Raw genomic sequence first — 121,896 nt, 5'->3', positions numbered from 1 at the left:
ATAAAAGATTTTTGTTGCTACTAAAAAAAATCAAGGGTATTGTTGATATTATGAAAAGTCCACACCAAAACTCATGTATTCTCTTTATATATAGTTTAAATATAGATAAAAAGAACATATAAATAATTAAATTTGATAAAAAAAAAAATCCGTCTGTAATACAAAACTTAAATAATTATATAAAAAAATTAAATAAAATATTTTGGTTTTCCGCCACAGAATGAAACACATACTTACACACACGACATAAGAAGGAACACGTATCTCAGTGCTTAAATGATTGTCTTGTAACTTTTATAAAGAGAGATGTTCTTAAAATAATTAACAATGATGTTATTTTAACTCATTTTCAAGAAATAGATAGTAGATATTTTTCATTGTAGATGTATTACACTAAACAATATTATTTCTTATTTTCGGGATAATTTAGTTCATAGTATCTTTAATTTTAGCCACACTGATATTTGATGTCTAGATCCGTCCCTGATGGTAATACTACTCGGAATAACATCGAAAGTAGTGCGAGAAGCATGAGAAAGAGCTGCTCGTACGAGAACATGAACTATTCTGTTTGCTTTGACGCGGGGTAAAAGCAATGTTCTACAATAATCATCAATAAAATTATTGTTTTTTATTATATACATCATCAACTAGCATCTTGCAATCCATCTCAAATATCACTTTGTGAAATCCTAGCATTTCCATCCACATTATTGTTCTTCGACCGAAATCATTATAACATACATAACATATTTCTTCAGATTTAAATATAAGAAAAAATATACTTTTTAGATTCGTTGAGAATCTAACGTATTTAGTTTACATTATAGACTAAATACATTAAATTCTCAATTTATCTGAAGAGTAAATTTTCTTTTATATTTAAGATCGGAGAGAGTATGATTTTTAGTAAAAAAAAAACATGAAAATTGTTATCATTCTTTTTCACCAAAAAAACAGAATCTATTGTGTTGCTGAATCGAATTGAATTATCCACAACACAAGAGTCAAATGTTTGTGCTCCCAAAATCACATACTTTAACCAAAATGATGCAAATGTCATGCAAATTTGCTACATCCTTACCCTTCTACAAACCCTTTTCTTCTTCACTCTCACCCTCTCACACTTTTCCCTCCTTTTCTGTTTCAGCCACTGCTGGCACGTGCAAACTCACGTGGGATCATGTTCTACATATTTCTGAATCTAAACATGTCACACAACAACAAGACCCTTCTTCTTATCTTCATGGTTATTTCCAAAAAGTTCAACTTTGTAATCGTGGTTCTGTAAGTTCTTACCTTAATTACCTCATCAAAAGTGTGATTTTTTTTTATCAATTGGTTGAATAATTTGAATCAGAATTGCTTTTGTGTGTAGAGGAGTGCTAGCAACACACTCCAATAACAAACACACTCTAACACACTCTCTTTTATTGGTTAAAATTTATATGGGTCTCATAAAAGTTATATGGGTCCACATTTTTTTATGGGACCCATGTGAATTTCAACCGATAAAAGAGAGTGTGTTGGAGTATGTTTGTTAAAGAGTGTGTTGCTAGCATTATTCTTTGTGTGTATGTATGTGATCAATTTTGAGAATTGATTATTTGTTACCTCAGAAGCTAGAATATTAGGTTTTAGCTAAAAACAATGAATGAAACAAAGCAAAGTTGTTTTCTGTTGACTGAGAATTGTGAATCATGTTCAATTTTAGATACCCAATTGTGCATTTTTTCAATAAAGTTTTAATCTTTACAATTGTTATCATTATATTTGAAATTTGGGTTTAGCTAATTTTGAAGTGAAGGATCCAATATTTTCGTTTTTTTGTTTATTGTATTATGGGCCTGTTTGGATTAGCTTATTTTTGAGCTTATGAAAAATAGTTTATGCAAATAAATAAGTTTTTATATTAATTCATAAGTTCTCACTAGCAAAAATTGTATTTTTATAAGCTATTATTTCATAAAATACCTTAACAAACTTATAATTTCTTTTCATATAGAGATATCTATAGATATGTATCGATATAGATAGAATGTTATCAACATTTTTTCTTTGTTTCATCTAATCTATTATATATTGTTTCTAATCAATCTGAAACAATCAAAAAGCAACTTTTTTTTATTCTTCTGATTTGAATTTTTAGATTTCAGATTCTTTTCAGAATCCCGGTAAATAAGAAAATATATATATATATATATATATATATATATATATAATCTTTTTAGTATTCCAAAAAAAGAATTGATTAAATTGATTAAATAATTGACAGATGATCCGGGGATTCTATGAAAAACTATTTCCTATTTCGAAAAGGTTGGTGGTAACCAGTTCATCGAAATAGAAATCTTAAAAAGAATTAGGTTTGGAATAGTAATCTGTTTTTAATTATTTAAAGAGTATTTTTATTTTTTGTATTATACATAGAATACATTAGACCACTGTAATACAATAGAAGTTCAAAATGCAAATAATACGTAAGAACTTATTTTTTTGTATAAGTTGTTTTGCATAAGCTCAAAAATAAGCTAATCCAAACACGCCTATATATTGTATTGGGGAAGTGATCCAAACAAAATTGAGTTTTGTCAGACTGTGTTATTGAGTTTGGATTTTTAATTGGTTGTATTGTAGGACAAACAATCTGAATTCCTTCCATTTGCCATTGAGGGAAATGTTGTCGGATTCATTCACAATAGGTAAAATTTACTCCATTTCTTCATTGTAAAATGCTTGTGTCATGTCATGCTTTGTTAGTTATGAACTTGTTGGAAAATATTGTTCGCCTACTATACAAAATCACGATTGTCACGAACTACGCAGGTACCATCAATCACGTATGACAAGAAAAGTTGTGAACATCTATAATCACCCGTCACAAACTATGCACCTAATACATAGATCACAAACATTAGAGAATAATCATGAATCATGAATATAGATAAACCTTAGCTTGAGACGTATAAAGGGACATTGTCCTCAACTGACTTTCTTCTGAGCAAGAACTCGGGTAACTTAATTGGTTAACCTTTTTGGGCTGAATGCCTGAATCAATTATTTAGCTTGTTCTGATTTATTGTGAAATGAACTGCTGCATTACACCTAGGCTAAACATAGTGGCTAGTATGTTGGTTAATCTTTGAATTTGTACAGGTTTGTTGAGCATTTGAGAGGCTTTAGTGATGTGTTCATTTTTCCTAAAGACAGTGGTCCCTTTGGTGACTGCGTTTCATTGCATCCATTACTGAAGACAGCTGACGAAAGAACCAGCGCAGTTGGTTATGTAATAGAGCATTTGGGAGAGGAGCATATTCCAGGTATAAGGAATGAGGTATTAGTTATAATAAGTTTAGAATGTGTTAAATTTCACCATTCGGTTCTATTCTACTCTATGTTTTTATGATACCTTACATAGCTTATGTTTTTTGTGTATGTTTTACAAGCTATACCCAGTGAAATCATCATTTGACAAACCTATTTTCTTTTCACTGGAACGCGCTGCTGCTCCTTATTTTGGCATTAAGGTACGTGAGAAAAAAAAATACTTTGGATAGTGTGTACTTAATTACCAAACTGTTTTTCTAAAATTTATTGTATTTACTGTAAAGTTTGTTAAGTTTTTAAATCATATGTTCAACTGTTATACAGTTAACTCTGCAAAAGTGTATTAAGCCACCATTCATTGTTTTGGGAGAAAATTATGTTCCATTTCATGATAACCTATTTCTTTTATGTACGTTAAATTTCACCGTTACAAATTTAAGTAAAATTGTCAAGTATTAATCATCATCTAATTGAAATTCGACTACTGAACCTGCATTACTAATTTGGAGTTGAATTTATCCATTATAGATTATTGTTGCTGAAATTATTTTGAAGATTAATATTGGTCTTAGCGGTATATATCTGTACGCTATTTGTTTTATGATAAACTTTCTTATAGATGTCCACATTGTATCCTAAAGCTCTTGTTTGTTACTACCTTTGTTCTCCATTTCAATAGTTACATTTTCATTTTCCAACTTCATCACTTATTAATACTACTAATTTGTCTTGAGTGGTGGAAAGTCATAGTTTGACACATCTATACACAAAAGGGTATTTAAGTAACATTATACACAAAATGGACACATATGATAATGACTAAAGTTTCTTATAAATAAACCAAGACAATGGGCCCAAGTGGTTAATGAGCTCCCCCTAGAACAAATCGTTCAGGAGAACCCGAGTTCGATTCCTGATGGGAACAATTCTTAGTCCGGCTTTACTTACCATGCAGCCGAACTCTGGATCACCGGTGCCCCTTCCCCTGGGAACCAAAGGGTTAATACAAAAAAAAGAGTTTCTTATAAATAGGGTTAGAGATCTGGACCAAAAATAAAATAAAAAATAGGGTTAGAGATATCGTCTTTAACCTTCTTTCTTATCCTGATTGAAGAATAGGCTTATGGAATCCATATGAGTGGATATGTTGAGCTGGATGGAGAGAAGCACCTATGGATAGCGAAGAGAAGTCACTCGAAATCCACATATCCTGGAATGCTTGATCATCTTGTTGCCGGAGGACTGGTTTGTAATTTCATTTTTATCTCTTTCCAATGTAGGCCAACTAAAAGTTCAAATCTGAGCCTTGACATATTAAACTTTCTTCCTAAGACTTTTTTCTGGAACTGAACAGCGTTGATAATGTGCAACCGCTGAAATGATCAAATTAATATAAGCGGATTGGAACAGTTTACTATTTTTTTTAAGTTAATATTTATTATCATCTCGAGTTTCTGAGTTAATCGCTACTGTCACAGCCACATGGAATTGATTGTCAGGAAAATGTTGTAAAGGAATGTGAAGAGGAAGCTGGAATTCCCAGGTCCATCTCTATTAAGTAAGACCCTGTTTAAATAACTAACTTTAAGCACTTACCATATAAGTGTTTATGTATAAGCTATTTCTATAACCAAAGATAAAATAAAGTCAATTTTTTTTATATAAGCTATAAGTTGTTTCCATAAGCTATCTCGGAGAGTTTGTGAAAAAACTGAACATACCTTATGAACATGTCCTAGGTTGTCAATAATGTGCCTATAGTGTGGCAGCGCAGCCCCCCACTGCCACGCCATAGGCCTGTGAGGCGCCTCTGAGAGTAGTGGTGATAGCGGCCGTGAATAGCGGTCAAGAAGTGGCGCCATAGCGTTTAGCGTTACCGACTATAGCATTTTTAGCTATCTAAGATTAACAACATGAACATGTCATAAGTTGTTTTTATAAGCTCTTCCAAATAATATCACAAGTGCTTATATCAGTAGATAAACTCAAATAAGCTTGATATAAACAAACACAAAGCTTACATCCACCATACCTTCCTCCCTCTCCTCCTTTATAGCACAAATTTTGGTTTTTCTTCTGCGATGATGAGCTAGCTGAACTTCTTTATGTTGCTATGCTCAACAACTTTGTTGGTTATTCAGTTTACCATTATTTTCCAACCAATTGCTAAAATGAGAAATCAAGTTAAATGTCTCTTCACTGTTGTTCTTGCAGAGCTAAACCTGTTGGTGCTGTCTCATATATGGACATCGACGGATATAGATACAAGAGAGATGTTCTATTCTGCTATGATTTGATACTTCCGGAAAGTTTTGTACCAAAAAATGAAGGTCTGTTTTTTAAACTTATTCTCAAATTTTATTCTCCTTTCCAACGGTTCCATGATCACCCTTTGTGATAAACTTGTTAAATCAAATATCAGATGGAGAAGTTGAAAGCTTCAAATTGATCCCTGTTAAGCAAGTTGCAGAAGTTATTCGCACGACACAATTTTTCAAACCAAATTGCGCTATCGTGATCATTGATTTCCTGTTTCGACACGGGTATTTCCTTCTTTGTCCACATCATTTCATACATTTCTCACCTTATTTTGAGAGCTCTATAACATGGCATAATTTGAACAAATCAGTGTTGTTCCGCAATACTCTATTTTTAGTACAAAATGTTGTCAAATAGCGGCTATGGTGGCACTATAACACTGTTGTGTAGAGTTTCTTTCTGCGATCTGTGATTGAGAATATTGGTGCTACTTTGCTTTTTCTGAAACTCATGTTGTATTCTTTTGACATTATTCATAATGGTATTGAAATTTTCAAGGCTTTGTGAATATATATTAGGAAACATATATTGCAATAGTATTTCATACAAAGCAACAAAAGTGAATTTCTTTTCCATTTGTTTTCTTATTGTTGGAGTGCAAAGTGAAACCTTGATAATTATATATTCTGATATTGCAGATACATAAGTCCTGAAAATCATGGATATTTGAATCTCCTGAGAAGCTTAAGAGAAGGAGATTGCTCCTGATACATAAGTTGTTACTTAAGTATATCTTGGTTATTGTTATTCTTTCTTTATATGTATTTATGCATGCAATTTAATTGTATTTATTCTTTGTTTATCTTTAACTATTGGATTGTATTTTTATTCAAAACTTGGCATAAATGATTACCATATTCAATGAAATTAATTGTGGAAGAGAAACATCTTAAGATTTTATAATCATGTGACAAGGAGAATGTTAACGTTTTCTGACCAACGCATGGTTATCAAAAAGTTTAATCTGACGATGAACCTTTTTGGGCTTCATGATATGTCAAAGTATGTTGATTTTTGGTTTAAATTGGCTGCTGAAAGTAGTGTTGAGGTAATAACGCTTTCCGAAAGCTTGTCTATAGTTAAAAACAAATACTATGTCTTGCCAATGGATGTCATTGAAGTAAAATCATTAGCTAGGTTGGTGTTGGTGGGGCGAATCAAGGTTGGTTCTACATTCATGAATCGTTCAATCAAGTTTTTATCATTGAGGGAATTGTCAATGACCGGTGTAATTTTGGGAGATGAACATACAATTGAGCATATCATTTCTTGTTGTCCTTTTGATTGAATATATAACTTTGAAAGAGTGTGTTGTGTTGAGCCCTGGTGGTGACCAAACAGATCTATACTTTCCCTCTTCGGCGAAAAAGTGTTTGAACTTGAATGGTCTACAAAAGCTCAAGGGAGTTGATGTTTCAAGAATTCAAGAGGTTTTTGTTGATTCCCTGAGTCTTGAGAATTTACATTATTTTCCTGACGATTTTGACAGAACATTTAAGATTGACTTTGATAGGTGCATAAATTTATCAATATAAATGTTGTGTGGAGCTTCTAACACACACACACACATATATATATATATATATATATATATATATTAATTGTCTAAAACTACAGTTCTTTTACGAGACCCTAATGAAAAGAAAAGATGATGAAAGTGTTGGTGGCATGACTTGAAGGATGTGAAAGTCACATGCTCTATGAAGATTGATGAAAATGTTGATTTGAAGACCATGTTAGAAGTATTGACAACTTCTACGGAAACATCACAGGTGTTACACTTGTTTTGCTTTAGTTGCTGTCCCTCAGTAAGTAGGCTTAGTTACAGAAGAAATTGTTTTCTTTTGAAGTTTATCATTCAGCTCAAACATAAGCTATTATGTAACAAGCTCTCTCAAACACTTTGACAGTTGTTATCCAAATTAGCTATTCCTAAGCCAATCCAAACAAAATTGTATGAAAGAAGTTCTTAAAGTGCTTATGGAGAATTTAAATGAAAGAAGTTGTCAATAAGTATCACAACAGTAATTAGCATAATTTATGTAAATAATCCATTTCCTATGCTTATTAAAAACAAATGAATATAAAAAATAGACTTTTTCTTATATACAGGACCGGATGGAGTATACATCATTTTTGGGTTGGACTTTTTATAATGTCAAGATTACCTTTCCAATAGTTAAAGATAATGAAAAGAATAAATACAATCCAACTGCATGCATATATACATATAGAGAAAGAATAACAATAACCAAGATACTCAAATGCTTGGTTCAGTGAATAGTTATGGATTCGGATTTGCTGCAGTTTCATTTTCGCGCAGTTTATGTATTAGGAGCAATCTCCTTTTATTAAGCTTCTCAGGAGATCCAAATATCCATGATTTTCAGGACTTATGTATCTGCAATATCAGAATATATAGTAATCAAAGTTTCACTTTGCACCCCAACAATAAGAAAACAAATGCAAAACAAATTCACTTTTCTTACTTTGTATTTAAGTACTATACTGCTGCAATACATTTCCTAATATATATTTACAAAGCCTTGAAATTCCAATTTCATTATAAGCATGAGTTTTCCTAGAAAAGCACAGAAGCACGAATGTTGTCAATAGCGGATCGGGGAAAAACAGTTTGTTCAAATTCCGCCACACAACATTTTATACTAAACAGCGTATTGGGGAATACATGAGTTTCTAGAAAAAGCACAGAAGCACCAATGTTGTCAATAGCAGATCGGAGAAAAACGGTTTGCTCAAATTCTGCTACACAACATTTCATATTAAATAGCGTATCGCACGCAGAGCAACAAATATTTGTTTAAATTCTGCAATGATATGGCCTATTGAGATACAACGCCAGTATTTAATAATTCTGAGTAACACTGCTCAAAAATGTATTTTCACAAGTAGTGAGAGAAATGCATGAAATTGTGTGCACAAAGAAAGAAATACCCGTGTCGAAACAGGAAGTCAATGATCCCGATAGCGCAATTTGGTTTGAAAAATTGTGTCTTGCGTATGACTTCTGCGACTTGCTTGACAGGGATTAACTTGAAGCTATCAACTTCTCCATCTGATATTTTATTTATCAAATTATTACAAAGGGTGATCATGGCACCACTAGAAAGGAGAGTAAAATTCAAGAATGAGTTTAAAAGGCACACCTTCATTTTTTGGTTCAAAACTTTCAGGAAGTATCAAATCATAGCTGAATACAACATATCGCTGGTATCTATATCCGTCGATGTCCATATATGAGATAGCACCAACAGGTTTAGCTCTGCAAGAACAGAAAATAGAAAACATTTAACTTGTAATTAAATTTCAGCAAATGGTTTGAAAAAATATGTTCATTGAATACTCAAACACAATTGTTGATCATAGCAACATAAAGAAGTTCAGCTAGCTCATCATCCAAAAGAAAAGTGTGGTAATTGTAAACTTCAGACCTGTTTGGATCGATTTATTGAGTTTATCTACTAGCATAAGCACTTAAAAGATTGTTTGGGAGAGCTTAAGGAAACAACTTATGTCGTGTCCATAAGCTGTGTTCAACATATAGCATAAGCACTTAAAAGATTGTTTGGGAGAGCTTAAGGAACGTGTCCATAAGCTGTGTTCAACATATTTCCATAAGCTCACCAAGTTTGACTTAAGGGACCAAATTGATACTTTTAAAACGTAAGGAGCAAATTAAAACTTAAAATAAACGTAAATGAACAAATGTATAGTTAAACCTTGTATCATTTATTATAGAAATAACATACACATACACTTATATGATAAGCTATTAAAGTTGTTTATCCAAGCAGAGCCTTACTTAATAGAGATGGACCTGGGAATTCCTGCTTCCTCTTCACATTCCTTTACAACATTTTCCCGACAATCAATTCCATCGGCTGCAATTGCAACAGTAAAAATTAACTCAGAAACTCGAGATAATAATATAATACACATACCAAAAAAATGAGACTACAAACCAGTCCTCCTGCAACTAGATGATCAAGCAATCCAGGATATGTGGATTTCGAGTGACTTCTCTTCGCTATCCATAAGTGCTTCTCCCCATCTAGCTCAACATAGCCGCTCATGTGTATCGCATAAGCCTATTCTTCAAACAGAAGAAAAATGAAGGTTAAAGATGATAAGTTATAACAAATAATAAAGAGCTATAGGATATGTTGAATATTGCCTTGAAATAATGTAAAAATCAGAAAATCATGTTTTGGTAGATTCTGTCTGCTCACGCCCAGGCGTGGGAGCTGGCGCCCAGGCATGAAAAACTGGGATGAACTCTGCCTGCTCACGCCCAGGCGTGGGAGGTTGCGCCCAGGCGTAGTGCCTGCGAGTCTATATATATGTTATGCGTTTTCTGACTTTTTTAAGGGGATTTTAGGGTTTCAAAGGCTAACAAAAAGGCTAGGGTTAAGAGAGATCATCTTGGGAAGACACGATAGCAGGATGGTCACGGATCGCGCCTAAGCAGGCACACACACGATAGGCTCAGAACGCACTTATCAGAACTTGCACAAAAGTTCTTGTGTGGAAGAACAAGAAAATGAAGCTTATGTTTGTTGAGTGAGATTAGAGAGAAAAGAGAGAGTTTATTATTAACACTTGATAAAAGAGTACAATGCATTCTCCTACTTATACTCTATTGCTTCACACACAAGCAAGGTGGTTCAATTGTAACAAACTTACAACTAACTAACTAACTCCCTAAAAACTCTCTAACTAACTCACAAGGAAATTATTCCTTGTTGCACAAGTAATAACAAAGCACGAATTACACAAAATACAACAGTGACGAACCCTCCTTTATTAGGGGCTATCAATTCCTGGTCTTGGAGACATGATTTTACTGAGACCTTTTCGATTAAGTCGGCTTACTTGATGCTTATGGCTGGTGTTGTTCCTAATGTTTTAGATTCTCTCTTAGCTAGGGTGTGGAAATCCTAAGCCCTGTCTAAAGTGATTGTTTTCTCTTGGCAATTACTTCAGTATAGGGTGTCGACCAGGAGTATGTAGTGAGTTTGAATTTACCCGGCTAGCTAAAACGGAGTCAGGCCTGTTGTTTTGTAGTGGGCAGACGTAGCAGGGCCATCTGAAAGAATATAGGAAAAAGAGCCGCTGGATAAAACCAATTACGCCGGGTTCTCAATTCCATGGAGTATATAGTGAGGTTGAATTTACCCGGCTAGCTAAAAGGTTCCTTTCGCTACCTAACGTTCAACCAACCAACCGTTGGTTTGCTTTAACAAGATTTAACTGAAGTGAACCCGACGCGAAGTTGGTGAAACCTGAGTGTGGCTAAAGAAAGAGAATACCTAAAATAAGAACAGAACTGATAGCTGCCGTTTTTCCAGTTTTCAAGTCAAGCGAGAAAGCAAGTGGAATAATAATTTAATTTTTTCGGCCATTTCTCAGGGTTACCTGAATGGAAGCAAGGAGGATAAGAAGAAGAGTGGTCGAAGACTACGAGTCGAAGCTAAGAACAATCTAAATCAATATCCCTCAGCTGGAAACTATCTAGATTATCAATTTAGAAAACAGGTTTGGTAATTAAAAATATACACCATCTGAAGCATTTTCTTTTCACATACCTTAATGCCAAAATAAGGAGCAGCAGCACGTTCCAGTGAAAAGAATGTGGGTTTGTCAAAAGATGATTTCACAGGGTATAGCTGCAAAAAATATACACAAAAAAACATAGGTTGTGTACTTAGGAATTATGAAAACATACAAAATAATAGAATGATATGGAATCTAACATATTCTTTTCTTTTTTTTTTGTCAAGTAGCCTAGTGACTAAACTTATCATAACTAATACCTCATTCCGTATATGTGGAATATACTTCTCTCCCAAATGCTCTATTACATAAGCAACCGCGCTCGTTCTTTCCTCGGCTGTCTTCAGTAATGGATGCAATGAAACACAGTCACCAACGGGACCTCCATCATTTGTAAAAACGAACACATTGTTAAAACGTCTCAAATGTTCAACAAACCTGAACAAATTCAAAGTTTAACCAATGAAACATTCATGAATAAGCAAGCATAAGATCACACAGGCATCAGACATGAAAAAGAAAGAGATGGAGAAAATTTTACCTATTGTGAATGAATCCAACAACGTGACCCTCAATGACAAATGGAAGGAATTCAGATTGTTTGTCCTACAAGAAATTCCAAACTTATAACACATTTTATTCAACTCAATTTCAATCGAAATCAATCTTATAAAATCAATTTTTGTCGCCGTAGAAAGAGATAATTAAGGTAAGTACTCACAGAACCACGGTTACAAAGTTGAACTTTGTGGAAGTAACCTTGAAGATAAGAAGAAGGGTCTTGTTGTGTGACATGTTTAGATTCAGAAATGTGTAAAACATGATCCCACGTGAGTTTGCACGTGCCAGAAGTGGCTGAAACAGAAAAGGAGGGAAAAGTGTGAGAGGGTGAGAGTGAAGAAGAAAATTTGCATGACATTAGCATCATTTTGGTTAAAGTATGTGATTTTGTTGTGAGCACAAACATTTGACTCTTGTGTTGTGGGTAATTCAATTCAATTCAGCAACACAATATTTATAGTTTTCACCAAGAAACATAATTAGTTTTAAACGGTTCTAAGACGCAGATGCTGAGAATTAGGCATATGATATGGCAACACATTGGCTGGTAATGAATTGAACCTACTCGAACAAAGTTCGAAACTTGATTCGATAATTGATTTATTGAATTGAACCAACCGAACTTCAGCTAAATATTAAATTCGTTAATTATATGAACTGAACTTGATTTATACATAGTTCGACTCGTTTGATTCACGGGTTGACTTGATTATATATATAACAATTCAAAATATATTTTTAAATAACACTTCAAAAATAATTTTCAATTTATAAATTTGACAGATATATAATTGATTTTATACATTTAGATAATTGATAATATATATATATATATATTACTTTAAAGAAACTAAGACAAACATTTAACAATAATAGGATAAAAATGAGTAATATTAAAATTGATAGACAACTTCATGTACAATGATGTGTTTTTATGGATTTGAAAAATAAATAGTCTCACATCGGAGTCTATATGAAAAATAGAGAATAACTAGAAAAAAAAATTCATATCGAACTCTCGAGTTGAGTTTCGAGTTGAAAACAAACTGAACCTAACAAACTGAACCGAACTGCTCATGAACTCTAAACAAGCTCGAAAAAAGAGTTCATGTCAAACTCAAGCAAAATTTCGAACTGAACCAATTCTTATGGAGTCAAGATAGATTTAACTCAACTTATTTCCAGCCCACACACTTTTTGCCTTCTCCAAACTCTTCGGATAGTTCCATATCTAGAATGAATTGTCTTATCTAGAATGGATTGTCACAGAAAATGTAGGATATAATCTCAACCCATCAATCCTTTTAGTGACAAAATATTTAATTATATATTTCCTAAAAATTAACTACATTTATAACTGTAGGAATTAGTGCATGCATAGAATTAATTCCCTTTAGATGAGTGACTGTGAGTAGTAGCAAGTTGCAGCTTGTCAAGTGTCAACACCTTACTATCATAGTCATAGCCCATAGGCATGAACAACGTGCTCCCTTTGCTTGCCGGCCAAGTATTTCCTTTCAACGCTTGGGACGGGTAATCCATAAATATTATTGTCTTGTACTGTTTTGGGTACAGTAAGCAGGTCCATTTCTATTATTTTAGTGTCTTACGGACGAATTTATAATTTGGATCTAACTATTAAATAATATAAAATACTTATATTTCATACAAAATACTCCATGCGAATGTTTCATTTTTAAAATAAGACCACACTTATGTACAGTTCCATATACACAATTTTTACTGTGCTAGATACATGGAGGGAAGTTATTTTTATTTAAAAATAATTTTCTTTTTCTTTTTTTAATTAAAAAATATAAATAACTATCTTTTTGTGAGAAGAACATGAAAAATTGTATCTAAGAAAATGCATATAAGTTTTGTCCTTTAAAATATTATCTCAAAATAAATGACTCTTTCATTTTTTAATGCATTATATATTAATTACTTTTTTCTAGCCCACTCTTCTATATATATGGTTATACACGTGACATATTGCATGAAATCCAAGTGAAATGTTAGACACATGAGGTGTTGCATATACATGAAACGCAAACCGACAAAAATGCATGTAAATGACGACATGCAAACGACAAGTGACATGTAATTCAAGTAATACATTGAACACTTGGCGTGGTACATGAAATTCAAGTAAATGATAACATGCAAATGACAATTGGCATGTTGCACAACAATATATATATATATAGCAACAACAACAAACAAAAAGCATACAATTGCACAAGATAACCTTATACTCAAGAGAGAAATGAGTTAGAGAAAAAAAATAGAACCCCATAGTTTTTTTGGTAGAAAAAATTGTATCCATCTAAGGGTGAAATTTTTGTATCCCCATTACTATTATACTGAAAGTTCAGGAGGCATAAAGGTCCCGTGATTCTTTTCTTGCTCACATATTAAAAACATGATAAAATGCCTACATGATCAATTCAGATCTCCCGCCCAAATTTTTTTCGCGTACTTCAGGAGTTTAGATCTTTTTCAATACTGAAGACCTTAGATTTCAGTTTCAAAGAGAAATACATAAAAATTAAATTAATTAAATATTCTAGTACCATGTCTTTCTCTCTTTCAATGAAACGCAGAGGAACTCATGTCCTACCTATACTTTTCAAATATAATATTTATTTAAAGGAAAATGATAAAGGTTTTAAGGGCATTTAAAATTAAACCAAAAACTAAAATATTGTATATGAGAAACATGATAAAGTGAAAAATGTGAGAGAGGATATTTTTAAAAAAATTAATTTAGTTTTTTTTTTTTTCTCTTTTTGTTACAACTTACAAGTTTATTTTGTTATAATTTTTTTTTTTTTGTTAGTTGTGTCTAAGAATGAGATGTTGAATTTGGTGAAAATTTTGACCAAATAATGTAGTCAAAATTTTGTGACAAAAAAGTATGGTCAAAATTAGACCACAAAATGTTACTTACTAACGAAGAAAAGTGAATATTAGGAATAAATGTCTTTTACACAATTAGGAAAAATTATTTTACTCAATTATGAAAAACTTTTTTTTACTCAATTAGAAAAAACTTTATACTAAATTAGGCTTAAATTCTTACTATATAGCATGGTGTTAACACTTTTCAAGTAAAAAAAAGTTAAATTATATTTTGACTATTTTTTTCATCATGTATTTGTGTTTTATTTTTTACTTTTCATTTTAAGTTAAGAGTTTAAAGGACACGCATCATCGATGTAAATTAATTTTATACTAACGACCAATAAGAATAGTTAAATATTTTCCATGTCATATGAAGAATTACGTGAATTTAAATGGATTGACGTGACGGAAAACATTGTTGTGATTGGTTAAGAATGTAAAATTATTTTACATTGTCAATGTATATTCATTTTTCTCTTAAGTTAATTGTGTCTAAGGATTAGGTGTTGAACTTGGTCAAAATTGTGACCAAAATAATGTAGTAAAAAATAATCGTGACAATATGTTCAAATTTAGACCACAAAATGTTACTTACATATTAGTTATAAATAGTTTTTACACAATTAGGAAACAATTTTTTTACTCAATTATGAAAAACTTTTTTTTACTCAATTAGAAAAAACTTTTTTTAACTAAATTAAGAATAAATTCTTACTATATATAGCATGGTGTTAACACTTTTCAAGTCAAAAAAAGTTAAATTATAGTTTGACTATTTTTTCATCATGTATTTATTTTTTTTTACTTTACATTTTAAGTTAATTGTGGATTATGAGAATAAAAAAATTCCTTCTTATTATTAGTAAAATTACTTTAACGTGAATGTAAATTTTCATTTTGTCGTAGAAAAAATATATTAGGAATAAACTTTTTGGTGACATCTACATTACCCCTCCATAATTTTAAGGTATTTGTTAAGGGTCTCACATCGGTTGAGAGATGGTCTAACTAAGTGTTTATATACTAGAGGCAATCCTCACCTTACAAGCCAATTTTGTAAGGATGAGTTAGGCCAATACTCATTTCTAAGATGGTATCAGAGCTTCTCCACGATCCGTTGGGTCACATGTTATCAGGTTCCCGCTATCGGGCCACCTACCGTTTATATCCACGCACCAAGCCCAATAGTACTGGGCGTGAAGCGGTGTGTTAAGAGTCTCACATCGGTTGAGAGATGGTCTGACTAAGTGTTTATATACTAGAGGCAATCATCACCTTACAAGCCGGTTTTGTATGGATGAGTTCGACCCAATACTCATTTCTAAGAGTATTTATCCAACAACTAATGAGAAGAAGCCACATAAGCAGATTTACATATTTATTTTTTTGTTTACAATGGAGGCAATGAGGATCAAACTTATGACGTCATGCTACTCAAATTTATCGCTACTAGACCAAACCTAATGACTTTCATATTTACATATGATACTCACAATAAAAATTTTAACCAACTTTTATTTTTATTTCACATATATATATATATATATATATATATATATATATATATATATATATATATATATATATATATATATATATATATATATATATATATAACTTAGTTTTATTGATCGTTAAGTAAATACTCTCATATTATCAAAAGGGTGATGTAGCAAAAAAAACCAAATTTTTAATCGTGTTAAAGGTTCCAAACACAAATCCACCCGAGGCACCCAAATCAGGCATAGGTCCCAGATACTACTTTTGTGATACTTGTTAAACTTACCAAAAAAGAAAATGAAAGATAAAATTAATTTTTTTTTTCGATTCGTAAAACAAGATAAAATTAATGTTAATAAGATAACATTTTACACTTATTAAATATACAAATTTCAAGACAGAATTTTCTTCTTTAGATAATTAACTAGTGTCCCTGAGTCACTCTTTAGCATTTTCCTATTTTAATACATAGTAAGAACTGCAAAAATTAAGTTTCACTAATGTCAGCTTTTGATTTTGACAAAATTCAAGTATTTGGATTAGTAATAAACATTATTTTAAATGGTCATTTTATAAATGTTTTGATTTTGTATACCTATAAACAGTACATGGGAGACCAACTGCTTCATTCTCTCATAAACCACAATCAACTAGATGATTAAGCAGAAAAACAACAACCCTCTTTGGTTTCATATACAATTGTGCATTACATCACTGCAAGACTTTGTCACTGATAATGAAGTGTATTCGAGGTAATTTCAGTTTAAGGATTTCTATTTCTTAACATTTTACAATAACCACGACTATCGTAACAAACAAGATAGGCACAACACAAGTGTACAAGTGTTTACGTACCATCTCTAAAACACTGATGCCAACTCAAAATGAATAATCCTTCAAATCAGATTTTGATTCAAACAGATCCATATCTGCCGTGCACTCTTCTTCCGTGAGTGGAGGGAGTTGCCTCGTTTTACGCTTCATATTGTGCTTGTGCCACTCACTCTTGTGGTGTTCCCTGTACAGCTTAGCATCTTCGAAGAAAACATCACAGGTGTTGCACTTGTTTTGCTTTGCTTGTTGTCCCTCAGCAGGCTTAGTTACAGACGAAATTGTTTGCTTTTGAAGTTTATCATTCAACTCAAGCACAGATTCAGGAGTTTTTTGGGGCAATGGTGCAGGCATGTCCTCGTGATCATTGTAATCCACATGAGTATCCCCATCCACATAAAGAGAGTGAGCAAGAACTTCAAATCTTCCATGCATCTTATTCATAACAAAGTCATGACAATCCTTATACAGACCAGGTTCCAATTCAAAAACCTGCAACCCAATTAAAAATAATATTAATTCTCCTCAACATGTTTGCAGAACCAAGATTAATCATATAGATATATAAATATATGCAAACATACCAGACACAACTTAAGTTGAGGAAAGGATTATATTTTAAACTTTTCGACTGTAAAAAGGTAATAACAGTAATAACAGTCATGGTTATTTTGTTGAGATGAGGGCTGGAAGCAGAAAGTTTAAAATATATCTGAATTCTACACACGTTAGTTTGTAGTACTTTTTGTTTTTAGGCAGACTGAACATGACCACCACTTACAAAAAACTGTATACGGGTTGGTTAATAATAACAGACATGATATGCTATCAGCAGTAAATAAATATATGGTCATGTTATTTCTAGTTATAGTTTTGCCAATGAGCATTTTCTCAAACTTGTATGTAATAACCACATAAAATGCAGTAAAACAAAGTTGCCCTTTTTCGTGTTAGATAAAATGTGGCAAAAGGAAGTTACTTGACTATCAACATATTCCTGGAATTACCACAAATGCTCGAAAGATGAAAATGTTTTGTGTTGGATAAAAGAGATAACAATAACCCTTTAAATCATCAACCATAACATTTTTTCTAGAACAGAAACCCAGGGTTGCTAAGCCAAAAATGAAATGGAACCATGAAGTAAAGTTGTTTACAACTAACTGAGAAACACAGAGAACTTACAACAGATAACTGAGCAGCAGTCCCTTCTTGAGAAATAACAGTTGCCTTCCACTCGCTCAGCTTTTCTAAAAGGACGGGTACTTGCTCCTCAGGGGCAGCAGCTCGTACCCTCAATGGACATCGTTTTATAGGGTAGTGCTTCTGAAGCTCCTGAATCAACTCAAGAGCCTGTAATACAATTTTCATTACTTGAATTATCATCAAATCAAATTATCATAACAGTTATATGAGACAATCATAATCATAATATAGAATTATTTAGAATGACTGGACAAGAGACCTGTTTCTTGGAGGTGCTGTTTGGATCAACAGCGAAATGGATATCCCTCATGAGGCGTTCAATCATGCTGATAGTGTAAGGGCGTTTAGTCTCGGGATTAAAAGTCTTGTGCATTACAATGGTGGCAATGTCCCTGAACTGACTAGACAGCATTGACTCCCTCTCTTTGCCAGCAACCTGAAGTTCCCCTTTCTTTAAAATCTGCAACAGCAAACGATTTAATAACATTCACACTCATGTCCTCAACTAATAGTTATATCACTAGTTATTATACACATAGCTTGCTGTGCCATAAACAATAAAACAGTTTTGAATTAATTTCTAACTTCAACAGACTTTTCAATTAAAATAGATTGATGATTCTTCAATAATAAAAAGTTCCTGCAAGTTATAAGTTGATTAGAAGGGTTCTTGGGTAAGTAACTCAATTAAACACTTATATATTTCTATAATCAAAGAGAAAATGCAGTTAAACTGTTTACATACAAGTTATAAGTTGTTTACAAAAGCTATTCTGAAAAGCTTACTGAAAACTTAAGAATATATCTGGACAATATACTTGCACATGTGCTTATATTATTATTATATAAACTGAAATAAGCTGTAAATATTCTCTTCCAAACACAATCACTTAGGGTGGGTGCATTTGGATAAACAAATTAAGCGCTTATTGATTAAACATTTATCATATATCATATATACGCTTATGTACAAACTATTAGTATTGCTATAATCAAAGAGAAAATGTGATCAAACTATTTTCATATATAAGTTGCATGCGGTTTTCATAAACTATATAGAATAACCTATTAAACAAAGTTGAAAAAAGCATATGGACAATATCATAAGCTATTTTAACAATCTCACTCGAATTAGTTGCCAGTGCTTATCCAAATAGCTGTTCATAAGCCAACCCAAATGCAGCCTGAGTGCTTAAGGTGTTTACCGGAGATGTCAAATGAGAGAAATATAAAGACTAATGTAAACTTCGAATAGACATTTTTTTTTAAATAAAATCACAATATTTTTTCTTTTCTGATGAATAAAAAGGGGTTAAGAGTCTTAACTTAAGACCTCAAAACAAAAACTAAAAACCTCAAAGAAATATAGTACTATCACAATGAACTAGTATGGCTGGTGTAATACAAGCAGGGGAATATCATAAACCCTCAATAAATAAAGCTGGGATAAACCAATCTTTGCCAATGCATCCGCAACTTGATTGATCTCTCTAAGAGCATCTTTATTATTGGGACTTGAGCCGCAATAGTTCTGATATCACAAACCAACCCATGGCATGGATGTGTAGCAGGGCATCCTTGCTAAATAAGGTTCAACGCATCTAACAAGTGATGAATCAGACTCTATCCAAATGTTGGGAAAGTCATGGGATATTGTTAACTGAATAGTTGATGTATACCATAACTCAACAATTATTGGCATGGTTTCTGTCAATAATTCATTTCCTTAGGTTATGGACATTGGACATATGATAAGTAATTTTTATAATTTCTCTCAAACACTCTTGATAAAATGCACACCTCAGTAGATAAATCCCAATAAGTTATACATATGTAAACCCAAACACAGTCTAACTACGTATGGTGCTTACAGAGAAGTTATATGAGAGAAACATCAAAATTCAAAACTATGCTTATGGAGAAGTTAAATGAGAGAAGTTGTCAATAAGCTCTCCCAAACCCAAAATGTTGTAAATAAGCTCTCCCATAAACACTCACATATGCATATTGAATAGACAAATTAATTATATTCTTATTGAATAAACATGTTTGTATAAGTTGGTTCTATAATCAAAGGGAAAATTTAGTTAAACAATCTTCATATAACCTTTCAAAAAAATCTTCATATAAGTTATTTCATCAGCTACCTTGGAGAACTTATTGAAAAAAACTCAAAAAAGCTTATGGACATATGATAAGAAATTTTTATAATCGCTAACAGTTGCTTATATCTGTTGATAAATCCAAGCACTTAACAAAACCTCTGTAGCACTAACACCTCCGATCAAAGGCATGTCTAGTGTCCAACACGTATTGATGACGACACAAACACAACACCGACATACGTGATTACGTTCAATGAATTCATTTTCTCAGATTACTACCAGTGTCGACGTGTCAATGTTAATGTCGTGTCTGTATCTAGTGTCAAACACGTGTTGGTGACCGACACCAACACAACAACACCGACACATGTGATTGCGTACAACTAATTCATTTTCTCAGATTACTACCAGTGTCAACATGTCAGTGTCCATGTCGTGTATCAGTGCTTCATAGAAACATTAAAACTAATTTCACCTATATGAGTAAACTTTGTGTAACAAAGATCACAACAATAATTTGCAAAACCTGTGTAAATAATCCATTTCCTAAGCTTATTAAAAACTCTATATGAATCTATAAAATGACTAGTATTGAATTAATTAAGTAGTAAGATTAACCTCTAAGCATATGCTGGAATGATCATCAGTACCAAAAGCAGCATTCAAATCCTTAGACTTAGCAAGAACACCTTTAGAAACATTTGTATAAACGGTATGAGACTGCAACACTTCATCAATATCCTTTTCACTGTGAAATCATCAATTAATCGATTAATTACACAATAATCAAAAAATTAGGTTAAAAACGAGGAAAAGATTGAAGAGATTGAATACATACACTCCAGAACGCCATGAAAGAACGGTGTTAGGGTAACAAGCGATTTCGAATCGCATTCCATGTTTCTTGAGACGAACAACTGCTACGTTTGTTAATCGCTTTTGACCTACTGGTTGAACAATTGATCTCGACATTGAAAATTTTCTGAGAAATTTTCAATCTCTTTCTTCTTCTTCTTCTTCTTCTTCTTCTTCTTGTTCGGTTAGAAATGGAACTTTCTGGAATCTCTAAAATAGGTTAAAGCGCGCGTTTATCAAAACCCGACCCGAATCTCATTTACCGACCCGGTTCGATATTGTATTGGGCCATGATTGGTTTTGGGTTTGGTTTTATTTAGCCTAGTCCATTTGGGTATAAAAAATCTATGAAATTTCTAGAAGCATGAGTCATCGTAGTAGATTAGTCTATGTTTGGTATCACAATAAATATATCGGAATTATAGTGAATTATTGTGATATAGAAACTATCGAACGTAGCTTTAGCATCTATAAAGTCACGGTAAGCCATTGTGATTCTGACTGACATATTCACTAGTTACTATGATATCAAACATACACGCTTCAAACAAAAAAATACACGAAGACACTGATGCTAGAGTTTAATTTGTATATATGAGCGTAGGTCGGTGTAATCTTTTTACATTACGTGTAAATCACAACAAACCAAATAAATATCTTAAGAAAATTATTAATCGGGTATTAAAAGTTTAAGATCTATCTATAAGATATGACTCAACTGACATTGTTAATATTGTTAAGTTGAACATTTTCATCTAAATTTTTTTAGTTATATGTATGTATTTCTGTGTGTGTGTGTGTTTGAGGTCACTTTTGTCATTTCAACTACGGACCAAAAGAAACTTGTAAGACTTTGAATCATGTATTAAAAGCTTCTCCAACACTTTTGATTCAAAGGCCAAGATTTCATCTTCAAAAATAAAGTATCACGTCATACGTTAATATTTAGTAAATTAACAATTTGCTATTAAAATGTGTAACTAAAGAAAATATAAAAGTTGTTTGAGAGATTCATGGATGAGTGTTAATCGCCACCGCATTCTTAAACACAACTAATCAATTAATTAAAACATAAAAGAGCCAACTTAAACTAATAAAAATGTTATATTTTTCTTATATATACCTTCTACTTCTACACAATTATCACTCATCACTATCATTTCTCAGATTTTTTTTCTTTCTGAAAAAACTAAACATGTTGTATATCAGTAGTCGTTACTCAAGAACATCCACAACTCTCATTGATATACAGTCTTTTCTAACATCTCGCTAAAAAAACCCACATTTTCTTCCTTTCCTTTTTCCCTTTTGGTTTGAAAATAAAAATCCATTGTTGGTCGTTAAAAAATATCACATTTTCTTCTTCCTTTTCTTTTTCCCTTCTGGTTTGAGAATAAAAACCCATTTTTGGTCGTTAAAAAATCTCACCTTTTTTTCTTCCTTTTTTTTTTTGGGTACATGAGCTAAAAGGTACTCGTTCTTCCTTTCCTTCTGCCCTTCTAGTTTGAAAATAAAAACTCATTTTTGCACGCTGAAAAATCTCACTTTTTTTCTTCCTTTCCTTTTGCCCTTCTGGTTTGAAATAAAAACCCAATTTTAGTTTTCCCTTTAAACTATTCCAATTTTAGGGTTTTCGCATGCCCTAAAGGTACTCGTTCTCATTAGATGTAGAGGGATCCCATGCTGAATTTTTACTCTCACTTGTTAACGTTCTTTGCTATACTCTTGATTGTATGGTATGTGACATCTATTGATATTTAATTTAGTAGTTTATGTTAATTTTTAGATGTTTATCATCAGAGAAACTAAGATTCACAGTTAAATCATGTTAAAAAAATCCTTCCAAAATATTTTGATTGTATAGGAGTTAGATCTTTTTCAACATCGAAGACTTTCAGACTATCAGTTTCAGAGAGAAATCATAAAAATTAAATAATTTAAGTACAATAATTTTATGTCTTTCTCTGAACACGCAGAGGATCTCAATTATACTTGTACTTTTCAAATATAATATTTATCAAACAGAAATTGGTAAAGGCTTCAAGGGCTTTTAAAATAAACCATTTTGTAACATAAATTTTAATGACCAAACCTAAAACATTGTACAAGAAAGATGATACAGTGAAAAATGTGAGAGAAGATCTCTCATATTTTTTTAATTAATTTAGTTTTTTCTTTTTATTTTAAAGTTGATTTTTTATGTTTATTTTATTATTTGTAATTTTTTGTTGATTGTGTCCAAGGATGGTGTGTTGAATTTTTACTTTTATTTACCTTTTTAACACTTTTAAATTACTTATTTGAGAATTTATAAAGTATAATTAAAGTTGGTCAACAATTTTTAATTTGGCAAGAAATAATTAAAAAATATAATTAATTTTTTTCCTTTTTATATAAAAATTCAAAGTTATCATAAAAAAAAATATTCAAAGTTGAAGTGAATCCATATTTATTTATTTTTTCCTTATTATAAATATGAATATATGTGAAATCCATTTCTTATATTGCATATACTTGGAGACTTGAAAGAGTTAGAGTTGCATGCATTATGAAAATCTGAGAGGATCGGTGAGTTACATAAACAATGAATTAATTAATATTTTCCTCTAATTAGTAATTTTTTTTTTAATATTTTCCTCTTCTTAATTTTCATTCCTATTTGTTACATCCCCTATATTTCTATATTTGTTGTATCTTTAATTATTATTTTTCTTCGTAGATTGTTTCAATTATCTGATCACATATATAAAAATGGAGAATAAAAGTTGGTTGAACATAGTAGTTGATGGAAACAAAGCTATGGAGCAACATTGGAGTTACATAGTTTCAAACTACATTGAAAAAATTGTCAGGTTTGTCATTCATAATTTTTGTATATACTTTCACTTAATAGTTGAGAAAAATTTGTTTAAAAGAATGGTGGTAAAAATAAAATTATGGTATACTTGTTTTGTTTATTTTTGTCAAAAATATTCTCCGATCGAAAGTTAGAGACTAATCTTTTGATATAGAAATAGAGTTAAATCCAGTCAAAAGAAAAAGTTAAATGTGGTAAAAAAAATGTGATAAAAAATAATGTAGTCAAAAAATTTGTGACAAAAAAGTTTGGTCAAAACTTTTATTTTACTCAATTAGAAAAAAACTTTTTTTACTCGATTAGGAAAAAAACTCTTACTATATATAGCATGATGCTAATTAATACTTTTCAAGTCAAAAAGTTAACATAGTTTGACTATTTTTTCATCATGTATTTTAGTTAATTTTTTGCTTTTCATTTTAAGTTAATTGTGGATTATGAGAAACAAAAAATTTCTTCTTATAATTTTGAGTAAAATTACTTTATCGTTAATGTAAAATTTCATTTTGTTGTAAAATTTCTTGTTATAATTGTGGATTAAGAAACTTTTTTTAAAACTCAATTAGGAATAAACTTTTGTTATATAACATGGTGCTAACCCTTTTCATGTCAAAAAAGTTAAATTATAAGTTTGACTATTCTTTTCCTCAAGTACTTTTTTGATATTTTATTTTACACTTTTAGTAAAAAAAAAATATTCAACTATGGTTTAACTGCACCGAATACACATAGATAAAAAAAAAGTGGACTCTTTATACCAAAAAAATTGAGAAAAAGTAGTGGACTCTACATCATATGTGGGACCCTATGTTGATCGTTGAAAAACATGACATATTTGTCTAAACTAAGAAGATTCTTTAATTTTAAGGTGAGAAAAACATTTGTCTTCTCTTTATCTTTCTTTTTGTTTACACTTCTATCTCATCTTTTTTATTTTTGCATTTCCATCATGTTTCTGTCTCATTTACACACTCTTATAAGGTAACAATATCCCACCCTCACTGAATTCAAGGTAAAAATGTTGAAAAGAATTGTGGTAAAAAAATAAAAATAAAATTGTGGTATACTTATTTTAAAAATAAAAATATTGTAATGTCTGTCAAAAAGAGAAAATGTTTATTGCTTTTTGGTATATAGAGATAGATAAATCTAGTCAAAAAAACGAGTTAAATGTGGTCAAAACTGTGACTAAAATAAAGTAGTCAAAAAATTTGTGATGGAAAAGTGTGATCAAACACAAAATGTTACTAATGAAGAAAAATGAATATTATAAATAAACTTCTTTTTACACAATTAGGAAAAATAATTATTTTAGTCTATATAATTTGACTATTCTTTTCATCTTATTTTACTCTCTTTTTTTCTCAATTAGAAATAAACTTTTACTATATAACATGGAGCTAACACTTTTCATGTCAAAAAAAGTAAAATTATAGTTTGAGTCAAACTAGTTGACTATTCTTTTCATCATATACTTTGATTCTATTTTACTTTTCACTTTAAGTTAACCCACATAATGAGAAGCAAAAAAATTTCTTCTTATAATTTATAAGTTGCCTTGGCATGAGTGTAAAATTTCATTTTGTTGTAGAAAATACATAAAATAATAATATTTTTAATGGCAAGTTTAAAATAATAATGAACCGTTATGAATAATTGTTCTTAAACTACCTAGTATATATGACACAATGTTTCACTTTTTAATAGATGATGTTCTATATCATTTTTATTTATTTTTTGTAAAAATGATTAATTTGAAATTTTGCATCATATATGTTGTAAATATTGGTAAATCTTTTGTCAAAAAAAAACTATTTTACATTATATATGATCATCCATTCTAACCATAATTTAGTTATTGCTCTTTCTAGAAGCAATGAATTTTGCTTGTCCATAAAAATATATCTTGCAAATGAACAAAATTTTCATTCAATATTGTTGAAAATTTAAATACATTGTGGAGGCAAGTAAGGTTCTTTGTAGTCAATAAAAAACAAAGATGATCCATGTAAAAAACAAAGTTGATATACGGTTTAATTGCACCGAATGCACATATAGAAAATAGAAGACTCTTTGTACCAAAAAATGAGAGAAAGTAGTGGATTCTACATCATCTGTGGGACCCTATATTGATTGTTGAAAAATAAGTCATATATGTCCAAAAATAAAAAAGAAGAGATTTTCTAATTTTAAGGAGAGAAAAACAGTTGTCTTCTCTTTATCTTTCTTTCGTACATATCTCTGTCTCATCTTATCTCCGCATTTTCATCATGCTTCTGTCTCTTCTACACACTTGAAGGTTACGATTTCATGGTGGTTGGCCCTAAATTTAGTAGGGATGACTACAGTTCAATCCTGCAACTGCGAAAGAGAGGGGATTGAATTCAGTAGAAGAGATTCTCTAATTTTAAGGAGAGAAAAACAACTGTCTTCTCTTTATCTTTCTTTTTGTACATACTTCTGCCATATCTATTTTATCTTTGCATTTTCATCATGCTCCTTTCTCTTTTACACACTTGAAGGTTACCATTTCCTACCTACTAAATTTAAGGAATTCATTTCCCTCAACTAAAAATAGTCCAAATCAAATAACCAGGGGACTTTTGCTTATAAAAAAAAAAAAAAAAAGTCCATACTAGTAAAAAAAATAAAATAATAAGACTCCATACTAGCTTATAAAAATAAATAAAAAAAGAAGACTCCATACTAGTAAAAAAAAAAAAACTCTATTATTTAATGATATATATCAACCAACAATAAATGAGTAAAATTAATGGCAAATAATTTCAAAGGGATCAATCTAATCTTTAATTAAAAAATGTAGGGCTTTCTTAATTTATCTATCACTCTTCAACCGAGTTTATATATGTTTGCATGCAATGTGAATGGCTTATTTACTCATAATCTAAGATTTTAAATATGCAATAATTTTTCAATTAAATTAGTTATTAATTACTTATCATGTACATGTGTATCACTTCTTCCCTTCATGGTTTTGCAGGTGCTTCATTGGTGATAGCCAAGAACAGGTAATTTGTGTACTTGAATAAATATCTTCTTTAAAAGATATATTATGAGTATTGTTCTTTCTATTTTGAACATGTATGAGTAATCAAATTCATTGATTCCACAACTTACATTAATTTAAGGTTTTATTGTTCAACCTATATATACATCCATATCACTTATCCTCTGTGTTATTTGCCTTGTCTCCGGTGTGGTTGGTTGGTGTGATATATCTCGCCAACTGAACTGACCTGGGTTCGACTCCTGGTGTGGTTTTATTGTTCAACCTATATATACATCCATATCACTTATCCTCTGTGTTATTTGCCTTGTCTCCGGTGTGGTTGGTTGGTGTGATATATCTCGCCAACTGACCTGGGTTCGACTCCTGGTGTGGTTTTATTGTTCAACCTATATATACATCCATATCACTTATCCTCTGTGTTATTTGCCTTGTCTCCGGTGTGGTTGGTTGGTGTGATATATCTCACCAACTGAACTGACCTGGGTTCGAATCTTGGCGTGTCACGTTGTGTTTTTCTATAATACCTCTATATGTTATTTAGTATTAAGTTATGCAAATATAATCCCATTTTCAAGTCTACTAGTGAATATTTTCTTGCCTTACAATGTATCACTTTTCATCTACAGGAAAAATATCTTGGACTGGTATTTTACAATGCAAATTCTGAACTAGGTATTACTTCTATCCTATGTTTCTCTTTGGTACAAGACAAGATTTATATGTCAATATTTATTGATTACATATTAGGTTTATGTACGGTTTTGAAGTCACAAATCCTAATAAAATATGCTTATTTTAGAGTTTGACATAACTTGACACTTATAAAATCGATTTGTAATGCGATCACTGACACCACTTATAATCACATTTTGAGACCATATTTTATCCAATGTAGTCTCTTGACATACCCCCCTCTCACTCAGAATTGAACATTTAGAGTGTGGCCAGATAGCGGATGGTCTAACGAATCTTCGATAGATTCTAATACCATCTTAGAAAAATTAGGATAGATTCTGAAAGCGTGCTCTGAGCCTCTGACAATCAACTTGTTTTTTACCATTTACATTTAACACATTTCGCTTCCTAGCACCAGAGACTACAGACCTTCTGAAAATAATCCAAAGGGTCATGCATAACAATGTTGTGTCACCTATAACTATGAATGCAGTTTTTTACAAATTTGTTATGATTAGTTAGCTTAGGATCACACTATAAAATATATCTTACATGCATTATAATGAAGTTTTCTCATATAATAATCAATCTTTCACACAATTTTACTGAACAAATTATTTTGTATTCAGTGGAAGCAGGCTATGACATGCAATTTATAAACTGGACAAAAGATGTGAATAGATATATGGAAAGTTTGTCACATTTATCTTTCAATGGAAATGATTTGAATCACTCTAGCATGGCAGAAGGCCTAGCAGAGGCTCTAGTGGTATGTGAACAAACATTTATTTCTTTTACTTCTCATTATTCAATTATTAATTTAACTATTTTATATATGGTATATGATATGTGACCATAGAAGTAATAATAAAAATAATTTAACAATTTGAACATTGGTTTAATGAATCAGATGTATCCAAAACCATGTGATACAATGACAGAAAAAGAATACTACAATGATGAAAGACATTGTATTCTAGTTGCTCTGGGTGATCCTGTTCCTAAGAAAATTCCGGTGTGTGTGCCGATGATTAAAAGAGCTCAACTTATTGGCCAAAGATTACAGGCTTGTAATGCTGACTTTCTCGAGGTGGCCCAAAAGTGTGTTCCGGTAATATGCTCGAACGATATGTATCTATATCCTTATTGCAATGTAGCGGTTGCAGAGCCGTTAGATCTAACTATAAAATTGAATAGTATCTGTTTACACTTAGATTCAACAGCTCTGCAGTCGTTGCACCAATGCAGCTGCTAGAGAAGATTCATACACAAGTTTTTGGATATGGATCCTCTGTTGCGGCTGCATCATGTATTGGTTGCATAGTCGTTGCATCTAGGTGCAATATCCATAGATTCAACGGCTTTGTAGTCACCGCAACGATGAAATTTATTCAATGAAATTGAATGAGTTAGACAATTTAGTACTTGAAAATTGAAATTTCTTTAAAATTAAGGATTAAATTGTCTAACTCCTAAAATTTCAGAAAATAAAATGATGATTTATTTACCTAACTATTATTCATAATGATTATGCTCATGTTGCTACAAACAGCTAGCTGTCTCCCTGTCAGTGATAACTCCTAATCCAGTTCCAATTTTTGGAGCCATATTTAATATGGTAAGAGCTATTCTCCCATATATATAACATTATCAAATTGATATTCTCTAAAGCAATGACACAAACACCAGACACAACACTGACATATCAACACTGTTAATAATTTGAAAAATAGAAGAAATCAAGTGTAACTAACTACATGTGTCTTGTCGGTGTCTGACACGTACACACATTTAATCTGAAGTGTCAGTGTTACATAGGTTGAATGTAGTATGTTGATGATTTTGTTTTCCCTTACTTTGTAGGGAAATAATGTATTAACATTATCAAATGCTCCAATCTCTAGCTATAGCATTGGCCAATTCACAGTTTTATTATCAAAAAACTTTAAAGAGGCACATAATGCACTTAATGGAAAAACAATGGTGGAATTTCCTTCAACAACACCTATTGAATCAATTAATGCAGGAGCAGATACAACAATCTTCAATGTTCTTAATCTCCAAGGTTAAGTAACTGTTAATGTCTTTTGTCACAAGATTTTGTTGTAGATATATCTATTCATTGATCTTTATGATTTATTATTTATTAGTATTTAGTATCATATATGTTATAACTAATCTCAGATTTTCTTACTATATAAATATTTGTTTAATATTTTCAGAACAACAAGTCTCCTCCGTGGCGGCATCTGAGGCAATGATCGGAGAACAAATTCACGAAGTTAGCAATGCTGTAATGCCGGTAATGTAACTTATATTTATAATTTATTTATTAGAATGATTTGAAATGCCCTACGATTTGTTATCAATCAATTTATTAACATACAATATATTGTTGTTCAGGATACTGTAAGCACCGCACAACCTCATGATTCCTCAGCATTGATTTTCTCGACAGATCTGGAGAATGTTGCATCCCCGAGCTCTGAAATTCGAATAAACCTATTTGATGATATCATGACAGATTTTCCACCTAACAAAAGATCAAAATCATTTGTAACAGAAACTGAGCTGCTAAACCTTTTAGAACTCGAAGAAAACACTTTTGGCAGTATCAACGATTACCTTGGGCAAGATCAAGGAGTATCAACCGAAAACCAAATTTCAGCCGAAGAAGCTCTAAAAGGGTATGAAAATGAGCTGGGAGAAGCTCTAAATGTTGCTCCAATAATTGCATCAAATGATCAAACTTTCAATGTTGAGTTGACCGCAAGTTCATCTCAGAACATAAACATTCCACCCGAACAAGTACAAGTTCCTGCACCTGAACAAGTACAAGTTCCTGTTTCGAATACAGGTGAAGGGTCGTCAACAGGATTACTTCATGGAAACGCTTTAGAATCATGGTATAATCCACAAGCCATGATGAATACATCAACATTGGCTTTTCGAAACTTTCCGACGAGTGTTTCCAATGGCAATTCCACATTTTCTAGTATAACGGGGAACTCTCAAATGTTACTTCAACAAAACTCATCACTGGGGAACTTACCGATGCAACATCAACAAAACTCATCACTGCAACTTCAACAAAATTCATCACTGGGGAACTTACCAATGCAATTTCAACCAAACTCATCGCTGGGGAACTCCCCGATGCAATTTCAACAAAACTCACCGCTGGGGAACTTGCCGATGCAATTTCAACAAAACTCACCGCTGGGGAACTCGCCGATGCAATTTCAGCAAAACTCACCGCCGGGGAACTCGCCGATGCAATTTCAACAAAATTCATTGCTGGAGAGCTTACACACACAGCTTCAACAAAACTCATCATTGGGGAACTCACAGATGCAATTTCAACAAAATTCATCCCTGGGGAACTCACTGATGCAATTTCAACAAAATTCATCGCTGGGGAACTTACAGATTCAACAACTTCAGCAAAGCTCACCACAAACTCAGTTTTCAATGTTTCTTGATTATTCTAGAGGGTTAATGGGGAACTTTGCGGGGGATCCTATTGGACAACATTTGGAATCGTACAACCAGTATCTGAGGAATAATAATATCGTCGGGTACAATCCACCTGCATTTGGAGAAAACGGTTGGCTTCGTGCCATACCAAGCTATTCTTTGCCGTATCTGAGCTCAAATTTGATTGTCCCGTCCATCGCTGAGTTACCAAACTACATACATACTTGGGAGGTAAGCTAGACTCTATTCGTTACATCAGTAGATGAGTAAATATTTTACTATCTTTATATTTAATGTTAGTTTGGTGGTGAAATTATTTTTCTTGTAAATTCAGGGAAATGTAGCGGGAAAAATTAATTCTAGTCGCTTTACTGTCATGAAAGCAAAGGTATGATAGAATATTTCTTGACCTAAAGTATCTTGTTTGATTAAGCTTTTAACATTGTAACAATTTTTATGGAAACATTTTACATCAAAATGTAGTTTAGCTTAAAATTTTCCATGTTTATTTCAATGTAACAGGCCTACAGGAAAACAACAGCACCAATCACGTAAGTCGATACTTTATTGTATAATCCTAAATTTAGTAACAAAGCATTGGTGTTACATTTGTCAAATCAGCATGCTTAATATAGTTATTTATTTATCTCCTTTTAGTTAATAGTTATCAATCATACTAAGGTCTAAGAGTCTGTTTGGATTGACTTATTTGAATTTATCTACTTACATAAGTTCTTACGAGACTGTTTGGGAGAGCCTATGGAAACAACTTATGACATGTACATAAGCAGTTTTCAACTTATATCAAAGTCTCTAGGATAGCTTGTGAAAACAGCTTATAGCTTATACGAAAACAATTTGACTTCATTTTATCTTTTATTATAGAAATAGCTTTATACACAAGTACTTGTATGATAAGCGCTTATGCTATAAGCATTTAGTCCAAACTTAATATATGTATTTTTCTAAACTCAAAATTGTTTAATTTTGCTTTATTTTGCAGGCTTACTTTTAGGTGGGGTAATAGATTGGAGATTAGCCATTTTATGCCTCAAAAGGCTGTCAACCATACCAAGAGGTAGTATTTTTTTTTATGCACAATGATACCTATTTAAATTAATATTACTTTATGATGTTTGCTTACATATTCTAAAGGGTGTTTAATGGCAGATTTTCCGAGCCCCTGGCTTATGTTTTCTTCCATGTGCTGAAGTACAACAGTGTTGATTTGTACAACCATTTGAGAAACAAATATTTGGTGAGTCACACATCACACATACATCGTGATAGTCACATGCATTTCTCTTGCCCTTTTGATTTTACTCATACCTACTTTGGTTTTAACCTCTGTAGCACCGACACTTTTGATTGAAGGTGTGTCCAGTGTCTGATACCGACACGACACCAACACATATAATTACATTTAGTTATGTAATTTTCTCAAATTATTACCGGTTCCGACGTATCAGTGTTGGTGTCGTGTCTGGTGTTTGTGTTAGTGTTTCATAGGTTTTAACTAAGTTGCATGGAGCATAGTTGATGGTGCTTTTTTATTTGAATATGTGTGAATCATTCTGATGTTACACGTGTCCATGCAGGGTGCAAGAATTGATCTACAATACCAAACAATAATCCTGACTCCAGCTGAAAGAGAACACTACTATGTTGGAACAATTTTCCCTGGGGTGAGTATAACATTCCATATTGTACCTAACCTTATAGCTTTTCTTAGAAGTTCTCTTTTGAATATTGATCTACATGTCTGCGAATTTTCGTTACTTATTTCAATACATATAATCTAATTAATCAATAAATGACAGGACACATTGTTTATAGAACCATCATCGTAAGACATGTAAGACATCAAGGAGAGCATAATCAGTCCTTTTTGTTTTATTATGTGATGAAGCTGGTGTAAGTGCTTGTAAGACATGAACGAGATGGTCGTTTTCTATGTATGTACATTATGTTTCTACAACTGTGTTTAAGTACATTATGTTTCTACAGCTGGTATAAGTACATTATGTTTCTACAGCTGGTGTAAGTACATGTAAGCCATCAAGAAGATGGTAGTTTTATGTCTAAATAAATGTTTCTAAAAACATGTGATTAGAAACATGAAGATTATCGTTTTAAATATCTCTCGCCATTTCTAGAAAGTAAAGCTTTTTATGTAGATTTGTTTTTTGTCAAGTAGCCTAGTGGCCAGAATTTCACCCCTTAAGGTGACTAAGTGGGGAATCCCGCATTCGGCCCTTGCATATTGCAATGTCCCTACCAACTGAGTTATGATCATGGGGACGCTTTTAATGTATTTAATGATGTCTATGCTAAAATGTTCTTCAATTAATATAAGCTTTATAGAACAAGTTTTCAGAAGGGCAGTTTTGAGATTAACAAGATATATTACACTAAATTAAATTTCGTAATAATTGTGAATTTGATTATTTTTGCTTATAATCGAGACCGGATGGAGTATAATTTTCTTGATCTTTAAACTTATATTACTCATTCTTAAAATCTAAAGTTGGAAGACATTTATCTAAACAATTTTTTAAGTTTTTTAGTTTTATATTTGGATAAAAATAACTACTTGAGAACAAAAATGCAACACATCATGTATGACAACATTAACAACAAGGTAATTATTAGATAATCTTAAATTCATTACAATCAATTAAGCAAATGTATGTCATAACCAAACCTTGAGCGAATCAATTTTCTCCGCTAAGAGAAAATAGAATTACAACATCAAATTGCCATAAGAGTCTAGTGAACTACCAACATATGATACAGAGTTACACTACACTCTTAGCCTTTGTTCAGTTCTGATAATCAGAACACTATTTTACGATATGTAAATTTCTAACATATTTTCATGGTCTACTTTTCCTCCAAATGAGAAAGAAAAATATTTGCAGAAAAAGTTTACCCCTAGTACACATAACAGCTCTATAATCAAACATACAAATGGAAAACGTACCTGAGTAGGGAACGATTGTTGTTTACACCAAAAAATATTAGCTGATCCACTCGGCTAACTTTCCAGTTCGACAACAACTGTATAAACTTTTTGTACAACCTACTTGCTAGCTTCACCTTGTTTGTTTCTCTCCGATTTTGCAACCATTTGATTCGCTTGATGCTTAGAGTTCGGATCAACGAGCAACAAGCGTGACATAACATATGACAAGAGTTCTTCGCGATGTGAGAATGTGAAATCCAAATGAGCATATTCAAACTGATTATACGAAACATTTAGACCAGCATTTTTCATCAATCTATAGTGTCTTTTTACCATTGAAGGTCTTATAACTTTGTCCTTATGTCCGGCAACGAGATCAACGGGAATGTCAATGAGTCCATAGTGTTCACCTAAGTCCAAAGGCTCAGGTGAACCGTACGCCTTTCTATTGGCGGAGGCACTCCCATAATTGAACATTCTGAACCTTCCTACACGCTTAATCTGTGCAAGATGGAGAGCAACACGAAAAGACACTCCTGGCATGTCGTTCATGTTGTAGTGTGGCAGTCCTAAAACTCCAACCCAATTTGAACTGTCTCCGCCAACAACATAGCTCATTAGGGTTTGAACAAGTCCTCCAACTGCAGGTAGGTTATGAAGATCCCGAGCTAACTTAAAGACAAGCATGCGAAAAAATCTTGTAGGTATATAGAATGCAGGAACAACACGAGACAAAATAGGAGCCATAATAGATAATAGAATCTCTGCCGCGGAGAAAACTATGTTAGAGTCGTCATGAAAACCGGCCGGAGATAATAAAACCAATCTTGAAAGTCTATGTGACTTCTCTTCTATCCTTCGAGTAACAATATACATTATCATCGCAGCTCCTCCCAAACTATGAGAAATTGCACAAAGCTTGTAAGGCTGATCCCCATCGATCTTGTCCTCAGTATCAGGTGTACTAAGCTTCAATTCAGCTGTTTTCACTTGATGGATTTTCTCTATCATAGCAGGAATATCCTCCGTCCCGTGCTCATTGACGGAGTACTTCCAGTATCTGCATTACATGAATACAAATTTCCTGCTCATTACACTCCATTTGTTCTAAAAAAATACCTTAACAGTTTATACGAGATTTGGTCAGAGAACTTACTGTCGTGATGATATGTTTTTATTGACATGTTCCCTGGAAACCAAACCACGAAAATTCCCGAGATATACATCATACCCTGCAGGTAAAAGAAAACTCTGCATGTAATGATTGCCAAATGATATGTTTGGTGGAGCACAGATATTAACTTGAGAAATATAACAAACCTTGATCATAGGCTGCAAAAGCTGGAGATCCAACTACACCATTAGATACCCAACTGAACGAAAAGAAAAATAGAATACCGTTATTATCTTGGACGATAGTCCATTAGTAAAAAATAGATGGAAACCAAGTAAAGCTATACGTCAAACAACTACACCATTAGATACCCAACTGAACGAAAAGAAAAATAGAATACCGTTATTATCTTGGACGATAGTCCATTAGTAAAAAATAGATGGAAACCAAGTAAAGCTATACGTCAAACAATCAAGAATGATTTGGTGTTGAATTGTTTGTCTTTAGACGTGATTCATGGTCATATGATCAATATGGCTAACTGTTGGGTATGGCTCATAGTTAATGATAAGTGAAAGTTAATGATAAGTGGTGGTCACTCGTAGCATTTAAACACAAGTTGTACTCGGTGATAATAGAAAGGTACTGCATTTCTGCAGTTGGAAACGTAGGCACAATTGGCCAAACTCCGTGATCAAATTTCACGTGTTCTTTGTTTGCGCTTTTCGTATTTGTTTTCTTTTGAACCATGTTTGCTTTTCTAACACCATCTCCACAAAGTTGTTTTCTATGCCACCAATAGTAAGATTCATGCAACTGTTGACTTAAATAAAACTCTTAATGCAACATAAAAAATTCCCAACCAACTATACAAAAACATACGAGAAAAAACATTGTTCTTCCAAACACACGTGTCATATAAATCTTTGAACATATCTAAGTAAACTATATCAAAGTATCAAGCTAGAACCAAGCAAAATAGAGTTAACATGACTAACCCCATTGATGAATCAAAAACTCCATGCTGAAGAAAAACAGCCTTTCTTGCATCTCGTCTGTGGAATCAGAAAATGATAAACAGTAGAGATATCAAAATATATCAATTGGCATGATGCATGAAGTAACCATTTCTGAATACTGTAGTGATTAATTAATTTTAAATAACTATATGTAATCGATTTAATTTTCACTTTGATAGATCAAAATAAGTGCATAACTCGAAAAGGGTATATCATTGAATTAGCGGGGATTCATTTAATTTCCTTAAAAAGTTAATATTTTACCTAGGTATACGTTCCAAAAGAATAATATATCCATCAGCAGTGATCACCTTAATAGCTTCATACGGATACCTGTCACAAGTACAATGAGAAATCATGAAGCTGGCAAATAAGATGACAAAACAAAAAATATAGAGGCAGCTACACGACAGCAATTACCCGAGATCTGTTATGACATCCTGACATGTACGGGCATCTGTATTCAGAGACTCGTAGTTAGTTATCTTCTCCGTAGGTGCATCCTCAACAGAATTGCGACTTTCTTTAACTCCATTTCCATGAGATGAAAACAAACTGAATAATGCACCAAAAGCTTTTGACGGAGATAGAACAAGATGTGCTGTCTTGTGAAGAACATCAAAGATAGATTCTATACATATCTCTATGCCGAGATGAAGATCCTGTTTGACAAAAAACAAACTTAGCAATATTAAAGTTACATTCATATGAGTTTATCTAAAAATTATAAATAAATGAAGAGTTTAATATTGATAAACCGTCAGTGTAAAAGTTTTACATTGTCAACAAATCACAATCATTCATATATGAGACTTTTGAAGTAGTTAAGATTAAAGACAAATGTTTTTAATGATTTCAACGATTATGATTGATAGTGTATAAGAATTAAACTCAGAAAAAAACATAATGAGAATTAACATCTATAGAAATTGTTGACGAACCTCTACAACGCCGCGTCTCCTATCAGTAGCACGGTGGATAAAGTGTTCCTTGAGGCTTTGCACCCTCTTATATGCATGTAAATGTGGAGGGCGTTTCTCTCTGGAGACATGTAGGGCTTTCGACACCACAAAATAAGATAACCGGAGAAGACGAAGCGGAATCCTCAGCATAAATTTTATAGGAAGTAAAATCCAAAGTAATATATATTGGATCCAATTCATTTGATGCCTATTGAATTTAGTATAGGCAGCATCGGAGGCTCTAGAACTATAAGATGCGGGAGATGGAGGGCATTCACATCTATCACTATCTTCTTCTCCGGATGATGAGTATTCGAAGCTTGAGTTATCAGAATCCACAGAAAGTTCGTAGATGAATTGATTGAATGAAGATGCACCACTAGAGAAAGAAAAAAAAACCAGGGGAGGGAAACATAAGGCGTAATTATAATTTATTATCAGAATCGACAGAATATGAATGATAACATAACAGTCTAATTATATAAATTTATTCAATATTTTGTGCTAAATAGCGTATCGTGAAACAATAGTGATTTGTTCAAATTCTACTATGTTTGTAGCTCTATAATAGAAAACATAATGTTCGAAAGAACATTATAAAACGGCTTCAAATAATTGAAAACATGAAGTAATGATTCCACAACTATGGCTGGCGTGTTGGTGTTGTTACCGATCATTTAATTTTATCAACAAATGCTACAAATAATATAAAATCAATTCATGTTAAGAAATTAAAGACAATTTCACACAAACAATCACCAATGTCAAAATGAAAAGTCTTACTTCTCCATCCATCGGGGTAACCGTGGTCCTCGGAAAGTTGGTCTGAGTTCCCAACCATGAATACCTTCAAGTATTTTAGCATTTCCAGGAAGTAATGCCAACAAAAGTGCCGATACTCCATTGATTATCCTAATAATACTGTTCAATGACTCAGTAGTAATAGCCTTCACTGACCTACATCAATGCATTAATACACAGAAAACCATTAAGACCAAAGTTAAGCAGAAATTTTTGCTAAATCTTTTCAACAAAGTACCAAAATCCAGCAGAATATTTCACCAAATCTTTTAGATTAGCAATTAAATAACACACTAAAATAGGTATACATGCTTAAAAACTATGATGCACAAACACCAGACACGGTACGGACACCGACACGTGACACCAATATTAATTTGAAAAAGGACATAATTCAATGTAATTATATGTGTCGGTGTTTAACATAATCCAATGTAATCATATGTGTTGGTGTCTGACACCAGAACACCTAATTCGATTAGTGTCAGTGCTTCATAGCTTAAACATTGCTGGTATATCATTGAAGCATACTAGAACCCAAAGGGGAATATATAACTCCATCAAACAATCAAATGATACCAATAAATCATTCAATATAATATACAACAATATTTTCCACCAACAGCAAAATTACAAGAATTAAAATTCTCAAAAACAAAATCCAAAAGAAAGATGTTCAATCAATAACAATATGTCAACACAACAAAAAAACACCAAAACATAATATTATCATTAATCATTTCTTCAATAACCCTCTTCATAATCAAATTATTATACTAAAAAACTTGATTAAAAAAAAAACACAAAAACTCCATTTTTTAATCATATAAGACAAAATATTCATTCATCAGCTACCATCATCATACAGAAAAAATCAAAAACGGCCTTACTCTTTAATGACAGCAAGGACATGATCAACCAATTGTTGAATCATGGGGTTATTCTTTTTCTTTCAAAAATCCAATCTTTCCAATAGCAAATCCAAAAAAATGCGGAAAATCAACAAAATTTTCGATACCCAGAATGGAATCAAAGTGAATCACAACAAATTGAAAATGGAGGTTTATGAAGAGATTTGTGTTTTCTCAAAAACTAACATTTTCAAGAAAAAAAAAAACATCTTTTTCATTTTGTGTAATGTTGTTATACGAGGACGGAGTCGGTGGTTTTATGTCGGAAGTGCCACGTGGAGGAATTTAATTAGCTAAAATTCTATGTTTTACTTTTTAGCTACGGTTTTTTGGGTTTAGCTACGGTTTTTTGGATCAGAATTACACGTAAAGTGTGGGACCCAGCTATATATGTAGTGATGCTATATTCGTTTCCGTGATTTAAAGGAGAATCTGGACCGTTGATGAGTGTAGATGCTGAATATGATGGACGGTTAGGATTGGATTAGGATATTTGGTGAGTTACACGTGGCTTAGGCAATTACCTCTTGCTTGAAAGAATAGCACGTTAATGGAAACAAGTAGGTAAAAATAAATAAGTGCTTTTTCTTTTCTTTTTTTATTGACCAAATATAAGTGCTTTTTCTAAATTTGGGGCAATGATGATTTATGACATTGCCAAAAGTAGTTAATTTTGACTATTTTAAAATTATTTTAGTCAAAAAAGATTAAAATTTATTATTATTTTGTATACTTTTTTTTTTGTCAAGATTATTTTGTATGCTTTATTTGTGAAGATTCATCAAAATATCTACTATGTTGGACCGAATTAAAAAAAAAAAAAATTGTTGACTAAGGACTGAATCAAACATTGTGAATGAAGTGGTGTTAGTTGGTTCAAATACATTTGTTTAACTATTTGATTTTTAGTCAAAAAAAAATTGCTTTTTGTGATACATATGATAAACGTTTTATTAAGAAAAGTAATTTTTTTTGACTAAAAATCAAAAAGTTAAACAAAACTATTTGAATCAATTATGTGGTGTCCCCTCTCTTGTAGTCCTGAAGCATTGATCTCATTGTTTCTTCCAAGCTTTCTCGGACTTTCCAACGTAATCTTCCATTAGGATAAATTATTCGTCACGAGAATATATAAGTATTTTTTGTGATTTTCTTGAATTGAAAGTTTGTCTATTTTTGTGTGGTGAAACTCATTATCTTTTTAGTCAATTTTCTCCTTCGAATGTCCTGGTATATTAAGTCAATAGTTATAGGTAAGTAAATGAATATTTTTTGGAATAAATTTTTGTATCTATCATTTACAAAAATTGATTTTTTTTTTAAAAAAAAGATATGTTTAGTTAATATTTAATTTTTTTCAAGTAAGATGACAAGGATAGAATTGGAAGAAAAAATGATAAGCTATAAGCTACTTGAAATAGCGTTTGAAAAATAAGCTATAAACTAGTAAAATAAGTTATAAGCTCATAATGAAAATGTCATTACCAAATAGAGCTTTTAGCTTATAAGTTATAACTTACAAGTTATAAGCTAACTTATTTGTCTTCCCAAAATTTGTATGTGTCTCTAATCTCTTCAATATTTCTCTCAAAACAAATACTCATTCCGGTCACTATTATACGCAAAAAATCAAATTTTAAATTCATATCATACTCCTTTTTTTTTGTTTTTATCTATATCTATCTATACTATATATAAAAAGGATACAAAAAATTTTGGTGTGGACTTTTTATAATACCAACAATACCTTTAATTTTTATTTTTCTTTAGTAACAAAAATCTTTTATTAACATATTCACCATAGTATAAGGCACTTTTTTTTTAACAACAAAAATCTTTTATTAACAAACTTATCGTAACATAAGACATTTTTTTTATATAAGTTAGACACGAAACGCGCCTTTCTGCCCCCTAATAATAAATAAAAAAATCATCACTTTGTTATTTGTACATCTTAATTCTTTTTCTTTTTCCTTTTTTGTATAGTAGAGGGCTAACGCCCAAAAGAAAGAAAACTACAAAGTTAAACGAACATTCTTAGGTATGCAAGCCTCAGATATGTCGTCAAAAAGAATTCTCTGAAGCTCCCTAGGGGGAGACTCGATAAAATGAACATTAAAAGAACTTAGAGAGTAACTAAAATTAGCAAGTCAATCGGCACTTCTGTTTCATTCGCGCCAAGTGTGTGACAATTGAACTTGTCAATTTAAATCCAAGAGTTGTCTAATACGACACACCAAAGTGGGTGTGTTTTCTTTAAAGTTGATTTTCTTTGTCACCATATCAATCAAGACTTTAGAGTCACTTTCAACATGAAGATGCGTGATCCCTTCTCTGCGAGCAAGGTCTAATCTCAGGTACATGCCCCACATTTTCGCATAGAGAGCATCACAATTTCCTAACTTTCGCGAGTAACCCTTTAGCCAAGTGTCATCTGAGTTCCTCAACAATCCACCGCAACCAGCAAGTCCCAACCTATTATTCTAATATCCATCACAATTGAGTTTCACCTACCCTTCCCTATGTTTTTTCAATCCAATGAAGATAGTTTCATTTTAATTTCGTAACTTCATGTTGATAGCTTCACCCATCCTTACCTGGGAGGTGTTCATCTTAATTCTATTGAGAGTCACTCTACTTTTTTGTCGAATATTTTTACACAACTATTGTTCTTTTGACAATAGTGTAATTTTTACTCCACCACAATGAATTCAACTGGAAACTAAGACTTGATTAGATCTTGCGTAAGTTATTCAGTTAACATGTTTAAGATTGTTACAAATTTGTGAGTTTTAGTGTCTTTTTGGGTAAGTCTAATCTAATTGCTATGAATTAAAAAGGTAAAGCGTTAAAATAAATTGAGTTTCATATATCAATCGAGAATTACAACCATATAAGAAGTTATTCTTGTATTTTTGTGTGTTAGCATGTTAATGTGTTTCTATTTTAGGCAGCTTGTTTTATCCCTTAGAAATGAACTTCATAAAACAACATATAATTGTCCTATTTATAAAAAAATGTAAAAATTTGAATAACCCTCTTCGGTCTTTGAATCTCCATCGATGCATTTTGAACTCGCTTAATTAACCTTTCTAAAATTCGAAAAATAATAAAGTAATGCACTAAAAAGAAGACGAAATTGACACATTATTAATCACTTTTGTTGGCGTTTTATGATTGGCCTCATTTTGCTAAAACATATGATCAATCTAGATGTGGAACTACATGCTTCCATCATCAAGTACAAGCAAGATGTTGCATAGAATGCTTCAACATTGGATACCACATCCAGTGGGCCGGGCCTGTTACATGGTGATCTCACGCCTTTTTCTATTTATGGAATCCACGCAAATTCTACTTGTGCGCCAAGTAGCGCCGTTTCTTAGGGTTCAGAAGGAAGCCATAACCTAGTTTTGTTTGCTAATCAGATCATCCAATTAAGGAAACAAAACGTTTTGTTCGGAGAATATTCCTAAAGGAACCTTTAATCCTGCTGAGTTTTCGAAGCCCAATTCAAGACCTAGCCCATGATAGCGATGCTATTTAAGGAAGCAGACACCATCCACTACAAGAATAAGGAGATATGGCTGCAACATTTTTCCAACAATTCAATTGTTGTTGGCAAATTAAAGGAATTAGCAGCAATGTTTATACATGGTTGAGATAAGTAACTTTTTTCTAACAATTTTTTTTCGTTGGGATAAATACACTTTTCCCCACCAATTTAAAAAATCGTTGGTATAATATATCTATTTCCTAATGATTTTCCAAGATTGCTACTCACTTTTTAATTAACGGGTAATTTTCATTTTTTTATTTTTTTATAATACGGACACCTCTATTTTTTTTAAAAAAAAAAAAGTAGTACACATATAATATTAAAAAAACCTGAATGAATTTCTTATAAAAAAAAAACTGAATAAATATAGGGTAATAAAATTTAGTCTTAAAAAATATTGTGAATTTTAATTTTAGTACATAAAAATAAAAAGTAAATTACACTTGAACAAAAGAGAGAAACATATTAAAATTATAATTACTCTTTGGATGAACTTTGAAAACTGCTAGAGGAATTTAAGCACTGCAACTAATTACTCAGTTTTCTTGTTTAATATTTTCTCAATCCATGTTTAGTAATGGTACTCTCTCTCAAGTCTCAAATGATATCAAGCCTCAAATGATATTTCAAATTCAATACATCACAAGTGTGTCTACTTTAAGAAGGTAAAATAATATGACTTTACTTAATTGTTCTTCAATTATTTTTTTACAAAATATTTCTTTTCTATTTCTAGTTTAAAATTCTTTGTTATTCTTTTTCAGTGATATAATGCAGAACAATGAATCGAAACAAAAACATCGCAAGAACTCAATGAATCAAATCACAGTTTTAAGTGTTGCAAAGAGGAAAAAAAAGGAAGGGTACTTTTATAAGGGAATTTTATGAATCTTGAGTTCAGGTAATTTTAATCTCATTTCTTTTCTTTTTTCTTGTGTTAATAATATCTAATATAGTTTTTTTAAGCAAAATTACACTACAGGTCCTTTATCTTATTTTTTTGTAAAAAATAAATGACTAAAGTATTACAAATAAAAAAAGATAAAGGACCAAACCCTTACAAAAAAGGGACTAAAATGTTACAAATAAAAAAAAAAGGACTAAAGTGTTACAAAAAAAAAGATAAAGGACCAAAGTGTTATAAAGGACCAAATTGTTAAAAAAAAAATAAGATAAAGGATTGTAGTGTAATTTTACCTTTTTTTATTTTCATTCATCAATGCAGGATACTTCTATCAAAGCAGAACAAAGATACTATAATTTACACATCAAGAACACTATACCAAATTTGATAAGACAAAACTTCATAATCAATATTAAAATAAAATGTAATCATATAAAACAATTAATATGATATAAAAATTTCACAAAACATTTATAAAAAAAATAATTTGTGTTTAAATATCAAACTATGTTACCACTTTTGTTATTGAGGAAAATAAAATATTACAAAAATTACATATTGTTGAAAAAAAATTGTTATGGCAGCGACTTTAATCGTTGAGACAAGTTAGATATAACGACAATTGTGTTGTGTACTGGCAGCAAAAAAAAATCGTTGGCGAAACACTACTAACGACAACAATATTAAAAGTCGCCGCAAAACTTTTGGTAACGGAACTTATCGCAACAACCTGCAGCGACTTTTTTCCCGTTGGAACAAAACTCTTTTGCAACAACTTTGTACATTTGCCAGCGACAAAAGTTGCTGCAACCTCTTATCTTGTAGTGATCGTTCAAAGCACTGAAACCAGATTTGAGTTTGACAAAGCGTGAGTTTAGGTTTTAGTACTGTGTTATTGTGTTCTGAGTCTTGTGTTGATTTGATGCAAGATTAAGAACTGTGTGTCTTTGCGTTGTAATATCTCTGGAGCTTCTAAGCAATGAGATGGTGTGTGTATACCATTCTAAAGCTTTGAAGTACGGAAGTGGTGTGTGTTTTATGAAGTGTGTCTTCACCTGTTGAATGTATAGTGTACGATCACAGTGGCTGTGGTCAAGAGGAGGTGAGCGGAGGTTCTCATACCTAGGTGTGTCTTAGGTAGAATTAGCACGGGTAGTGATTAGGTGAGAAGTCTTAAACGGATTGTTTATTGAGGGCTTCAAACTAATACTATCATAGTGGATTAACTCCTGGATTGGTATCCCCTAGAGTAGGTTTATGCTGAACCGGGTTAACAAATAATTGTGTTATTTTTGTTTTCCGTTTGTTAAGTTTATTGTTCATTTCGTATGCGCTGTTAGATGTTGAATCATTGAATCGAGTATTAAAACTGTATTACAGTGGCGAAGCATTGAGTTCAACATCGGAACACGAGTGTGCCAGAATTTCAACTTTAATTTTAGATAAAGTAAATAAAAATTTAAGAGTAATTTTAATTTTTTAAGAAAAAATGACAAAAAAGTGATATATTTAATAAACTAGACGATGGTATTATCGTTAGTGGCTATTTGTTTTCTGAAGTTTAAAGAAGGAAAAAGATAGAGGAGGAGAAAATTTTACAAAATCAAATGCACCTTATCTTAACCACAAAAAAAATTCTATATACAAGACGTGTCACCATTTTAACTTTGTAAACTCAAATTCAATATACACCATACAAAAAATAATATTCAAAAAATAAAATAAAAATACACACCATACAAAATGTCACCCCAAAAAAATCAACATGGTAACGACAAGACAACATTAAATTATTTCACTCACTCACTCACATTAGAACTACTATAGTTGCCACACATTATCATTATTATTTGCCAAGTGCCACCATTAAACAGAGAGATTCAAAGCCATGAAAGCTTCATTACACATTACTACTCCTCTTGCTCTTTCACCTAATCAACTACTCAATGCATCCACTCCTGGTAATTATAACACATCCACTATTTCTAGATTGCTCATTTTCATCATTTTTTTTAATTCAAACTCAAACATATATATTACTAAACCTACTTGAGTTGGTGCATTGGTATTGACTTGGGATCTGGGAGTGTGCTTCTCTTGAGGTCTGAGGTTCGATTCTCTCTGGTGCCAATTTGGGTGGGCTAATTTAGCTTCTTCAAAAAAAACATATATATTACTTATGATTATTTTCAAAAACTGTTTTGTTTTGGTTAAGCTCATGAACATCATTAGTTGTTCATGCTTTTTTTTTTTGTCTTTAACCCTTCGATTATGAGAGAAAGAATCTCTGTTAATTCGGAGTTTGATCAAGAGTTAAGTTAAATTGGGCTTAAGATTGTTTCATTTAAAATTTAAATTTAAATTCTCCACTTTAACTTAGAAATTGATGAAATTTAACGGAAATTTATTAACCACTTGAATTCTGTTCACTTTTGATATATATGAAATTGACGAAATTATGTAATTAGAGGGGTTGAACTAGTTGATTATATTTATGATATATTTTTCCAAAAAGTTGGAGGGATATATAGAAAATGTGTTCTAGTTAATATGTTTCGACTCTAATTTTAATTAAATTATTTTTAATTTATTTTATGAAAATCAACAAGGTTCAAAAATGTTAATTGCTTTATATGAAAACCCACTTGGGTTGATGCATTGGTATTGGCTTGGGACCTGGGAATGTGCTCCTCTTGAGGTCTGAGATTCGATTTTCTCTGGTGTCAATTTGGGTGGTTTAATTTAGCTTATTCAAAAAAAATTGTTTTATATGAAATTTGTCATTGCAGGGGATAAATATTTTTGTTTGAAATATAACAAAGATAGGAGTGCTGTATTGACAGTAGTAGCCAGTGGAAAAGGTGGTGGTGTGTTGGATAAGCCACCAACAATAGAGAAAACAACACCTGGTCGAGAATCTGAGTTCGACTTAAGGTACTCAACTTATACTAAAAAAAAAAAAATACTGTAAATTTAGCTCGGTTGGCAGGATATTACATTATGACAAAAATTTAAGATAGAAAAACATAACATTATTCTCTAACTCTATTATGTTAGAGAAATCAAATTTAATAACCAAATTGATTTTATTTTTCTCTTTCTAATTTTTTGATGTTATTTCTAATCTTATTGTTTTCACATTTAGTAACATTTTTTTAGGTTCACTAGAATTATTTTTATTTTTTAAATAAATTAAGGTATAATTAGTTGTCAAAAGAAAAGTGGATGAATGATTACATTTACTTCTTGTCTTCAGAAAATTGTGTAGCTGTGAAGCATAGGAATAATTTATTTTGTAGAAACTCATTCTTATCCTATCTTTCTTCTACATGTGCAATCTCTTTTCTTTGTACTTGTCTGTCTCATTATGTCACATAATCACATTTTTAAAGACAAAATGAGTGGTCAAAACTCAAAATCAATCTAGTATAGATATTTTAGATTGAAAACGTGTCTTTGTCCGGTTAAGATTTCTCTGTGAATAAACTTGAACATGAGTTTATAAGTAAGAGACAGTCCTCACATTACAAGCCGATATGTTAGAGATAGTTTGAGATTTATTAGAATTTTAGAGATAGTTTGAGATTTGTTAGAATTTATTGAATATCGTTCTAACAAATCTCGAACTATATATATCTAACATGACGGTAATACGTGATTATATATGCATTTACTTTTATTTTCTCTAATTATTTATGATGTTTGTGTGTCAGTATTGTGCCTGATATTCGTGTTTGTATCGATGTTTCATAGCTCAAAACCTTTGATGACATGTTTTATGTTATTTTTTACTAGGAAATCAAAGAAAACATCACCTCCATATAGAGTAATGCTACACAATGATAACTATAATAAAAGAGAATATGTAGTACAAGTGTTGATGAAAGTGATACCTGGAATGACAGTTGATAATGCAGTTAACATCATGCAAGAGGCACATTATAATGGATTAGCAGTTGTAATTATATGTGCTCAAGTTGATGCTGAAGATCATTGCATGCAATTAAGAGGAAATGGTCTTTTAAGTTCAATTGAGCCAGGTGATGGTGGTTGTTGAGAGATACTACCATCTAAAAGTTATTTGTATCAATCACATTATCTCGCATTCACCGCCGTCAATTAGTTGAAATCACCCGATAAAGATCAAACATGTAAAAGCGGACTTATTTAACTGTTACTTATAGTACTTTTCATCCTTCTCCCTTGGTAACTTATTACCCGATTTATGAGTTTTTATCTTCTATGGAATTCGAACTTTGTATTTGGGGAATAAGTATAAAGGTTTGAATCTCGCAGAAGGCATAAAAACTCGTAAATTGGTTAATAGGTTACTAGGGGGCGAGAAGTACTGTGAGTAGTAGTAGTCCAATAGGTCAGTCGTTACAAAACGGTTCATAGTTAAAGCAAAATATGAACCGTTTGATCTTCATCCAAAGATTTTGATTGATTGTTTGCAGTGATTATTTTGTGATATTTGTTAAATGGACTTAAATTTCACATGTATATTATACATGGTGTCCATATAGTGTTCTACTTCCCAATCATTAAAGATAGCTAATAGTTGTATACAAAATTTGTGACAAGGTATGGAAAGGCATATATAGTGCTAGTTAGTACTTATTGAGAACATAATTAGGTTGCTACCGATCGGTAGTACTATTTAGATTTAATATATCTTATATACTATCAAAGTCTTGTTTTTTAAATGAAACAATGATTTTATGTCACCAAGAATGATTTATGCATAAGCTGAATTCAGAGTCAATGAAGCACCAATTGGTTATCTAGAAGAAATTTATAGTCCTTAAAGATAACATACCAGCATAGTCCTAAATGTCTAAATCTCAATTGGACTTTCACCATGTCTTTTCCTTATTAAAATATGATACTATCACTCTGTTTCACCATGTCCGTCTTTTCCTGTCCGGATTGGTAAATTCGGACAAAATGTTGTTTTTTTCTTCCTGTTAGGATAACGTACTAATTTCTTTTGTTGAGTTAAAAGCTCCTAGTTTGTTTTAGTTTTAAATGGTATGGGCTATTAAGTCCATTTTCACCACAAACATTGAAGATTTCTCAATCTATCTCACCATATGTTCAAATTTGTTAAAACATACTATAACAAATGTTACTTCACTCGATCAATGGGGATAAACCACTGTATCTCGCTTTTTTTATGCTATTTGAATCAACATGTTCGATCTCCTATGGCGAGTGTTGCTTCTTTGACATGTGCTTCCTACGCCTTTGTAGGTGGGTCGATCGATTGCTCTTGGTTTTGACAGGCACTCTAAGAGGGATGGATTGAGCAATTATCCATCATGTTAGAATTTAACATGGGCCCAATTGAAGGATTGTTTTCAAATTGGGCTTTGGTAGTTAAAGCTTAGGAAATTTTCTCATCCCACTCACTCACTTTCTTGCCTACTCCCCTAGCGCGCAAAAAAATTCGGAAAATACGTTCCGAACTGTTTTTTTAGTGTAAAATTTACACTACAAAAAATTCGGAAAACGTTTTCCGAATTGCTAGGGACTAGGGGAGAAAGTGAGTGGGTGGGATGAGAAAATTTCAAAGCTTAGGGGTCCATATATAGTCCAAAAGTCTAAACCAAATAAAATTTCAATGATTTCTCCTCCCCCACCTCCCCATGTTTCTCTTTTCACTCAGAAAATTCATTTTTGGAACTTCATAAAAACTCCGGGTCGCCTTTCCAGGATTTTTTCCCCTTGTTTTGGGTGTGGGGGTGGGTGGGTGGGGTGGGGGATGGGGTCACATCTCTCATCCAAAGTTCTAAAGTATTAGGTTCATGAGTCACATATCTTATATAATATTCTTCTCATTCATAGTCGATGTAAAATTTAACCATTCACATTGAAAATTGAACATTTTCCAACATAACAATACTGTATATGCTAAAAATTCAATTTTTGGTCAAGTAGCCTAGTTATTAAAAATTCAACCTTGAGTTGAATAAGTGATGGGTTTGAAGTTCGAATATTTATCCATGTCTATATAATACAATATCCCTATCAACTGAGTTAAGCTCATAGTGTCACTATTCTATCACTACCATACATATTGTTGAATGCAAAATGACAAAGTACATTAACCAAAAGTGATAAACAAAGTTTTGAAGGCATTTAATTAATCAAAGGGTTACAAAGACATATCTCTTAAATTTAACTGAGCCAGAAATAACGTAAAAACAATGCAAAGTTAATCCAAAAAATTTATATTTTAAGGTTGTAGGTCATCCTCGCAAAGTACCTAAAATTCTTTATTAAAGTTAAGACTAGTAGAGCAGCTAAATTAAAGGTGCTCCAAGTCATGCGGAGATGGTGGAAATTTTTAAGGGTCGCAACGGTAGTAGTTGCTGGTTGTTTTTGCTTTATATTTTTGGAGGGTTTGACACAATATTTAATTGAAGTGTGATTCCTTTTTATTATTTTTGTCACTTTAGTTTAGTAACTTTATTTTATCTGTGTGAGAATAGTTCAGTTGGTGGATATATTATTGTACGTGAAATGTAAGGATTGAAGTTCGAACTCTGTTACTCCCATTATTTTAGTGTAAAATGTGGAATTCTAGCACTAAAGACTATGTCTTTAGTCAGGTGATTTAATTAATCTCTCTAGTCATTTTTTTTATAAATTTTAAAAATACGTAATTTTTCTCTAATAATTATAGTTTTTTTAAAATGGTGATTTTCTTATGAATTGAAAAGAGTATCTTCTCCTTTAAATAAAAAAGAATAGTAGTAATAAGGAGTTTGACTTTGATCTCTGTGACTCTTATATATGAAAAAAACTTAGTTGGGAGAATAAAACTTAACTTATATATAAATTCATTCCTATGACATGGTAAAATGAAGATAATAAATAGCAGTTTATATTTTCTAAATACAGTTCCAATATATATAGATACTATTTAGGCCAAGTCTACCATGCACAAGCTCTTTATGTTGTGTATGGTGTACAAGTTGTCATTTATATTATAACGAATACGAATTTTTTAAAATCCACCGTTAGATTGAAAGTTTATATCATATAGAGATCATCCATAAAAATTTTAAAATGTTTTGAAAATCATTTGATATGTTATTGAGAGTCATCAAGATTAACGGTTTATGAGTTTTTATTGAATACCGTTAATTTTGATGAGTCTCAATAACATATCAAATGATTTTCAAAATTTTTCAAATTTTGTATGGATGATCTATATGATATAAACTTTCAATCCAACGGTGGATTTTGTAAAATTCGTATTCGTTATAATATAAATGACTACTTGTCCACCATATATGTACAACATAAGGAGCTTGTGCATGTTAGACAAAGCCCTATATAGTAAGTCCTTATCATAACTTATCTAAATGTCTTTATACTTTGGGATTGGGTCTTTAGTTTTTCTAGGCATGGACCATTTGTAGTTGCGTGACATAAATATATGATTATTATTATCCCATGCATTTCAACCTAAACAGCCACACTTGTAAGACAAAAGTTAGTTTCTATTTAAAAAATACTGGTTGTAAGTTCGAATAAAGCCACAGACAAATTGCACCAAAATTTTAAATACCATGTTGTCATTGTGTATATGGCTTTGAGTGATATGAATAAGTGCATCATGTTTAACAATATTGTTATGACGAATACGAATTTTACAAAATTGATCATTAGATTGAAAGTTTGTATCATATAGACCATCTATGTCAAATTTTAAAGAAATTGAAAATTATATGATATGTCATTGAGATCCATCAAAATTAACGGTATTTAATAAAAACTCATAAACGGTTAATTTTGATGAGTCCCATTGACATATCATATGATTTTCAAATTTCATTAAAATTTGACATGGATGATCTATATGATATAAACTATCAATCAAACGGTGGATTTTGTAAAATTTGTATTCGTTATAACGATATCATGAACTTGTGCACCATGAAAGACATGATGCACTCGTGCATGTTAGAATTGGCCTGTGTATATATACCTAGTTTGCAATATGGATGAATTCGTTTGATTAAAATTTAGATCCCAATCTATACTATATATAAAGAGGGTACATGAGTTTTGGTGTGACCTTTTCATAATACCAACAATACCCTTGATTTTTTTAGTAGCAAAAAAAATCTTTTATTAACAAACTCACCTTAACATAAGACAATTTTTTTTGGCAGCAAAAATCTTTTATTAACAAACTCACCGTAACATAAGACATATTTTTTTTTACATAAGTTAGACACAGGCAGATGCGAAACACGTCTGCTTGGCCTGCTAGTCTATATAAAGAGGATACAACAATTTTTTGTGTGGACTTTTCATAATACCAACAATACCCTTATTTTTAATTTTTTTAACAGCAAAAATCATTTATTAACCAACTCACTATAACATAAAACATGTGTTTTTCCTTTCTTTTTTTACATAAATTTACATAATAGACACAGACAGGCACAGAACGCGCCCTATCTGGCCACTAGTACATGGATAAAAATACTATATTGATTTATCAACAATTCATAAAAAAATTAAAAATATTTAATTTAATTCATTCATTAAATATAAAATTCACCCAATTCATCTATTATTATATTTTCAATTGAAGGATATATATTCAATCCATCTATTAAATTATATTATTTTTATTGCAAAATATTTTAACAAGTTTTTTTAACATTTTTTTTCCATTTGGTTCATGAGTTTAAACCAATTTTTTTTATCTAGACCAAAAACAAGTTTTTTAAAGAGTTTAATGTACTTAATGGAACAATCAAATTATCACAGTGATCACAATGGTGAATAAGTTTGTTAAATACTTTACCTTTATCTAAATCAATAGGTAGCGTAAAAAAAAATAAAAATCAATAGGTTTAAATATTTCATGCAATTTTAGGTCTTGATGCAATGTGTGTCCAATAAAATCACCCTACATGGCACCATATGACCTAATAAGATAGTGTTATGGATTAAAAACAACCATTTTAAAATTTGTGAGGATTGGAACCAAATAAAAAATTCTAAGATGGTATCAGAGTCTCTTTAAGATCTGTTGGAGCACCTGTTATCAGGTCACTCACCATTTATATCTATATGTATAAAGCTCAATAGTGTTGCGCTGAAGATTGTGTGTTAAGAAGTCTTACATCGGATGTGAGTTAGTCTGAACAATAATTTATAAGTAAGTGACAATCTTCATCATATAAGCCAATTTTGTAGGTTGAGTTACATGCAATACCAAATCATTCTTAAATCAAACAAATGTAATGGTTGCTCTAAGATGATACCAAGAGTCAAGCAATTAAATTCACCCGATTTAACCTCTCTTTCATTTGCAACTTACTTTAATTTATTCTCGTGGTCCTTCCTTTTCAAATCTGAGCAAATTTAGCTATCAAAAAAAGAAATTGAGCAAATTTTCACTGTCATTCTATTATTTCAATTCTATTTTTATTTGGATTTGTATATTGTTTACATGATCATTTGTACTAAATGAGATTATGAAAGGAACATATACGAACTCTTTTAGAAGTTTAAATACACCAAAATTTGGTTAAGTATTTGTATCGAGCATGTATTTTAGAAATATCATATTTTTATTTTTAAATGAGTGAATTATCGAAGCTCCACAAAATTACGGTGAGTTACCAAACTGTTAATAACCGTTGCGCTTTTGATCCAACAAAAGCATTGCTAATGTAATCATTGAGAAAAGCATGGTAAGCAACAAGTTAATTATCGAAGCTCCACAAAATTATGGTGATGTTGTGATTTTGTCAAATGATAATTAAAAAATGTGAGACAGGTGAAGACGTAAATGATTTACTTGAATAAGGTATTGGATTTCTTGAATTGATATTGTTGTTTTCTTTTAAAAAAGTTGGGGGAGGGATTTTTATTTATTAATTCAAGTGGCATTTAATGAGAATTTTAAAATTATCTTTAAAGGTATTCAAACTTAGCAACTTAGCACCTTAAAATTATAAGACTAAATTCATAGTACAATAAGTGCTAAAGTCAACATTTATTTTGAGTTTATGGTAAAGTTTTTTCTTTTTTTTTTGACGGTATGGTAAAGTATTATTTTTGTAGTCTTTTTTATAAGAAAAATTAACTTTTTAAATTCACCGAATAACTTAATGTATTTTATCAATATAAAAAGGTATCATATCATCTCAAAAGTATAACAACTAAATAAGATATAGCCCGCCCTAACGAACACTATATTTATTGAAATTCTACATCTCATGTGTATATACAATTTTCAACTTTTATATATTTTCTCTTCCGATTCTAACATTTGAATTATAATTACATGGTATCAGATACATTATTGTCTAACTTTTTGTGTCTAACACACCTATGTTTATTTTTATTTTTTTATACAAAAAATAGCACACCTATTTATTATTAGTGGATAAAACTCATTATCTTAAGAATATACCATCTTTAAAATGACACTAAAAAGAGTACGGCAAGTACCTACTAATAAGTTTTGAATAAATACCACCACCAACCAAATTGCAAAATATTATGACTATCTAAGTGTCACATAAGAAAATTCACCTTGGCCTACCTATTTGAGTTTGAAATGTTTACATAATCTAAATTACCTGAAATATAAATTACTTTGCGTCCATCTTTCTTTCCATTCTTTGCAGTACCATAAGTTATAATTATAATAAAATAATAACAATAAATCAATAATAATAATAATAAATTAGTCTAAGGTCCGTTTGGCCTAACTTTTTAGCTCTTTTTTAGAGCTTATGCAAACAGCTTATACAATTTTTATATATTATTATAAGTTTGTTAAGGTAGTTTATGATAAAATAGTTTATAAAATTATAATTTTCACTAGTGTGAACTTATAAAATAGCATAAAACCTAATTTATATTGCATAAGCTATTTGCATAAGCTCTAAAAAAAGCTGAGCCAAACGAGCCCTAAGTAGTAAAAAAATTGGTCTTATAAGTATGGTTTTTTTTTTAAGTATATTTGGACTTTTGTATATAGAGAAAATTTGGTTGAAAGAAGTGAATCCACCTTATATCCGACAAAATTCTTGATAGATATTAGTCATCACTAAATAGACACTAGTGGAAAAAACACATTTTAAATCACACATTTTAAATCAGGTGCTATCCACCTGATTTAAAGCCTTCAGAATTTAGGACCCGGCAATTTTGCTTCTTAAGTGAATAAATACTAAATCAGGTAGACTGATTTAAAAGAATTATTTATTATAAAAATAAAAATTGCTTCCCTCTCTTCTCTGCGAAAGAAAATTCCTTTCCCCCCTTTATTTTCATTTAGCAAAATTGATTTCCCTCTTGTTTTTTTTTTCATTCACCAGAAAACCCTAACATCAACTTTCTCCACTTTCTCTCTATCACGAATACAGATAGACTTTTTCACTTTCTCTCTTCACGAACCCTAACATCGCAGCTTCAAATCCATCGCAGCTTCCATCGCAGCTTCAAATCGACCAAAGTAGCTTTAAATCGACTTTCTTCTCACACGAACAGAGTAGCTTCCATCGCAAACGACGATTCACCCACCGCTTTTGGTCTTCAAATTACAAGGTTAGTTGAAGTTCAATTTCGATTTTGGTCTTCTCTTCATTCTTCAATGATTCTCATTCCAATTTCCCCTTTCGTTTAGTTCAATTTCGATTTAGGTCTTGTCTTCATTCTTCATTAATTTCTCGTGAGCTTCAAATTCTCTTCGCCGCTACCACCGCGCGCCATGTTCGCATTCAGTGGCCGGTGGTCTTCTGGTCATAGTTGGGTGTAGTTGTTTCTTGTGCGGTGGTGTTTTAGATGTTGTATATTAGTTGGATTTAGGTAATTTGTGTAGTTTTGTTTTTGTTTTGTACTTATATATAGTTGTGTTTTATATTTATACATAGTTGTTTGGTGGTATTATGAATAAGTTATATTTAAGTTGTTCAGATTGAGATGATCGTGTTTTCCATATTGTTTTCAATTTGGGATTGATTGGTCAATCTGTAATAATTTAAGGTTATGTTGTTTAATTGGTTGAACTTGGAACTTGATTCTGGACTGCTTGGTTGAAATTTAGGGTTTTACACTTTTTACTAGTTATTCTAATTAGGAATCAGAATTACTCTAACTAGAACTAGAATTAGAAAGAGAATGATGGTTTAATTTAGGATCAATTATTCATATACAATAGCAATGTAGGAGAATATAGGACCCTGATTATGAAGCTGTTATGATTTATGAAATGAAGTGAAAGGGTTATTCCTAATCCTGAGCAAATCGGTGTGCAGAACATATAGTGTATGACATAGCCATGGTTAGATTTCGGTGTGCACAAGGACTGTTATATGAAATTGATATGTAATGGTCTTAGATTTTAGTTTATTAATTTTTATAATCATTATATGAAAAAGGATAACACACTAATTATGTAGCAAAATAGAAAGCATGTTGATTTGAAAATAAAATAAAAATAAAATATTTATATATAATTGAATCTAGGTGATTATTGTAGTGTTTATAAATTTTAGTTGTTTTGTTCTTTGACTTAACCCCTTTATGATTAGAACCATTTTCACCTGATACTTAATTATCGCATTCTTGCTGTTTTAGTATCTTTTTTTTTTCTTTTCAGAAGTACGTTGTAGTTATGGATTGTAGTTGGATGAATTCTAACCATTTGAGTATAGATTATAAGGAAGGAGTGAACAAGTTTATACAGTTCGCTTTTGAAAATCTTCCTAATAACAACGGAAGGTTTTATTGTCCTTGTATGAAATGTTTTAATATTCCCAAGTTACATTTTGAGTTGATAAAAAGTCATCTTATTTGTCACGGGGTTAATCAAAGTTATACCAAATGGATATGGCATGGTGAGTCGGTAACCGATCCAATTGCGTCAAATACAAATGAAGTCGATGTAGATATGAACGATCAGCATATTTGGTTAGTTTATCAATAATTTTTACTTTGATTCTTAACATTAGTTTTTATCCATATATGACATTTTATTCATTATCTTATGTTTAAGTTAACCATTATTATTTTTCATTTTAATGCAGAGACATGGATGATCCATCAGCTCCTTCATCAAGCGAGAAGGATACTCAGCCAACCAAAAAGAGGGGTAGACGTGGAACACGGATGATAGAGTTGACACTGAGTAATGTTAAGAAACCAATTGATTTCGATCAAAAGACCAAACTACCTTTAGGGGCAAACAGAAAAAAGTTCAAGAGTCATGTGGGTTCCGTTGCTCGAAAGACAGTCAGTATTTTGGTGGATGAATGGGAACATAAAAAGACTAATAAAAATAAGTTAATTTTATCTATATCTATCTATATATATAAATTCTAGATAGTTATGAAATTGCCTATCTAAACCCTAATCCACAAACCAATGAAAACTTTTTATTTAGCCACATCATCCACTTACATCCATTTAATGTGGGGTACTAATTGTAATTATTATTATTATTATTATTATTATTATTATTATTATTATTATTATTATTATTGTTTTGGGTTATTATTCATTTTAATTTTTTGTGTTCATTTTATTATTTTGTGTATTTTATTGTTTTTTTTCTTCAAAATAGTTAATGTTTTTGTTAATAATCTTTTGTCCAATCTTTGTAAATATAAGGAGTTGGTCGATTGTCAGGACTACTTTTTTAGTGTTGGTAAAAAAATTAGATAAAATAAAATTTACTAATGATTGTTATGCCCTGTATGATTTTTATCATATTCGATATTTGAGTATGAGTTAAGTTGGTTTATCTTTGCTCCAATAAGTTTCAAATTAATATAAATGTCAAATTCGATTATGCAGTAATTTTTTGGTAAGCAATGATGAAGACTCCAATAAGTTTCAAATTAATATCTTTGCTCCTATTGTTTCAATTTAAAATTTACTACTTATACAAATATATTTTTTGACGTTATAGTATAAAATAACGCATAAGACCCGTGCATCGCACGGGTAAGTGTCTAGTAATATATAAACGAGATAAACAAGAGTTTCAGAATCAAATTTTAACATTGACTCATTTTACTTAGGTAAAATCAAAACCTAAAATCAACATGTAAATTCATCAATTCTAATTACTCCATATACAAATAAGAAAGTACCATAACATTAATTTTACATTGATTAAGGATGCAAAAATAGTAATTTGGTATTGGAGTTTGTGCAGTCAACTCATCAAAAGTTTAAAGTATTCTTTTCTTTTCAAAACTTTCTTTTTTTGGTTTCCTTAACCGGTCAACATTCTTTTAAAGTAATTTTTGTTAGTGACCTTGTGCTTGATCAAATAAAGGTCAACATTTGGTGGTAGCTTAAATTGAAGGTTAAGACTTTTGAGTGTGCCTTATTTTATCATCGTGGTTTTTAAATCCTTTAGTCTATTTAGGGTCGAGGTTGATTTAACTGCGGTAATTTTAGGTGTTGGTATACTATTGTTATGGTATGACCATCAAAACTATAGTTTCACTAGCTTCTTGATTTTTTGTGACAAACTCTTTGTGTAATTCATAGTTTCTTTAGTTTGTGCACTTCTTAAGTGAAACTATAGTTTTGATTAATATATTGATCTTTTTATTACTTAAAAAAAATAATGTTTAAACATTATAATCATACAAAACCTTCTCTATAAATTAAGTCACTAAGTTTGGTCTAGTGATGAGAAATTTTGATAATATATTATAGGTCCTGAGTTCGATCCCAACTTAATTATAAAAAATAAAAAAACCATCTCTATAAGTCTAACCAAACAAACCCCTTCTATTTCTTTAGGCATGCAGATAAATACAAAATCACCAATCTATTAATCTTCTAATTTTTCACAAAGCAATAAACTAATTTTCAACTTTTTACCCTTCTAAATTTAGCTGCATTACCATTTACTACCAAACTCCATTTTCCTCACTTTAACACCTTCATCTACCAACCAACAATTCAAACAGATCCCAATTACCCTTTCTCTCTCTCTTTTTTTTCAAACCAATAAATCAAGCACTCAACTCCACACTCCCTCACTCACTCTCTCACTCCAAAAAAAATGGCTTTCAAAAAATCACTTATTCACTTCATCACCTTATCACTTTTCATCACAACATTCTCTCTTCTTCCATCTTCAACTTCATCTAGAATCACTCCATCATCACACACTTCACTTCTTGATGTCTCTTCATCAATTCAACAAACCAAACAAGTCCTTACTTTTAACCCTAAAAACAACACTCTTCTAGAATCTTCTTCTATGCAACAAAAACCCATTTCAAATTCTTCAACTTCATTCTCAATTCTCATACACCCAAGAGAGACCCTTTTGAATGAAAACCACAAAGACTATAAAAATCTAATCTTGTCTCGACTCGCTCGTGACTCAGCTCGAGTCAACTCACTCAACATAAAACTCAAACTTGCTATCAACAACATAAAAAAATCGGATCTTCACCCGACCCAAACGGAGCTCCAACAAGAAGATCTCTCTACACCTGTTTCCTCCGGCATCAGCGCCGGCTCCGGCGAGTATTTCACTCAACTCGGAATCGGTCAACCCGCTAAACCCTTTTACATGGTTCTCGATACAGGAAGTGATGTTAACTGGATCCAATGCAAACCCTGCTCCGATTGTTACCAACAATCCGACCCGATTTATGACCCGACTTCATCTTCAACCTACGAATCCTTAACCTGCGAAACACAACAGTGTCAACAATTAGATACTTCAGCTTGTCGTGACGGTAAATGTCTCTACCAAGTTGCCTATGGCGATGGTTCTTTTACCGTCGGTGAATATATAACAGAAACCGTTTCGTTTGGTGGATCCGGGTCATTGAACCGGGTCGCAATTGGTTGTGGCCATGATAATGAAGGTTTATTCGTCGGAGCTGCTGGTTTACTTGGACTCGGTGGTGGGTCACTCTCTTTAACTTCACAAATCAAAGCTACATCGTTTTCATATTGTTTAGTTGATCGTAACTCAGCAAAATCGTCCACTCTCGATATCAACTCGGTCCAACCCAGTGACTCAGTAACAGCAAAGTTGATAAAAAATCAAAAAGTTGACACGTTTTACTTCATGGACCTCACCGGAATTAGCGTCGGAGGTCAGTTGATTTCCATTCCGCCGCAAGTTTTTGCCGCCGATGGATCTGGTAATGGTGGGATTATTATTGACTCGGGAACAGCGATAACTCGGTTACAGACTCAAGCATATAACTCGCTTCGTGACTCGTTTAAAAAACTTACTCAGAATTTACGTTCTGCTGAAGGTTTTGCTTTGTTTGACACGTGTTATGATTTGTCTAATTTGCAAAGTGTTCGTGTTCCTACGGTGTCGTTTCATTTTAGTGAAAATAAGGTTTGGAATTTGCCGGCGAAGAATTACTTGATTCCGGTGGATACCGCCGGAACTTTCTGTTTTGCTTTTGCTCCGACACCGTCGTCTTTGTCTATTATTGGAAATGTTCAACAACAAGGGACACGTGTCAGCATTGATCTTGTGAACTCTTTGATTGGATTCTCACCCAACAAATGCTAGATTATTAATTTGTAGTATTTAATATTTAACCCCCACTTCTTGAATATAATAATGTTGTTATTTTTATTTATCATAATTTATTATAATGTTGAGAGGGGGAAAATTTTAAATATATTGTACTATAGTAGTAGTATAGTATAGGTTTTAATATTATTTTATCAAAAAGAAAAAATGGTTATTGGTATTATAGTTGTAAGATTATAAGGGGGCATGCAACCATTGATTGAATTGAATTGTTTGGGTGGTAGAAAGATACAACCCAAATAAATTTTGCCTTTGTATTGTGTGGTTTATAATTATAAATTAGTGTTGTTTGGTTAATTTTTATTTGAAAAAATGGATTGATTTGCATATATATATATATATATATATATATATATATATATATATATATATATATATATATATATATATATATATATATTAGTTTAAGATTTGGGTTGTTTTAGTTTTGAGGAAGGGTCATATTAATTAATGTTTTTCAAGGCAATAGATAAAAAATAAGAAAAAATATTGCATTAGAAAGAACATATTATATATTTTTTAAAAATATACCTTAGTTAGATTTTTCTGGTTTAAATATTCTTTGATTAATGCCTTAGATTTTTCTGGTTTAAAATAGTTATGGTTATATGTGATTGGTAGTTTGTGGGGTATATATTGTAAAGGGTTGCATGTAGGGCACGTGGCAATTAAGACAACAATGATATGAGATTAAGATTACATTTCACATGGGGTGTGTGTGCTATTGGTTCTATTTTGGATAAATATTGGGATGAATTGTGCCTGAAAATTAATTAAGAGGATAATGGTGGATATTTGTCTCTTCACCTTTTATATCTTACTTTTTTTTCTTTTGGAATTTTTGAAGTACTAATCCATTTTTTATTAGAGTTTATTTTTAACATTCGAATTTGAGGCAAGCCATGCATATATAGCATATCATGTATGGTTTTCTAGACATAACTATAATATCAAACTTTAGTAAAAAAAATTTTAAAAAAAAACTATATTATCATTTTTTTTTTCTCCAAATAGTCTAATGATTAGAAATTTCACCCTTAAAAAAAGATAAGTGAAGGTGTTCGATATTCGAACTTCGATTCTTATATATAAAATGTGATGTTTTTGTAAAGTACGCTCTTACACCGAGGGAACATAATATCAACTATAGTATTTATCTAAAGATAATATAATATAAAATATTTTGATTACAGCTCATCTCATTCTCAGTTGTCAAATGTTGATAAGCTAATGGGTCGTAGAGGGACCTGAATTCCATGCAATGAAAGCATGGTGCAGTCATGCGGTCATTGCATGTGAACTATTATATTGAATTTTGATTAAATAAATAATATATATTAATAAATTTGTAAGGCTAAGATTAACCTACGATCAAATAGTGACGGCAGGGAATCAATTTTCGTCGTAGAGGTGAGTGAGGGTAAGATGGTGGGGTCGATGAATAAATAGTAGTAGGGTCCGTGTAATAATCGTGATTGTCGGCATTGATCATTAATTGATTGATTCACGGATGATATTATACACTTTCCAAGTTTATTTCTATTAATACTCCATTCTTTCTCACTAGGATCTTTGTGGATCTGAATTGACTGATGTAACAACATTACACAGTTATACTCCCTCCGTCCCAAAAAGAATGACCCAGTTGACCGAAACACGCATGCCAATGCATAACTTTGGCGACTAATATCTTTAATTGTATAATAGTAAAAATTATAAAAAATTGATATTTTGAAAATACTCATCGAGACGAATCTAACAACATCTTATATGTTAATATTTATTTTTATTTATTAGTAGAAAAATATGGTCAAAACAATATATATGAATAGTGCATATATTCAAAATGAGTCATTCTTTTTGGGACGGAGGGAGTACTATGTAATAATCAATTTTGGCCGTCCAAAAGTGATTAAACAGTTCTGATGAATCAATGTAATTTCAACACAGTTTTGATCTCAAACTATTACTTTTGATCAAACAATTCATAATGATTATTGTGCTAACGCAATTACAACATAGTATAATGGTTTGCGACATGTTTGGTTGGAAAGTAACAATGTTTTGTTTCATGGAAAGTTTGTAAATCCGGCCGAGATTATAGAGAACATTAAGCGAGCCTCTTGGGTATCGATGTATAATTTAGGTGGCATGGTGAATTCTAAAACTAAGTTGTGTCTTGCACATAGGAAATAAGTGAATGCGAAACATCGTAACCATGTTTAGCTAATATATCAACGCAAAGATTAGCCTCTTAGTCTCTTCCAACAGAGGTTTTACATGTGTAATGGAAGTGGTTCGATTAAGAACCGCTGTTGCAACAGGGGTAGAGTCTTCCAACAAAGTTTTAAGACAATGCATCTTATATCATCTTAAACAGTTCTTATGAATCAAATAAAATTTAGAAATAAGTAGAAATTTGGATCCACATTCATAAACTAGACAAAAAAAAATTTCAAAGTCACCAAACAAAATCCAGAATCATGGGCAACTTGAGCAAAATTTAACCAGCAACATTCAGCATATGCAATTCATGAAAAAAAAAATCGAAACTGCAAAAACTAGAACCTAAGCCTCAGTAACGGGATACTCAAACACAACATCTTTGCCTGAAAGTTTTCTGTAAACTGCAGTAAATGTTTCCAGCTTGTATTCGGTATTGTTCCTCTCCTTAGGGTCCAAGAACACCTATATTCAAAGAAACACAAGAATTCAGTTGTAAAAATAAAAGACTTCCAAGCACACGAATTCGTTTCTTTTGCAAATATTCATGATCAATTACACATTTAGCTTGAAAAGAGAAAATATACTTTTATTTCAATTTTGGAGGTTACAGGATGTTATAGTTTTACCTTCATGATCTTTGATCCATCAACTCGGTATCTAATACGCTTTCCAACAATCTCAGCAGGAAATACGACATCCTCCAGAATTGCCTCGTGCACAGCAGTGAGTGTGCGGCTGCGGGGGCGCTGAGCAGCGGAACCTTTCTTTGGAGGCCTTACAATCCTCCTGGTGGCAATCAGGATTACATCCTACAAGTTAAAGGTTCATTAATAAAATAAAATGAGGCATCAAACATAAAATCATTAAAAAAACTATATTCAGATATAATGACATGGTATCATCAAATTAACTACACTGCAGCTTCATTAATTCAGCTTTACGTCTTATACGAGAAAAGCTCCATGTAAAGATCAACTAAAACAACTTAAAAACCAAGGAGATTGGAAGAGATGAAAAATAATGGAAAGTTCCACAAGCATTCCAAATAAGGATCAAAATTTAGTGAAGTGCTAGTTAGTAAACACCAAAAATAGTCGAGTGAAAGAATATTAATAGCATGTGTTCAATATAGGAAGAATAATCGACAATCTAATGGCTTATACAAAACAAAAGTACATAAGACTTCGCATACCTTGCCGCTAAATTTCTTCTCAAGCTCCCTAACAAGCCTGACCTGAACTTTGCGGAAAGTCTTCCTCAATCTGAAGGGAACATTGATAAGTACAGCCTTGCGGTTTGCAGAAACATCAATTTGACTGTAAATTATGGAAAAAAAACAGTAGATTAGAGAAAAGGAGAAAACAAAACGTGCTTATCTTAAAACAAACAACACAGAAATCATCCTTACACTGCTGAATTTATATATAAATCCTTCAGCTCACTTTTCAACTCATGGTTTGTGTTTTCTAGATCAAACAAAGCCTGCCACAACAAATTTTTATCAATGATTAATTTATATTTTGAAATTGAAACTAATCAGCAACACCAAAAACAACAATAGTTCGTAATAATCAATATATAACCTGTCCAACCGATTCCTCAAATTCAGTTGGCTCAGCACCCTTATCTTTGCTGATTTTCTTCCTTGATGTGAACATCTTCGCAACTGTGGACAATGAAGAAAATTTAGTAAATGTTTTAGTACGAGTTTTATAAAAATCCAACAACATGCACAGCTTAACCAGCAAGTTCATCGCCAGATAAAAGGCATTCCCAGAATAAAAATTAAAGAAAAAAGTTTGTAAATTCACCAACAAACTCCAAAGATTAAATGGCATTCCAGTATAAAAATGTCAAATATTTGAAGCATTTTCAACATAACAACAGACCTAATGCTTCAACAAATTTACAGTTCAATCTTCTTAACAGAACCATTCACTATTTCTTAAAAATTAAATATCATTTTGATATGTTAATCAAACATCATTGATATGAAGCACGGACACAGACACAGAACACTGACACGACAACACACAGATAATAATTAGAGAAAAGGACTTAATTCAATGTAATCATATGTGTCCTTGACCGACGATTGCCGGGACACACTAATTAGAGGGCATTCCAGTATAAAAATAACAAAGAAACAAGTTCAGCACATAACATATTCCATCAAATTCACCAACAAGTTCATCACATAACATATTTACATCATTGTACACATAACAAATTCACACTTCACACTTCTTAACATAATCATTCACTAATTCATAAAATTCATATACCAATTTGAAATTTCAATGATACACTAATCCAATTTGAACAAATATATAACAGGAAAAAATATAATCACTAAGCTATGAATCAAACAATGCATAACAATCACTTCAAAAAAAAATTATAATAATTCAACCATTAAAAAAACCTTTTTTTTTCTTTTTCAATCCCTAAAACCCTAACAAAATCATCGATTCAACTTTAATCGAATCCATTGCACAAAAGAAAAATTTACAGAAATACGAGAATTTTGATTTCAATGAAGATTGATCGAGGATGAAAAATCGTAAAAGGGTGACGGAATCTTACCTCACCTGAGGAAGAAGAAGATGCACCTGCAAAATCCGGCTACTGTGAGTGCTTGCTCTGTTTCGCGCTGCAAAGAAGAATATGTAAACCCTAGGGCGTGTTTGGCCCAATTTATTTTGGGTTTTTCTTCTCTTTCTTTTGGGCTTGTGTTCTATTTATTAAGAAGTTGGACTGACCAAACATAAAGAGTCCTTCTTTTAAAGTTTTCGTTTTGCACCCCGAGTTCGCATTTTAACTTGCAAGTGTGTAAAATAGTAAAATTTGGGAAGAAACCGTTCACTACCTAAGCAATGATCCGAGTTCGCATTTTAACTTTTTTTTTTTTTCATATAAGGGAGGTTAACATTTCTAGAGAAATTGGGCAAAGAAATTAGGAGGCATGCAGGTGTCGTTAGTAAGTGAGGGGGTGCTAGCCATCTTTTGGATGTTCATCTCCCTTTTTTATGTTAACCCGAAACTTTCAAAGGATTATGGAGTCACAACTGCTTATATAGTTTTAGTTTTTTTTTTTTACTTTTTTGGTGTAAATCGAATATCCTCTACGCATAATTGCAAAGACTAATCCCTCGAGCCTTGTAGGACCCAAATGGGCGGCAAACTCTCTCTAAGAGTTTTAACGTTGCTGCATGTCCAAGCTAGGGATTGAACCCAAGATCTTGGTTAAGCTAGAAGAGACCCGTGTCATCTCATCTAAGCGCTCTTGGATTTTTCTTAGATTGTGAGGTTACAATTGCTGATATAATTTTAGTTTTATGAGAAAAAGAAAATTTGAGAAAGAATAGTCATTGTGTGCAGGGAATATATATGGAAAAATAACATTTTTATTTTTATCAGTTTAGTAGTTTGCTCTTTCATGTTTGTTTTATAAGTTTTAATTAAGGACGAAATTTATAAACAGTTTCATAGGTCCAGTTTTTGCTGTTCACCAATTAAAACCTTACACCTGAATTTCCCTTCATTAATTTGATGATTGGCCTTCACTTTGGAAGAATATAAGTTGAATAAGAAGCGTCAAATTTTTTTTGTTTGAGCTCCTGCAACCTGTTGGCGCAGCAGAAGCAAGGTTTGCTTGGTTCAGAGGATGCAAAGTTCAGAGGCTATGTTGCCTCTGAATCTGAAGTGCTTCAGAGTTTGGATTGTAGGCACAGGCACGCAGGCAAGCTCATAGGCGCGCAGGCTTGAGCTTGAGCACACACACAATTTTGCAAAAACTGTGTTATACAAGATGAAAACCTTTCTTGATGATTTTGATTAAGAACTGATTATGAAACTTAGGGAAAATAGAGAATTTTATTCTTCCTTATTGGGCCACAAAAGATTGATTACAAATGAATGCACTAATTGCATTTATAGGGAAGCTTGTGTAACAAGCAAGCTTAACCCAAAGCCTAACCAATTCCCTAACTAACCTAGTTAGTTACTAACAAACTTTTTTAACTAATAAGTTGGTTGTAACTAACTCTTATTCAAACATCTAACAAACTAATATTCAAGATGAATTATCAAATCTTAACACAACCGAGTGAGAAAGACGACCAAAGTAGTTAACGGAGCAAACGAAGGTTAAGGAAAAACTTGTGACGTGGAGATATGATACATGTGTTGTATTGTAATTGGATAATAGTAAAAACAGGACATATGAAATTGTTTATAAGTTTTGTCCTTTAATTAATTGATTTTAAGTTTAAGAATGAGTTGTTGATTAGTTTTCATCCATAAATCTCTCAAAACAAGTTCTATAGTTTATTTATCGGCAAATTCTATGGTACACATCATAATTCCTAATGTACCGGTACATTAGGTAATTAAATTTATAGGTAAATGAATATTTTTGAAAAGGAAATCATTTTTCTTATCATTGATTATAATAACTAAATATTATTCATTAAAACTGTCAAAAATATAAAATTCGATATTTTTTGAATTTTTATTCATCATTATAGTCAATATTGAATTTTTCTAAAAAATATATTAGAAAAATTAGTGTAATGCTTATAAACAATGAAATTGTGTTTTTTCTTGACTTGATATACCGGTACCTTCAAATTATTCGAGTGTACATTAAAAGCTCCCTTATTTATTTAGTTACATATTCAGAGGCAAATTTTGTAACTCATTAAAAGTTAACATGAAATTTGTAACTTGTTTACAAAGTACTCCCTCCGGTCCTTTTTATAAGAAACACTTTGGAATTTTTATTTGGTCATTTTTATAAGAAACACTTTGACACAATTCCATTTGTACCCTTATTAAATACAATCAAATAATTCATTATAATGCTAGTGCATTAATTAGAGAGACCTATTTCCCATGCTAGTCAAAGGTTAGTTTTGGAATATAACATAAAATGTTAGAATCATTAATGAGAAAATTTACCTTCCTTGATCTGTGTGATTTTGTCAAAGTGTTTCTTATAATAAGGACCGGAGGGAGTATACAAAGAAATAAAAAGCAAAATTTTATATGTTTTAAAAAATTTGAACCTTGAAGCATAAGCCCCGTTCTGTTAGTCTCATAAAAAGACCGTGTGAATAACTGTAAATATTAGGCCAAATTTCTTTGGTCAAGAATTAAAAGGCTCCACACACGTGTCTCAGCACATTCCTAACTCAAAGATAATCCCGTTTCCAGGCCTGCATTTCTGCAGATTGGGCCCGGGGACTTTCCTGAGCCTAGCACAAAGCAAGGCCCATTCACACCACTTCAAGGTCAAGTTTGAAAATTAGAGTTGCATTGGTATTTATATGCACTATCAATCTATTATTATATTGCTTTTTGTCGATGTGGGACTTTATTAGAAGAATAAACATAATAAAAGAATAATTCAGCACTAATACCATAAGCAATCATTTATATACTAATTCTTCAAAGATCTCCCAACATAGATCAGATTGTAGCAGTGATAGCAGATTGTTTTATATTTGGTGGTTTTCATAGTTTTGAATTATGCTTTTCATCAATACTAATCTCGTTAACATCTGCAAAAAACAAGCACATATATAGGCCAACAGAACCGCTCCGGGACAGCAAAATGCGCGAACTGTGTCTGTTAACAGTAGGGCTGGTGCGAGAGTGCATGACAGCAGTGCTGATCGCAGAGTGAGAGGTGGAGCAGACCGGCTATATGAAGATATAAATGCAATGTTGATGTGTCCTTCTCGTCAAAATGTAATTGTGTTGTTCTTAGAATGTGTATTCGCGATGTTTAAGGCCGATTTGTTATAGACTAATTGTGTTGGTCTTGGAAAGTAGCGGAATTTTTGCAAAGGGAGGAACGATATTACTGAGCATAGGGCTGTTATATATAGACTAATGTAAACGTATTTTCTCTTTGTATTTCATAAACTCTCGTGTTGAGGTGACTCATGCTTTACCAAGGGTAATCTTATCGTTGGCTGTTACCTAACGATAATTGAGTAGCAAGCAAGCTGTTACTTAATTATCTGCCTTTTCACAATGAAGTCGATAACCAAATAAACAAAAGTATCATAATTGTTAGTGGCTGCAGCCAAGATACATCTGCATATTCGGACTCTGAAAGCTCATAGCTCATTGTTCTTGCACTGTCTAATACTCGTTGTATTCGTGGTGTGATGGTTGCTATAAGTTGTTCTATACTAACACTTGATGAGGTCATGAGCTCCCTAATCATCTGGAAAGAAACTTATAAAAACATTGCACTAAAATATTTTGGTATCTTACTGTTCTTATTCCTATCGGTCAAGAGAGTTATTCAACTTGAAGGCATAGATTGGATGAAGCCCAATTCACGTGTTTTCAAGACGATCCTAAGCAGCCACTTATCAACACTGCTCAATACTGCAACAACAGAACTAATATTGGAAGTGGATATATCCCATTGCGAACAACGCTGCACAACTTTCATCGATCCACCATAGAAGTGGCGAGGCTGTGAAGGTTCGGTTACTTGAAGGCTAAGGTAGCTAACTTTTTTGAATCACATCATGAATGATACAGAAGGAGGGATTGAATTATTCAAAATTAACTTATAGCCCAATCTTTCTTCGGAACAACTGGCACATATAACAAATAAGCATCTTTGTTGTATGCTTCCATAATAACTAATCTCTTGTGTTATCTAAAGGAATACTAACTTGCTTAAGATGATTGATAATGAAATTTAGGAATTACATCATTAAATATAATAGAATGAAAGTAGTTATGTTTTCTTATTTTTAAAACTACCAAATATTACTGTAAAAAAAAAAACCAAATATTTGATATTTTTTATGCTTATATATATTGAGACTAGAAGGAGTAATTTGCATTGACATTCATATTTTGTAGTCTCAATTAGTCTTTTGCTATTCTCTTCCATTTCCCTTTTAGTTGCTTCTAGAGTTCTTTCTCAAACCACAGACACATTCATTCCACATTGTACTATTGATCAGGTATCTCAATCTTCTTCCTTGTTAAGTATTCTTCTTTTTCTCTTCTGGTTTTCAAATATTGGCATGCAAGAAATACAATCTTGAGTATGGAAATATTCAAGAAGCTATATATTATGCAATGATTGTGTGATTTTATAGACTATGGAATGCTTAATTAGTAACGATAATTGAGTAGCAAGCAAGCATAGAATCTATTTTTTAACTATAGACTTATGTATTGATTTTTCAATGAAAACATGTAGATTAATTTAGCATTTAGTCACACTGATAAAAATTTTAATGCTCTGAAGTCAAAGGTTATTGATTGATCCTTGAAAATTTCTGTTCTTATCATTCATTTCATTCTACCTATATTTTTTGTGTGCATTGTTTGTTTCTGTTAGATTCTTCATATTCTTCTTTTTCTCTTCTTGTTTTCAAATATCAGCATGCAAGAAATACAATCTTGAGTATAGAAATATTCAAGTACTTCTTATTAGAATAGTTTTTCCTCATTATGCTAACTACATAGTTGTTTTGGTAGATAATTTTCGACTTTCTTGTCTTTTAAGTGCAGGATGACAGAACCGGCATCATCTGCGGAATCTTGCACTGGAAACACCGAGGAGGAAAGCTCGTCGCTGCCTCCTGAAATAGCAATTGGAATTGACATTGGCACCACACCATGTGGTGTTTCTGTTTGGAATGGTTCCCAATTTGATATTTGGACAGGCGAAATGAATGAGATGATGAAGAAATGTTTCGAAACTTCCAAAGATCATGACTTTTCTATTGGAGCAAGTAGTAGCAGCAGTAGTAGTACTGAAGTCTCACTCGAGAATGAGAAGATGAATCAGTTCTTTAACATAATTTTCGGTGAAAGTGCAAAACTTCCATTTCTGATGCACACCGTGGACATTGAGGTTCACCCTTTTGTTGCTGCATTTATGAACAAACTGTGGAAATCCACTACTGCAGTAGAACTACTTGGAAAATTTCTAACGGAATTAAGATTAATCGTTGAAACTCGTCTGAACAAAGCTATAAGAATGGTAGTGTTTACAGTTCCGGTTTCATTCAGTCGATTGCAGGTAAACCGGATATATGACGCTTGTGCGATGGCCGATCTTAAAGTTATCAAACTGATGCCTCAACCAATAGCAGTGGCTTTGTGGTATGTGAGCCATCAGCTGTATGGTTCTTCTGATGAGGTTATGGACAATGAAAGCAAAAAAAATGCTCTCGTTTTCAATATGGATGCCGGTTATTGTGATGTTTCTGTTATTGAAACAGAAAGAGGAAAATTGCGAATAAAAGCCATGACAGGAAGTACTATTGGTGTAGAAGATTTGCTTGGAAATATGATGTGTCATCTCTTACCTGATTCTGAAAAGATATTCAAGAGACATGTTCACTGGAACTCAGATATTATATCGATGGCTTATCTTCGAAGTAGAATCCACGATGTGATTACCAAGCTTTCGACTGAGACAAGTGTTGATGTTGATTTAGAGTCGATAGATGGTTTGAAGATACACAGGGTTGTAACGCGGAAGGAGCTTGAGGATGTAAACAAAAAGTTGTTTGAGAAGTGTGAAAATCTAATCTACGAATGCTTGCAAGATGCAAAGATAGAAGCCGAGAATATAACTGATATCATAATTGTAGGCGGATGTTGTAATATACCAAGGGTGAAGAGTCTTGTTACGGAAATATGCAATGGAAAGGAAATATATGAAGGTATAGATCCTTTGAATGCTGTACTTTATGGTGCAGTAGTGGCAGGAGCTCATAAAATGGACTCTTCTACTTCTCAAGTCACACTTCATGCCATCGGAATTCAATGTGATGGAGAGAAATTCGTACCTGTTATTCCTAAGAACACATCAGTGCCAACGGCGTGGGATATGGTGTTTTCAACTGTTGATGATAATCAAACTACGGCATTGATTGTTGTCTGTGAAGGCGTTGAGGAGGGACAAAAGGCTGAAGAAAACAATGTTTTGGGAAATTTCGAAATAACTGAAATACCTGAAGCACCAAAAGGAGTTCCTGACATCACTGTTTCGATGAGCATAGACCGTAAAAACATTTTGAAAATTACTGCTTCTGTTGGGATGCCAAGATTTGCTCATGTAATTACAAATTTTGATGATCGGTTCTTAATTAGAACATATGATGATACAATAGATTTGGCTAATCTCCTCGATGCGGAACAATAAAGTCATGATATCCAAAATAGACAAGAGAATGCTAAATATATGTAAAGATATGTGATTTTGTCGTTTGACTTTTATTTTTCTTTGTTTAGGTATATGTCTTCTTAATTCATTTGTTGATTACTCTCAGTTTAATAACATGTATTTTAACGAGACATATGTTGTTCGGCTTATCAGTATTTGGACTAGTGTCTTTAGCAGCTATCACTTCTGGTTTAAAATCAACACACAGACTTAATACAATGAAGGAAATAACCAAATGAACAAAAGTAACATAATTGTTAGCAGTCATTAGTTGCTGCAGCGAAGCCACATTTGTCTCCACAGAACGGAGAAATCTATGAACCGATGGGTCATTCACCTCATTGTCTGCATACTCGGCCTCAAAAATCTCATAGCTGTTTATTCTTGCACTGTCTAATCCGTGGTGTGATGGTTGCTACGAGTTGTTCTATATTATTATTAGCACTGCTCAATACCGCAACAACATAACCGATATTGGAAGTAGATATAGCCCTTTGCAACCAACTCAAGACATAGATGTGGCGAGGCTGTCAAGGCGGTGTTCATCGATCATGCACAACTTTGTTGAAGCTACCATTTTCTAAAATCTTTGGTAGCATGAGGGAGAGCTATTCGGGGTCAACGGAAGTGAGACCTTTGGTCTTTGATAATCCTCATCACCCAGCTGCATATAACGATAGAATCTTTTCCAAGTGGTCTATAAAGACGAACAAACCTAAGAATGACAAGGTGGTCACGGTGATCCACCGACCACCATAGAAAAACGCTTCTTCCGCACATTCCCTTGAACTGTGCGTCGACTTGTTGGAAAGTCTGGAGTGGACATACCTGGCAGCAGCCTCGTAGTCTTCTATGTGAAGTGCAGGGAGGACACCATCGAGACAGTCACACTCAACGCGCGCGACTCCTCAAATTTGTAATAATCAATATATAACCTGTCCAACATATTCCTCAAATTTCGTTGCTCAGCGCCCTTATCTTTGCTGATTTTCTTCTTTTATAAATGTTGACACCAACTCTCTCATCCATAATAGCACAGATACGAAACAAAGTAATTTAGAGAGGAAATATTGGAAATGCAATCTAGTGCAATGAACAAATATTCAATCACATGAGTCCCCATCTAACACTAACACATTTCATCCAAATAACTTTGTTCCACAAAATCTTTGTCAAGAAGCTCTTTTATATTGCTTCCTACATGAACATGCCTCCATGATCATTCTACAAGTGATGATGAATGCTCATCACCATAAGTAGCTTCTTTAACAGCTGTTAGTTCCAATAGGATAACACCAAAGCTGAAGACATCAATCTTTTCATTCAATTTAGTTGTAGCACAAACCATCGGAGGCGAGCAATCATGATGCATGTAGCACAAACCATGATCAATCCCAATGGCTATTCGCAATCGCTTCGGCCAATCAAGGACAGAATGTCGCGCCGAACCTGACATATTTGATGACATATTCTTGTTGTGCAGCCACTTGTATAGGCTGCTGTGTTCCAAATACTCTCATACACAAACATAATTGAATCCTCATTATAGATACAACAAACGACTTCACAATGTTCCGATGTCGAATATTACTCAATATTTTAACTTCTGCACGAAACGAACTTTCGAGATTTTGCCTTAACTTTCTGTTGCTAGTGATTTTTTTCACAGCAACATAGGTTAAACCGTCGACTGGAATGCAGAATACCGTGCCGAATTCACCACTTCCAATGATATATTGTTCTATCAATGAGGAAACTATGTTTGATTCTGTGAAACTTAGCCTTTGAAATGAAACGAGCTTACATGAATTTTCCAATGCTTGTTTTCTTCAATGACTTTCCTGAGCCCAGCATATAGCAAGGCCCATTCACACGACTTCAAGGTCAAGTCTCAAAATTATACTCGCATTGGTATTTATATTCACTATCAATTTATCATTATGCTTTTTGTTGATGTGGGACTTTTTTATGGTTTAGAAGAATAAACATAATAAAAGATAACTGACAAAGTAATGATAATTGAGTAGCAAGCAAGCTGTTATTTAATTATCTGCTATAAATACTATAGAATCTATTTTATTTTATTTTTGGTTAAGTAGTCTAATGGCTAGAAAATCCACCTTAAAGGTGAATAAGTGGAGTGTCCCGGGTTCGAACCCGGGCTCCTTTCCTACCAACTGAGCTAAACTCACGGGGACCTATAGAATCTATTTTTAACTATTGACTTATGGATTATTTTTTCATGAAAACATGTAGATTAATTTAGCATTTAGTCATACTGAAAATTTAGCATTTAGTCACACTGAAATTTTTTAATGCTTTGAACTCAAAGGGCATTGTTTGATCCTTGAAACATTCTCAACCATGAAAAATCCCTCAAGAATGACATGAACCCAATCAATGGAAATGTGGGCGTGTGGCAATCAAGACAGTTGCCACGCTCAACAATGGCGTCGGTGCAGTGGAGCGAACGCGCGACTCCTCAAATTCGTAATAATCAATATATAACCTGGCCAACCAATTCCTCAAATTCAGTTCACAATGATCCAAACCAAAAATATGTCAAAAGAAAAATGATAAAATTAGACAAAAAAAAAAATCACTCCAAAAAGAAGAGTGTAGTACAAAAGAGGGGCATAATTCCACCAAGTGATGAAAACCTCTAAGGCAATTCATCCCTAAATATGTGAGAAACAAGAAAATGCATGGTTACTTGATAGAGTAATTACATCACATATTTATACACAATTGTATGCACACCAGATTAGCTCTACTCTAACTAACTAACTAACTAACTAACTAACTAACTAACTAACTAACTAACTAACTAACTAACTAACAGACTATGTAACTAACTAACAGACTATGTAACTAACTTGTCCTGCAAGTTATTATCTATATCTTCTTCACTACTCTCTTCATTACTAACTAACTAACAGACTATGTAACTAACTTATATATATTGAGATTAGAAGGAGTAATTTGCATTGACATTCATATTTTGTAGTCACAATTAGAGTCTTTTGCTATTCTCTTCCATTTCCCTTTTAGTTCCTTCTAGAGTTCTTTCTGTGTTATACTGATCACAGAAACATTCAATCCACATTGTGCTATTGATCAGGTATGTCAATCTTCATATTCTTCTTTTTCTCTTCTGCCATATTGCAATGTTTCTGTTAGATTCTTCACATTCTTCTTTTTCTCTTCTTGTTTTCAAATATTGGCATGCAAGAAATACAATCTTGAGTATAGAAATCTTCAAGAACTTCTTGTTTAATTAGTGAAGCTATATATATGTTATTATAATTTTAATGCTCTGAAGTCAAAGGTTATTGATTCATCCTTGAAAATTTCTGTTCTTATCATTCATTCTACCTATATGTTTTTTGTGCATTGTTTGTTTCTGTTAGATTTTTCATTGCATGAGTTTTCATTTTTTGTAAGATGAAAAAATATAAATTGATTGATCCTTGAGTTTTCTCTCTTCAATTTCACAGAATTTCATTGCTGCTACACTCCACAACATGGCCTGCATCTCCTCTTTCCTTTTCACGCCTCTTCGACTCTGCAACCGTCCACCACCACCACATTTCGCCGCCGCCACTTTTCACTCCACTCAACTAACACCTTCTCACCCTTTTCGCCTTTCCGCCCTTCCCCTCTTCACCGGCAACAACAACAATGGTGGTGGTGGTGGTTTATGGGGTAATAACCCTTTTGACTCAGATGATTTCTCTTCATCTTCTTCAGGTTACACTCTTTTCTTTACCTTACTATTCTCTTCCATTACATTTTGTTTCTGCAATCTCCTTCTAACCAAATTGGCTATTTGACAGAACCTGCATCTACTGCGGCATCTTGTAGCGGAAACACCGAGGAGGAAAGCTCTGAAGTAATGATATCAACAAAGTAATGATAATTGAGTAGCAAGCAAGCTTTTATTTAATTATATGTTATCAACACTATAGAATCTATTTTTAACTATTGACTTATGGATTAATTTAGCATTTAGTCACACTGAGAAATTTTAATTCTCTGAAATCATGCATTCTACCTAAATGTTTTGTGTGCATTGTTTGTTTCTGTTAGAATTTAAGTTAATCATTTTGTAACATGATAATTAGTGAAGCTATATATGTTCTTATATATTATGCAATGATTTTGTGATTTTAGGACATAGGAATGCTTAATTAGTGAAGCTATATATGTTATACATCATGTTGTTTTGGAAGAAAATTCTCAACTTTCTTGTCTTTTAAATGCAGGATGACAGAACCGGCATATACTGCGGCATCTTGGACTGAAAACACCGAGGAGGAAAGCTCGTCACTGCCTCCTGAAATAACAATCGGAATTGACATTGGCACGTGGCCATGTTGTATTTCTGTGTGGAATGGTTCCGAAGTGGAGCTTTGGAAAAAGAACATAAACGAGATGATGAAGAGATCTTGCGAAACTTCCAAAGATCGTGACTCTTCTATTGGAGCTAGTAGTACTGAAGTCTCAATCTGCCTAGAAAAAGAGATTAAAATCTTATACATGAAAGACTTTTGTAGCACAGTTTTCGGTGAAAATGCAAGTTTTCCGTTTCTGATGCATACCGTGGATATTAAGGTTCGCCCTTTTGTTGCTGCATATGTGAACAAACTGTGGAAATCTGCTACTGTAGAAGAACTACTTGGAAAATTTATGATAGAATTGAGATCAATGGTTGAAACTCATCTGGACAAACCTATAAGAAATGTAGTGTGTACAGTTCCAGTTTCATTCAGTCAATTGCAGCTAAACTGGATACATTGCGCTTGTGCGATGGCCGGTCTTAAAGGTATCGGACTGATGCCTAAACCAACAGCAGTGGCTTTGTGGTATGTGGTTCATCAACTGACTTCTTCTGCTTCTAACAATGAAAGCATGAAAATTGCTCTCATTTTTAATATGGATGCTGGTTATTGTGATGTTTCTGTCATTGAAGCAGAAAAAGGAAAATTCCGAACAAAAGCCTCGACAGAAAGTTCTATTGGTGGAGAAGATTTGCTTGGAAATATGATGTCTTATCTTTTACCTGATTTTGAAGAGATATTCAAGAGACTTGTTCATTGGAATTCAGAAATTATATTAATGGCTTTTCTTCGAAGTAGAATCCATGACGTGATTACTAAGCTTTCGTCTGAGACAAGTGTTGAGGTTGATTTAGATTTGGGATATGGTTTGAAGATATGCAAGGTTGTAACGCGGAAGGAGTTTGAGGAAGTTAACAAAGAGGTGTTTGAGAAGTGTGAAAAGTTAATCATCCAATGCTTGCAAGATGCAAAGATAGAAGTTGAGAATATAAATGATGTGATAATTGTCGGTGGATGTTGTAATATACCAAAGGTGAAGAATCTTGTTACTGAAATATGCAATGGAAAGGAAATTTATAAAGGTATGAATCCTTTGAATGCTGTACTTTGTGGTGCCGCGGTAGCAGGAGCTGTTGATGATGACATTGGTAACATGGACTTGTTTGCTTCTAGTAAATGGAAAGCAAATTTATAAAGTCATGAGAATATAACAGATTAATGCTACATACATCTAAAGATATACACAAGATTATGTTCGTATATATCAGTTGAGAAATTTTATAGAAATTTTCAAATATAATACGTGTAAAGATATGTGATTATGTCGTTTCAACTTTGAATATTGATGTGTTCCATGCATAAACTAGGACTATTTTGGGTTGAAAATCTGATTACAGTTATGGAATTTTTGCTTTTGAAGTTAGTATAATCCAGATAGCATCATAAAAATGAGTAACTTTCTCAAACACTAAAACTAATATCAGTAAGACTCAATACTAGACTAAATATTTTATGCATCATAACTACTTTTATGCATCATAACTTTGACAATGAAGTCAGGAAACAAATGAACAAAATTATCACAATTGTTAGCAGTCATTAGTGGCTGCTGCAAAGCTACATTGTCAATTTTACCTATTGGAGAAGGTTGAACTTGTGGATTGGACAGCAGCTTCATCATTGCTTCCATTTGGCTAGTCATTAGCTTTTGCTGTGCTAATAGGGCTGTTTGAGTATCCAATTCCAACACTCCACCTCTCTTCTTGGCTCCTCTATCATTGGTAGCTCTATACTCGTTTTGAGCCATACTTTCCACCAACTCTCTTGCTTCAGTTTCGTCACGGTTCTTCAACGAACCACCGGCTGATGCGTCAAGTATCATTCGCGTTTGAGCCCTCAAACCTTGGGTAAACATTTGCATCTGATTGTGGCCATCGAAACCGTGATTCGGACACCTTTTAAGACAAACTTTGAACCTCTCCCAAGCATCATAAAGCGTCTCTCCATCCATTTGTTCGAAGTTACTAATCTCAGCCCTTCTTTCTAGAAACTTGTGAATGGGAAAGTACCGGTCTAAGAACTTCCGCTCAAGTTGTCTCCAAGTCTCAATAGTTCCGGCGGGTATAGTATCCAACCAATCTTTAGCACGGCCTGTGAGAGAATGCTTGAACAACCTCAATCGTTTATCCGATTCACTCACCCCCGGTGGATCGGTATAGTCGCAAGCTTCATAGAAATGTGACAAGTGTAGGTTTGGGCATTGAGCTTCCGATCCGGAATAAGGATTCTCCTTTAGGGCGGATAGGACCGTGTTCTTGATGTCAAATGAGACCGGGTTTGCCGGTTGAAAGCCTTGGTTTGCCAAAGCATCGTTGTCTCTTCTCCCATAATCACCAAGGGTACGTCTTTGCGGTGGAGGTAATGGTGGAACAATGAGTGGTGGATCCTGCTCCACATCCATAGCAGCTGAACTTTCTTCCTCACCGTCCGGTGCAGCAGTCGATGGAGCCTTTGCTTTCGACGCTTGAGCTTCTCTTGCAGCCTTCCGATTCACGCGAGCGGTCTTCTCAATCTCTGGATCAAATTGCAGCTCTCTAGGACCTGTTCTCCGCATGCACAAGGAAGCAAACAAGTAGAACGCTCTCGACAGAAAAATACAAAAACAGAAAAATTACGAAAACACAGAAAACAATAGACACTATTGCCTCGTCGAATCTATCACAATCCCCGGCAACGGCGCCAAAAACTTGATGGTATTTTCGCAAGTGCACGAAAGCCACGTAGTAATAAAATGTGAGTTGTCGATCCACAGGGATTGTGTGATTAAACGAGTTCAAAAGTATCTATACACATTATGCAAAAGTAAGACATGTATCGGGGGTTTGATTGAGTGATCAATTGGTAGAAAATCGTGCTTAGAGATAAATGGAAAAGCGAGGTAGAATCATCGGAATCATCTAGTCTATAGCTAAACCACATGCAATCTACAATATCATAGGAATTACTCAAGTGTTCACAACTAGATCGACAAGGTAGTGAATCGCAATCTCTTGTCAAAATCCACTCTATTCGTTGTCGATGCTCCCCCTCTCGGGTGCTAAGCTATCTATAACGAATGAGGTTTAAGCGTGTCGATCGTTCGATACACTCTATGTCTCAATCTCTCGACCGGAGACACTCGAGAATTAAATGCAATTCAGTTCAGACATTAAATCAATACTCTCGCACGTGACTTAACTCGAAATCATTATAACACTAATGAAGGATTATAAAGCATTAAGAACAGATTTGCATTAGATGAACACTATGAAAAGAGTACATTCTTACAATATTGCAGATTACAAACAATTCATCTACATCCTAAACTATCCTAGATCCTACCTCCAAGGAAGCTTAGCTCCTCATGTTACTTTGTTCGCGTCCTCGCTTCAACTTCATGGCTTGAGAATCCATGCTATTGAGGTGCTTGGAGCTATCCTCTGAAGTCTTGAATCCGAATCTTGAAGTATCCAAAACCAGAATATAGATGAAAGTTGCAGAATTTTCCAACCCCTTTGCAGAAAAACAGAATTCCTTATATAACATCGCAACCACGCTGCGCGCCAGATCTACCACGCCGCGCGTGGTTGCAATTTCCCACTGCCACGCCGCGCGTGTAACTTCCTACGCCGCGCGTGGCTGCAATCTGAAGCTTCAGTCTTCAATACTGGATCCACGACGCCGCGCGTGATGCATCCCACGCCCCCAGCGTGGTTCAAAAGTTACCATCACGCCGCACGTGGTCTTGCCTTCACGCCGCGCGTAGTGTAAATGCTGAAAAACCCCTCTCTGGTGGGTGAATTACGCCGCGCGTGGCCTTGCTTCACGCCGGGCGTGGCTCACTTGAAACTCAGTTCTTCTCAGGGCATCATCACGCTGCGCGTGACCTCTCCACGCCCCCAGCGTGGTTCAATTCAGCACATTCCTGCACAAAATCCTGTTTTCTTGCAACACAAGTAATCATGCATAAGAATTGATTTCTCTTACATTTATTGATTGAAAACTGATAAAATGTATCTAATGTTGCTAAAATAGGCACGGATTAATGAGTGTGACGATCCGTCATCACAACCCCAAACTTAAACCTTTCCTTGTCCTCAAGGAAACAACTTTTACCTCAAGCTTTCATGTCGAGACTTTGGCATTTTCCTTAAATTCACTCGAATCATACATACGTGAGAATCACCTAATGATCAATGATCCACCTGCAAACTGTTGGTGTTTTGATTGGCTACATTTTGCAAAAGCCAACCAGCCAGATGCTGGACTGAGATGCTGTAGCATTATAGTACAGCATACTGAAGCTCTGTTTTCGTGCAGAATTTTTATTTCAAATCTGAGTCAAGATTTGCTTCAATTATATATTCAGGCACGTGCGTCTGGGCAAAACGAGCCTTACTCAGCAAGTTTTATTGAAGTCGGTCAAAGGAAAGTTATTTAAAACAAAAATATAATTATATTATATTTTTGGCATTTTTTTGTTTGGTACAACATGAAACAAACAAATTATATTTTTGAAATTAATTTAGGGTTGGGCCGCAATTCTCACAGCTGTATTTGTCTGAAGACCTAGCTTGCCCATCAAGACAATTGAAGACTATAAATATGTGAAGCCTCAAGCTATTCTACTCGTGTATTCTAAACCTTGTCTTTCATAAAGCGTGCGTTTTTTTAAGGTTTAGGTTGTGTGTCTTTTGTGAGTCTTTCTTGTATCGTTTTGATGCAAGTTTAGGACTGGGTTTGTGTTGTTTATTGTGAGCTGCTCCTAAGCTTTTAAGCACGGAGTTAGTTTGTGTGATTCACTCATAAGCTTTTAAGCAAGAGTGTTGTCTAGTTTCTAGGAGAGTGTCTCCATCCTTACAATCATTATTGACAACAACATAGTACGTGTTGTTAGAGGGAATTTGGGACAGGGTCTCATTATCTAAGAGGTTCTTAGGTAGGATTGCACGGGTAGTGTCTAGGTGATAAGTCAAGTACCGGGTGTTGGTCGAGGGCTTTGAACTAGAGCTATTATAGTGGATTCATTCCTGGATTGGTATCCCCCAAAGTAGGTGACGTTGCACTGAACTGGGTTAACAATTTCCTGTCTTATTTATTGTTCTGCAATTTATTTATTTATTTACTGTGTTCTGCGACTGTCTTGCTGCAACGTGTGCTATAGCATCTTGTGCAGCATTGTGTTCACTGCGTGCCAGATTTCAATTGGCATCAGAGCAGGCACCCTTTCTGGTTATAGGGTGAGCTCCAGGGAAAATGTCTGGCAACATTGAAAAGGAAGGAGGGCTTGTAAGCAGACCACCGCTTCTAGTTGGTGTCTCCAACTATGATTATTGGAAATCACGCATGATTGCTTTCCTAAAATCTATGGATAGCAAAATTTGGAAGGCTGTTCTGAAAGGATGGGACCCCCCTGTGGTCATTGACAAGGATGGAAAGCCAACACTTGAACTAAAAGCTGAGGAGGACTGGTCTAAAGAAGAGGATGAGCTTGCTTTGGGAAACTCAAAAGCATTATATGCATTATACAATGGGGTAGATAAACACATCTTCAAACTAATCAAAAAATGTGTCTCAGCAAAGGAAGCTTGGAAGATTCTTGAAACTGTTCATGAAGGTACTCCTCAGGTAAAAATGTCTAAATTACAGATTCTTACTACTCAGTTTGAAAATTTACGTATGAAGGAGGAGGAAACAATTCAAGATTTTCATATGACTATTCTAGACTATGATAATCAATTTGATGCTTTGGGGGAGAAAATTCCCGAAGAAAAGTTAGTAAGAAAAATGCTTAGATCACTTCCAAAGAAATTTGATATGAAAGTCACAGCTATGGAAGAAGCCAAAAACATATCTCAGATGAAGCTGGATGAACTGGTTGGATCACTCCAAACTTATGAAAGTGTTGCAAATGGAAGAAGTGAAAAGAAAAATAAGAGCATTGCCTTCTCATCTAAAAATAATGAAGAAGAACTGGAGGATGAAGAAGAATCTAATGAGAGTATCTCTGAGGCCATGGTGTTATTGGGAAAACAATTCAACAAAGTTCTGAAACGAATGGATAAGAGACCCAGATCAAATTTCAAAAACAATGCTCCAAGCACTATGCGCAGCAATGAAAGTCAAGGAAAACCAAAAGGTGATGAAAAATCAAACTTAAACAGAAACATTCGATGTCACGAATGTGAAGGATATGGTCACATCAGACCTGAGTGCCCAACATATCAGAAGAGAGCAAAGAAAGGGCTAACTGTCAGTTGGTCTGAGGATGATGACTCAGAAGATGATACAGCATCTGTAACTGCTAAACATATCTCAGTCTTAACAGGTATTGTTACATCTGATACAGAATCTGATGATGGAGAGGTAACCTATGAAGAGCTTGCTGCATCCTACAAGGAACTTTGTCTTAAAAGTGAAGAAATCTGCAGGGTTATTGAGAAACAAAAGGTAACCATCAATGAGTTAAAAGCAGAAAAATCTGAGAATATCTCAAAAATGGAGGAACTTCAAAAGAAGGTAAATTTTCTGTCCTCTGATCTTGAGATCTGCAGGGTTTTTGAGAAACAAAAGGTAACCATCAATGAGTTAAAAGCAGAAAAATTTGAGAATATCTCAAAGATGGAGGAACTTCAAAAAAAGGTAAATTATCTATCCTCTGATCTTGAAGAAGCTAAAGAAGTCATTGAAAAATTAAATACTGACATTTGGCGGCTGAGAAAATTCTCTGACATGTTGTATAAAGATGATGAGCATCTTGACAAACTTCATAAGGCTGATGGACAACTGGAGGAAATCTTAGAGAAAAATGTTCGAAAGCCTAGAAATATTGGGCTTAGCTATGAGAATGTCAACAAATTCAAAAATTACAATCCTGACCTTATGTACATGGAGCCTAAAGAAACTCAAAAGCAAAGGATGCCTTATCAGAAGCCGCAGCATCATCAGCAGCATCCCATGTCAAGAAATAGAAGAAAGCACCATGCTTGGAGATGTCACTATTGTGGTAGAAAAGGGCACATAAGGCCTTACTGCTACAAGCTATATGGGTACCTTAACAGACGTCCTCAGCATAAACCTGTTTCCACAACTGCCTCTACTCAACAAGAATGGAAACCTAAAGGTGAAAATGAGAAGAAAAGTGATATAACTCAACCTGAAGAAGAGATTACTACTCTGATTGCTCACACATCACTTAGAGCCTCATCAAGGGAAGACTGGTACTTCGATAGTGGCTGTTCAAGACACATGACTGGAATAAGTAAATTTCTTGTCGGTATAAAGTCCTATTCAACCAGCTTTGTAACCTTTGGTGATGGTGCAAAAGGAGAAATTGTTGGGATAGGGGATCTCAGAAGTAATAGCTTGCCTAAACTAAACAATGTGCTGTTAGTAAGAGGATTGACTGCAAATTTGATAAGTATAAGTCAACTATGCGACCAAGGAATGAAAGTAAACTTCACCAAGTCTGAATGTTTGGTTACAAATAACGAAGGTGAGATTTTGATGAAAGGTGTCAGATCAAAAGACAACTGCTATCTGTGGGTTCCCCAAGAAGAAGCAAATATGTCAACATGCTTAATCACTAAAGAAGATGAAGTAAAACTATGGCACCAAAAGCTTGGTCATCTTAATCTAAGAAGCATGAAGAAAGCAATATCTAAAGAAGCCATCAGAGGACTGCCAAATCTCAAAATTGAAGAAGGTAGCATATGTGGAGATTGTCAGATTGGAAAGCAAACCAAGATGCCACATCCAAAGCTGCAGCATCTTACCACTACCAGAGTTCTTGAACTTCTACACATGGACTTGATGGGTCCTATGCAAACTGAAAGCTTGGGAGGAAAAAGGTACGCATATGTTGTTGTTGATGACTTTTCTAGATACACCTGGATAAATTTTATTAGAAAGAAATCAGAAACCTTTGATGTGTTCAAAGATCTATGTATTCAACTTCAAAGGGAGAAAAACAATGTGGTATTAAGGATCAGAAGTGATCATGGTAAGGAGTTTGAGAACTCCAGCTTCTCTGACTTCTGTGCCTCTGAAGGCATCATACATGAATTCTCATCTCCCATTACACCACAACAAAATGGTGTAGTAGAAAGGAAAAATAGAACTATACAAGAATCTGCAAGGGTAATGTTACATGCAAAGAAGCTTTCACATGGGTTTTGAGCAGAAGCTATGAATACTGCCTGCTATATTCATAATCGTGTCACCCTGAGATCTGGAACAACAACTACTTTATACGAATTATGGAAGGAGAGGAAACCTACTGTTAAGCACTTCCATGTGTTTGGTAGTAAATGCTACATCTTGTCAGATAGAGAACCAAGAACCAAAATGGATCCTAAAAGTGATGAGGGCATATTCTTGGGATACTCAACAAATAGTAGAGCCTACAGAGTATATAATAATAGAACCAAAACCATGATGGAGTCTATAAATGTGGTAATAGATGACACCTCAAGTGAAACTGCTGAAGATGATGCAGAAGATGCTACAGCATCTATAACAGGTGATGTAGATTGTGAAACTACTAATGAATCAAAGAATGATACAGAGGTTACTGCATCTGAACAAATCTCTGCTACTCCAAAGAAAGGACCTTCTACTCGTACTCAAAAGAATCATCCTACAGACCTGATTATTGGTAATCCCAATCAAGGAATTACTACTATAAGGACACTTGACTTAGTTTCTAATGCTTGTTTTGTGTCTAAATTTGAGCCAAAAAATGTGAAGGAAGCTCTAACTGATGAGTTCTGGATAAATGCTATGCAAGAAGAGCTAAATCAGTTCAAGAGGAATGAAGTTTGGGACTTGGTTCCTAGACCTGAAAATGCAAATGTAATTGGTACCAAATGGGTCTACAAGAACAAGTCTGATGAAAGTGGAACTGTGACCAGAAACAAGGCAAGGCTGGTTGCACAAGGATACTCACAGATTGAAGGGATAGATTTTGATGAGACTTTTGCTCCGGTTGCTCGTCTTGAATCCATTAGATTACTTCTAGGAGTGGCATGCATTCTAAAATTCAAGTTATTCCAAATGGATGTGAAAAGTGTCTTCCTCAATGGGTACTTAAATGAAGAAGTATATGTGGAACAACCAAAGGGGTTTGTTGATCCAAGCTTTCCAAATCATGTTTACAAATTAAAGAAAGCTCTTTATGGATTAAAACAAGCACCTCGAGCATGGTATGAAAGATTGACTGAGTTCCTTACTAGTCAAGGCTAAAGGAAAGGAGGAAATGACAAGACTCTATTTGTGAAAGAAGATCAAGGCAAATTTCTAATAGCACAAATCTATGTTGATGACATTGTCTTTAGAGGAATGTCTAGTGAGATGGTACAGCATTTCGTGCAGCAAATGCAGTCTGAGTTTGAGATGAGTCTTGTAGGTGAACTAACCTACTTTCTTGGGCTCCAAGTAAAGCAGATGGAATATACTATTTTTATCTCCCAAAGCAAGTATGTGATCGGACGCGACAACGTGACTGCAAGTATACAGTCGTGTCGTGTAGTTTTAAAAGATATCGAACCCAAAGGGACCAATAATCGACCTACCGTATTCTAGTGTTGCTTTGTAAATCTAAGGCTAATGATTTAAAGGATTTTGATTAATTGAATAATTTAAAATAAGAAAAATAAATATTTTTTAGATTTTTTATATGTAAATAAAATATTGCTAGGACGTGCTATTAGTTGCTTCAGAGGGTTCAATGCTTAATTCGCGCTAGACAGACTGTTAAATTTTCGAAACTATATTGATTTAAAAATACCAATCTCAGCTCTCGCAAATCTTGACTAGTATTATAAATTATAAAGGTGGTGCTTAACTCTCGTCCTCACACCCGCTAATAAAATACTCTTTGAAAAACAATATAATTTAATTAACTCTAATCCCAACTCTCGTTGCGAATTAGATTTAATGTTCAGTTTTTACTATCTAGTAGAAATCTCACGCTCTCGCTCTATTGATTTTTACTTTAATTAATTCTCACTCTCGTGACGAATTATAGTCAACGTTTAATTAAAAACTGCTTAAGAAAATAAAACAGTTGTCAGTTTTCAAGAATTATATTTGATTTAAAAACACTAATCTTAGCTCTCGCAAATCTTGACTAGCGTTATACTTAGATAAAATAAATGCTCAGCTCTCACACGCTCACTTACCTATATAAGTACCTTTGAAAATCAATATAAAACTCATTAATCCTAAATAGCTCTCGCGGACTTTAGAACTAACGGTCAGTTGTAACTATCCGACCCTAAACCTCAACTCTAGTCAATGTTGGTTTATTGTCTTTAAAACAATCCTCACTCTCGTGACGAATTATTTGAAAACGTATTTATTTAAAACTGGTGGTTGAAAACTATTAAGCACGAATTAACTACCGAACCCCTATTAGCTACTAACTACACATCCTAGCAACGCTAAATTTAGCTAGACATAACTAAAAATAAAGACATAAAATAAATAAATAAAAATAAAGACATTAAATAAAAACAAAAAAACAAAAAAACAAAATAAATAAAATAAGCATAAAAATAAAGAAAAGAAAATAAAATAAAGAACCTGAATTAATAAAAGAAATCTTGAGTACGGACACCGACAACGCAACAGCAGGAAATAAAAATATTAAACTAAGAGAAGAAACCAAAATTAAATCTTAGTCTCAATTCTCTTCCTCAACTGTTACAAGTTGGTGTGTGTTTAAAGTGTAAGAAAGGACACATATTTATAGTTAAATACAAGTGGTGCAGAGTTTGTTTTGGCCGATGTGGGACTAAACTAATGTGGCGAGATTGTGCTTTAAAGGCTTGTGGCGGTCGCCACATGGATGTGTATGGCGGTCAGCACACTTGTGTTGTTGTGCTAGTTGAAATTTCATGTATATTGTTGTGCTGAAGCTTGTTATTGCATTAACTTAAATTGGTTCACATGTTGTAGTTGTGGCGAGCAGCATGAATGGTGTTTGTGATGGGTCACGCAGGTGTGGTCCATATGGGCTGCACTTGTGTGATCCTTTTTATCCTTTTTTTTAATTCATTTTTGCTCCATTTCTCTTTGTTTTTATCAAGGTGTCCTTTTTAGCATGTTCCGGTGCAAGTAACTGAAAAACATAAAAATACCAAAGTAATACGATGAAAATGTAGAAATAAATAATAAAAACATAAGCTAAATTAACTAAATAAATAGTACATTTTCCGGTGTATCAAACTCCCCTAAACTTGAACCATTGCTTGTCCTCAAGCAATTTAGCTTGCATATAGAAAACTTTTAAAATGCGAAGCAACTCACACACACAATCTCAGAGAAAAATAACATCACATTAAGACCCACAATCAAGAAGGGTATTTCAACGACACACAAATTTCTCCCTCTTATACATACCGAATTTGGATCATGCCGTTGTACTAAAATCTAAATCTTCTCCTTTGTTTCATCCTTTTTCATTCTAGACAGTCACATTAAGACCCTTTATCTATGTCACACACATGGTAAGAAAGCCGGTTAGCGTCTTTGTTCATCTTTTTCAACTCGCAATTAGCTTGATGATACAAATTTTGATGATACAAATTTTTGTATTAGCAATCATATAAATATATTTTTTCTAAGGTTTAACCGTATTACCACAGTATGACCTTATATATTTTTTTCTTCAAGGTTTAACCGTATTACCACAGTATGACCTTAAGAACTTGCTTAGATGATTCGCTTATATTCATCGACAAACCTACTTAATGTGTGACTTTATAGATGGTGTCCGACTGGATAGATAAACTACTAAAGGATTCCACAAATTTAAATCAAGAGATTTTGGCACAATGGTTATTCAAATTGATATCTATACTAGGGAGACTTCTGGGTGTTGGAAAAATACCGATTTTGTTGTAAAATTCCCTAATTTCCTTAACTTAGCTTCTCGTCTTTTCTTAACCTATATACTTTCTAAGTGAGCTATTATCCTAAGTCTTTGGAAAAATTTTTAATTTGGCTCAAGAAAAGGAAAAATTTAGAAAAACCAAAGAAGATACTATAAATTTAATTTTTTTATTATGCGAAAGGAAATAAAAATTCAAATAACTAAAAATTAAAAGTAAATAGAGATAGTAGAATACTCCCCTAAACTTAAATCCAACAGTGTCCTCACTGTTGCGACTCAAGAGCAGAATTGGAGCGTAAAACCTGTGGTAGATCATGGGGGAGGCTGTTGATGTTTTTGGAAATTGTTGAATTGAAGCCTCAAACCGCCTAACTCTTGTATGACATTGTCGAGCTGTTGTTGACGGTGCTCTTTCGAGCTCTCCCATCTGTGATAATAGCCCTGCATCTCTTGTTGGTTTTGAAGAATTTGGTTTTGCTGGGCTTGCATGAATGTCATTCGTTCCATCATCTCCTCTTGTTGTTGGTGCATGGCATAAAATAATCCATCGCGCTCTTGATTTAGTGCATTTTGGGCGCGTATCTCATGGAGTACATCATCGATAGTGTTTTGCCTTGATGAGGAGGAACTACCTGCAAAAGTGTTAGAAAAATGTGTAGTGTGTGCAGGTGGAACAATTTGCGCCCCCACCAGCAGCAACATTTGGAGAAATGTGCGTGGGAGCTCTATTAGTCGTAGAATGATTAGTATAGCAAAGATTTCTCGGGTCACGTACATCCGTTAGCCATTGGTTAGGAAGGGTGATATTATTAAAAACACGGTTTTGAATCATTAAATCATATCTACCATCTTCTCTTAACCTTACTAGGTTCATACTCCTTACCATATCTTCATCGATTAACCGAGGTGGAGTATGTTCTAAATTTTCTAATTGAGGTCCTAGTCCTATGGCTTTAGCTATGGTCGTGATTAGGCCTCCAAAAATTATCGCTCCGCCCCGACTTGTATTAACTTGTGAAAGCATATGTGAAAATAAAAACGGGACGGTGTTAATTTTCATTTTTCTAATTGCAGCAAACATGTAAAACATTTCTTTGGAGTTGACTTTGTTAAAAGAGGCTCGGCCAAAGATGGTATGTGCCAATAAGTGGCGAAGATAGCGTAAGGCCGGATTATGGATGGATGAAGCCTTATTTCCTTCATGACTATTAATTTGTTTACCGGTGATAGTCATCCAAAAGTGGCTAAAATTATTTTGCCACTCTTCATTATCATGGACTTCACATGTTACACTCGGTCCATGTGGGAAACGTAAAATGTCAGCCATATCATTGAAAGAAAATTCATACTCAGTATTAAACATTCGAAAATAAACAGCGCCATGCGAACTCCTAGTTTCTCGAACAGTGTTAACGATTAAAGAGCTTAGGAATTCTAGCGATAGTTGAATATAAACAGGATTTTGTTGAGATAGGAAATGTCGAAGATTTAGATTATCAAGCAAATAATTTACGCTATCTAACAATCCTAATTTTCTTAAGAGAGAATTGTCGGCATACCTTGTAGCTTGTATTTCCCTTCTTTGCAAATCCTCGTAAATTTGAGATTGATTTGAACTTCTTCTAAAAACTAACTCATAAACCATTTTGTAATTTGGAAATAGATAGAGAATTTATGCTTTAGAAAGAATATTGTAGAAATGGTGAGTTTAGTTTATGTTGAAAGACATGTATTTATAACTTGAAAAAGAATCTCCTTATGAAACACAAGGTCCTACCAATTAATTGTCATTGATTGTTTTGAAAGGTGGAAAGGAAATTGTGTAAGGGAATCAAAATTTGCATGCCATGATCTTCCAAAAACATTTTCCCTATGGAATCTATAGCATGGTCACGCCATGCTTCATTTTAAGAGTGTGGGAAATTGAATTTTGTTTGCTTTGAAAAATGATTTTTGACCAAAGACTACTCTTTTGATTGAATGCACATTTAATTTATGTTTGACCAATTAAATAGACATTTGTAAATGCATATACTAATCGACTAATAGACGGTTACGAAAATAATTGAAAATCATTGAAAATAATTTCGCAATAATGACTAAAATAAATACTAATGAAAATATTTAAGAACGTATTGAAATGGAAAAGAAAACGTCTGAATGAAAATACTAAAGTATGCAGAAATAAAATCACACGGAAAAACAGGGAAATAATTAAAAGAAAAAGAAAGCAAAAATAAAAGAAAGTGATTAAAAGTCATGGGTTGCCTCCCACGCAGCGCTTTTGTTTAACGTCGTTGGCTCGACTTATTAGAAGCACTAAGGGTGTTTTGAAATTAAATCTCCGATTAAACTCCTAATTAATTTTGGTTTCCATCGCCACTTATCAACCCATCTTCCATACCCTTCACTTTTTATTTTCTTTTTCCTATAGGGAGATTCAGAGGTCTGAACGTGTGGTGGTGGTTCTGGATCAATTTTTATTATTAGTTTTTCGGGTCTGAGTTTAGTTTCTTCATTCGCCACCTCAAAGTCTACTCTCCCCTTTTTAACACTAATAATTTCCCTATTGTCCTCTAAATTTCTCTTTTTATACGGGATTTCATACAAAGGGGCATTAGTGTTTATGTTTTTCAACTCTTCTACATCCCTTTTAGATTGGGATTCTACCTTGGCTTCCACAAGCCTTTGGGTGAAAGGGGTCGGTGGATTGTAAGGGGGAGGGAGAATGTAAGTTGATTCCTTCTCTACCTCTTTGACATCCTCCTCTTGAGGCGGTGTCGGTGGAATTTTCGCAATCTCTATTCTTTTCTCATTAGATTTCTCATTGATTACATTATCACTCTCTTTAAGATTTTCAATTTGACTTTCATTAGTTGTTATGACGTCTACATGACTCTTAGTGAACGATCCTAGGGACGTTTGTGCAAGCAAAGAGATTTGAGTCTCTATTGCCTTGCTATCGGCCGCGAGGGACTCGACCTTAGTGTTTATCTTCATGAAAGCTTCATTTACTTCTTTATTTATGCGAGTTTGTGTTTCCACAAACCTTTCCATCATAGATTCTAGCCTAGAGAGTGTTTGAGTCTCAATGAAATCATCCATTAAAATTTCGAGATTGGATTTATGGTGATTTTGTGGTTCCTCATAATATTGGGGGTGGTGGTCGTAGAGGAAATATGAGTAATCCATTTTAAAAATTTAAAATAAAAATGCCTTAGTCTCTACGGTGCAACATTGGAGTTACGATATCGACTAAATTGGTCCCCGGCAACGGCGACAAAAACTTGATCAGACGCGACAACGTGACTGTAAGTATACAGTCGTGTCGTGTAGTTTTAAAAGATATCGAACCCAAGGGACCAATAATCGACCTACCGTATTCTAGTGTTGCTTTGTAAATCTAAGGCTAATGATTTAAAGGATTTTGATTAATTGAATAATTTAAAATAAGAAAAATAAATATTTTTTAGATTTTTTATATGTAAATAAAATATTGCTAGGACGTGCTATTAGTTGCTTCAGAGGGTTCAATGCTTAATTCGCGCTAGACAAACTGTTAAATTTTCGAAACTATATTGATTTAAAAATACCAATCTCAGCTCTCGCAAATCTTGACTAGTATTATAAATTATAAATGTGGTGCTTAACTCTCGTCCTCACACCCGCTAATAAAATACTCTTTGAAAAACAATATAATTTAATTAACTCTAATCCCAACTCTCGTTGCGAATTAGATTTAATGTTCAGTTTTTACTATCTAGTAGAAATCTCACGCTCTCGCTCTATTGATTTTTACTTTAATTAATTCTCACTCTCGTGACGAATTATAGTCAACGTTTAATTAAAAACTGCTTAAGAAAATAAAACAGTTGTCAGTTTTCAAGAATTATATTTGATTTAAAAACACTAATCTCAGCTCTCGCAAATCTTGACTAGCGTTATACTTAGATAAAATAAATGCTCAGCTCTCACACGCTCACCTACCTATATAAGTACCTTTGAAAATCAATATAAAACTCATTAATCCTAAATAGCTCTCGCGGACTTTAGAACTAACGGTCAGTTGTAACTATCCGACCCTAAACCTCAAACTCTCGTCAATGTTGGTTTATTGCCTTTAAAACAATCCTCACTCTCGTGACGAATTATTTGAAAACGTATTTATTTAAAACTGGTGGTTGAAAACTATTAAGCACGAATTAACTACCGAACCCTTATTAGCTACTAACTACACATCCTAGCAACGCTAAATTTAGCTAGACATAACTAAAAATAAAGACATAAAATAAATAAATAAAAATAAAGACATTAAATAAAAACAGAAAAATAAAATAAATAAAATAAGCATAAAAATAAAGAAAAGAAAATAAAGAACTTGAGTACGGACACCGACAACGCAACAGCAGGAAATAAAAATATTAAACTAAGAGAAGAAACCAAGAATTAAATCTTAGTCTCAATTCTCTTCCTCAACTGTTACAAGTTGGTGTGTTTAAAGTGTAAGAAAGGACACATATTTATAGTTAAATACAAGTGGTGCAGAGTTTGTTTTGGCCGATGTGGGACTAAACTAATGTGGCGAGATTGTGCTTTAAAGGCTTGTGGCGGTCGCCACATGGATGTGTATGGCGGTCAGCACACTTGTGTTGTTGTGCTAGTTGAAATTTCATGTATATTGTTGTGCTGAAGCTTGTTATTGCATTAACTTAAATTGGTTCACATGTTGTAGTTGTGGCGAGCAGCATGAATGGTGTTTGTGATGGGTCACGCAGGTGTGGTCCATATGGGCTGCACTTGTGTGATCCTTTTTATCCATTTTTTAATTCATTTTTGCTCCATTTCTCTTTGTTTTTATCAAGGTGTCCTTTTTAGCATGTTCCGGTGCAAGTAACTGAAAAACATAAAAATACCAAAGTAATACGATGAAAATGTAGAAATAAATAATAAAAACATAAGCTAAATTAACTAAATAAATAGTACATTTTCCGGTGTATCAGTATGCAAGAAATATAGTGAAAAAGTTTGGTATGGAAAGTGCTGCTCATAAAAGAACACCTGCAGCAACCCATTTAAAGCTTACCAAAGATGAAAAGGGAGTTGATGTAGATCAAAGTCTTTATAGAAGCATGATAGGAAGCTTATTATACCTTACAACCAACAGGCCTGATATTACTTTTGCTGTAGGAGTATGTGCTAGGTACCAAGCTGAGCCAAAGATGAGTCATCTTGCTCAAGTGAAAAGAATTTTGAAGTATGTGAATGGTACATGTGATTATGGGATCTTGTATACTCATGGTGAGAACTCTATGCTAGTAGGATATTGTGATGCTGATTGGGCAGGTTGTGCAGATGATAGAAAAAGCACCTCAGGAGCTTGTTTCTTTTTGGGCAACAATCTTATATCTTGGTTCAGCAAGAAACAGAATTGTGTATCTTTATCTACAGCTGAAGCAGAGTACATAACTGCCGGTAGCAGCTGCTCCCAGCTATTATGGATGAAACAAATGTTGCTGGAGTACAATGTGGTACAAGATGCTATGGCATTGTACTGTGACAATCTTAGTGCCATCAATATTTCAAAAAATCATATCCAACACAGCAGGACGAAGCATATTGATATTAGGCACCACTTTATTAGAGACCTAGTTGAAGAAGGTATTGTAACTCTTGAGCATATTTCAACTGAAGAACAACTGGCTGATATATTTACTAAGGCTCTAGACGCAGTTCAATTTGAAAAATTGCGAGGCAAACTTGGCATTTGCCTGTTTGAAGATTTGTAGCAATTACAGCATAAAAAGCGTGCAGTTGAAGTGTTTCTCCTCACTTCATTCATTGGTGCACGCAAATCAAGGGAAGTAATCAAAAACTTCCATAACTTCTTTTCACACGCTACAACCCTTTACTTTCTCTATCACACTATCTCTCTCCATTCTCTCTCTTCAACAACCACTCAACTTCTCCTCTCAACCTCCATTGTTGAAAACCTTCCTCCAAAAATACAAACCGCCATGTCAAGTTCTCAAACTTCTTCTCCTGCAAAGAACGACGACACCACACCTTCATATAACTCTCTTCCTCAACAAATCACCATCGCCTATCCACTTTCAACGGTGTTTCCTGATGATATAGTGAGGACGAAGAAGACCACACCGAAGAAAAGCTCTAAACGAAGTCAATCGACTTCTCGTGTGCCGTCAGAATCGAAGAAAGGGGGTAAGTGTTCTAAATCTAAATCTACTCTTAAAGCGGTTCATACAATGCGTGAATTGTATCTTGACAATCCTGTTACTGCAAATGTTGATGTTAATGTTGAAGCATCTGATTCTAGTAAGAAGAATTTAAGTTTGGAATTGGATTTAACTGAAACCCTAGGATTAGAAAAACCTAGGTCTGCTGAGAAATTGGGGGAAACCTCCTTGGAAAACCCTGATGTTGTTGTTGATGATATTGGCGCTAACTCTAAGGCCAATCTTGTGTCTGAGATGACAGTTGATGAGAATGCAGGTTCTGGGATAGATGCTGCAAATGATGCTACAGCATCTGAAGCACATGTTGATATTAGTGCCTCTGTAGTCCCTGATTCACCAAACTCTCCTGTGGTTCCTGTTAATGAAAAAGGCACTGAAACCACCATCCCTGCTGATGTCATTACTCAGGATAAAGGTAAAACTGCAAGTATGCCTGATACAAGTGAGGCAAATGTAATTGATGTTGAAAGCCTCCAATTCAAGAGTACTCCTAGGGCTGGTATATCTAGGAGGCTGAGAAGTAATACAGGAAAGGATATAGCTACTCCTTCTGAAGCCACCAAAACTAAAATTGGGCCTAAGAAACGGTGGAGCAAAGTCACTGTACCCTCTGAAAGTAAGAAGAAGATTGTGAAGAGAAAAACTGTCTCTTCTAGTGACTCTAATTATGAGGAAGATCAAGATGCTGGAGCATCTCCTGAAGCATCTCCTGCAGCATCTCCTCTGAAATCTGCCAAGAGAAAGAGAATGGCTCCTAATGTCCCATCTGTACCAATTGACAATGTCTCCTTCCACTGTGTTGAGAATGTTAACAGGTGGAAATTTGTGGTGAAAAGAAGAATAGCCATTGAAAGGAACCTTAATGAGGAATTCTTGAAATGTGAAGATATTATGAATCTAATAGAGCAAGCAGGGCTAATGAAAACTGTATCTGAACTGGGAAAATGCTATGAAAAACTGACAAGAGAATTCTTGGTGAACATCCCATCTGACTGTGATGATCCTTTAAGCCCTGAATACTTAAAGGTGTATGTAAGAGGCAAATGTGTTGATTTCTCACCAGCCATCATCAATGAACATCTGGGAAGAAGTGATGTTCCTGCACCTGAATTGAAGATATCTATGAATGAGGTATGCAAGACTATAACTGGTGACAAAGTAAGAATGTGGCCAAGAGCTGGAAAACTATCTGCTGCAAAATTAACTACCAAATATGCTCTGCTGAACAAAATTGGTGCAGCCAACTGGGTCCCCACTACACACTCCAACAGTGTAGCTACAGGTTTGGCCAAATTTATCTATGCCGTAGGTACCAGTACTGACTTTGATTATGGCACTCATATTTTTAATGCAACAATTCTCCATGGGTCTTCCACTGCTGTAAAAATGCCAATAGCCTTTCCCACTTTGATCTGTGGTATTATCTTGTCTCAACATCCTGACATCTGCACTAACTCTGATGTGCCTGTCTCTAGACCCTCAACTTTAACCATGGATTTTAGATTATTGGAAGGAAAACATGCTGCAGACATTGCTGTAGCATCTTTGAAGACACCAGCTGTAGGTATGACCAAGAGACAGATGATTGCTAATCTCAGGGAGGTTAGTAATATGCTAGGTGAGAAGAAGGAGCTGGTAGATGGTGTAATCCAAGCCTTGGAGCTTGAGCAGTCACAGGCAAATGAGGATGGAGTTGGTCCTTCCCATGGCGCTTCTCATGATGATGATCTTGCAGGTGGTGACACTGTAGAAGAGGAGATGGCCTCTGATGAAAGTCCCTCAATATGATCTGTTTCCTTCTGTAACTTTTTCTTATTTTGGATGTTATTTTTTGAAGGCTTAGCCCTTATGGTTTGTAACATGTACTATGTGGTTCCTTATGCTCTGACATGCTATGACTTTTGTACTACTTGGTATTCTATGGTTCTTTGTTTTGCTCCCATTCTATGGTACTGACTTTATTTGTCAGAATTTATGGCTAAAAAGGGGGAGTAAAATGTGAAATGTGTGCATGATGTGATGAAGAATGCTATAGCATCTAGTATAGCATGTTTGGTTTACATGCATGTTTTGAGGGTGAGTGAAAGTTTATGCATATATTGAGGGGGAGTAGGTAGAATTTATTTTTCTACTACTTATGATACTTATGATATGCATGTCTGAAGTGTTTTCATAGGAATTTATTTTTCCTATTCTCTGTGGCGTTGCTTAAATTTTAAGGAGTTTATTTCTTTGATCTTGAATCCACTATGTGAGAGTTTATTTCTCTCTATCTGTACTTTGAGGCTAAGATGTGTTATGTTCCGCTGTTGCATGCCTCTGATGCTTACGTGCTAGCTATCTTTTCATCTGATGAATTTCTTACTTTCTTTCTTAGTTGTGTGCTTATGTTGACTCGAAGGAAAGTCTAAATAGCTTAGCATCGTTCTACTTTCTTTCCTAGTTGTGTGCTTATGTTGACTCTGAAATTCCTGGCACACAGTGGACAGGTGTTGCTCAAGGTGTAGCAACACTTGTCTGTTGTAGACAGATGTTGTTACTGGTGCGCCAACACTTGTCTATAAACAGAGCAAATAACATAAAACAATACAAACAGTAAAGTAAATAACACACAAGAGTTGTTAACCCAGTTCAGCCTAAAGCCTACTCTGGGGGATACCAATCCAGGAATGAAGTCCACTATCAGCAGTATTACTTCGAAGCTAAACTCACCCGTTTACAACTTCTCACTTAATCACTACCCAATGACCCTTCTACCTAGGAACTCCTAGATATGAGACCCCGTCCCAATTCCCACCTTAGCAACACAGACAGCGCTGCTATTCAATTTCACAAACACAACAGGTGGAGACACACTCCTAAGAAACTAGGATTCACTCTTGCTTAAAAGCTTGCGAGTAAACCACACAACACAATAGAACAATCTCCGTACTTCAAAGCTTAGGAGAAGTTCACACATACAACTCAATAACACTCAGGTCCTAAGCTTGCATCAATGAGACACAAGATAGGCTCACAATTAACACTCTAAAATCCCTAAAAACACACGCTTTGTAATACACGATTTTAGATGCTTGAAACCATATGCTTGCCTTCGTATTTATAGCAGTAGAACGACTTGGGCTTCAAGAAAAATTAGGGCTTCTAGAATTGCGGCAGCAGTGATATATTTTTGAAAACAATAGTTATATTTTTGAAACCGCAAAAATATATTTTCCAAAAATATAATTCCTTTGGAAAATAAAACTAGGGTTTAGCTGCCTCATGAAACACATTAAACACGTGCGCCTTCTTCTGTAAGAAACCTTGACATAATTCTTCAAACAGATCTTCAAAAGATTGAGTAGAAAATAATAACATCCAGCTGGCGCGCACAGAACAGAGTCAGGTGTTGTTCCAAAGTGTCACAACATTTGTCACAACACTTGGGGTCAGCACACTTGTCTCAACACTTGGCTAACATATGTTTTTGCAAAATGTAGCCAATCATACATAAACCCAACAATCTCCCCCTTTGGCAAATTTTGGCTAAAACAATATTAGACCAGTATATAGAGAGATACAGTATTACCTTTCCTTCGAGTCAACATGAACACACAACTAGGAAAGAAAGTAACACATAATTAAAAACTACTTCCAAGAAAATCAAGTAGCATCAGAGGCAATGCAACAGCGGAATAAAACACAACTAGCCTCATGGAACAACACAAGGGAGAAATAAACTCCCAATAGTAGTTGCTAAGAAGTAGGAGAAATAAACTCCTAATAGTTTAACGCGCATTTCTTCAACATAAGAGCAACAGGGAAAAATAAATTCCCATAAACATCTGAGAAAAATAAATTCTCAGCCATAGTAGATAGTGGACTCAATAGTCAGGTGCCATAACACTTGGCACAACATTTGTCATCAAATACATTCAGGCGATCAAGAGATAATTTCACTCACACTCCCCCTGAATTCATGCATACACACATCAGATAGAGAAAGAATATTCACTACTCCCCCTCAGTACATGCATATTACTCACACTCCCCCTCAATACGAGCATACGAACAATTCATGCAAAAACAGTCAACAGTCCAGATGTGAGAACATCTGTCCACACACTTGTCACACACACACACTACTCCCCCTTTTTAGCCACAATTTAGACAAACATCATGAATAGGAAATCATAGTGTACCAGAGCATAGAGAATATCAGTGTGCAGTTATTACAGACCATAGAGCACACACAGGTGCTAGAAATTCAGGGCCTAGCCCATAAAGGAACAACAAAAGAAACACCAAAAGTACATCAGAAAAATCATAAGAAAAACATCAAAAATCAGATTGAAGAACTTTCATCAGAGTCCTCCATCTCATCCTCAGAGCCATCCTCAGAGCCACTAGTTCCTTCACCTTCTTGTCCATCTGGCTCACCCTCAACAGTCTCAGCAGCCTCCTCAGCCTTCAGTGCCTCAATCACACGATCAATTTTCAATTTTCTTGCCTCAAGGGCTCTGCTGGTCTCAGTCAAATCAGCAATCATCTGCTTCCTAGAAAGAATACCAGTCTGGACAGATGTGCCAACACCTGCTGCAGCATTTGTCCCATCCAGCAGCCTCTGCTCAATCACCAACACCCCTTTCCTTTTACAAGGAACATCAGTACTCCTTAGTATATCTGGGTGTTGCTCAAGAATGATATTGCATAGCAGAGTAGGGAGAGCAACTGGCTTCTCAACAGCATAAGTCAGGGCATGGCTTAAAGTTTCTTGAAAGAAATAAGCTCCATAGTCAAATTTAGCCTTTGTACCCACAGCATAGATAAACTTTCCCAATCCTCTTGCAATGTCACCTGAGTGAGTGGTTGGTACCCAATTATGGGCAGCAATCCTATTTAAAACAGCATAGAATGGTGAGAGGGAAGTTGCAGACAGCTTTGCCTTGCTTGGCCACACTTTAATTTTTCCACCAGTGAGGACCTTGCAGATTTCATTATCTGTGGCTTTTAGAGGAGCCACTTCATCAGAACTTCTTTGGAGATATTGGTTTATCACAATAGGTGAGAATTTCACACACTTTCCACGAACAAACACTTGCCTGTATTCAGGACTTGCTGGATCATTACAGTCTGAAGCCACATTAATCAAAAATTCTTTGACAAGCCTGTCATAGCACTTGTCCAAACCCACAACAGTTTTCATCAAACCAGCATACTCAAGAGCTTCTACAATACTAGGACATTCAAGAATATCAGCTTTCAAATTTCTTTCCAGAGCTAACCTTCTATGATACACAAACTTCCATCTTGCAGAACCATTTTCCAGATGAAATGATATATTGTCTAAAGGAGCATAGGGAACAGTTTGAGGAACCTTCTTCCTTCCTATACTCTTTCTAGATGTGCTGCCAGATGCAGCAACATCTGTCTCAGGTTCAAAATCAGAATCACTTGTTGGAGGAGCTTTTCTTTTCTTGGTCTCTGACCTAGGGACCACTTTACTGACAGGTTTTGTAGGTCCATACACAGGCTTTTTACCAGTAGCCTTTCCAGCCTTAGAGGGTTTGGGTGTTTGGACAGGTGTACTAGCAGTCTCTACACCTTTATTAACCCTACTTCTAGTCCTCCTAGCCACACTAGCTTCAGAATGTGCAGGAATAGCCTTATCACTGGTAGTAGTTTCATTAACAAGTATAACTTCTGGATTATCATTCACAGCTTTATCAGGAACAGTTTCTTTATCAGTAGCCTTAGGTGGGGGACTCTCATCAGACTCAGAATAGTCCACAAGGTTCTCTTGTGCCAAAGATGTGGTAACATCTGGCACCACATTTGGCGTAGCGCCATGTGTTGCAACACTTGGCGCAACATGAGTCTCAGGAGCAGTTTTCTTAATGGACTCATCAGCAACATCATTATTGGTCTCAGTAGAAGCACCAATATTATCATCAACAGCAACAGGGGAGTTAGGAACACTTTTCCCCAAATTTTCAGACATATCAGAGGTCTCTACACCTAGGGTTTTATCAGATTTTGGTGTATTAAGACCTAAATTAACAGAAATCTTACCAGATGCAGTAACATTTTCAACTGTAGGATTGGAGACAGGCGTTGCAACACCACTTGATGGTAGTGGATCAATGTGAAGTTCAGACATTGTAAAAGGCTTACTCGATTCACCTTTCCCTTTCTTGCCTTTACGTGTTTTAATTGCAGCGGGAGAGGAAGGATTTGTATTCGTTCGCGATGATTTAGCCTTCTTTGCAACAGATTTTCTCCTCATCGTTGGACTTGTGGCAGGTATGGTGTTGAGAGGAATAGCATTTATCGCCATTTGTGGTGATGGTACAACATCTGTCTCTGTTGGTGAAGATTTGGCCGAGTCAGACATGATGAGTGAACAGAGGTGAATTTTGTGATTGAAGAAGATGGAAGTTGAACGTTCTCTGAGAAAATACAAAGTGGAAGTTGAGTTGATTTGCGTGAGAGAGAAAAGAAGATGAGAAGTTTGCGTGAAGATAGGTTGGTTTTGTAAAACCAATAATAACTCCCTTAAGTTAGCGTGCACCAAGAGTGGGAGAGAGAAATTAACTGCTGCACGCTCTCCAAGCAGTAACTGCTATTGATTTTCAAAAAGGCAAATTCCCAATTTGCCTCTCAATTTTTCAAATTGACTTGCGTCCAAAGCTTTAGTAAAAATGTCTGCTAACTGTTCTTCAGATGCAATGTGCTCAAGTGTAACAATTTTTTCTTCTACAAGCTCTCTTATAAAATGATGACGTATGTCAATGTGCTTAGTCCTACTATGTTGAATAGGATTTTTAGAAATGTTTATAGCACTAAGATTGTCACAGTAAAGTGTCATGACATCTTGCTCCACACTATACTCTTTCAACATTTGTCTCATCCATAACAATTGAGAGCAACTACTCCCAGCTGCTATATATTCTGCCTCAGCTGTTGATAGAGACACGCTATTTTGCTTCTTACTAAACCAAGATACTAGATTGTTTCCCAAGAAGAAACATGCACCAGAGGTGCTCTTTCTATCATCAGCACTTCCAGCCCAATCTGCATCACAATATCCAATTAAGGTAGAATCATTACCATGAGTGTATAGAATTCCATAGCCACATGTGCCATTGACATATTTGAAGATCCTTTTTACTTGAGTCAGATGACTCATCTTTGGTTCAGATTGGTATCTAGCACAAACTCCAACTGCAAACATGATATCAGGCCTGCTAGCTGTAAGATATAGTAAGCTCCCAATCATACTTCTATAGAGACTTTGATCCACATCAACCCCTTTCTCATCTTTGGTAAGCTTCAAGTGTGTAGGTGCAGGTGTCCTTTTGTGACTACCACCTTCCATACCAAATTTCTTCACAATGTTTCTTGCATATTTTTCTTGAGAGATAAATATGGTGTCTTCCATTTGTTTGACCTGAAGACCTAAAAAATAAGTTAGCTCACCTACAAGACTCATTTCAAATTCAGATTGCATTTGATGCACAAAGTGTTCCACCATTTGTCGCGACATTCCACCAAATACAATATCATCCACATATATCTGAGCTATCATTAGCTTCCCTTTCTCTTTTCTTACAAACAAGGTTTTATCATTTCCACCCTTCTTGTATCCATGGCTGACAAGAAATTCAGTCAATCTTTCATACCATGCTCTAGGGGCTTGTTTCAATCCATAAAGTGCTTTCTTTAGTTTGTAAACATGGTTAGGAAAGCTTGGATCTACAAACCCTTTTGGTTGCTCAACATATACCTCTTCATTTAGATAGCCATTTAGGAATGCACTTTTTACATCCATTTGATATAGCTTGAATTTTAAAATGCATGCCACAGCCAAGAGTAATCTTATGGACTCCAAGCGAGCAACTGGAGCAAAAGTCTCATCAAAATCTACTCCTTCTATCTGGGTGTATCCTTGTGCTACAAGTCTGGCTTTATTTCTAGTAATATCACCATTTTCATCAGTTTTGTTCTTGTACACCCACTTTGTACCAATAACATTTATACCATCTGGTCTAGGTACTAGATCCCATACCTCACTTCTTTTGAACTGAGTTAGTTCCTCCTGCATAGCATTGATCCAGTATTCATCAGTCAAAGCTTCTTTAACATTCTTTGGTTCAATCTTTGATATGAAACATGAATTGGAAATTGCTTCTTTTGATCTTCTTGTTGCAATTCCTTGATTTGGATTTCCAATGACAAGTTCCAGAGGATGATTCTTCTGTGTTCTAATAGATGGTCCCTTGTTTGGTCTAGAAACCTCTGTAGTAGACTCAAAATGTTGATCAGGTTCAGGTTCAGTTTGATCATCATCAGGTGTTGGGACAGGTGTTATGACATCTGTCTCTTCAGCTGGATCTGCACTTGTTGTATCACTGTCATCAACAACAACATTAATTGATTCCATCATAGTTCTTGTTCTGGAGTTAAAAACCCTGTACGCTCTGCTGTTGGTTGAGTAACCTAAAAATATCCCCTCATCACTTTTGGGATCTAATTTTCTCCTAGGTTCTCTATCTGCCAAAATATAGCATTTTGACCCAAACACATGGAAGTACTTCACAGTAGGCTTCCTATTCTTCCATAGTTCATACAATGTTGTAGCAGTACCTTTCCTTAATGTTACTCTATTGTGAATGTAACATGCTGTATTCATGGCTTCAGCCCAGAACTTGTAAGGAACATTTTTGGCATGCAACATTACTCTAGCAGATTCCTGTAAGGTTCTATTCTTTCTTTCAACCACACCATTTTGTTGAGGTGTAATTGGTGAAGAGAATTCATGAATTATTCCTTCAGCAGCACAAAAATCAGCAAATTTAGAGTTTTCAAATTCCTTACCATGGTCACTTCTGATTCTTACAATACCACAGTCTTTCTCTTTTTGAAGTTGTACATAAAGATTTTTGATTTCTTCAAAAGTCTCAGATTTTTCCCTAATGAAATTCACCCAAGTATACCTAGAGAAGTCATCAACAATAACAAGAACATATTTCTTACCTCCAAGACTCTCAACTTGTATGGGCCCCATCAGATCCATATGTAGTAACTCAAGAACTCTAGAGGTGGACAAGTGTTGCAACTTTTGGTGCGACACTTTGGTTTGCTTCCCAATCTGACATTCACCACAGATATTGCCTTCCTGTATCTGCAAGATTGGTAGTCCTCTGACAGCTTCTTCTGATATGACTCTCTTCATGCTCTTCAGGTTAAGGTGTCCTAATTTTTGATGCCACAGCTTAACCTCTTCATTTTTAGTTAAGAGACATGTAGATACATTACCTTCTTCAAAAGGGATCCACAAGTAGCAGTTGTCTTTTGATCTAACACCCCTCATAAGGATGTCTCCTTCATTATTGCTGACCAGACATTCATTTTTTGTAAAGTTGACTTTCATGCCTTGATCACATAGTTGGCTTATACTGATTAGATTGGCAGTTAGTCCTTTTACAAGGAGAACATTTTCAAGTTTTGGTAGACCATGGTCAATAAGTCTTCCAATACCTTTGATTTCCCCCTTTGCTCCATCTCCAAATGTCACAAAACTTGTGGCATAAGATTTTACTTCCTTTAAATATTTTTCAACACCAGTCATGTGTCTGGAACAGCCACTATCAAAGTACCAATCTTCTTTTGATGATGCTCTGAGAGATGTATGGGCAATCAGACTTTTCCCACTGCTTTCAGCTGTATACTCCTTGGTATTGGTTGCATCATCTTTTTGCTTCCATTCCATCTTTGTTTTAGTGATGGATTGATCAGATTCTTGTGGAATTTCACTTGGATAACCATACAGTTTGTAGCAATAAGGCCTTATGTGCCCCTTTCTTCCACAGTGATGACATCTCCATGAATGGTACCTGCTTCTTGGTCTAGGTATAAACCTAGGTCTCTGCCATCTTTGCTGATGTGGTGCCACATGTGGCAACACTTGTCTCTGCTGTCTAGGAGACAGGTGTGGCGACATCCTGTCATGCATTTTTGGAGACGGTTGTTTACTCAACTCAGGCAAAAATTTCCCTTCTTTGTTGTAATCCATAATCCTATTAACATTTTTGTATTCATACCCAATGCCTGTTTTGGATCTACTAGGGGCAGGCAAAGTTTCTAGGATTTCATCTAGATCACTTCCTTTGAATAGCCTAAGAACATGCTTCTTTAAATTCTCAAGATGAGAGTTTAATTCAGTTACCTCTTCATTCAGATGGGCTATCTCAGTCAGTTGTTTGATCTTGTCAGCTTCTAAGTTGATGATAGTTGCCTTCTGTTGCTCAATGATCTTTAAACTATCTTCCCATTTAGTACCAAATTCAGAGATTCTTGACAAATTAGCAGCTTTCTCAGTTTGCAACTTAGTGATTGTCTCTTTTTGCTCTTCAGAGACTCTGCAGACTTCTGCACTCTTCAGACACAGCTTTTTATATGATTCAGCAAGCTCATCAAAGGTTAGTTCTTCTTCACATGATTCAGTGTCAGATGTGCAAACACTTGTCAATACATGTATAGCTTTTGCAGTATCAGCTTCTCCTTCAGAATCTTCATCTGACCAAGTTACAGTTAACCCCTTCTTTTGTTTCTTCAGAAAGGTTCCACATTCACTTCTGATGTGACCAAACCCCTCACATTCATGGCATTGAACACCTTTATTTGGAGCTGATTTCTCATCTGTTACAGGTTTTCTGAAATTCCTGTAAGTGTTGCGACCAATGTCAGCTGCACCTGTCTTAGAGCGTTTGTCCATTCTCTTTAGCACCTTATTAAATTGTTTTCCCAGAAGAACCATTGCATCAGAGATGCTTTGTTCAGATTCTGTGTCACTCAGTTGATCTTCTTCTTCAGCATTTGAAACAAAAGCAATACTTTTGTTTTTCTTATCCATCTTTTCATTTGTGGCTACCTCATAGGTTTGTAATGAACCAACTAGTTCATCTAGCTTCATATCTGTGATATCCTTTGCTTCTTCTATAGCTGTGACTTTCATGTCAAACTTCTTAGGTAGAGACCTGAGCATTTTTCTTACCAGCTTTTCTTCAGGTATCTTTTCACCCAAGGCATCAAATTGATTGTCAAAATCAAGTATGGTCATGTGAAAATCCTGAATGGTTTCATCATCATTCATTCTTAGATTCTCAAACTTAGTTGTTAGGAGTTGTAGCTTAGACAGCTTCACTTTAGAGGTACCTTCATGAACAGTCTCAAGAATTGTCCAAGCTTCCTTAGCACAGACACACTTTTTGATGAGTCTGAATATGTGCTTGTCAACACCATTATATAGCGCATATAATGCTTTTGAGTTTGCAAGAGCAAGCTCATCTTCTTCTTTGGACCATTCTTCAGCAGATTTCAACTCAAGAGTTGGTTTACCATCTTTGTCCATCTTCACAGGTGGAGTCCATCCTCTCAGAATTGTCTTCCATGTCTTGCTATCAATTTGTTTTAGGAAGGCCATCATGCGGGACTTCCAATAGTCATAGTTTGAAGCGCCAACCAAGAGAGGTGGTCTGGTAACAAAACCTCTTTCTTTGTCCATCCTTGCCAGAAACGATTTCCCTGGAGCTCACCCTAAAATTCAGAACAGGGTGCCTGCTCTGGTACCAATTGAAATTCCTGGCACACAGTGGACAGGTGTTGCTCAAGGTGTAGCAACACTTGTCTGTTGTAGACAGATGTTGTTACTGGTGCGCCAACACTTGTCTATAAACAGAGCAAATAACATAAAACAATACAAACAGTAAAGTAAATAACACACAAGAGTTGTTAACCCAGTTCAGCCTAAAGCCTACTCTGGGGGATACCAATCCAGGAATGAAGTCCACTATCAGCAGTATTACTTCGAAGCTAAACTCACCCGTTTACAACTTCTCACTTAATCACTACCCAATGACCCTTCTACCTAGGAACTCCTAGATATGAGACCCCGTCCCAATTCCCACCTTAGCAACACAGACAGCGCTGCTATTCAATTTCACAAACACAACAGGTGGAGACACACTCCTAAGAAACTAGGATTCACTCTTGCTTAAAAGCTTGCGAGTAAACCACACAACACAATAGAACAATCTCCGTACTTCAAAGCTTAGGAGAAGTTCACACATACAACTCAATAACACTCAGGTCCTAAGCTTGCATCAATGAGACACAAGATAGGCTCACAATTAACACTCTAAAATCCCTAAAAACACACGCTTTGTAATACACGATTTTAGATGCTTGAAACCATATGCTTGCCTTCGTATTTATAGCAGTAGAACGACTTGGGCTTCAAGAAAAATTAGGGCTTCTAGAATTGCGGCAGCAGTGATATATTTTTGAAAACAATAGTTATATTTTTGAAACCGCAAAAATATATTTTCCAAAAATATAATTCCTTTGGAAAATAAAACTAGGGTTTAGCTGCCTCATGAAACACATTAAACACGTGCGCCTTCTTCTGTAAGAAACCTTGACATAATTCTTCAAACAGATCTTCAAAAGATTGAGTAGAAAATAATAACATCCAGCTGGCGCGCACAGAACAGAGTCAGGTGTTGTTCCAAAGTGTCACAACATTTGTCACAACACTTGGGGTCAGCACACTTGTCTCAACACTTGGCTAACATATGTTTTTGCAAAATGTAGCCAATCATACATAAACCCAACAGACTCGAAGGAAAGTTTAGACTGTATCTCTCTATGCACTGGCCTAAGGTTGTTTTAGCCAAAATTTGCCAAAGGGGGAGATTGTTGGTGTTTTGATTGGCTACATTTTGCAAAAGCCAACCAGCCAGATGCTGGACTGAGATGCTGTAGCATTATAGTACAGCATACTGAAGCTCTGTTTTCGTGCAGAATTTTTATTTCAAATCTGAGTCAAGATTTGCTTCAATTATATATTCAGGCACGTGCGTCTGGGCAAAACGAGCCTTACTCAGCAAGTTTTATTGAAGTCGGTCAAAGGAAAGTTATTTAAAACAAAAATATAATTATATTATATTTTTGGCGTTTTTTTTGTTTGGTACAACATGAAACAAACAAATTATATTTTTGAAATTAATTTAGGGTTGGGCCGCAATTCTCACAGCTGTATTTGTCTGAAGACCTAGCTTGCCCATCAAGACAATTGAAGACTATAAATATGTGAAGCCTCAAGCTATTCTACTCGTGTATTCTAAACCTTGTCTTTCATAAAGCGTGCGTTTTTTTAAGGTTTAGGTTGTGTGTCTTTTGTGAGCCTTTCTTGTATCGTTTTGATGCAAGTTTAGGACTGGGTTTGTGTTGTTTATTGTGAGCTGCTCCTAAGCTTTTAAGCACGGAGTTAGTTTGTGTGATTCACTCATAAGCTTTTAAGCAAGAGTGTTGTCTAGTTTCTAGGAGAGTGTCTCCATCCTTACAATCATTATTGACAGCAACATAGTACGTGTTGTTAGAGGGAATTTGGGACAGAGTCTCATTATCTAAGAGGTTCTTAGGTAGGATTGCACGGGTAGTGTCTAGGTGATAAGTCAAGTACCGGGTGTTGGTCGAGGGCTTTGAACTAGAGCTATTATAGTGGATTCATTCCTGGATTGGTATCCCCCAGAGTAGGTGACGTTGCACTGAACTGGGTTAACAATTTCCTGTCTTATTTATTGTTCTGCAATTTATTTATTTATTTACTGTGTTCTGCGACTGTCTTGCTGCAACGTGTGCTATAGCATCTTGTGCAACATTGTGTTCACTGCGTGCCAGATTTCACAAATAATGCTCAATTGCACAATCGCTCCCGCAAGGCATTTTCAAGTAGTTCACACTTTTCAACCAAGGTTCTAAGATTTCATCACACTACTCACATATACTCTCAAATCAAGGTAACTCACTCAAATCAACACATCAATGCAAGTCAACCATAATTTTGCAAGTAATCTAAAAATTCATTCGGTTCACTTTGTGCACACACATTAGAGGTCTTTTAGGGTTATAACGTGGCTTGGCTAGGGTGGATGGTGACATTTTGGATAAGTAGTAGAAAAACTTGGAGTTAGATCCCCCTATTAGTCAAAGAAAATTTTCATAAACCAAACCCTTATTCTTTTGAAACATAGTGGACTAGAGAACATTTTCATTTCAACACACAAGTTTGCAATTCTTTTTGTAACTCAAGGCTATCACTTCTTTTTGCATTTCTTTTCTCTTTTGCAACATTCATTTCTCTTTTTTTCAATCTTTCCTTTTCTTTTCTTTCATAATGACTAAAGCCTTGCAACTTTTGAAATATTTCTCAATTTTTCAAATCAAAATTTTTTTGTAAGTTCTCTAGTACCCTCACCCCAAACTTTATTGTTTGCTAATTCCAAAGAGCAACCCCAAACTTAGTGGTGAGCAATGCGCATCAACCACTAATTAGGTGCCTAACCTCCAAGAAAGTCATTCCTTTTTTCATCAAAAATTCTTAAGGTTTTGCAAAAATAACATATTTTCTTTCGGCTCAAATTGGGTAAGCAAAGGATAAATCAACATGTAAGGGTGGATAGAAAAGGCTCAAGGTACCAATAAACATGCCTCGTGTGTGCTACAAAAGTACCAATCAAATAAAGAGACGACAAGCAAAATCTAGAGACAATACACGAGTGGATATCACACATAGAAAGAATGAGAGTGTTTGGCTCGATACCTCACGGTTGGGTCGAATCCAAGAACCGGTCAAAAAGTGTGCATTCCCGTCCTTTGCCTCTTGATCACATGAGTGCAACAAGCTATTGCACTGCAAGTTTCACACATCACACACGGAAACAATCAAGCAATTGATACTCAAGTAACTAGAAGGAACATGCCAAAATATCGAACAAACTCTAAAGGTAAAAATCATTCCACAATCATACAAAGAAGATTCAAATTCAGAGTACACAAATAAAAACATCCAGCCAATATCCAAGCAACATCAAAATTATTACAAACCAACGCAAATGAAAGACAAGTAAGTAAAAATAGAGATAAAGTAGGAAAAGATAGCAGCAACAGCAAATGTAAGACAACATGAAGAATCATCAAGTGGTACCATCCGTCTGATCGGGGAAGTAGTTGGTGAAAGGGCTATTCAAATTCAGATTCAGCCCATCAACATCCAGCATCTCTCGCTCCATCGCAGCAGCCTCCTCCTGCTCAACCCGGCGGCGCCTCTCGATCTCGGCCAACTCCGAAGCTCTCAACCCCGAATTATAAGACTGCCTGGCCTGGAATGATGTCATTTCCCTCATCTGATGCGCCTCCCAATCAACATCAACGGGATACAAAGTCCCGAAAGTAGGAGGAGGGAAAGTAGATCGATAGGACATCGCCTCAGTGTACATGGATGAAGCAGTATCGCAGTAAAGATTCGGCAGCCCGGAGTATTGAGAAATCTCCATCTGATGCAACATCGAAGCCAGCTGGTTGACATCATGAGAATAAAGAGGAGAAGCCTGAGCTGGCATATCTTGTGGCTCATGTACCGGATCCCCCTGTTGATCCGGATGGTTACCTTCTTCAAAACGGTTGAGTTCTTCATTAATGTCACGCCGCGCGTAACCCCTTCCACGCCGCGCGTGATGACTAACCAGAGAGCACTCCAACTCCCAGTAATTGCGCCGCGCGTGGACTCCTTCCACGCCGCGCGTAGTTAAAATTTCACCAACCTTCTTTCCCAATCTTTTCTACTACGCCGCGCGTGATGGAGCTGCGCCCCCAGCGTAGTTGAGTCCTGTGTTGCCCTGTTTTGCACCATTCTTTGCTTCCGCTGCGTACCTACCTACATACTTCAAAACAAAACAAACTAAAACATCAGAAACCGTTGGGTTGCCTCCCAACCAGCGCTTGTTTAACGTCGCTAAGCTTGACGTCCACAACCCCTACGGATTATGGAGAAAAAGTGCCACTATGTGGCAAGTAGTGTGCATTCCAAGGTAACTTAAGAGCATCTTTAACAATGTGATTATAAACTTGAATCCTTAAGCATTGTGGGTCGCCATCATGGAGTTTCATTGTGTCGAAGACATTGAATGTGACCTGCTGATCGTCGGTCCTCAACATGAGCTCACCTATTTCCACATCGATCAAAGCTCGGCTAGTTGCTAGGAAGGGTCTACCAAGGAGCAAAGGCTCCCAATCCCTAGTTTCTTCCATGTCTAAAACCACAAAATCTGCGGGAAAAACAAACCCAGCAACCTTAACCAACACATCATGGAGGATACCTTCCGGGCGCACAATCGATCTATCCGCCAAAGAGAGACTCATCTTTGTCGGTTGTGCTATTGCTCCCGGTATCTTTTTCATCATTGATAACGGCATCAGATTTATGCTAGCACCTAAGTCACACAAAGCTTTCTCAATAGTGAGATCTCCGATGGAACATGGGATTGTGAAGCTACCCGGATCTTTCTTTTTCTGTGGTAACTTTCGTTGGATGAGTGCGCTGCACTCCTCGGTCATGCTTACCATGTCATCCTCCAATGGTTTCCTCTTCTTTGTAAGCAACTCTTTCAAAAACTTAGCATAATTTGGCATTTGTTCTAATGCCTCAACCAATGGTATGGCCATCTCAATCTGATTCAACACTTTCATGAATTTCTTGAAGTCCTTCTCTCTCTCAAGAACCTTACCTTTCTTCTTCCTAGGAAAAGGCATCCTAGCATAGGGTGATTCGTCAACCCCCTTACCTTTCTCAACCTTCTTTATCTCTTTCTCTTGTACTTCCCTCTGTTTTTCTACTTCTTCTCCATCATCCACACTCATCTCCATTCCTTTAGACAGAACTTCATCTTCAACTTCTCCCTCATGACTCTCCTTTTCAACTACAACTTCTTTCTCCTTTTCAACCTCTTCTTCAATGACTTTCTTTTTCACATACTTCTCCGCAGCTGGTCTCTCCGGTACCTCTCTACTTCTCAAGGTGATACCATTACAAGTTTCATTCTTAGGGTTATCATGAGTGTTTCCACCGAAACCTCCTTGATTTTGTAGCATTGAAAATTGTCTTGACAGCTGACCCATTTGCACCTCAAGATTCTTTATAGAAGCTTCATGATTCTTGTTAGAGGTTGCTTGACTCGATTTCATCGCTTCAAAGTTGCTTTGGGTCATGAGCATGAACTGATTTAGAGTCTCTTCCATCCTTGATGGAGGCCTTTGCTGCTGTTGCGGTGCACCTTGACCTTGCATATTGTTCCCCCACCCGGAACCGTTGTTATTGTTGTTGTACGGCTTCCGAAAATTGGCTAAGTAGCGAGCTTCCTCTGAACCCTCCGGGAAACATCCGCCATTTGGGTGGTCCTGCAAACAAAAATCACAACGCACATTGTCAATTTTACCTATTTTAGAAGGTTGAACTTGTGGATTGGACAGCAGCTTCATCATTGCTTCCATTTGGCTAGTCATTAGCTTTTATTGTGCTAATAGGGCTGTTTGAGTATCCAATTCCAACACTCCGCCTCTCTTCTTGGCTCCTCTATCATTGGTAGCTCTATACTCGTTTTGAGCCATACTTTCCACCAACTCTCTTGCTTCAGTTTCGTCACGGTTCTTCAACGAACCACCGGCTGATGCGTCAAGTATCATTCGCGTTTGAGCCCTCAAACCTTGGGTAAACATTTGCATCTGATTGTGGCCATCGAAACCGTGATTCGGACACCTTTTAAGACAAACTTTGAACCTCTCCCAAGCATCATAAAGCGTCTCTCCATCCATTTGTTCGAAGTTACTAATCTCAGCCCTTCTTTCTAGAAACTTGTGAATGGGAAAGTACCGGTCTAAGAACTTCCGCTCAAGTTGTCTCCAAGTCTCAATAGTTCCGGCGGGTATAGTATCCAACCAATCTTTAGCACGGCCTGTGAGAGAATGCTTGAACAACCTCAATCGTTTATCCGATTCACTCACCCCCGGTGGATCGGTATAGTCGCAAGCTTCATAGAAATGTGACAAGTGTAGGTTTGGGCATTGAGCTTCCGATCCGGAATAAGGATTCTCCTTTAGGGCGGATAGGACCGTGTTCTTGATGTCAAATGAGACCGGGTTTGCCGGTTGAAAGCCTTGGTTTGCCAAAGCATCGTTGTCTCTTCTCCCATAATCACCAAGGGTACGTCTTTGCGGTGGAGGTAATGGTGGAACAATGAGTGGTGGATCCTGCTCCACATCCATAGCAGCTGAACTTTCTTCCTCACCGTCCGGTGCAGCAGTCGATGGAGCCTTTGCTTTCGACGCTTGAGCTTCTCTTGCAGCCTTCCGATTCGCGCGAGCGGTCTTCTCAATCTCTGGATCAAATTGCAGCTCTCTAGGACCTGTTCTCCGCATGCACAAGGAAGCAAACAAGTAGAACGCTCTCGACAGAAAAATACAAATACAGAAAAATTATGAAAACATAGAAAACAATAGACACTATTGCCTCGTCGAATCTATCACAATCCCCGGCAACGGCGCCAAAAACTTGATGGTATTTTCGCAAGTGCACGAAAGCCACGTAGTAATAAAATGTGAGTTGTCGATCCACAGGGATTGTGTGATTAAACGAGTTCAAAAGTATCTATACACATTATGCAAAAGTAAGACATATATCGGGGGTTTGATTGAGTGATCAATTGGTAGAAAATCGTGCTTAGAGATAAATGGAAAAGCGAGGTAGAATCATCGGAATCATCTAGTCTATAACTAAACCACATGCAATCTACAATATCATAGGAATTACTCAAGTGTTCACAACTAGATCGACAAGGTAGTGAATCACAATCTCTTGTCAAAACCCACTCTATTCGTTGTCGATGCTCCCCCTCTCGGGTGCTAAGCTATCTACAACGAATGAGGTTTAAGCGCGTCGATCGTTCGCTACACTCTATGTCTCAATCTCTCGACCGGAGACACTCGAGAATTAAATGCAATTCAGTTCAGACATTAAATCAATACTCTCGCACGTGACTTAACTCGAAATCATTATAACACTAATGAAGGATTATAAAGCATTAAGAACAGATTTGCATTAGATGAACACTATGAAAAGAGTACATTCTTACAATATTGCAGATTACAAACAATTCATCTACATCCTAAACTATCCTAGATCCTACCTCCAAGGAAGCTTAGCTCCTCATGTTGCTTTGTTCGCGTCCTCGCTTCAACTTCATGGCTTGAGAATCCATGCTATTGAGGTGCTTGGAGCTATCCTCTGAAGTCTTGAATCCGAATCTTGAAGTATCCAACACCAGAATATAGATGAAAGTTGCAGAATTTTCCAACCCCTTTGCAGAAAAACAGAATTCCTTATATAACATCGCAACCACGCCGCGCGCCAGATTTACCACGCCGCGCGTGGTTGCAATTTCCCACTGCCACGCCGCGCGTGTAACTTCCTACGCCGCGCGTGGCTGCAATCTGAAGCTTCAGTCTTCAATACTGGATCCACGACGCCGCGCGTGATGCATCCCACGCCCCCAGCGTGGTTCAAAAGTTACCATCACGCCGCGCGTGGTCTTGCCTTCACGCCGCGCGTAGTGTAAATGCTGAAAAACCCCTCTCTGGTGGGTGAATTACTCCGCGCGTGGCCTTGCTTCACGCCGGGCGTGGCTCACTTGAAACTCAGTTCTTCTCAGGGCATCATCACGCTGCGCGTGACCTCTCCACGCCCCCAGCGTGGTTCAATTCAGCACATTCCTGCACAAAATCCTGTTTTCTTGCAACACAAGTAATCATGCATAAGAATTGATTTCTCTTACATTTATTGATTGAAAACTGATAAAATGTATCTAATGTTGCTAAAATAGGCACGGATTAATGAGTGTGACGATCCGTCATCAGCAACAACAGAACTGACATTGGAAGTTGATATAGCCCTTTGCAACCAACTCTGCAAGACATAAAACAGAAACACATTGTCCGCCATAGAAGTGGCTAGGTTATACCCTTTCCTAACATTCTCAACCATCCAAAATCCCTCAAGAATGATATAAAAATCAATCAAATCCTGCACAACTTTGCTTAACCTACCATTTCTAAAGGCCTTGGTAGCATGAGGGAGCAATTCAGGGTCAACGGAAGTGAGGCTTTTATCTTTGAAATCATGTATTCAGTACAATCCGCATCTCCCAACTGCATAAGGCTTTTATCTTTGAAATCATGTATTCAGTATAATCCGCATCTCCCAACTGCATAAGCGATAGAATCTCTTCCAAGAGCCATATAAAGACGAACAAACTTAAGAATGACAGGGTGGTCGCGCTGATCCACCACGGAAAGCTTCTTCCGCACAATCCCTTCAAGCTGTTTCTTTGAATCTAATAAATGCTCCCTCTGGATATGGAATCCTTGAACTGTGCGTCGATTTGTAGGAAAGTCTGGAAATAACTGGCAGCGGACTCGTAGTCTTCTATGTCAAGTGTAGGGTGGACGCCATCGAGACAGTTGCACACTCAATGCACGACTTCTCAAATTCATAGTAATCAATATATAACCTGTCTAACAAACTAGGCAACAAACAATATATAACAAACTAGTTATGATATTCTCCTAGTTTTTATGATCAATCCAATATAACTAACTAGGCAACAATATAATTATTCAATCAATTTATATAACAACTATGAGTCTATGACATGGCACACAAAAGGAGAGAAAAACCAATAAAAAGACTAGGGAGTATAGGGAACACAAGGCCACATAAACTGGTGACTTTGTTTGTAATAATTTAAAATAAAATCATCTTTAAGTTTAAATTCAAACATCCTTTTTTTGACTAAAAATTCAAACATAATTAAAAAGTCAATGATTGGATCATGGTTTTAAATTGTGCTTGTGGTTGCGGATGCAGTAATGGTTGTGGTTGTTGCGACTGCGGTCGCTACAATGCGCAATGCAGTTGTTGCGGTGTGAAATAATTTTGTAGTTTCACAACTATATAAAATGATACTACTATGTCACTCTACTATTTACCCACCGTTGCAGAATCTTAGTTTATTCCATAAGCACTAATTCGAATGTGCTTAAAATACACAATTGAGAGATTATTAAAAGTATAAGACTTTTCATTAGATTTGACGCAAATTTGGATTTGATGTTGATAAATTTTAGTTTTTGGTTAGAAAATTTGAACGAATATGGCTACAAGTTATTCTATACTAGCACTACTTAATACTACAACAACAGAACTGATAGTGGAAGTGGACATAGCCCTTTGCAAACAACTCTGCACAACTTTCATCAATCCACCATATAAGTGAGGTTATAAAGGTCATGTTCATTGATCCTTATAGCCTTTCCTAAGATTCTCAACCATGCTAAATTCCTTATCACCAAGCTTCAAGACAGTATCCACGCTCAACAATGGCGTCGGTGTAGTGGAGTGAACGCGCAACTCCTCAAACCCGGAATCCATGAACTATGCATCGATTTGCAGGAAAGTCTGGACATACATGGCAGCGGACTCGTAGTATTGTATGTCAAGCGCATGGAGATCACCATCGAGACATTGTCACGCTCAACGCGTGACTTCTCAAATTCTTAATAACCCGGATTCCTCAAATTCAGTTGGCTCAAGAGTACAATCCCAAAATTTCCTATTTCACTTTGATGATTAATAGATTGTAATTGCACATGTACGAAACAAAATAAAACAAAACAAAACAGTGAATCACCTTCTCCATCGTGTGTTCTCAATAACTTCTAGCTATTAGGAAAAGTAATTTAGAGAGAAAATATTGGAAGTGTAATCTAGTGCAATGAACAATATTCATCATTAAATAATCTAAACAATTAATTTCAATCACATGAGTTGTGTTATACATGCAGGGGTCGGGGTTAGAACCAGACATTCCATTTACTCAGGTTAAATTGAAATTCTAATCATTAGGCTAAGAATGAAGTGTTGATTAGTTTTCATCCATAAATCACTCAAACAAGTTTTATAGTTACATATTCAGGAGCAAATTTTGTAAGTCCTTAAAAGTTAACATATATAGTGAATGACACATGAGATTGGTAACTTGTTTGCAAAGTATGGAATGAAATAAAAAGCAAAATTTTAGATTTGTTTTAAAAAAAGTGGACCTTGAAGCATAAGCCCCATTCTGTTAGTCTCAAAAAGACCGTGTGAATAACTGTAAACACAAGGCCAAATTTCTTCGGTCAGGAATTAAAAGGCTCTGTTGTGAATTCGGATTGAATCACACCAATAAAATAATTGATGTGTGGAGCAAATAACGATTAAGCAATCAAATAATGAGATCGGAAATAATAATCACAAATCAAAAGATAAAGCGATAAAGAAAAAAGGAACACAAGAGAATTGTTTACCCAGTTCAGTCAATGTGACCTACTCTGGGGGAGAGAGCAGCCCTCTGATCCACTGTCAAACTTGTTCCTTGATTACAATGAAATTCACCACAAGAGTTACAAGATTTAGAGTTTTTCCTAAATCTACCCTAAGCCCGAATTTCTTCCCGTGACCAAGAAATTCAATATGAAGGTGTTTCCCAAGGTGATAGAATGTTTCCCTAACCCTAGAGTCTTCCCAAGATGATCTCTCTTAACCCTAGCCTTTTTGTTAGCCTTTGAAACCCTAAAATCCCCTTAAAAAAGTCAGAAAACGCATAACATATATATAGGCTCGCAGGCACTACGCCTGGGCGCAGCCTCCCACGCCTGGGCGTGAGCAGGCAGAGTTCAGCCCAGTTTTTCACGCCTGGGCGCCAGCTCCCACGCCTGGGCGTGAGCAGACAGAATCTACCAAAACATGATTTTCTGATTTTTACATTATTTCAAGGCAATATTCAACAGGCTCCACACGCGTGTCTCAGCCCATTCCAAACTCAAAGATAAGCCCGTTTCCAGACCTGCATTTCTGCAGATTGGGCCCGGGGACTTTCCTGAGCCCAGCATAAAACAAGGCCCATTCACACCACTATCAATCTATCATTATATTTCTTTTTGTCGATGTGGGACTTTATTAGAAGAATAAACATAATAAAAGAATAATTCAACACTAAAATCATAAGCAATCATTTATCTACTAATTCTTCAAAGATCTCTGAACATGGATTAGATTACAACATTGATAGCAGATTGTATTATATTTGGTTTTAATAGTTTTGAATTATGCTTTTCATCAATATTAATCTCGTTAACATATGCAGAAAACAAGCGCATATATAGTTAATTAAAGGCTGGAAGACGGCCAACAGACCCGCTCCGGGATAGCAAAATGTGCGAACTGTGTTTGTTAACAGTAGGGCTGGTGCGAGAGTGTGTGACAGAAGTGCTGATTGCAGCCGTGAGAGGTGCAGCAGACCGGCTACAGGAAGTTATAAATGCAACGTTGAGGCGTCCTTCTCGTCACAACGTAACTGTGTTTGGTCTTGGAATTTGGATTCGCGATGTTTAAGGCCGATTTGTACTTGCAAAAACAATGTGGATATCCCCGATATGTAATGTCGAATTAGGGGAAGCATCAATTCTTTTCCATGCTCTTATTTGGGTGGATGTGGATGAATTGCGATTAGAAGAAGTTGATTTTGTCCTTGATGTGAAAAAAGTAGCGGCAGAAAATCAATTCAACTAGAAGATTAAAACAAGAATCAGCATGTGTGTGCAATGAGTATGAAGATGAGAAATTTGTTTGGTACCAAATCTTCAGCACCACCACAACTATTCATGGTACTATTCAATAGAGAGTAAAAAACTTCCTCACTTAAAATCGTACCAAAAAATCAAAAAGCTTCATCACTATTCACGGTACTATTCGATAGATATATAGTGTTGATTTGTGTTTGAGAAGAAAATATAGAAACAAAATCTGTACTCAAACAATAAACACTAAACAAAACAAATATATTCAACAACAAACACTCAAGAAAACAAACAATTTCCAAATTTATTCAAAAGTGAAAAAAAACACAAAATGTGCAAAATACACACAAGCTTTAAATGCTTCTCACAATTCAATAAACCAAAGATATTAATGGAAATGAAGTTGAAAAATAAAACTAGATCTAGTTTTTGTTAGTTAGTTTGTTTGTTTGTTTGTTGTGATATGAAGTTGAAAGAACTTAAACTTGTTTCAATGAAAGGAGATTGAACAAACACAAATGAAAACAAAGTGCAATGCTACAATGAAGATCTAGCAAATTTTGAAGGGAAAAATGAAAGAATAGTGTGGTAGCATCGTAAAGAAAGACTACCACAATTCTAGAGAGAAAAAATTTTCTTGATGAAAAAGAAATATGAGTGAGGAATTAGTGGAGTTCAAATTTATAAGGAATCGAATAAGTAGTGGAATGAAGGAATGAAAATATGTGGAATGAGGGAGTACTGCAAATCGGTTAGTGTACTATTGAAAAAATCTCATCATTAGGATTCTTTCACACGCACGCCACATGCTCACGCAAGCCTTATAGTGCAAATATGTGCAAATATATATTTTGGAATTTTTTTTGTATTTTTTATAAATTAAATAAACTTATTCTTTATTAAATACTCCCTCCGCACGAACACGGCGACACGATTCGGACACGACAAGAAAAAAGACAAAAAAAATTCCAAAATATATATTTGCACATATTTGCACTATACGGCCTGCGTGAGCATGTGGCGTGCGTGTGAAAGAATCCTAATGATGAGATTTTTTCAATAGTACACTAACCGATTTGCAGTACTCCCTCATTCCACACATTTTCATTCCTTCATTCCGCTACTTATTCGATTCCTTATAAATTTGAACTCCACTAATTCCTCACTCATATTTCTTTTTCATCAAGAAAATTTTCTCTCTCTAGAATTGTGGTAGTCTTTCTTTACTATGCTACACTATTCTTTCATTTTTCTCTTCAAAATTTGCTAGATCTTCATTGTAGCATTGCACTTTGTTTTCATTTGTGTTTGTTCAATCTCCTTTCATTGAAACAAGTTTAAGTTGTTTCAACTTCATATCACAACAAACAAACAAACAAACAAACAAAAACTAGATCTAGTTTTATTTTTCAACTTCATTTTCCATTAATATCTTTGGTTTATTGAATTGTGAGAAGCATTTAAAGCTTGTGTATTTTGCACATTTTGTGTTTTTTTTCACTTTTGAATAAATTTGGAAATTGTTTGTTTTCTTGAGTGTTTGTTGTTGAATATGTTTGTTTTGTTTAGTGTTTATTGTTTGAGTACAGATTTTGTTTCTATATTTGCTTCTCAAACACAAATCAACACTATATATCCATCGAATAGTGAATAGTGATGAAGCTTTTTGATTTTTTGGTACAATTTTAATTGAGGAAGTTTTTTACTCTCTATTGAATAGTACCGTGAATAGTGGTGGTGGTGCTGAAGATTTGGTACCAAACAAATTTCTCATCTTCATACTCATTGCACACACATGCTGATTCTTGTTTTAATCTTCTAGTTGAATTGTTTTAATCCCTTGATGTGGATGATTTTCACAAAGGGAGATACGATATTACTGAGCATGGGGCTGTTATAGATGAATGTAAACGTATTTTTTCTTTGTATTTCAAAAACTCTCATGCTGAGGTGGCTCATGCTTTACCAATTGGTATTTTTTCTTTGTATTTCACAAAGTAATGATAATTGAGTAGCAAACAAGCTGTTACTTAATTATTATCTGCCTATTTTACTTGATAACTTTGGTTCTACCGGCAGGTCGCGGTTAGGGTCACGTTCCTTGACGTGTTTTCAAGACGATCCTAAGCAGCCACTTATAAACACTGCTCAATACTGCAATAATAGAACTGATATTGGAAGTGGATATATCCCATTGTGAACAACTCTGCACAACTTTCATCGATCCACCATAGAAGTGGCGAGGCTATGAAGGTTAGGTTACTTGAAGGCTAAGGTAGCTAACTTTTTTGAATCACATTATGAATGACACAGAAGGAGGGATTGAATTATTCCAAATTAACTGGCACAGAAGGAGGAATAGTAACTTGCTTAAGATGATTGATAATGAAATCAGAATCTGTGTAGTGAAAATTGTGATGGAGCTGCTGAGGAATGCTAAACATCATTAAATATAATAGAATGAAAGTAGTTATGATTTCTTATTTTTAAAACTACCAAATATTACTGTAAAAAAAAAAAAAAACCAAATATTTCATATTTTTTATGCTTATATATATTGAGACTAGTTATGCCATAGGGAGAATATATAGTAGTGATCCCACTTGGCAAGTTAGTTATGCCACATCAGCAGTTAGTTAGACTCAAACACTTGTATATAAGACCAATAGTGCTCATTTCTCATTATAACTTTTCATTAGATTCAATAATATTTTCCTTCTAGAGAGTTCCTTCTAGTAACTTTTCAATAATCTTTTGTTCTCTTCTTTGCCATCTTTGAGAGTTCCTTCTAGAGTTCAACTGTTATACTCACAGAAACCTTCAATCCATATTTGTGCTACACATCAGGTATGTTAATGTCATCTTCACCCTCACCTCTTCCTTGTTTCATATTCTTCTTTTTCTCTTCTGGTTTTCAAATATTTGCATGCAAGAAATACAATCTTGAGTATGGAATTATTCAAGAACTTCTTATTATCAAATGTAAATTACAACCATATCTGTGAACAATATATTATGCAATGATTGTGTGACTTCAGGACTATATAGGAATGCTTACTTAGTGTTAATATACATAAATGAATTTTAATCATCTTCTATCAATACTATAGAATCCTTTTTAACTATTGACTTATGGATTAATTTAGCATTTAATCACACTGAGAAATTTTAATGCTCTGAAGTCAAAGGTTATTGATTGATCTTTGAAAGTTTCTGTTCATATCAATTATTCTACCTATATGTTTTGTGTGCATTGTTTGTTTCTGTTAGATTCTTCATATTCTTCTTTTTCTCTTCTTCTTTTCAAATATTGGCATGCAAGAAATATTCAAGAACTTCTTATTATGAATAGATAGTTTTTCCTCATTATGCTAACTACATAGTTGTTTTGGTAGATAATTCTCGACTTTCTTGTCTTTTAAATGCAGGATGACAGAACCTGCAGCATCTGCGGAATCTTGCACTGGAAACACAATTTGCACTGAAAACACCGAGGAGGAAAGCTCGTCTCTGCCTCCTGATATAGCAATTGGAATTGACATTGGCACCACACCATGTTGTGTTTCTGTTTGGAATGGTCCCCAATTGAAGATTTTGACAGGCAATATGAATGAGATGATGAAGAAATGTTTCGAAACTTCCAAAGATCATGACTTTTCTATTGGAGCTAGTAGTAGCAGCAGTAGTAGTACTGAAGTCTCACTCGAGAATGAGAACATGAATCAGTTCTTTAACATAATTTTCAGTGAAAGGGCAAAACTTCCATTTCTGATGCACACCGTGGACATTGAGGTTCGCCCTTTTGTTGCTGCATTTATGAAGAAACTGTGGAAATCCACTACTGCAGTAGAACTACTTGGAAAATTTCTAACGGAAATAAGATCAATCGTTGAAACTCGTCTGAACAAACCTATAAGAATGGTAGTGTTTACAGTTCCGGTTTCATTCAGTCGATTGCAGGTAAACCGGATATATGACGCTTGTGCGATGGCCGATCTTAAAGTTATCAGACTGATGCTTCAACCAATAGCAGTGGCTTTGTGGTATGTGATTCAGCAGTATGCTTCTTCTGATAAGGTTATGGACAATGAAAGCAAAAAAATTGCTCTCGTTTTCAATATGGATGCCGGTTATTGCGATGTTTCTGTTATTGAAGCAGAAAGAGAAAAATTGCGAATAAAAGCCATGACGGGAAGTACTATTGGTGTAGAAGATTTGCTTGGAAATATGATGTGTCATCTCTTACCTGATTCTGAAGAGATATTCAAGAGACCTGTTCACTGGAACTCAGATATATTACCGATGGCTTTTCTTCGAAGTGGAATC

The 121,896-nt window shown here is 34.4% G+C and overlaps 13 protein-coding genes and 2 non-coding genes across 19 annotated transcripts in view; 10 read left to right on the top strand and 5 right to left on the bottom strand.

Annotated features, from left to right (window-relative positions):
• Positions 1 to 936: 936 nt before the first annotated feature.
• Positions 937 to 6,526, top strand: LOC123887018 (nudix hydrolase 20, chloroplastic-like). 2 transcript variants are annotated; one of them, XM_045936290.1, is made up of 9 exons: positions 937 to 1,287; positions 2,638 to 2,702; positions 3,157 to 3,334; positions 3,447 to 3,527; positions 4,447 to 4,572; positions 4,806 to 4,870; positions 5,542 to 5,657; positions 5,750 to 5,870; positions 6,285 to 6,509. In XM_045936290.1, exons 1-9 carry the CDS (start codon positions 1,012 to 1,014, stop codon positions 6,352 to 6,354), a joined length of 1,098 nt encoding a protein of 365 aa, XP_045792246.1. In that variant the 5' UTR covers positions 937 to 1,011; the 3' UTR covers positions 6,355 to 6,509. The 2 variants fall into 2 exon arrangements, with proteins under 2 accessions (XP_045792246.1, XP_045792245.1); XM_045936289.1 differs by having other exon boundaries at positions 938 to 1,287; positions 4,806 to 4,885; positions 6,285 to 6,526.
• Positions 6,527 to 7,811: 1,285 nt separating this feature from the next.
• Positions 7,812 to 12,265, bottom strand: LOC123885178 (nudix hydrolase 20, chloroplastic-like). The gene is made up of 9 exons (XM_045934442.1): positions 11,942 to 12,265; positions 11,762 to 11,826; positions 11,481 to 11,658; positions 11,253 to 11,333; positions 9,626 to 9,755; positions 9,470 to 9,548; positions 8,814 to 8,929; positions 8,602 to 8,722; positions 7,812 to 8,047 (listed from the first exon to the last, which is right to left on the bottom strand). The coding sequence occupies exons 1-9, from the start codon at positions 12,185 to 12,187 to the stop codon at positions 7,978 to 7,980; spliced, it is 1,086 nt and encodes a 361-aa protein (XP_045790398.1). The 5' UTR covers positions 12,188 to 12,265; the 3' UTR covers positions 7,812 to 7,977.
• Positions 12,266 to 16,846: 4,581 nt separating this feature from the next.
• Positions 16,847 to 21,389, bottom strand: LOC123885346 (ribosome maturation protein SBDS). Its single transcript, XM_045934622.1, has 5 exons — positions 21,169 to 21,389; positions 20,949 to 21,078; positions 18,485 to 18,685; positions 18,205 to 18,372; positions 16,847 to 17,511 (listed from the first exon to the last, which is right to left on the bottom strand). The coding sequence occupies exons 1-5, from the start codon at positions 21,300 to 21,302 to the stop codon at positions 17,068 to 17,070; spliced, it is 1,077 nt and encodes a 358-aa protein (XP_045790578.1). The 5' UTR covers positions 21,303 to 21,389; the 3' UTR covers positions 16,847 to 17,067.
• A 4,634-nt stretch (positions 21,390 to 26,023) lies between these two features.
• On the top strand, positions 26,024 to 33,401 carry LOC123885343 (mediator of RNA polymerase II transcription subunit 25-like). Of its 3 annotated transcripts, none has more exons than XM_045934620.1 (14): positions 26,024 to 27,071; positions 27,700 to 27,745; positions 28,378 to 28,517; positions 28,659 to 28,859; positions 29,301 to 29,366; positions 29,612 to 29,813; positions 29,971 to 30,050; positions 30,152 to 31,456; positions 31,560 to 31,613; positions 31,748 to 31,776; positions 32,229 to 32,303; positions 32,396 to 32,483; positions 32,824 to 32,910; positions 33,046 to 33,401. In XM_045934620.1, exons 3-14 carry the CDS (start codon positions 28,395 to 28,397, stop codon positions 33,073 to 33,075), a joined length of 2,340 nt encoding a protein of 779 aa, XP_045790576.1. In that variant the 5' UTR covers positions 26,024 to 27,071; positions 27,700 to 27,745; positions 28,378 to 28,394; the 3' UTR covers positions 33,076 to 33,401. The 3 variants fall into 3 exon arrangements, with proteins under 3 accessions (XP_045790576.1, XP_045790575.1, XP_045790574.1); XM_045934619.1 differs by having other exon boundaries at positions 32,381 to 32,483; positions 33,046 to 33,384; XM_045934618.1 differs by having other exon boundaries at positions 32,381 to 32,483; positions 32,824 to 33,362.
• A 469-nt stretch (positions 33,402 to 33,870) lies between these two features.
• On the bottom strand, positions 33,871 to 39,543 carry LOC123885344 (gastric triacylglycerol lipase-like). The gene is made up of 9 exons (XM_045934621.1): positions 38,977 to 39,543; positions 38,069 to 38,242; positions 37,265 to 37,664; positions 36,744 to 36,985; positions 36,588 to 36,656; positions 36,303 to 36,359; positions 35,511 to 35,563; positions 35,347 to 35,422; positions 33,871 to 35,250 (listed from the first exon to the last, which is right to left on the bottom strand). The coding sequence occupies exons 1-9, from the start codon at positions 39,018 to 39,020 to the stop codon at positions 34,308 to 34,310; spliced, it is 2,058 nt and encodes a 685-aa protein (XP_045790577.1). The 5' UTR covers positions 39,021 to 39,543; the 3' UTR covers positions 33,871 to 34,307.
• Positions 39,544 to 45,231: 5,688 nt separating this feature from the next.
• On the top strand, positions 45,232 to 48,187 carry LOC123885342 (ATP-dependent Clp protease adapter protein CLPS1, chloroplastic-like). The gene is made up of 3 exons (XM_045934617.1): positions 45,232 to 45,421; positions 46,250 to 46,394; positions 47,256 to 48,187. The coding sequence occupies exons 1-3, from the start codon at positions 45,349 to 45,351 to the stop codon at positions 47,515 to 47,517; spliced, it is 480 nt and encodes a 159-aa protein (XP_045790573.1). The 5' UTR covers positions 45,232 to 45,348; the 3' UTR covers positions 47,518 to 48,187.
• Positions 48,188 to 58,238: 10,051 nt separating this feature from the next.
• Positions 58,239 to 60,339, top strand: LOC123885341 (protein ASPARTIC PROTEASE IN GUARD CELL 1-like). The gene has a single exon (XM_045934616.1). The coding sequence runs from the start codon at positions 58,531 to 58,533 to the stop codon at positions 60,016 to 60,018; it is 1,488 nt and encodes a 495-aa protein (XP_045790572.1). The 5' UTR covers positions 58,239 to 58,530; the 3' UTR covers positions 60,019 to 60,339.
• A 2,111-nt stretch (positions 60,340 to 62,450) lies between these two features.
• On the bottom strand, positions 62,451 to 65,017 carry LOC123885340 (40S ribosomal protein S7-1-like). 2 transcript variants are annotated; one of them, XM_045934614.1, is made up of 6 exons: positions 64,855 to 65,017; positions 63,852 to 63,934; positions 63,677 to 63,750; positions 63,461 to 63,584; positions 62,895 to 63,077; positions 62,451 to 62,730 (listed from the first exon to the last, which is right to left on the bottom strand). In XM_045934614.1, exons 2-6 carry the CDS (start codon positions 63,924 to 63,926, stop codon positions 62,611 to 62,613), a joined length of 576 nt encoding a protein of 191 aa, XP_045790570.1. In that variant the 5' UTR covers positions 63,927 to 63,934; positions 64,855 to 65,017; the 3' UTR covers positions 62,451 to 62,610. The 2 variants fall into 2 exon arrangements, with proteins under 2 accessions (XP_045790570.1, XP_045790571.1); XM_045934615.1 differs by having other exon boundaries at positions 64,860 to 64,995.
• Positions 65,018 to 69,823: 4,806 nt separating this feature from the next.
• LOC123884273 (heat shock 70 kDa protein 8-like) lies at positions 69,824 to 71,467 on the top strand. Its single transcript, XM_045933344.1, has one exon. The coding sequence runs from the start codon at positions 69,824 to 69,826 to the stop codon at positions 71,465 to 71,467; it is 1,644 nt and encodes a 547-aa protein (XP_045789300.1).
• A 3,580-nt stretch (positions 71,468 to 75,047) lies between these two features.
• Positions 75,048 to 77,023, top strand: LOC123884271 (heat shock 70 kDa protein 8-like). Its single transcript, XM_045933341.1, has 3 exons — positions 75,048 to 75,238; positions 75,325 to 75,397; positions 75,754 to 77,023. Exons 2-3 carry the CDS (start codon positions 75,384 to 75,386, stop codon positions 77,021 to 77,023), a joined length of 1,284 nt encoding a protein of 427 aa, XP_045789297.1. The 5' UTR covers positions 75,048 to 75,238; positions 75,325 to 75,383.
• A 742-nt stretch (positions 77,024 to 77,765) lies between these two features.
• On the top strand, positions 77,766 to 77,871 carry LOC123887800. Its single transcript, XR_006801794.1, has one exon. It is a non-coding gene; the product is annotated as a small nucleolar RNA R71 (small nucleolar RNA).
• A 15,906-nt stretch (positions 77,872 to 93,777) lies between these two features.
• LOC123884267 lies at positions 93,778 to 95,805 on the top strand. Its single transcript, XM_045933335.1, has one exon. The coding sequence runs from the start codon at positions 93,778 to 93,780 to the stop codon at positions 95,803 to 95,805; it is 2,028 nt and encodes a 675-aa protein (XP_045789291.1).
• Positions 95,806 to 98,075: 2,270 nt separating this feature from the next.
• On the bottom strand, positions 98,076 to 100,393 carry LOC123884266 (suppressor protein SRP40-like). The gene is made up of 4 exons (XM_045933334.1): positions 99,977 to 100,393; positions 99,638 to 99,751; positions 98,359 to 98,467; positions 98,076 to 98,113 (listed from the first exon to the last, which is right to left on the bottom strand). Exons 1-4 carry the CDS (start codon positions 100,391 to 100,393, stop codon positions 98,076 to 98,078), a joined length of 678 nt encoding a protein of 225 aa, XP_045789290.1.
• An 11,244-nt stretch (positions 100,394 to 111,637) lies between these two features.
• LOC123887798 lies at positions 111,638 to 111,743 on the top strand. Its single transcript, XR_006801792.1, has one exon. It is a non-coding gene; the product is annotated as a small nucleolar RNA R71 (small nucleolar RNA).
• A 9,256-nt stretch (positions 111,744 to 120,999) lies between these two features.
• LOC123884265 (heat shock 70 kDa protein 8-like) overlaps positions 121,000 to 121,896 on the top strand; it is a 1,638-nt gene continuing 741 nt past the window's right edge. Inside the window, exon 1 of the mRNA XM_045933333.1 lies at positions 121,000 to 121,896. This exon is cut by the window's right edge and continues 741 nt beyond it. Within this exon, the coding sequence (XP_045789289.1) occupies positions 121,000 to 121,896 (897 nt within the window).

This window comes from Trifolium pratense, linkage group LG5 (genome assembly GCF_020283565.1).
Source record: "Trifolium pratense cultivar HEN17-A07 linkage group LG5, ARS_RC_1.1, whole genome shotgun sequence".
In the NCBI taxonomy this organism is placed as follows: domain Eukaryota; kingdom Viridiplantae; phylum Streptophyta; class Magnoliopsida; order Fabales; family Fabaceae; genus Trifolium; species Trifolium pratense.
This window is presented reverse-complemented; position numbering and strand designations above follow the sequence as displayed.

Bases quoted from the DNA above. Each gene is read 5' to 3' on its own strand.
- LOC123887018 (XM_045936289.1), top strand. From the start codon at position 1,012: ATGTTTGTGCTCCCAAAATCACATACTTTAACCAAAATGATGCAAATG. The intron at 3,335-3,446 runs GTATTAGTTATA...ATGTTTTACAAG, and splicing joins TTCCAGGTATAAGGAATGAG to CTATACCCAGTGAAATCATC. The intron at 4,573-4,805 runs GTTTGTAATTTC...CTACTGTCACAG, and splicing joins ATCTTGTTGCCGGAGGACTG to CCACATGGAATTGATTGTCA.
- LOC123885178 (XM_045934442.1), bottom strand. From the start codon at position 12,187: ATGTTTGTGCTCACAACAAAATCACATACTTTAACCAAAATGATGCTA. The intron at 9,756-11,252 runs GTATGTGAAAAG...TTTGAAGAATAG, and splicing joins CTCCTTATTTTGGCATTAAG to GCTTATGCGATACACATGAG. The intron at 8,723-8,813 runs GTGTGCCTTTTA...ATAAAATATCAG, and splicing joins TTTTGAACCAAAAAATGAAG to ATGGAGAAGTTGATAGCTTC.
- LOC123885346 (XM_045934622.1), bottom strand. From the start codon at position 21,302: ATGTCGAGATCAATTGTTCAACCAGTAGGTCAAAAGCGATTAACAAAC. The intron at 18,373-18,484 runs GTCTCTTGTCCA...ATTGTATTACAG, and splicing joins ACAGCACCTCCAAGAAACAG to GCTCTTGAGTTGATTCAGGA. The intron at 17,512-18,204 runs GTAAGTTCTCTG...ATTGGGTTGCAG, and splicing joins CTGCTGCTCAGTTATCTGTT to GTTTTTGAATTGGAACCTGG.
- LOC123885343 (XM_045934618.1), top strand. From the start codon at position 28,395: ATGCAATTTATAAACTGGACAAAAGATGTGAATAGATATATGGAAAGT. The intron at 28,860-29,300 runs GTAATATGCTCG...TGCTACAAACAG, and splicing joins TGGCCCAAAAGTGTGTTCCG to CTAGCTGTCTCCCTGTCAGT. The intron at 29,814-29,970 runs GTTAAGTAACTG...TAATATTTTCAG, and splicing joins CAATGTTCTTAATCTCCAAG to AACAACAAGTCTCCTCCGTG.
- LOC123885344 (XM_045934621.1), bottom strand. From the start codon at position 39,020: ATGATTCAACAATTGGTTGATCATGTCCTTGCTGTCATTAAAGA. The intron at 36,986-37,264 runs GTTCGTCAACAA...TTTGTCAAACAG, and splicing joins GGAGACGCGGCGTTGTAGAG to GATCTTCATCTCGGCATAGA. The intron at 36,360-36,587 runs GTAAAATATTAA...CTGATTCCACAG, and splicing joins CTTTTGGAACGTATACCTAG to ACGAGATGCAAGAAAGGCTG.
- LOC123885342 (XM_045934617.1), top strand. From the start codon at position 45,349: ATGAAAGCTTCATTACACATTACTACTCCTCTTGCTCTTTCACCTAAT. The intron at 45,422-46,249 runs GTAATTATAACA...TTGTCATTGCAG, and splicing joins ACTCAATGCATCCACTCCTG to GGGATAAATATTTTTGTTTG. The intron at 46,395-47,255 runs GTACTCAACTTA...ATTTTTTACTAG, and splicing joins GAATCTGAGTTCGACTTAAG to GAAATCAAAGAAAACATCAC.
- LOC123885341 (XM_045934616.1), top strand. From the start codon at position 58,531: ATGGCTTTCAAAAAATCACTTATTCACTTCATCACCTTATCACTTTTC.
- LOC123885340 (XM_045934614.1), bottom strand. From the start codon at position 63,926: ATGTTCACATCAAGGAAGAAAATCAGCAAAGATAAGGGTGCTGAGCCA. The intron at 63,585-63,676 runs GTAAGGATGATT...CATAATTTACAG, and splicing joins TTATATATAAATTCAGCAGT to TCAAATTGATGTTTCTGCAA. The intron at 63,078-63,460 runs GTATGCGAAGTC...TTTAACTTGTAG, and splicing joins AGAAGAAATTTAGCGGCAAG to GATGTAATCCTGATTGCCAC.
- LOC123884273 (XM_045933344.1), top strand. From the start codon at position 69,824: ATGACAGAACCGGCATCATCTGCGGAATCTTGCACTGGAAACACCGAG.
- LOC123884267 (XM_045933335.1), top strand. From the start codon at position 93,778: ATGTCAAGTTCTCAAACTTCTTCTCCTGCAAAGAACGACGACACCACA.
- LOC123884266 (XM_045933334.1), bottom strand. From the start codon at position 100,393: ATGTCTGACTCGGCCAAATCTTCACCAACAGAGACAGATGTTGTACCA. The intron at 99,752-99,976 runs GTTCCTAACTCC...CCCCCACCTAAG, and splicing joins CTGAAAATTTGGGGAAAAGT to GCTACTGATAAAGAAACTGT. The intron at 98,468-99,637 runs GTGGCTAGGAGG...GAGGCACTGAAG, and splicing joins CTGCACATTCTGAAGCTAGT to GCTGAGGAGGCTGCTGAGAC.